Raw genomic sequence first — 121,896 nt, forward strand, 5'->3', positions numbered from 1 at the left:
TTTTGTTTGGTATATATTTGAAAGTGAAAAGTCTCAACATAATTCCGTTACCATGGAATTGCCCTATACTAAAACCCATTCACAATCCTCAATCCTCACAGATGTGGAGGACATACTGTATAGTCCACTTCCTCGCCTTCAATCAAACCAACTGCTCCTCATAAAGCCTTTAACCTCTTAAGGATTGGACCCTTTTTTTCAATTTTCGCCTAAAATGACATACCCAAATCTAACTGCCTGTAGCTCAGGACCTGAAGCAAGGATATGCATATTCTTGATACCATTTGAAAGGAAACACTTTGAAGTTTGTGGAAATGTGAAATTAATGTAGGAGAATATAACACATTAGATCTGGTAAAAAAGTATTTGATCCCCTGCTGATTTTGTACGTTTGCCCACTGACAAAGACATTATCAGTCTATAATTTTAATGGTAGGTTTATTTGAACAGTGAGAGACAGAATAACAACAAAACAATCCAGAAAAACGCATGTCAAAAATGTTTTAAATTGATTTGCATTTTAATGAGGGAAATAAGTATTTGACCCCTCTGCAAAACATGACTTAGTACTTGGTGGCAAAACCCTTGTTGGCAATCACAGAGGTCAGACGTTTCTTGTAGTTGGCCACCAGGTTTGCACACATCTCAGGAGGGATTTTGTTCCACTCCTCTTTGCAGATCTTCTCCAAGTCATTAAGGTTTCGAGGCTGACGTTTGGCAACTCAAACCTTCAGCTCCCTCCACATATTTTCTATGGCTAGGCCACTCCAGGACCTTAATGTGCTTCTTCTTGAGCCACTCCTTTGTTGCCTTGGCCGTTTGGGTCATTGTCATGCTGGAATACCCATCCACGACCCATTTTCAATGCCCTGGCTGAGGGAAGGAGGTTCTCACCCAAGATTTGACGGTACATGGCCCCGTCCATCGTCCCTTTGATGCGGTGAAGTTGTCCTGTCCCCTTAGCAGAAAAACACCCCCAAAGCATAATGTTTCCACCTCCATGTTTGACGGTGGGGATGGTGATCTTGGGTCATAGGCAGCATTCCTCCTCCTCCAAACACGGCGAGTTGAGTTGATGCCAAAGAGCTCAATTTTGGTCTCATCTGACCACAACACTTTCACCCAGTTCTCCTCTGAATCATTCAGATGTTCATTGGCAAACTTCAGACGGCCCTATATATGTGCTTTCTTGAGCAGGGGGACCTTGCGGGCGCTGCAGGATTTCAGTCCTTCACGGCGTAGTGTGTTACCAATTGTTTTCTTGGTGACTATGGTCCCAGCTGCCTTGAGATCATTGACAAGATCCTCCCGTGTAGTTATGGGCTGATTCCTCACTGTTCTCATGATCATTGCAACTCCACGAGGTGAGATCTTGCATGGAGCCCCAGACCGAGGGAGATTGACAGTCTTTTGTGTTTCTTCCATTTGCAAATAATCGCACCAACTGTTGTCACCTTCTCACCAAGCTGCTTGGCGATGGTCTTGTAGCCCATTCCAGCCTTGTGTAGGTCTACAATCTTGTCCCTGACATCCTTGGAGAGCTCTTTGGTCTTGGCCATGGTGGAGAGTTTGGAATCTGATTGATTGATTGCTTCTGTGGACAGGTGTCTTTTATACAAGTAACAAGCTGAGATTAGGAGCACTCCCTTTAAGCTCGTTACCTGTATAAAAGACACCTGGGAACCAGAAATCTTTCTGATTGAGAGGGGGTCAAATACTTATTTCCCTCATTAAAATGCAAATGAATTTATAAGAATTTTGACATCCATTTTTCTGGATTTTTTTGTTGTTATTCTGTCTCTCACTGTTCAAATAAACCTACCATTAAAATTATAGACTGGCAATTTCTTTGTCAGTGGGCAAACGTACAAAATCAGCAGGGGATCAAAAATACTTTTTTCCCTCACTGTAATATAAACAAAAAAACATGTGTTTCCTAATTATTTTTTGTTCCATCATCTTTGAAATGCAAGAGAAAGGCCACAATATAATAATGGAGTTTAGGCGCAATTTAGCAGTGTGTGTGCAAAGTTTCAGATTGATCCTTTGAAACATTGCAATCCTGGACTATTTTGTATCAAGTCTGCCCAAATGTGCATAATTGGTCAATTGATACATTTTCAAGTACATAACTATTGAGAACATACAAAAATGATATGCTAAGCTCATCACTAAGCTAAGGACCCTGGGACTAAACACCTCCCTCTGCAACTGGATCCTGGACTTCCTGACGGGCCGCCCCCAGGTGGTAAGGGTAGGTAACAACACATCTGCCACTCAGATCCTCAACACGGGGGCCTCTCAGGGAGGCGCGCTCAGTCCCCTCCTGTACTCCATGTTCACCCATGACTGCATGACCAGGCACGACTCCAACACCATCATTAAGTTTGCCGACGACACAACAGTGTTAGGCCTGATCACCGACAACGATGAGACAGCCTATAGGGAGGAGGTCAGAGACCTGGCCGTGTGGTGCCAGGATAACAACCTCTCCCTCAACGTGATCAAGACAAAGGAGATGATTGTGGACTACAGGAAAAAAAAGAGGACTGAACACGCCCCCATTCTCATCGACGGGGCTGTAGTGGAACAGGTTGAGAGCTTCAAGTTCCTTGGTGTCCACATCACCAACAAACTATCATAGTCCAAAAACACACCAAGACAGTTGTGAAGAGGTCACGACAAAGTCTATTCCCCCTCAGGAGACTGAAAAGATTTGGCATGGGTCCTCAGATCCTCAAAAAGTTCTACAGCTGCACCATCGAGAGCATCCTGACTGGTTGCATCACCGCCTGGTATGACAACTGCTCGGCCTCCGACCGCAAGGCACTACAGAGGGTAGTGCGTACGGCCCAGTACATCACTGGGGCCAAGCTTTCTGCCATCCAGGACCTCTATACCAGGCAGTGTCAGAGGAAGGCCATGTCTAGGTCCAAAAGGCTTCTTAACAGCTTCTACCCCAAGCCATAAGACTCCTGAACAGCTAATCATGGCTACCCGGATTATTTGCATTGCCCCCCCCCACCACCCCACCCCCTCTTTTACGCTGCAGCTACTCTGATTATTATCTTTGCATAGTCACTTTAACTCTACCCACATGTACATATTACCTCAATTACCTTGACTAACCTGTGCCCCTGCACATTGACTCTGTACCGGTACCCCCTGTATATAGCCTCCCTCTGTGATTTTATTTTACTGCTGCTCTTTAATTATTTGCAAGTATTTTGTTTTTACTTAACAGTTTTTTAATTTTTTCATCACAAACTGCATTGTTGGTTAAGGGCTTGTAAGTAAGAATTTCACTGTAAGGTTTACACCTGTTCTATTCGGTGCATGTGGCAAATACAATTTGATTTGATTTAATACAAAATGTAAGTTTACACACTCCCAGGAATGTCATACATGATGGATCATTAGCTCATACACTAACTTTCACACATCTAGATCGCCGGGCGGGGTGGGTGTGGAGCCAGAGACAGCAAGGGTTCAAACTGTAGAACCCAGTTCTTACATTTGAATATAAAAATGGATTTTATCAAACAAAACTATGCTACATTTTATCTCTGGGACCCTCAGGATGACAAATCAGAGCAAGATTACTGAATGTAAGTACGTTATTTACCTTCAGAGGTGAATGTATCAAACCAGTTGCCGTGATAAGTGTTTTGTTGTTGTGCACTATCCTCAAACAATAGCATGGTGTTTTTTCACTGTAATAGCTACTGTAAATTGGACAGTGCAGTTAGATTAACAAGAAGTTAAGCTTTCTGCCCATATAAGACATGTCTATGTCCTGGAAAGTTTGCTGTTACTTACAACCAGGGACGGCTTGTTCAATAGGGCGATATGGGCGACGCACTGCCAAACGGGAAAAGGAAGGGATTTTTTTCTAATCAATTATAAAAAATTATATATTTTTTTATAAATTTATAAAAAATTATATCACGGCAACAGCAGTTATCAGTGTTCACGTCTGATCTGCCAGCCACTAAATGTCAAATCAGGCTAAAGTCGTGCTTAAAATGGCCCCGCCCGTTTTTGGGCGATTTCAGTCAGGTTGAAAATCGCCCAGAAGTCTCTCATAGCCTGTCATGTAAAATCTATTTTTTTCACATTTCAAAGCTTTCAATACATTCTCTATGGGTGTCTGTGTGCATGCACTTACGCGCTTTCGTCATACGTGACGTAACGTTGAACGTAACTAAGACAATGGCGTGCTATCAGCGTCTATGTTGCGACCTGCAGTGTGGCGTTATTTTATGTTTTTAATTTGTAGACTTAGTTTACAAACATTCTGCAAACATTCTGCTTTGGACTGATCTTCGGTTTTGGACTGATCTTGTTGATCGTGTACATACCCGCTACGAACGGACTAAATAATGAAAACGCTGCTGGCAGAGAGGTGGAGCCGGCCACCTTCACCCTGGTCAGAGCGGACCGCGATCCTGGTAAGAGAGCGACTGTACCCCGACATTGAACTGCTTTCTGTGTCATTGAACCTTACTATTGTTGATAAAACAAGTTTACTGGAGAACGGAGAAAAAGTAGAGACTTTTGGACAAGGTGGATAATTGTATAATATAAGGCAGTTTATTCAGAGGTAAAGATATCTGCAATCGCGTTCACGGACCCGTTCGTCAAACTCTTAGGGAGCTATAAATCAAGCCCCATTACTTACCATATCAGATAAGAGAAATTGCTGCAGCTACATATATTTTACATCCTGGCCCTACATAGTTCACTATTTGCATCACTTACCAAAATATTACATGTGGTCATATATGCTTGGAAAGTGGAGATGCCATAGAACGTCAAAAAAGTAAACATTGCTGGAGACACATTGCGTTTGCTAGCGAAGAGATTTGTTGTGGCAAATGAACTTGGGCTGGGAATTGCCAGGAACCTCACGATAAGATATATGCATCAGCATTGCGAGTCTCATGATTCTATACGTATTGCGATTCGATACTGTGATTTTATTGCGCACCATATGTCTGTTGCAGAGGGATCAGAAAGCCATGAGAACGAGTTTTGATCAGTCATGGAAATAAAAGTGCTGAAAACAAATTGGCTCCCAATGTGAAAAGATTGAGAACAAGCTATGAAGGAACAATAATGGTGTTTTGGTGCAGGTACAGCCAACTAGCGCTAAAATATTGCGATATTGTCAATACAGTATATCGTAAGTATCACTATGTAACTCGATTTCTTTCACCCCAATCCCTCAAATTAACGGTAAATAACTGAATTGTTTGCCCCACATTTAGCTAAGATGATTTGCTAGCCAGCTAAAATGTTTTATTTAGTTAGCAGTCGCATCTACAATAGTTTACTGTCAATAACATGTCTCCAAAAATGACGTGGTGTCTCCAATTGTGTTGACATTTTACAATTGCAATGCGCATCCATGAGTATCCACTTTCTGTAGCTCAGCTGGTAGAGCATGGTGCTTGTAACGCCAAGGTAGTGGGTTCGATCCCCGGGACCACCCATACACAAAAATGTATGCACGCATGACTGTAAGTCGCTTTGGATAAAAGCGTCTGCTAAATGGCATATTATTATTATTATTATTATTATTATCTGAAGAGAGCCCCGAAACATTGTGTGCAGACATTTTATGCAATAAATGAAGTAGGTTCAATCTAGTAGTTCTGATCTTCTGATTGGTCCTGATGAGTTGGGCGAGGTCCCCTCCAGGCTACTGTCACTGTTGCATTGGCTCTGAGTCGGGTTCTCTGTCTTCAAATGTTCAGCCTAAGAGAGGGGATTTTTGTGTGTGTGTGTGTGTGTGTGTTTAACAGTGATGATGTGTGTGTGTGTGTGTGTTTAACAGTGATGATGTGTGTGTGTGTGTGTGTGTGTGTGTTTGTGTGTGTGTGTGTCCTCAGAGCAAGAACTCGTGAGTTGGAAGAACTGAGAGGCCTATGGCGTGGGTGTTGTCCTTGGCCACCTGCTGACAAGGCTGACAAGATAGGACCCTTTTGTCCATTGTTATTGGATAGGAACATAACTTATAACCAGCTCCTGACCTAAATAGATCTTAGCACAACATTTTACTCAACATATCATATTCCATATTCACTATAACAAATATATTTACTACGACATTAGCAAGAACCGCCACATCCTCAGCCGGCTAATCCAGTGTGTGAAGTTTTGCGGAGTGTTTGAGTTAGCTTTGCGAGGCAAAGATGAAACTGAGGGCTCCACCAACCCTGGTAAGCCAACACTTTTGAGATCAGTCAATAAATGCTTCTGGTATTGACTTATATGCTGCCCCTGTCTTCATGTTGTTGCTGGACATATCTTTTTTAAATGTGTGTAGGTCACCTAAATCATCAGAAAAATTGCCCCCCCTGAGAATTTTTTCAGGAGCCGCCACTGCTTACAACAGTCATGCTAATCAGGTTAGCGCACATTAGCTTAACCGTCCCGTATACGGGACACCGATCCCGTAGAGGTTAACTGAATTTTTCCTGCATTTTTAAGGCAATAAAGAAAAAGGAAATGTTTACTTGTATATAATTACTTTACCTAGTTTTTGTTTCATTTCCCCCCTCTTTCAAACTATTATGTCAAAATCTGTCTTGTTTTAAAATGTTTTCTTTCTGTTTTATGATTGCCTTCTGCGAAACAACTCCCTCATTCTGTACTTTTGAGGGGAGATGAAAAATAAAAATGAATTAGTAAGAAGTGGCAGCCAGGACTGTTGTGTTTAAATAACAAAGAGGATCAGAGCAGTGCTCTGTGCTCTCAGAAGCTTCCAGAACCACCTCGGGCCAGCAGACTGTTGATAATGAATCTTGCTGAATGCAGACTAGACCCGAGGTCAGACACAGGCCCAGAATACTGAGGAAACAGATACTGAAGGAGGAGAATTATACTATAAACTGCCCGTTTTCCAGAAAGCTATAGGCCAGCCATTATTCCCAATACCATAACAGTATTGCAATGAAGGAGGATGTCATTATTTCGTCGTCCAGTGTAAAACAAATCTCAGTCTATGGATAGTACACCAAAACCAGGTCAGATACATTGTACAGCCACAGGAGAGCGAGCACAGTGGTCTGTAGGAGACAGGAATAGACCCATGAGGTCCCCAAGGGTGTTACTATGGCTGCTGGGTAATATTTATGGCAGAGGGCTACTTTATGTAAGCTGTTGAGCATAATTAGGAAAATTACTGAGCAGAAATTAGGTCAAGGATGAATCTCCTCTCAGAGCCGCTCCACATGCCAGGTAGGAGGAACCACCGGACAGCACAGGGATTGTGGCGCAGGCCTGAGGGGAACCACATACACAGGCACACACACTGATACACACATACATTGGTTATTGGTCTGTTTTTATTAAAGACCCAATGCAATGCTGTCACTGTAAAGTATAGAGTTCACCACTCTTTTCTCTTTCTCATCTCTCCACTTCAGTGTGGTTCGATTTAAAGCTGTTGGACACTCACTCTCTGAGGCTTTGCGAAGCAAGCAGATGCATGTCTCAATAAATTGATTTTCCCATGCCATCAAGTAACAGTTCATTTCTATTCCAGCTACAATAAACTTGCTTTTAGTTATGAATTATGACAAACACTGAATCGAGCTGACGCTAATGTCATGTGGAGTTTAAGGAAAGACTGTAGCTTTGGCTACACCATGATCTATCCCTATGCAACTGGAGGTTTGCCTGCTTATGTTCTCTCAGAACTGAATCTCTTATCTTGCAGCTGGATGCTTATTGCTGACTATTTGATTTCTCTTTCTGTAAGCACTTAGTGTACATCTTCCATGTCCTTAGCTGTCTCATATAATTCATCCAGCCCACAAAATACTTCCATGATTTAAACAGATCCCTTTTGCAGCTAGGTCTAGTATGATACCTTCATCTCTGGTCCCCACGCACTGATCCACACAGCAAATAAATCCCTCAGCCATTTGCTTCATGCATTGCTCAGTGGGATACTGGGGCCTCATAAGTATCATGTGAAAAGTTCTCCCTCTGTCCAAAGGTACATCTTGTGAGATGTCAGGGTGAAGCCAATCAAATAAAGAGAACTGTTAAACTCATCCAAAATAGTACTATTCCTCCATGTCTCATAGACTGGTGAACAATGAACAGTGATAGCTTCTGAAAGAAACAACAAATAAAATCAAATGTATTTATAAAGCCCTTTTTACATGAGCAGACATCACAAAGTGCTATACATAAACCCAGCCTAAAACCCCAAACAGCAAGCAATGCAGATGTAGAATCATTAATTTGGGTTCGGTCCATACTAAGGGTAGGTTAGGAAACTATAGAAAGTGCTTCCTATATCCAATCCTTGTGACTTTCCATTTGGTGGTGTCATATGGTTCAAGGCAAAGCAGGAATTTGAAAGAGCATTCTAATAAGCATTTATTACAATCGTTTTACATAGCAATAACAGTGTAAAGATAAATACAATGCCATTATCCAAAAACGAATAAAAACCGCACACTAGAAACGTCAGGCGGCCGACTATCGACCGATTGTCATTGCAATGTCTTATGTATAAATCACACTTCTGCAAAGGACAAGCATGTGTATTTTAGATTTTTGTGGCAGGAAACATAAATGTGTCTTTTGCAACCATAGAGTAGACACACATTTAGAAACTGGCACTGTAGGTGGCAGGACGTAGCAAGCCAAAAAGTTGTGAAATATGGGTTTCCTCTGCATTCAGCAAAGAAACATAATTGAGTGTGTGTGAGTGAGTGAGTGAGTGAGAATGTGTGTGTGAGTTTATGGTATTCATAAAGATGGACTGAGCTACTGCTGTTTTGATAAATGAAATTCCCTATTGCTGAAGCACTGTGGGGCCAAGGGCAGCCTCACATTTCCCCATCATGTGGCAGTATGTGTTCTCTTCTTACTGCTGTCTGTGGGGAAGTACTCTTCAGACAGTAAATCATATATATTCACTCATCACTGCTTCTCAGTGGTGAGAAGGTGAAGGAGAGACCCTAGTCAAAGCAGTAAACTGCTTCCTATGGCTGGGTAGGCTGCTCTAAGGATGAGCCCTGCTGTCCCTCCAGGTCACAGTAAAGGTGACCCAGGGCTCTAATAATGCACAGCAGAAGAGCTAGATCAGGAAGTCCCTCAGAGAACCACAGGATGTTCAGAGGGCCCCAGGAACACATTCTAAGAGAGTGTTTTTTTTGGCAGGATGAGTCTTTCATTTGTTTTTGGACTACAACAGCGACAGCCCAACAGGTTTCCTGTTTTCCTTCGCGAATCAAGTCTCCTCTGCTCTTCAGGGGGCGATAAAAAGACGAAAAATAAACTTTCTGGGAAACCACCTTTCCTTATTAACACTATTACTAATTTGAAACTTTCACAGAAACATGTATCATCTTGAATGTTCTTTCATTGCAAACTCATTCATTCTATTATTCTATTCTATACATTTCTGAATAGTTGTGTGTACATTGCTGCGTGATTAAATCAACTCTACCACTTGCGCAGATGAGTGGGTAAGAATAAGCTTACTGGTGGCATTGGTCTACAAAGCCAGCAGGTGGCAATCTTCTCACCAAACCTCCCACCTGTGTCAATGGGAATGAGTAGCCTGTAGTTATCAGCTTGGGTTAGGGTTAGTATGCACTGTGTAATACAGTGTAGAAAACATTATTTGATAAAGACATCAATTAAGTTTGAGGCAGTCATATTATTTAACAGCACGGTTATAATTTGTCAGTGATATATCATACGTGACACATGCTGTTAAAATTGAGTTCCAAGAAATGTATAAAATCGCAAAACAACATGTCACATCTTTCTAATTTGTTTTTCACAATAACAACAGCCAAAACCACATTTAAATCTGGTTCACACCCTTTAATCTCTTCCCATCAGAGCAATATCAAGCTGTGACCACACAATAAATTACCAGCCCTACTGAGCATGACATGCAAAGCCAAACCGATTGTCTGTCAAGTCCTCTTTGACATCAAAAGGACATTACATTCATATTGCATATTTTATCAATCCATTGTTGTTTGGCAATAGGTTGTCTTTCATTTCCCCCACAGCCTTACAAGACTAATCCAAATGAGATTTTGCTGCTCTGAAAGAAAAAATAATAAATCTCAGAAAAGGAAATTAGAGTTCTAGACAGTAAAAATGTGGTTGAGTACTGCATGCAGACAAAATCACAGTGTAGGCTGTGTAGTAACATGTTGATTAGGATTGTATAGTAGCACGTTGATGTATAAAAACTAAAAAGACAATATAATAGACTAATATTTAGGACCTGTAAATACTGTCATCATTCATCAATACAGTGAGGATACTGAAAGGAGCTAAATATATCTTTGGAGTAGGCTATAGATAAAGGTAATGAGTTTGACTATGGAAAGGTGAAAGTTCATGTTTCCCAATATCACAAAGCAAAAAAATCAGGAGACACATCAGAAAAACAAAAGAACTCGGTCAACCGCTTAGAAATTTGACAGACAAGGTTTTTATTTTAGTTATGCGAGCCAACTTACTTGTTGCCTAAAGAAGCTCTTCATATATGAAACCTCTAAGATTGCTACACATCCATGTTTTGGCTGAAACCACAGTGGACATAATGTACCGTTTCAAAGCCACATAACGAACTGAGAAAAAACATGAACATGCCATTCTGATTGCAAGATGACCAGAGTTCACTTCCCTGATAACATCTCCATGAAATGTAAACAAACCTATATCTTTAAATAAATAGTGCTGCTACATTTATGATTGCCCCTGATTTAATAGGTCTAACAAAAAGCCTTAAATATGACATCAGATATGCTTTTAATATAAAGCATGTTCACATTCAATCCAGTTTGTCATGTAAAATAGGTTTCATTGCGTGTCTAAATGAATAGCTTTAACACTTTATTTCGCTTCAATTTTGGACAAGCGCGCACACTGTGCATACACCAGCTTTGTTGACAGCTGCTGCGAGTGAGAGCTGTGATTGGTCCGTTGCGATGGGGGTTTCCGCATTCGCTGTCAGTGCGAGCGCAACTTGGAAAGGGGACTGTCGCGTCTCTGAAGTAACCGTCTAATCATCCATTCCCGGGTGACTACCCGTTAAACGGTTGAGGTCCACGATGCCCTATGTGCTCGTTAGTACTCAGATCCGGCTGGTTAGTATTCCTCTCCTCGTCATGTCATACAGTATGCATGCTTGTAGTTGACGCACGCAATGTTAGACTCGAAATGTTTTGTAATGGCAGGCTATGGCTCTGCAACAATGTAGCCGATTTGGACATTTGTCGCTTATCACATGTCAACCTATGTCCTGTTATGCAACATTGTAACATTTACAAACGTGGAAGCAAAACAAATAGCCTACAAACTACAGGGCATAGCAGGTCGCTTCTGGTTTATGGTGTTTTTTTAAAATACTGTGCCCCAAATGAAAAACACATGTTCACTGTTCAGTCAGATATATAGGCCTATTTATGTGCATATTGGGTCCATTGTTTTTGAGATTGTGGATGGCCTGCCATGCATTTGGGCCCTATAAAATCTGCGATGCGGAGAATCCAGACATTAAAACTGTATTCAACAATATTCAAACATGTATTGAAATGTAATTAATTTGCACAAGTTTATTATAAGAAAGACATGGACAGAATGCATCAGTGTTTTGTATTTCTTGCAAGTTTTTAAAGAGGCAACGGCATGAGAATGCCCTGTGTCTGTGGGCCCTTTCGAGTGGATCACTCGTCAAGTAGTTGGAGTGGATCACTCTTGTTAAGTCACGCCTTTCAAAGTGTATTGCAGGTTTTCAAAATTGTCCTACTAGCGACTACACGTCGTCGACAGCATGAACTTTATAAAAATAATTTGATCAAAGGTCATTTCGTTTTTGATAAAGTCGCTGCACTTGCTTTACATTTGAAATGTTACGTAATTTAGCAGACGCTCTTATCCAGAGCGACTTACAGTAGTGAGTGCATACATTTTCATTTTTTTTCTTTCATTCTGGTCCCCCTTGGGAGCCAGACGTGTATAGCGGGAACAGAAATGTTGGTGACCCACAACCCTGGCGTTGCAAGCGCCATGCTCTACCAACTGAGCTACACGGGACTGCTTCTCACCAACTGCACCTTGCAGCCATCACCTGCATTGTGGGAGGCACTATTTGTCAACACTCTTTGCACAATTCTAAAGCTACAGGGGGATACAAAGGAAAGTGATATTTAAGACCTCTCTATAACCAATTCATTGTTTTCAGTTTGTGAGTGTGTGGTATGGGGGTATAGAAAAGTTTATTTCTACATTTATGATGAAAAACTTGTATAAACAATAGCAGCTATGTTGACACTGCCAAGTTGATATGAACCTTGCTGTTAGAAAACCACTATAGTGTCAGACTTTCGGCTGTCGCAGACAGGGCCTTAACAGGGTTTGAGTTGGAAAAAAAACTGTTAAAAATGCTATTTGGAGAACAGCAAAAGCAAGCAAAAATTACCCCAGCCATTATCACCTTGGCTGCCTTAAGTTAATTCACCTCAATCGATTTTAGCTATACAATTATAATGTTATACCTCTGAAAGGGGGGAAATATGATACATTATTCACACCAAAAACGTATGACATTTTTAGAATTGTATTGTTTGCATTTTGATTGCATTTTAATGTAGGCCTATAGGGAAGATAGGCCATGGAGATGTTCAAACATATTTTTTTTTACAGATTTTCTCAGGGGGCCCCACATGGGGAGCCACATACTAACATCTCTCTCTGTCTCCTCTGCCTTCTCCTGCATGCATTGCAGCCTGCCTCAGCCTCACCACTGAGCGCCACATCACTGTAATAATATAATAGCATAATATATGCCATTTAGCAGACGTTTATCCAAAGCGACTTACAGTCTCCATAGCCTACTCTCTGTAAAGCAAAGTTATTATGAGAACATAGTAGCGTATTTTTTGCTCCTGCTGAGGTAGACTCCGTTTAACGTTAGCTTCTTACTTCATCCTTCTAGCTGGCCGGAGTCTTTCAACGTTACGGCAACAGAAGTCTCTGCCGGCAGATAGCCACCTGACTGACAGTTGTGGACTCATTCTCCGAGAGTCGTTTTTTGTTTTGTTTGCTGGATGTCTGTAGGCACCGCAGTCGGCAGGACGGTTTTAAAATGGCCTTTTGTCCAGCATCTCGCAAACACACTGTCAGCATCGTCTCTAGTTGCCTACTTGAGCCGCCTCAGAGCTGGGGTAGTTTGTGCCGCGAGAGGGCGGAGTTAACCGTTTGAGAGTGGTGAATGTGCTCCCAAAAAGGCAAATCCAGAAGGCAAATCCGGAAGACGCAGGCGAACATAACGAACTACCCACTGTTCATGATTCCACTCGTTCGCAGAGGCTGGCGCGATTAGAACTTAGTCAGATAATGAATATAAGCATTCTGCGCTTTTATTAACATTGGGAGCAATATTTAATTGTTGACCCGTAATTTATTTTCTTTGTTTACAAAATATTTTTGTATTCTTATTTTTTTGGGAAAAAAATTAGAGGTCTGGACCTCGGTGTCCTCATATGTAGTTACGGCCATGATCACAAATATCTAATTAATGAACGAAATATCATGAAAATGTATTGAGGCTGATGCAGGTGAGCTAGGATAGAAAGTGATCCTCAGGCCAACAAGGACATCTCTCTTTAGTATGTCTGCTACACTGAATGCTGTAAAAAAGAGACATAGTGGCAATAATGTAGTGTTCTTTTTCAGGAGACTGGGCCAACCATGGTAGGAGATGAATACTCTGACCCAGCCATAATGAACTACCTGGGCGCCAGGAAAACCACCATGCTGGGGAACAATTTGTGAGTGTTCAGTATGTCACTGGTGACTCCATCCTTACTGTCAGGAAATGGCTCTTACTTTCATAGCCCAAGATCATGACAAACCTTTGAGTCAATCACAGAGCCATGGAACAATGGTGTGAAAGTAAAATTGTACCAGAGCAGAAGGGAGACTGCTGTTCTGTGGTTTGAGAAGAGACCAGCAGAGCTGATGGAACACAGAACAGGGAAGTGTTGTCGTTGCAGATCTGCCACAAGTGCTTTTGGGAAATGAACCAAGGTGTTGAGGGAATAATCACAAAAACACAATCCTGGCTCATTGAGCTGAGTCCTCCTGCGTGTTAGCACTCCAGACAGAGTTAACAATGAGTTTTACATTTGTGAAAAACAAAGCTTTGTGCCTCTTGCAGCTCGGAGTACCATGTGGACGACTCTCCGCGGTTGGTGTTGGACAAGCTGGAGAAGATTGGCTTCCGTGTGGTGACGATGACGGGCGTGGGACAGACGCTGGTGTGGTGCATGCACAAGGAGACAGACTGAGTTACCTGACTGGGGTTCAACACACTAAGAGTGTGTCCTCCTGGGCCACGGGCACAAGGTAGTGATGGTAGTGTCCTCCGTCCAATGAGGGGCCACAGGGACAAAACCTATACTATACATATTACATTACAAATCAAGGCGGAGGATTCTATACATTAATTCTGCTACTGTTCTCTCAGTAATGTAATGGTCCTTTCTACCTTCTAGGGGAGCAAAGTACAGAATTTTAGATAAGGAGCTATTCTCAAGACCTTAAATTAGTGCATTTGTATAATGGCGCTACTTGTCAAAAATCATTTGTACTCCCGTTCAAACTCTCTCCAATGTTTTGGAGCAGATACCAAATAGATATGTGAGTAGTGGCTTGTTCATAATCTATCATACCAATGGGTTTACAGACTTCTGAGAAATAGAGGACAATCTCAAGAAAAGTACATTCCAGAAAGAATTTCAGCTCAAATGTCCAAGATTAATTTTCCCTGAGTGTAGAGTATAGTTCATGTCATTGCAACTTGTAACTATCTGTAACTGAATCTGAATGTCAAGTGTGAGATGAATCAGTTTCAAAGTTTATTTTACTTTGCCTTTAGGCCAAGCAAATATTTACCTTTTACTTTTACCAGCATACAAACATTCATTTATCCTGACTCCAACAGGGCACACAATCTATTCCATTAGATTAGAGCTATTGATGTAGTTTTCTTGTCATTGGTGATATAAATTAATGAGATGCATGTGAGGAAATTATAATAAAGGTGACTATTATTTGATGTCATTTGTATCTGATTTGTTCCGAGGTACGTCTCAACTCTCGAGGAGGTACAGTATACTAAAAGGACAGGTTTGAAGTCTGATCTCCCTGTCTGCCATCTGTCAGTATACTATGGTTAGCATTACATTTGTTGGATAAATGAGATACTCTTTCCTAAGAAAAGAAAGCTCTGTAAATGAGCCATCAGAAAAGTGCCTTCTTGCCTCAGGCCCAGGAGAAATATGGCGTGTCTGCAGCGTTTAGGTGGTTTCTGAGACTCAAAGTGGGCCAGTCAAAGCTCAGTACACAAGGCGAGGTTAGAGTCAGGTTGGGTCCTGTGAGTGTGACGAGCGCTGCAGGAGGCCTGTCCGAGGCTTGGTGGAGACAGTGTGAGCCAACCCTTCTGCTGCTGCTGGGTGGTTTCATTAGAGGCTCATTTGCAGCTCCTGGGCTGCCAGCACATGTCTGAGGCTAACCCCAGACCACTGAGCCTTCACCAGACCTGCTGCCTCTGCCGTGATTTGGCCACCATTTACACCCAAATATCAAAAGGGTGCCTAATTTTTCCATGCGGGCCCGACTGTGGCTGTTCCAGGTTCCACTGGCGTCTGAGGAGCTGCCAGCTTCCACACAGACAGAGAATCTGAGGAAGAGGAGGAGGAGAGGATGCTGTGAAGATGCCGCCGGGGGCTTCTCCTGTTGATTGGATGGACTTTGTTGGGACGCCATGTCTTCCCATTTAATTTGCACGCAGCACAATCTACTGGCACAGGGCACGGTCAGGATGTGTTTCTGGAAGGGGAACTGTAATTGTATTTCCTCTGTTGTAATTTGGACTCTGGACTCTGAATGTTTTGTCTTTTTTTCTCTCCGGGATATGAAAGGCGGGATATGAAAGGCAGACCGTCAAATGCATAAACAGAACCATCTGATGAGTGTATATTGCAGTAGTAGAGGAGGGGGAACAGAGCAGCGTAGGGACCAGATGGCTCACACCACACCGTGCCACACCACAGCTGGTTGTTATGTAAGAGAGCTGCGGCAGGCCGGGAGTGCCGGGAAGATGGATCACTGGGATGGACCGACCGCCCGGCTCCTAAATAACACGATGACAGGAGGAAACGCCACAGCCCCACAAATTGAGACACCATTACACCATAGTCCCCCGAAGGACAATAAAATACATCTATTTTGCTTTTGGATGTTCGACAGAGAGAGGAGACTGTTACAAAACCCTGTTTCCCCATCAGAGTGACTACAGTCTGGCTCAGTGTGACATGTCCTGACCAGAGCTCCCAGCAGTAGCCTGTCACATCAAGAGACCTCTTCCTCCATTTAACAGCCTCTATTGGGAAACTCATCTGAAATTGGAACTGCAACAATCAGGGAAGAGAGCAACTCAGTGCAATGGTCATGATACTGTATGAGCATATCGTTCATGAATGCCAATGATGTACAGAAATGACACGTTATTGATTTTAGGGACTGAAGTTGGTTTCACTGCCTTAGGTTGGCCAACCAGTCATTCAATGACCTCTTCAGTGTTCAGGTACTTTCGAGGCACTTAATAGTATTTACTATAGCACAACCCCTAAACATGATGTGACAAAGGAAACATAAGGGTGAATACTAAATACAACAGTACAGTTTACAGCCTTGAAGTTGAACAGTACTGTACATGGGGCCTCTGTAAATTGGTGCAAAGCCTTAGATATAGAAAATCCAAGGAACAAACATCATAACCACCGCTACTATAAAGGGCCTCTAGAGTATATTCCCTTTTCATCACGTGAGCCCACAAGAATTCCCATAAAACCTGCCTACAGTCCTACCACTCCAATCCCAGGATAATTGCCGGTTAAACACGGAACAGCCATGACTTTCCCATGTTCTGATCACATTGTCGTGGTTTGGACTGTTGGAAGACTCAACTAATTTCACAGACACAACAAAAATGAACGACTTCAAATTGCATTCAAGGGAAATGACTCAATCTCTTGGCTGCAAAGATATGGTAATGAAAAAACTTTTCACAGTTAAAAAGAGAGTGATACTGACAGATGAAAATTACATGATTGCAGCATTTAGATCTGGTCTAGTAGTGTTGGATGGCCCATCTCTTTGGGTTCTTTTGCAATACATTACGATAACATCCCTTCATAGTATAAACTTCTCTTGTTCCCCTGTTCGTCTTAGAAGTGGTTTGGATGAAAAAGTACACTGGTTGAGATTACATTACAGTAGTAGCTGGCAACATATAATATAATATATGCCATTTAGCAGACGCTTTTATCCAAAGCGACTTACAGTCATGCGTGCATACATTTTACATATGGGTGGCCCTGCGAATCGAACCCACAATCCTGGCAGTGCAAGCACCATGCTCTACCAACGGAGCCATACTGGTAATAATTCAGTGAATGACACAACGAGAAAAAACAAATTCTGTAAATGAGATGTTTATTCAACAGATAATTTATAAAAAACTATGAGATGTGCTTTATGAAACTAAAACATCAGGTGTGTAGTAGAGTTGGGTTGTGGCTGGGCAGAGCTGGACTGGGGCCAGGATTCATTCAAAGGCTTGTTAAAGCGCTGTGCACTGCACTACCGACAAGGCGCCTTTTAAAGGCAATTTCCCAGACGTTCGCAATGCTGTCGACTCAAATGGAAATGACCTTTAAATGTCAAGCACTGTGCGCTTATAGACAACACACCTTGGATTGAATCCCGGCCTGGGCCTGGTACTAGGCTGCATCCTCTTCATCCTCTCTCTGCATCTCCTCTATAAGCCTCTGTCTCTCTGCTGCCTGTCTCATCTTCATCAGCACCACGCTCTCGTAGTCACGCTCGCTGCTCAGGGCGCCCTGCAGGGTGAGACACACACAGACACAGTCAGATCAACACAGGGACAGGCAGGTAGACGAAGGACAGGTACAAAGCATTTTTCAACCTGTGATCCTTGTTTTTGTTTAGATTTATTATTATTATTATTATTATTATTATTATTATTATTATTTCTTAAATATATATTTCCCTTTATTACTTTCCAACCCCACCACCCCTTCCCTAATTTGAGTAAACTAGTGAACAACAACGCTTAGGCCTCTACTTCCAGCATATACATACTATACTTATACATACTATATACACCTTATGGACATTTACAATAATTCTACCTTGCTTGTTTTTACTCCTGAACTTCCTCTACCCTCAACCTCTCCGATCATTTTCATGATGCCCATCCGGTTTGCTTCTATATGCCATATATTTCTAACTGTGCTCTTTCACAAAAGCTCTCAACCTATAACCTATATACTTATTATGGACACAGTATGCTTTACATTAGTTATCTTGTTGTTGTTAGTTGTTATTAGTCCCTTCCTTTAGCTCCATTCAACACCTCCCATCTATCTCTTAACACCATCCATATTGGATTTCTATTTGCCATATATTTTTCAACTGTACTGTGATGTTTCACAAAAGTTCTGAACCCTTCTATTCTCATTGTTTCTACAGATTGTACATTGAAAATAAACATTTTTGCTAAAAGTATTATTATATTATTGATCGATTGACTATGACTTTTCAGATCACCCAGTAGTGCTATCTGCAGGGTTAGCTCCAGGTAAATATTGCAATCCTTCAGCCATTCCTGGACCTGTGTCCAAAAACAAGCTACAAATGGACAGTACCAAAACAAATGATCTAATGATTCTGTCTCCTTGCAGCAAAATCTGCAGAGCTGGGAAGATTGTATCCCCCATATAAGTAACATTCTATTGGTAGCAAGAATGTTGTATAATAATTTAAATGGAAAAATTATAAGTTTTGAATCCGGCGTCGTTTTGCGTGTCAGTTCATAAACACTATGCCATGGAATCGGTACGTAAAAAATCTCTTCCCAACTATTTTGCAATCAATATGGGACGGCTGTCAATCCTTTGGTCCTTAAATGAAACTGGTATACTTTTTTATTTATCACAATTTTCTTTAACCAATTATGTTCTTTAATACAGGGCCGACAGACAAGTTCCTTACTTTTTCCCCCTTCCACTTTCCTCTTCCATTTTTGCAGTAATGATGCAATTATTTGGTTGTAATTTTGGGTAGAGCAGACATTTCCATATGTTTTTGTTAGCTGCATGTGTGACATAACTCCACCAGTCCTACCGATGATATCATTTACGAAGATTATACCTTTTAAAAACATTTTTTCAAAGAATTATTGTTTTTTATCAATTAGTATATTTGAGTTTAACCACAATATTTGTTGCATTATTTGTTCTGTCGTTTCTGGAGGATTAAATTGAAATTGCAACCAACTTTCTATGGCTTGTTTTATAAATAGTGATATGTGGGAGATGATTTCCTTTTCAAATAACTGAAAGTGAGAGGTTGTAATCTGAATAAAGGGAAATAGGCCATTCTTGAACATGGGGTAAGACAATCTTACTAATTTGATAGAGAACCAGTTCCGATTTAAGTATAACTTTTGTATGACTGAAGCTTTTAGTGATAGGTCTAATGCTTTAATATTTAATCATTTCTGTCCTCCGAATTCATAGTCACAATATAAATAGGCCCGTTTAATTTTGTCTGGCTTGCCGTTCCAAATAAAATGGAATATTTGTTTCTCATATAATTTAAAAACTGTTCGCTAGGCAAGACCATTAGAAAATAGGTAAACTGGGATAATACTAAAGAGTTAATCAGGGTGATTTTTCCACAAATAGACAGGTATTTACCTTTCCATGGTAGCAATATCTTATCTATTTTTGCTAACTTTCTATAAAAATGTATTGGAGTGAGATCATTTATTTCATTTGGGATATGTATTCCGAGTATATCCACATCACCATCAGACCCATTGTATTGGTAAACTACATGGTAATGTAACATTTTAATTTTTTTGTGATCCAATACGTAATAGTACATTTATCATAATTAGATTGTAATCCAGAAACCTGTGATCCTTACCATGGTCATTTAAAAGGCTTTACTTTAGTTACCAGTGTAAAACGTTCAAAATGAAGAAGCAAACCATCTGCTAAGCCATTGCATTAATAATGGGAAAACACAGGTAAGACCACAAATGCAAAACCACAAGCTCTACATGTTACATAAGTGTAGAAAATGATAACACTGTCACTGCTGCTGTCTGTGTATCTGTTTGTTGTCACACAGGACCAGAGACGAGAGAACTGCTTCAGACATACACGGAGTGTACAAAACATTAAGAACACCTTCCTAATATTAATATTAACATCCCCCCTTTTTGCCCTCAGAACAGCCTTAATTTGTCAGGGCATGGACTCTACAAGGTGTCGAAAGCGTTCCACAGGGATGCTGGCCCATGTTGACTCCAATGCTTACCACAGTTGTGTCAAGTTGGCTGGATGTCCTTTGGGTGCTGGACTATTCTTGATACACATGGGATACTGTAGGGCGTGAAAAACCCAGCAGCGTTGCAGTTCTTGACACAAACCGGTGCGCCTGGCACCTATTACCATACCCCGTTCAAAGGCACTTAAATATTTTGTCTTGCCCATTCACCCTCTGAATGGCACATATACACAATACATGTCTCAATTGTCTCAAGGCTTAAAAATCCTTCTTTAACCTGTCTCCTCCCCTTCATCTACACTGATTGAAGTGGATTTAACAAGTGACATCAATAAGGGATCATAGCTTACACCTGGTCAGTCAATGTCATGGAAAGAGCAGGTGTTCGTAATGTTTTGTACACTCAGTGTACGTCCGAGTCTCAGTTACAAATAGGATGACAGCGGGTTAGAAAGCATGAGACGGCCCGGAGGAAGTTTGACAAAATAATTCCGCTGCCTGAGGTCAGTAAGCCCAAAATGAGGGCTGGGATGGTGCCTGCCTGTGTGGTCGTGGTTTTCCCCCCGTGTGATTGCTTTGAAGGGCTGGGGTGGGAGAGCTGCACAGGGATTCCCTTACTGAGGGGAATTAGAGAGGCCAGAGTGAGCCAGCCACCGGCTAATGGCTAATCAGCCGGGCTGGAAAAGACGCCTGCTAGCCTCAGCTCAGCCTGCACACCAGCCCTGTGCGGTCACACACACAGAGAGAGAAAGAGAGACACACACACATACACACACACACTCTGTACCGGTACTCCTTGTATATAGTCTCGTTGTTGTTTTATTGTGTTACTATTAACTTTTCTTTGTTGCTAGTTTTCCTTACTTTTTAACTCTGCATTGTTGGGAAAGGGCTCATAAGTAAGCATTTCACGGTCAAGTCTACACCTGTTGTATTTGATTTGATTTTGGGATTTGACACAGAGACACGCACTGGGACACACACACACACACACACACACACACACACACACACACACACACACACTGTCACAGGGATGCCTAGGCTGCACAGTTAGCACTAGGTGAAGACACACTTTAAAACACACAAACACGCAAGTATGCAAAGACACACACTTATGCATGTACAGTTGAAGTCGGAAGTTTACATACACCTTAGCCGAATACATTTAAACTCAGTTTTTCAAAATTCCTGACATTTAATCCTAGTAAAAATTCCCTGGTTTAGGTCAGTTAGGATCACCACTTTATTTTAAGAATGTGAAATGTCAGAATAATAGTAGAGAGAATGATTTATTTCAGCTTTTACTTCTTTCATCACATTCCCAGTGGGTCAGAAGTTTACATACACTCAATTAGTATTTGGTAGCATTGCCTTTAAATTGTTTAACTTGGTTCAAACGTTTTGGGTAGCCTTCCACAAGCTTCCCACAATAAGTTGGGTGAAATTTGGCCCATTCCTCCTGACAGAGCTGGTGTAACTGAGTCAGGTTTGTAGGCCTCCTTGCTCGCACACGCTTTTTCAGTTCTGCCCACAAATCTTCTATAGGATTGAGGTCAGGGCTTTGTGATGGCCACTCCAATACCTTGACTTTGTTGTCCTAAAGCCATTTTGCCACAACTTTTGAAGTATGCTTGGGGTCATTGTCCATTTCTCCTCCAAACATAACGATGGTCATTATGGCCAAACTGTTCTATTTTTGTTTCATCAGACCAGAGGACATTTCTCCAAAAAGTACGATCTTTGTCCCCATGTGCAGTTGCAAACCGTAGTCTGGCTTTTTTATGGCCGTTTTGGAGCAATGGCTTCTTCCTTGCTGAGCGGCCTTTCAGGTTATGTCGATATAGGATTCGTTTTACTGTGGATATAGATACTTTTGTACCTGTTTCCTCCAGCATCTTCACAAGGTCCTTTGCTGTTGTTCTGGGATTGATTTGCACTTTTCGCACCAAAGTACGTTCATCTCTAGGAGACAGAACGCGTCTCCTTCCTGAGCGGTATGACAGCTGCGTGGTCCCATGGTGTTTATACTTGCGTACTATTGTTTGTACAGATTAACGTGGTACCTTCAGGCGTTTGGAAATTGCTCCCAAGGATGAACCAGACTTGTGGAGGTCTACAATTCTTTTTCTGAGGTCTTGGCTGATTTCTTTTGATTTTTCCATGATGTCAAGCAAAGAGGCACTGAGTTTGAAGGTAGGCCTTGAAATACATCCCCAGGTACACCTCCAATTGACTCAAATAATGTCAATTAGCCTATCAGAAGCTTCTAAGACCATGACATCATTTTCTGGAATTTTCCAAGCTGTTTAAAGACACTGTCAACTTAGTGTATGTAAACTTCTGACCCACTGGAATTGTGATACAGTGAATTATAAGTGAAATAATCTGTCTGCAAACAATTGTTGGAAAAATTACTTGTGTCATGCACAAAGTAGATGTCCTAACCGACTTGCCAAATCTATAGTTTCTTAACAAGACATTTGTGGAGTGGTGAAAAACAAGTTTTAATTACTCCAACCTAAGTGTATGTAAACTTCCGACTTCAACTGTATAAACACACACACAGTCAGTCAGTCACACACACTGCCTCTAATCCTGACATGGAGGGGGAAGGAGGCTCAGTGTCCACAGAATAAACCTTTGTTTTAAAGGATTAGATCGAGGAAGTCTGCTGTGCCAAGGAAGTATCTCCTTAAGACAGTGAGGGGAGAGAAGAGAGGGAGTGTGTGTGGATGAGTGAGAGTGGGAGACCGAAGAGAAAGGGGGAGAGAGACAGAAAGTGAAATGAGAGGAAGAGAATGAGGGAGGGTCAGAGTGGCTCAGTGAGGTAAACCATCTGGAAGAGATCACTGGGACTCCAGCATCCACCCGTGTGTGGGAGAGAAAGAGGGGAAGGAAGATCGAAGGAGAGAAAGAGGGATGGTGTGGGGAGGCAGGCTCCCTCTCCCTGCTGTTGGATAGAGTGCTGTGATTATCATTCCAGTAATGTGAGATCAAGTCCTTGTCTATGATGTAACTATGAAATATCACGCAAGCTCAATTAACTGTTGCATCTTCAATTAAACAAAACAAAGGGTGTAACTGTGGGCCAGAGGAAATGCAGTTCCCCCTCTTCCATCCATCATACATCCATACACCTCTACTCCACACTGACCTCTACTGGCCACTCTCTGAAACACTCATATGAAAAACTAGGCCTATATGACAGAGTGATATGGTCTCCATTGATTTCCCATGTATGGTCAATAGAGATTGTAGTGGTTCCCTTCCCATGTAGAGGTGAGCTCGGAACACAAACAGGTGCCTATGAGTGGTATGGTGCCATTCTCTAGCTGAGAGCTGTTTCCTTGCCTGGGGGCTTACACTCAACGTACATGTTTAGCCTGTGCATCACACTGTAACCAAACACTTGGGGAGATGCGTTTGTGTGTACAAGTGTGTGTGTACGAGTGTGTGTGTGTGTGTGGGCCGGAGGGAGTCTAGGGAAACCTCAGAAGCCAAACAATGGGGCCCACAACAAAGCCAGGAGAAGAGGACATGGCCAGCACAGAGACAGGATGGGAAATACACACACACTGCTCCGCTCCTCGCTCACTTGCTTGCTTAGGCCGGACTTACAGCGCTGATGTCATTCACGGTCCGGGCCTCCCAACAGCACCACACAACCTGACCCCAGGCCAGCTGTGACATCATCACCATACGCCAGGCAGGGCGGTGAGTTAGTGTGCGCCACTGGAGGCGGCAGGCCATGCTGCAGGTGGCCAGGCAGTGTGTTCCCCCCACAGACCACAGGATCTGCTCTACATTAGACCCACCTGTCTCTCTCCATGTGTGTGTGTGTGTGTGTGTGTGTGTGTGTGTGTGTGTGTGTGTGTGTGTGTGTGTGTGTGTGTGTGTGTCTATGTGCGTCTTGAGTTACACAGTTCTCTCACTTTTGTTGATAAGAAAGGAGAAGGAAAAGTGGTATCTGATCTGGCAGATGATCACAGAAGGACTGATATGAAAACATAGCAGTATCATCTAAGGGTATTCATTCCTTTAACCTACTGTGGGGTAGAAATTAGGGTTCTCAAGAGAAAGAGACTTCACACTCATTTTCTCCTCCTCCTAAATCTCTCTCTCTCTCCAGCTCATGACAGATGTGTACCTCCCGGGGCTGTGAGGACCTGATGATGTCATTAAAGGCCCAACGCAGCCGTTTCTATATCAATATCAATACTTATGGGTTACAATTAAGTACCGTACTGTAATAGATTTCCATTAAAACGGGCAAAAATTGCTTTTTAGCAAAAAAACGTTCTCAAGCAAGAATTTTGCTAAGACTGTCTGGGAGTAGTGTGAGTGGGGAGGGGAAAACTGAAAACATTTACATTTTAGTCATTTAGCAGACGCTCTTATCCAGAGCGACTTACAGTTAGTGAGTGCATACATTTTCATACTGGCCCCCCGTTGGAAACAAACCCACAACCCTGGCGTTGCAAGCGCCATGCTCTACCAACTGAGCTACAGGGGACTATGTAGCTGGGGCCATACTTGTGAACACAAGCAAGCATTTAAAGTTAAATGGGTTCTCACACACAAAATGCATATCAGTTGTGGCATGTGACATAACGCTAAATTGTAGCTGGTCCCATCAGATAACATGGCACACGTTAGCCTTATGCTAACCTCATCAGATGGTACTGATTATATCCTTGCACAACTTCATCAGCCTGATAAATACCTTAGACTTTCTAGCCACCAACCAATGTAATTTCTTAAAATAGGTAAACCCTGGACACTAGACAGATATTTTAAACCTACAAATTCAAGGTTTACTTGTTCCGTTGGTCTGAAATAAAATGTTTTGTGCCGATATTGCACTGATGCATCTGACTACTAGGCTACTACTACGTTAGACATTTTCTCATTTGACAAAATCACATGTTTTTGTTTATTAGTTTCACACACATCCATGTGCTTTTATTGTAAAAATATAAATGAGGTCCTTACAACATGCAAGTTTATCATACTTAAAAAAATAAAATAAAGAATAGCCTTATGGATTTGTCAAATAGCAGTCATGTAGGCGATCATTGTCATCACTTCTTGGTGGCACCACTGCTAAAGCGGTTGACTCACAATTGATAGTGCACTTTAACCCCTCGTAGCAAGCTTCTTTGTAGAGGAAAAAAAACTGTTCACTGCCGTTCCTTGATGCTCGATTCAAAACGCGTGTGATGAAGTGGATGATTATAATAATGCATAGCCTATAATCTGTTGTAGCCCTACATTTAGGTGTACACGTCCATGTAATATAGCCTATGCGTTATGATTATTAGGCAATAACTAATGTGAGATTCAAACCCTTGCCACATTTGCGGCAATTACGTCGACTAGGCACTTTACACAGAGAGCAATTTGACCAGTCAGTCAAATACACTTTGATGATAGTTGCTTTGATAATCAGAACATGGTGTTGGACATCCATGAAAAAGTGCTGGAACACATCCAACTAATTCAATGATTTGAATTGGCTGATGCACTTGTGCCAGGATATAATCCGTGCAACCTGTTGAAGTTAGCATAGGACTAACTTGTACCATGTTATCTGATGGGAACAGCTACAATTTAGCGTTCGGTCACATGCAAGTAAATCAACGCTTTTCATTGGATGATACGCATTTTGTGCGTGAGAACCCAATTAACTTTAAATGCTTGCTTATGTCAACAAGTATGGCCACGCTGTTATTGGCAGAGAGGTTTGGAACTCTTTGTTATTGGTCTATTCATCAATTTACCACATGGTGATGTCACCATGGAAAGCTGAAACTCCCGGCCATGCAAATCTTCTTATTTGAAAGTAATTTGTATTTTGTATTTTCAACCAGCAACTATCAGGAAATAACACGGATTCTTAAAAAAGCACACTTTTACAGTGTTAGTTTCATCAGCTGTTGTACAATATTATTTAAAACACAGGAAAAATTAAAAGTTGTCAGCACTGGACCTTTAAGGCCTATTATGTGTCATGGACCTGAGATAGAGCCAACTGCCTGTCCAGAAACAGACTGGAAGCCATCAGCCCTCACTAGCCTAAAGAGAGAGATCATAAGGAGAGATGTGCGTTTGTGTACAGCGTTGATAAACATAGAAGTCTTTGAATGGTTTGGACAAGACTGAAACGACTTGAAGCCATCACCTCCTTTCAGAACATACTGATCCACATCGCCTCCCTTCTGTTTGCTTTTATTTCCCTCTCTCCAAGATCCACTGTAAGCAATGAGACACACATCCTGCTCCAAGGTGTCTAAGACAAATAGGTCAAATGCTACGCGTGAACAAACAACTCTTCTTTCCAACAGCTCCCCCTATAGACTACGGTACTTCTACCACAGAACTACCACACCATAGTGGTTGTACAGGTAAATTACTGCTAGGTCTAGATGTGGAGTTCATCCTTAAACCATTAAAAAAAATACTTTACAGTACAGTACAGTACATACATATGGTATTTCAAAAATGTCATTAAAATTAGCACAAAGGGCTAAGATTTGTTTAATTTCTGCCAAGTTTGTCTCCTTCTGGCCATGCTGTGGTCCAGGATAAAACTGTCTGCCCTCCAGGACATCTACAGCACCCGGTGTCACAGGAAGGCCAAAAAGATCATCAAGGACCTCAGCCACAGCCTGTTCACCCAGTTACCATCCAGTAGGTGAGGTCAGTACAGGTGCATCAAAGCTGGGACCGAGAGACTGAAAAAGAGCTATCTCAACGCCATCGCACTGTTAAATAGTCAACACTAGCCAGCCTCCGCCCTGAAAATTAGTCACTGCCACTGGCCGACTACCACCCGGTTACTCAACCCTGCACCTTAGGGGCTGCTGCCTATGTACATAGACATGGAACACTGGTCACTTTAATAAGGTTTACATACTGTTTTACCCTTTTCATATGTATATACTGTATTCTAGTCAAGGACTATCCTATTTAACTATTGCTGTACATATACTATTCTATCCGACGTATTCTTCAGATATACTACATCTTCTATCCATATACTGTCAGTGTCAATAATGTCTATACATCCCATCATATACTGTGTGTGTGTGTGTGTGTGTGTGTGTGTGTGTGTGTGTGTGTGTGTATATATATATATATATATATATATATATATACATACATACACAGTTGAAGTCGGAAGTTTACATACACAAACTATGGTTTGGGAAGTCGGTTAGGACATCTACTTTGTGCATGACAAGTTTTTTTCCAACAATTGTTTACAGACAGATTATTTCACTTATAATTCACTGTATCACAATTCCAGTGGGTCAGTGCCTCTCAGGAAGGAGACGCGTTCTGTCTCCTAGAGATGAACGTACTTTGGTGCGAAAAGTGCAAATCAATCCCAGAACAACAGCAAAGGACCTTGTGAAGATGCTGGAGGAAACAGGTACAAAAGTATCTATATCCAAAGTAAAACGAGTCCTATATGACATAACATGAAAGGTAGCTCAGCAAGGAAGAAGCCAATGCTCCAAAACCACCATTAAAAAGCCAGACTACGGTTTGAAACTGCACATGTGGACAAAGATCGTACTTTTTGGAGAAATGTCCTCTGGTCTGCTGAAACAAAAACAGAACTGTTTGGCCATAATGACCATCGTTACGTTTGGAGGAAAAGGGGGGTTACTTGCAAGCCGAAGAACACCATCCCAACCGTGAAGCATGGGGGTGGCAGTATCATGCTGTGGGGGTGCTTTGCTGCAGGAGGGACTGGTACACTTCACAAAATTGATGGCATCATGAGGAAGGACAATTATGTGGATATATTGAAGCAACATCTCAAGACATCAGTCAGGAAGTTAAAGCTTGGTCACAAATGGGTCTTCCAAATGGACAATGACCCCAAGCATACTTCCAAAGTTGTGGCAAAATGGCTTAAGGACAACAAAGTCAAGGTATTGGAGTGGCCATCACAAAGCCCTGACCTCAATCCTATAGAAAATGTGTGGGCAGAACTGAAAAAGCGTGTGCGAGCAAGGAGGCCTACAAACCTGACTCAGTTACACCAGCTCTGTCAGGAGGAATGGGCCAAATTTCACCCAACTTATTGTGGGAAGCTTGTGGAAGGCTACCCAAAACGTTTGAACCAAGTTAAACAATTTAAAGGCAATGCTACCAAATACTAATTGAGTGTATGTAAACTTCTGACCCACTGGGAATGTGATGAAATAAATAAAAGCTGAAATAAATCTCTCTACTATTATTCTGACATTTCACATTCTTAAAATAAAGTGGTGATCCTAGGCCCTTGGTGAAGTTCTGACCTTACAGTGGGGAAAAAAAGTATTTAGTCAGCCACCAATTGTGCAAGTTCTCCCACTTAAAAAGATGAGAGAGGCCTGTCATTTTCATCATAGGTACACATCAGGAACTAGGAGGTACCGTGCCAACCAGAAGGGCATCAACAACTTCCGTCTCGCTTCCGCATTGTCTCCGTGCTGCTCTGCTGTTTGTTGCTACTTGGCTACCTAACAAACTATTCACGTTTTACTTTTAATAAACGTTTAATCAATCTCTGTGTTCAACAAATTTACCAACTTTTTAGTTTTGTCCTCACTCATCTTTTTCGTTAAACTTTTTCACCCCGGACGTTTATCCCGAGACAGAAGAAGTCATTTTCCTGTGCTTTTAGCTGCCAACTTTCGTTATTTTTCCTTTTTCCATCGCAACTTTTTTCCCTTATTCAACTTTTTCACTCCGACGACTTTATCTGGACATGGTTCATCAACATCTTCAACAGCCGAAGCTAAGTATTAACATTAACATGATGTCTTCTAATTGCAGTCGCTGTACTCATAATATACAGGAGAATTCTCGCCTTACGGCGAGAATAGCTGTGCTACAAGCCCAGCTTCAGAGCCGAATCAGTGTAAGCAAGGGTAATATCAGTGTAGGAAAGGAAGAAACAGCGTCTGTGCCACCAGTAAGGTACAGACAGTAATGTTAGTATAAATCCCCCGCACAGTCCCCGCGCGGACAACTTTCTCATGGCTTCTGGAGGAAATACTGTTGGAATGCTCAACCGGTGTCGCTCATTCAGCCGACAGAAACCTTCAACCGGTTTTTCCCATTATGTAGCGAGTCGAGTCTGAGTCTGAGTCTTCTCTAGTCTCTACTCCTCCCGTTACGGGGTCTGAGACTCAAGGCTCCCACCATTAGCTCTGACAAATTGAAAACCCTAGTCATTGGCGACTCCATTACCCGCAGTATTAGACTTAAAACGAATCACCCAGCGATCATACACTGTTTACCAGGGGCAGGGCTACCGACGTTAAGGCTAATCTAAAGATGGTGCTGGCTAAAGCTAAAACTGGCGAGTGTAGAGAGTATAGAGATATTGTTATCGACGTCGGCACCTACGATGTTAGGATGAAACAGTCAGAGGTCACCAAGTGCAACATAGCTTCAGCGTGTAAATCAGCTAGAAAGATTGTCGGCATCGAGTAATTGTCTCTGGCCCCCTCCCAGTTAGGGGAAGTGACGGGCTCAACAGCAGAGTCTCAGCACTCAATCGCTGGTTGAAAACTGTTTTCTGCCCCTCCCAAAAGATAACATTTGTGGATAATTGGCCCTCTTTCTGGGACTCACCCACAAACAGGATCAAGCCTGACCTGCTGAGGAGTGACGGACTCCATCCTAACTGGAGGGGTGCTCTCCTCTTATCTACCAACATAGATAGGGCTCTAACTCCTCTAGCCCCACAGTGAAATAGGGTGCAGGCCAGGCAGCAGGCTGTTAGCCAACCTGCCAGCTTAGTGGAGTCTGCCAATAGCATAGTCAGTGTAGTCAGCTCAGCCATACCCATTGAGACTGTGTCTGTGTCCTCGACCTAGGTTGGGCAAAACTAAACATGGTGGTGTTCACCCTAGCAATCTTATTAGGATAAAGACCTCCTCCATTCCTGCCATTATTGAAAGAGATCGTGATACCTCACATCTCAAAATAGGGTTACTTAATGTTAGATCCCTCACTTCAAAGGCAGTCATAGTCAATGAACTAATCACTGATCATAATCTTGATGTGATTGGCCTGACTGGAAAACATAGCTTCAGCCTGATGAATTTGCTGTGTTAAATGAGGCCTCACCTCCTGGTTACACTAGTGACCATATTCCCCGTGCATCCCGCAAAGGCGGAGGTGTTGCTAACATTTACGATAGCAAATTTCAATTTACAAAAAAAAATGACGTTTTCATCTTTCGAGCTTCTAGTCATGAAATCTATGCAGCCTACTCAATCACTTTTTATAGCTACTGTTTACAGGCCTCCTGGGCCATATACAGCGTTCCTCTCTGAGTTTCCTGAATTCCTATCAGACCTTGTAGTCATAGCAGATCATATTCTAATTTTTGGTGATTTTAATATTCACATGGAGAAGTCCACAGACCCACTCCAAAAGTCTTTCGGCCAGAGCCATTCGACTCAGTGGGTTTTGTCCAACATGTCTCTGGACCTACTCACTGCCACAGTCATACTCTGGACCTAGTTTTGTCCCATGGAATGAATGTTGTAGATCTTAATGTTTTTCCACAAAATCCTGGACTATCGGACCACCATTTTATTACGTTTGCAATCGCAACAAATAATCTGCTCAGACCCCAACCAAGGAGCATCAAAAGTCGTGCTATAAATTCTCAGACAACACAAAAAATTCATTGATGGCCTTCCAGACTCCCTTCTGCCTACCCAAGGACGTCAGAGGACAAAAATCAGTTAACCACTTAACTGAGGAACTCAATTTAACCTTGCGCAAAACACTAGATGCAGTTGCACCCCTAAAAACGAAAAACATTTGTCATAAGAAACTAGCTCCCTGGTATACAGAAAATACCCGAGCTTTGAAGCAAGCTTCAGGAAATTGGAACGGAAATGGCCCCACACCAAACTGGAAGTCTTCCGACTAGCTTGGAAAGACAGTACCGTGCAGTACCGAAGAGCCCTCACTGCTGCTCGATCATCCTACTTTTCCAAATTAATCGAGGAAAAAAGAACAATCCAAAATTTCTTTTGATACTGTTGCAAAGCTAACTAAAAAGCAGCATTCCCCAAGAGAGGATGGTTTTCACTTCAGCAGTGATAAATTCATGAACTTCTTTGAGGAAAAGATCATGACCATTAGAAAGCAAATTACGGACTCCTCTTTGAATCTGCGTATTCCTCCAGGGCTTAGCTGTCCTGGATCTGCACCGCTCTGCGAGGGCCTGGGATCGGGAGAGACACTTAAGTGTTTTAGTACTATATCTCTTGACACAATGATGAAAATAATCATGGCCTCTAAACCTTCAAGCTGCATACTGGATCCTATTCCTACTAAACTGCTGAAGGAGCTGCTTCCTGTGCTTGGCCCTCCTATGTTGAACATAATAAACAGCTCTCTATCCACCGGATGTGTACCAAACTCACTAAAAGTGGCAGTGATAAAGCCTCTCTTGAAAAAGCCAAACCTTGACCCGGAAAAATATAAAAACTATCGGCCTATATCGAATCTTCCATTCCTCTCAAAAATTTTAGAAAAAGCTGTTGCGCGCAGCAACCCTGCCTTTCTGAAGACAAACAATGTATACGAAATGCTTCAGTCTGGTTTTAGACCCCATCATAGCACTGAGACTGCACTTGTGAAGGTGGTAAATGACCTTTTAATGGCGTCAGACCGAGGCTCTGCATCTGTCCTCGTGCTACTAGACCTTAGTGCTGCCTTTGACACCATCGATCACCACATTCTTTTGGAGAGACTGGAAACCCAAATTGGTCTACACGGACAAGTTCTGGCCTGGTTTTAGATCCTACCTGTCGGAAAGATATCAGTTTGTCTCTGTGAATGGTCTGTCCTCCGACAAATCAACTGTACATTTCGGTGTTCCTCAAGGTTCCGTTTTAGGACCACTATTGTTTTCACTATATATTTTACCTCTTGGGGATGTTATTCGAAAACATAATGTTAACTTTCACTGCTATGCGGATGACACACAGCTGTACATTTCAATGAAGCATGGTGAAGCCCCAAAATTGCCCTCGCTAAGAGCCTGTGTTTCAGACATAAGGAAGTGGATGGCTGAAAACTTTTTACTTTTAAACTCGGACAAAACAGAGATGCTTGTTCTAGGTCCCAAGAAACAAAGAGATCTTCTGTTAAATCTGACAATTCATCTTGATGGTTGTAAAGTCGTCTCAAATAAAACTGTGAAGGACCTAGGCGTTACTCTTGACCCTGATCTCTCTTTTGTACGAACATATCAAGACTGTTTCAAGGACAGCTTTTTTCCATCTACGTAACATTGCAAAAATCAGAAATTTTCTGTCCAAAAATGATGCAGAAAAATTAATCCATGCATTTGTTACTTCTAGATTAGACTACTGCAATGCTCTATTTTCCGGCTACCCGGATAAAGCACTAAATAAACTTCAGTTAGTGCTAAATACGGCTGCTAGAATCCTGACAGAACCAAGAAATTTGATCATATTACTCCAGTGCTAGCTTCCCTACACTGGCTTCCTGTTAAGGCAAGGGCTGATTTCAAGGTTTTACTGTTAACCTATAAAGCGTTACATGGGCTTGCTCCTACCTATCTTTCCGAGTTGGTCCTGCCGTACATACCAATACGTACGCTACGGTCACAAGACGCAGGCCTCCTAATTGTCCCTAGAATTTCTAAGCAAACAGCGGGAGGCAGGGCTTTCTCCTATAGATCTCCATTTTTATGGAACAGTCTGCCTACCCATGTGAGAGACGCAGACTCGGTCTCAACCTTTAAGTCTTTACTGAAGACTTATCTCTTCAGTAGGTCATATGATTGAGTGTAGTCTGGCCCAGGAGTGTGAAGGTGAACGGAAAGGCTGGAGCAACAAGCAGCCCTTGCTGTCTCTGCCGGGCCGGTTCCCTCTCCACTGGGGTTCTCTGCCTCTAACCCTGTTGCAGGGGCTGAGTCACTGGCTTGCTGGTGCTCTTTCATGCCGTCCCTGGGAGGGGTGCGTCACTTGAGTGGGTTGAGTTACTGACGTGATCTTCCTGTCTGGGTTGGCGCCCCCCTTGGTTTGTGCTGTGGTGGAGACCTCTGTGGGCTATACTCGGCCTTGTCTCAGGATTGTAAGTTGGTGGTTGGGGATATCCCTCTAGTGGTGCGGGGCTGTGCTTTGGCGGAGTGGGTGGGGTTATATCCTTCCTGTTTGGCCCTGTCCGGGGTTTCTTCGGATGGGGCCACAGTGTCTCCGGACCGCTCCTGTCTCAGCCTCCAGTATTTATGCTGCAGTAGTTTATGTGTCGGGGGGCTGGGGTTAGTTAGTTATACCTGGAGTACTTCTTCCTGTCTTATCCAGTGTCCTGTGTGAATTTAAGTATGCTCTCTCTAATTCTCTCGTTCTCTCTTTCTCTCTGAGAACCTGAGCCCCTAGGACCATACGTCAGGACTACCGGGCATGATGACACCTTGCTGTCCCCAGTCCGCCTGGCCTTGCTGCTATTCCAGTTTCAACTGTTCTGCCTGCGGCTACGAAACCCCTACCTGTCCCAGACCTGCTGTTTTCAACTCTAAATGATCGGCTGTGAAAAGCCAACTGAGAGACCTGAGCCCTAGGACCATCGTCGGGACTACCGGCCGTGGTGACTCCTTGCTGTCCCCAGTCCGCCTGGCCTTGCTGCTATTCCAGTTTAAACTGTTCTGCCTGCGGTTATGGAACCCCTACCCTGTCCCAGACCTGCTGTTTTAAACTCTAATGATCGGCTATGAAAAGCTAACTGAGATTTATTCCTGATTATTATTTGACCATGCTTGTCACTTATGAACATTTTTGAACATCTTGGCATGGTTCTGTTATAATCTCCACCCGGCACAGCCAGAAGAGGACTGGCCACCCCTCATAGCCTGGTTCCTCTCTAGGTTTCTTCCTAGGTTTTGCCTTTCTAGGGAGTTTTTCCTAGCCACCGTGCTTCTACACCTGCATTACTAGCTGTTTGGGGTTTTAGGCTGGGTTTCTGTACAGCACTTCGAGATATTAGCTGATGTAAGAAGGGCTATATAAAATAAAATTGATTGATTGATTGATCAACTATGACAGACAAATTGAGAAGAAAAAATCCAGAAAATCACATTGTAGGATTTTTAATGAATTTATTTGCAAATTATGGTGGAAAATAAGTATTTGGTCACCTACAAACAAGCAAGATTTCTGGCTCTCACAGACCTGTAACTTCTTATTTAAGAGGCTCCTCTGTCCTCCACTCGTTACCTGTATTAATGGCACCTGTTTGAACTTGTTATCAGTATAAAAGACACCTGTCCACAACCTCAAACAGTCACACTCCAAACTCCACTATGGCCAAGACCAAAGAGCTGTCAAAGGACACCAGAAACAAAATTGTAAACCTGCACCAGGCTGGGAAGACTGAATCTGCAATAGGTAAGCAGCTTGGTTAGAAGAAATCAACTGTGAGAGCAATTATTAGGAAATGGAAGACAAACAAGACCACTGATAATCTCCCTCGATCTGGGGCTCCACGCAAGATCTCACCCCGTGGGGTCAAAATGATCACAAGAACGGTGAGCAAAAATCACAGAACCACACAGGGGGACCTAGTGAATGACCTGCAGAGAGCTGGGACCAAAGTAACAAAGCCTACCATCAGTAACACACTACGCCGCCAGGGACTCAAATCCTGCAGTGCCAGACGTGTCCCCCTGCTAAAGCCAGTACATGTCCAGGCCCGTCTGAAGTTTGCTAGAGTGCATTTGGATGATCCAGAAGAGGATTGGGATAATGTAATATGGTCAGATGAAACCAAAATATAACTTTGGTAAAAACTCAACTCGTCCTGTTTGGAGGACAAAGAATGCTGAGTTGCATCCAAAGAACACCATACCTACTGTGAAGCATGGGGGTGGAAACATCATGCTTTGGGGCTTTTTTTCTGCAAAGGGACCAGGACGACTGATCCGTGTTAAGGAAAGAATGAATGGGGCCATGTATCGTGAGATTTTGAGTGAAAACCTCCTTCCATCAGCAAGGGCATTGAAGATGAAACGTGGCTGGGTCTTTCAGCATGACAATGATCCCAAACACACCGCTCGGGCAACGAAGGAGTGGCTTCGTAAGAAGCATTTCAAGGTCCTGGAGTGGCCTAGCCAGTCTCCAGATCTCAACCCCATAGAACATCTTTGGAGGGAGTTGAAAGTCCGTGTTGCCCAGCGACATCCCCAAAACATCACTGCTCTAGAGGAGATCTGCATGGAGGAATGGGCCAAAATACCAGCAACAGTGTGTGAAAACCTTGTGAAGACTTACAGAAATCGTTTGACCTGTGTCATTGCCAACATAATTTGCAAATAAATTCATTAAAAATCCTACAATGTGATTTTCTTGATTTTTTTTCTTCTCATTTTGTCGGTCATAGTTGACGTGTACCTATGATGAAGATTACAGGCCTCTCTCATCTTTTTAAGTGGGAGAACTTGCACAATTGGTGACTGACTAAATATTTTTTTTCCCCACTGTATATACACACACAGTGGGGAGAACAAGTATTTGATACACTGCCGATTTTGCAGGTTTTCCTACTTACAAAGCATGTAGAAGTCTGTAATTTTTATCATAGGTACACTTCAACTGTGAGAGACGGAATCTTAAACAAAAATCCAGAAAATCACATTATATGATTTTTAAGTAATTAATTTGCATTTTATTGCATGACATAAGTATTTGATACATCAGAAAAGCAGAACTTAATATTTGGTACAGAAACCTTTATTTGCAATTACAGAGATCATACGTTTCCTGTAGGTCTTGACCATGTTTGCACACACTGCAGCAGGGATTTTGGCCCACTCCTCCATACAGACCTTCTCCAGATCCTTCAGGTTTCGGGGCTGTTGCTGGGCAATACGGACTTTCAGCTCCCTCCAAAGATTCTCTATTGGGTTCAGGTCTGGAGACTGGCAAGGCCACTCCAGGACCTTGAGATGCTTCTTACGGAGCCACTCCTTAGTTGCCCTGGCTGTGTGTTTCGGGTCGTTGTCATGCTGGAAGACCCAGCCACGACCCATCTTCAATGCTCTTACTGAGGGAAGGTTGTTGTTGGCCAAGATCTCGCGATACATGGCCCCATCCATCCTCCCCTCAATACGGTGCAGTCGTCCTGTCCCCTTTGCAGAAAAGCATCCCCAAAGAATGATGTTTCCACCTCCATGCTTCACGGTTGGGATGGTGTTCTTGGGGTTGTACTCATCCTTCTTCTTCCTCCAAACACGGCGAGTGGAGTTTAGACCAAAAAGCTCTATTTTTGTCTCATCAGACCACATGACCTTCTCCCATTCCTCCTCTGGATCATCCAGATGGTCTTTGGCAAACTTCAGACGGGCCTGGACATGCACTGGCTTGAGCAGGGGGACCTTGCGCGCGCTGCAGGATTTTAATCCATGACGGCGTAGTGTGTTACTAATGGTTTTCTTTGAAACTGTAGTCCCAGCTCTCTTCAGGTCATTGACCAGGTCCTGCCGTGTAGTTCTGGGCTGATCCCTCACCTTTCTCATGATAATTGATGCCCCACGAGGTGAGATCTTGCATGGAGCCCCCCCAGACCGAGGGTGATTGACCGTCATCTTGAACTTCTTCCATTTTCTAATAATTGCGCCAACAGTTGTTGCCTTCTCACCAAGCTGCTTGCCTATTGTCCTGTAGCCCATCCCAGCCTTGTGCAGGTCTACAATTTTATCCCTGATGTCCTTACACAGCTCTCTGGTCTTGGCCATTGTGGAGAGGTTGAAGTCTGTTTGATTGAGTGTGTGGACAGGTGTCTTTTATACAGGTAACGAGTTCAAACAGGTGCAGTTAATACAGGTAATGAGTGGAGAACAGGAGGGCTTCTTAAAGAAAAACTAACAGGTCTGTGAGAGCCGGAATTCTTACTGGTTGGTAGGTGATCAAATACTTATGTCATGAAATAAAATGCAAATTAATTACTTAAAAATCATACAATGTGATTTTCTAGATTTTTTGTTTTAGATTCCGTCTCTCACAGTTGAAGTGTACCTATGATAAAAATTACAGACCTCTACATGCTTTGTAAGTAGGAAAACCTGCAAATTCGGCAGTGTATCAAATACTCACACACACACACACACACACACACACACACAACACACAACACACAACACACACATACAGTACCAGTCAAAAGTATGGACACACCTACTCATTCCAGGGTTTTTCTTTATTTTTGCTATTTTCTCCATTGTAGAATAATAGTGAAGACATCAAAACTATGAAAAAAGTGTTAAACAAATCAAAATATATTTTCTAGTTGAGAATCTTCAAATAGCCACCCTTTGCCTTGATGACAGCTTTGCACACTCTTGGCATTCTCTCAACAGGCTTCACCTGGAATGCTTTTCCAACAGTCTTGAAGGAGTTCCCACATATGCTGAGCACTTTGTTGGCTGCTTTTCCTACACTCTGCCGTCCGACTCATCCCAAACCATCTCAATTGGGTTGGCCGGTGTATTCCGTCATTGTAAATAAGAATTTGTTCTTAACTGACTTGCCTAGTTAAATAAAGGTAAAATTTAAATTTAAATAAAATAAAAGGTTGGGTGATTGTGGAGGCCAGGTCATCTGATGCAGCACTCCATCACTCTCCTTCTTGGTAAAATAGCCCTTACACAGCCTGGAGGTGTGTCGGATCATTGTCCTGTTGAAAAACAAATGATAGTCCCTTTAAGCCCTAACCAAATGGGATGGCTCATCGCTGCAGAATGCTGTGGTAGCCATGCTGGTTAAGTGTGTCTTAAATCCTAAATAAATCACAGACAGTGTCACCAGCAAAGCACCCCCACACCATAACACCTCCTCTTCCATGCTTTACGGTGGGAAATACACACGCGGAGTTCATCCGTTCACCCACACCACATCTCACAAAGCCATGGCGGTTGGAACCAAAAATCTCCAATTTGGACTACAGACCAAAGGACACATTTCCACCGGTCTAATGTCCATTGCTTGTGTTTCTTGGCCCAAGCAAGTCTCTTCTTATTATTGGTGTCCTTAAGTAGTGGTTTCTTTGCAGCAATTCAACCATGAAGGCCTGATTCACACAATCTCCTCTGAACAGTTGATGTTGAGATGTGTCTGTTACTTGAACTCTGTGAAGCATTTATTTAGCCTGCAATTTCTGAGGCTGGTAACTGTAATGAATTTATCCACTGCAGCAGAGGTAACTCCGGGTCTTCCATTCCTGTGGCGGTCCTCATGAGAGCCAGTTTCATCATAGCGCTTGATGGTTTTTGCGACTGCACTTGAAGAAACTTTCAGTTCTTAAAATGTTCAGTATTGACTGACCTTCATATGTCTTAAAGTAATGATGGACTGTCGTTTCTCTTTGCTTATTTGTGCTGTTCTTGCCATAATATGGACTGTTGGAAAAGCATTCCTAATGAAGCTGGTTGAGAGAATGCCAAGAGTGTGCAAAGCTGTCATCAAGGCAAAGGGTGGCTACTTTGAAGAATCTCAAATATAAAATATATTTTGATTTGTTTAACACTTTTTTTGGTTACTACATGATTCCATATGTGTTATTTCATAGTTTTGATGTCTTCATTATTATTCTACATTGTAGAAAATAGTAAAAATAAAGAAAAACCCTTGAATGAGTAGGTGTGTCCAAACTTTTGATTGGTACTGTAGGTATTCCTCTTGTCCAGATGGCGATTGCATCGTCTGTGGATCTATTGGGGCGGTAAGCAAATTGAAGTGGGTCTAGGGTGTCAGGTAAGGTAAGGTAGAAGTGATATGATCCTTAACTAGCCTCTCAAAGCACTTCATGATGACAGAAGTGAGTGCTACGCGATGATAGTAATTTAGTTCAGTTACCTTTGCTTTCTTGGGTACAGGAACAATGGTGGACATCTTGAAGCAAGTAGGGACAGCAGACAGGGATATGCTCTGCGCATGTCTGCGCATGCTCTGAGGACGTGGCTAGGGATGCCGTCTGGGCCGGCAGCCTTGCGAGGGTTAACACGCTTAAATGTCTTACTAATGTCGGCCACGGAGAACAAGAACCCACTGTCCTTGGGACCGGGCGTTATCCTCAAAGCGGGCGAAGAAGGTGTTTAGCTTGTCCGGGAGCAAGACGTGGACGTCGGCGTCCACGATGTGGTTGGTTTTCACTTTGTAATTTGTGATTGTTTATAGACCCTGCCACATACGTCTCGTGTCTGAGCCGTTGAATTGCGACTCTACTTTGTCTCTGTACTGACGTTTTGCCTGTTTGATTGCCTTACGGAGGGAATAACTACACTGTTTTGTACTCTACCATATTCCCAGTCACCTTGCCATGCTTAAATACAGTGGGTCGCGCTTTCGTGGATACACATGGTCTGCGGTTGTGAGGCCGGTTGGACATACCATTAAATTCTCTAAAACAACGTAGGAGGCGGCTTATAGTAGAGAAATTAACATTCAACTCTCTGGCAACAGCTCTGGTGGCCATTCCTGCAGTTAGCATGCCAATTGTACACTCTCTCAAAGCTTGAGACATCTGCACATTTTAGAGTGGCCTTTTATTGTCCCCAGCACAAGGTGCACCTGTGTAATGATCATGCTGTTTAATCAGCTTCTTGATATGCCACACCTGTCAGGTGGATGGATTATTTTGGCAAAGGAAAAATGCTCACTAACAGGGATGTAAACAAATTTGTGCACAACATTTGAGAGAAATAAGCTTTTTGTGCGGATGGAACATTTCTGGGATATTTTATTTCAGCTCATGAAACATTGGACCAACACTTTACATGTTGCGTTAATATTTTTGTTCAGTGTAATAACGGCTGGAATGTTGCGAGCAGACAAGAATGGACTTCTCTGAATGAGGTTTTACAGCTTTGACAGGGCCAAACCACACAATGTAAAAAATTGCTACTAAAACCTACAGGAGCAGCAGGTGACAACTGACTGAGTAAGCTGTGTGCAGGTGTTTGTAGGCTACATGAAGAGGTCTTAGTGTCTGGGTGAAAGCTCTGGTCAGTGGTCAGTGAGGTAGTGATTAGTGTAAAGTTTGAAGGAAGAGCCAGTCAGCACTGGGTTCAGGGGGCAGGGCAGGGGAGGGGGTGTATAAGGCTGGATTTGAGCCTGCTGGATCGAGAGAGTGCCTTTGGAAACCCTTAAAGGAAAGGAAATAAACAAAATGAAAGAGAAATGGAAGTTGAGACGTGAACTCCCTGTGCTCTGGCATTTCTCTGTATGATGGATGTGTTGGGGGTTCCTATAATAGATAGATGGGGGAGAGGGCTGTTCAGCTATATAATATTCAAAAATACATCTTTGTAATACCAGAACTTTGTATTTCACATCAGGGCCTTCTGGGAAAAGCCCTCTGATTGCAACAGATGTTCTATTAAAACACTGGGGCCACAGAACCAGCAACAATGTAGTTTAAACCTTCAATATTCCCAAAAAATAAAATGAACCGAAGGTTAAAGTACAAATACACAAATTAAACAATGTGCTAATTTCTATTGTGCGTGCATGCGTCTGAACATGCTGGTGTTTTGTGTGTGTGTCTGGTGTGGGGCCTAAGGAGAGATCTGTATTGCTGCTTCTAGCATGTGTAATGGTTCTTTATCTGCCTAATGTGCTGCACAAACAGCAACTGGAATGCAGCCCTCCACACACTGTTTATTTCAGAGCCCAGATGTTAAAAGAAACCCATATATCAAACACTTAATTTAATAATTACAAATAATTCAGTGCCAGGAGACACAAGGAGGTAAACATTCTCAGACTTCCATGACCTCCCACGTCCAGAGAGAACAGCACACACACAAATACACACACCTCTGGTCTGCTAGTCCGCAAACACAGCAATTAAACATTACTTCTACAAATCACACAGTGGGGGAGAAGTCAGTGTGTTCCTTCCAATCAAAACAATATACAAGGACTTGAAATTAAACAAACTGCCTGTTTCATCAGTCACCTCTCTTATATGCTAAGATCCCCCAGGCAAAAGGTCTGGGGGGGGGGGGTAGAAGACCACACCTGGACTTTAGTCCACAACTATAACATCAAGACAACAAGAGCACTTTGTCATGTTACGCAATTAAACGTCTCCAGATACTTTCCTGAGAGACAGAGGTATATCGATTCAGACAGGTGAGTTTCAGTTAGCGCTCTGTCACAAGGCTCATCACTGTCTGTCTGACTGACTCATCATTGTAGAGAGACAGTGACGACACAGGCTCTCTCACTGTCTAATGACGGATTTCACTTGTTGATGGATATCCACAACATTGGTTTGTGTCTAATGTTTCAGTCCTGTACAGATCTTCGTCATACACTATCAGGGTCACAACCGAACCGCTGTGTATTCCATGTGAGTGGAAACATCTTACAACAGCGAAAAACTGCTCTGTCTGTTGTCCACGAGACAAGAACACACAACAAAGGGCCAAATGAATATTCCACAAAAGCCTCAATTTGGGTTTCTAGAGCCAGTCAAAGAAAGCAGTATCTGGAAGCACTTTTTTGTACAACAACAAAAACAAGCAGCATCCTAGGTTTGAGGGAGAACATAGTCGGCCCAGACAGACCACAGTACCAGCACTGCCCTGAGAGGGGAGAGAGGAGGGCAATCAGACACCTACTCTGCTCCTACAGTCAGGGTCCAGGGCCAACGTAATCCTCCCAGATTCTGGACAACACAAACATGGGGTAAGCCCACCTCGAACCCCTGGTCAAATGGGCCCTGTGTGACCACATCACCATAGATAACACACGTTATCCCCTCCCGTGACTGTCTGCTAGCATGAACAGATGGCTTCCCAACAACAACAAAAAATAGTATGGATGGGGTGAGGCGGATAGTCTGGCTGACACCAGCTCTCGAAAGCGTTTCCTCGCTGTGTAGTCACGTGGGTCGAGGTGGAGGCTATGAGGTGGAGTGGTGGGGGGGGAAACAATTATTGAATTGGAGTTGTTCAAAAGCTCAGTTCCAGTCTTTGATAAATGTTATGATAAGGCAATTATTACATTGGTAATTGCATCTGTTAAAGCAGATAGGTCTGTTCTGGTGTTGGGGAGTGAATGAGGAATGAATGACGGCAGGCCTTTGTTTTTTCGAGCCATTTGAAAGGATCTGATCAGTAATCAGAGACTGAATCCAGCCAATCCCCTGTACCGCGGATGTTTCACCTCATAGACCCTGGAGCAGAGTGCTCCGTTGTCTGGAGTCAGACAGATAACCACTAACGTTCTCTCAAGGTTGAAGGCGTTGCTAGGAGGCACCAAAATGTTTCGGAGGATGCTGGTGTGGAAAGCGGACTGTGACTCTGCTGCTGAGACCAGATGTAGACCATCCCAGAGACATAACAATGTTAGGTGATGTGTACGCTAGGCGTTGAGCAGTGGGGTGAAGGCCTCTGGCCACTGCTAAAGCTTTAGCTCTCAAGGGAAAAGTAGGTCTGTGGGCATCAACACACAGCATACAAACACTGATTACCGATAAGCCTAATGGTTTCTACAGTAGGCCAATAACCGGCATCCTAAATTCCATGACCGTCACAGCCCTAATGCTGAAGGCGTGAGAATTGGAACTGAAACAGGTTATCTATCTAGAGCAACTTAGCCTACCTGCACATACATGTCTGTGTGTGAGTCAGTGGCTTTATCTGATACCACAGTCTATTGGCCTCTACTCAGCCTGTGTGTGTGAGGAATACGCTGTGCTCTTTCCCTAGCTCAGTTCCATCTTGTTCCGTGCTATAAGCAGTAAATCAGTGGGGACTACAACAGCTCCTGCTCTGCCCTGTCACTCAGGTATTGGGTGCAGCCAGCAGGATTCACGCCCATGATTCAGACTCCCACGGCAGGGAGAGTGACATCATCCGAGGGCAGGTGAGGTGAAAAAAAAGAGAAGAAAACAAAACTCCACCTGGTCGTGTCTATAGACTGACCTCACCTGGGTTACTTAGTCAGAGGAGACATTCTCAAACAACACACCTGACGGGGACTCTAACACTGCTGGGTCCTAGAAGGAATATACTTGTACTATTGAACTGAACCTTGAGAAGATAGAGGGAAGCACAGGATCAAATTGGCAAGGTCTACAGGACGTGATAGGTACCCTCTACTGAGAAGGATTCTAAGACTCGGGTAAGGGACAGTTATTTTTAGTGTTACATTGATATTACTGCATTGTTGGGTTTGGAGCTTGCAAGAAAGGCATTTCACTGTACTTGTGCACGTGACATTAAAACTTGAAACTGAGTGGCTGGGCTGTTAAATCTGGGATTTAGAGAATTTGAAGGGGTGGGGGGGGTGGGGGGGGGGCTCCAGTTCTCTCTCAGGGATGTTCACTGTGCTTCTCCCTCTGCAGTTGAATAAGCCCAATCATGTCAGGAGAAACAGTGTCAGAGTCTCCAGGTACCAGCCCTAGCCTGGCTTCCTGATAGAGATAGACGTGTGGGTGTGGGATACAGACACCCTGTGTACACAGCAGTACAGAAAAGAGCTAACAGATCTATCATACAGTTTGTAACAACAGAATGTAGTATCTATCAACTTGTCAAAAATATTGGTTATAAGACACTCATATGCCAACTCATAAATCATAACCAACACCTGCTCTTGAGAATATACTTTAGGCATTTCCATTTGGACATGTAGCCAACTCATTTGAAAGTCTCCCTCAAAAGGTGCTCAGCTACAAGCAGTTTGAGGAGGAAGATTATTTAGTAACTGTAAATTGTCTTGGCAAAGCAGTTTTCACTAGGCTTATTTAATTTGGACTTGGAAGAGAAGTGTTTCCTTAACATGATCCTCACTGCTGCAATTCTAACACTCCTCCTTCGTCCAACTGCCATGTTTGGAAAGGAATGCTGTTGTGTCCACACTCTCCCAATCTCCCGCTGCTACTAAAGTACTGATAAAACCTTTACAGGCCAACAAAACCTGTTTGCCGTAGTGCCTTACAAATTTACAAAGTGAGTGTTTCAAGTCACGAACACAAATCTAATATGGGCAAAGCTGTTAGGAGCCTGTAAAATCACAGAGCACTGAGATTGTCCAGTTGACCTGCCAGAGATGATGAACTACATTGTGTTACTCAATAAAATGATTACAACTCACGAAACACTAAATTACTAGAACCATACTCAACTAGATTAGAATAAGGTGTATTTTATTTTGCGTTTTGGTCCTAGCGCTTAAACAAACTATAATGGATTTAAACAATATTTTCAGAGCCACACTTTCCTCAGTTTGTACAGTTGTTTTATGTAATATATTTTATGCCCTTGCTTTTTAAATGGTGGTAGCTGTTCAAGGCCCATTGTTTACAGATAACTGAGCTTGATACTGTACAGATTAACTTCTAAATTATCATTGTACAAAGTGCGCTATTTGAGAAAAAAAGACAACAGTTTGACACCATTTATAGCATGTGAAAGTCATATTCCAGTTAAATTCTACATATATCACAATCATAACAAAATGCTGTCAGGTATTGCCACACAACTCTCTAATCAAGAGTTGTAGAATCTGATCTTATCTGGATCCAGCATAACAGGAAAGGCTGACTACCTGTGACCACTAAACCAGATCAACAGATCTAAAGATGAGGATAAATAAATAAAGATGAATACACATACTGTGTCTCTGAGCTTTGTCTCTCAACACGTACCAAATTCCACCCCATTCATAAAATAACTACTGTTTAAGAAGTGAGAGCAAAGCCTGGAGTTGCCTGACAAATTGACAGGAAAGGGGGCCAGAGGGTATGGTGACATGTCTCATATAGATATAGAGGATGTTGTGTCTGCTCTGGAATGTGCATATTTGGTGCATGGTTACTGGAAGTCAGAATCAGGCTTAGCCATTCCTTTGGTGCATTCAGCAGACCACACCTGCATTTATGGGAATAAACTGGATTTGAAAAGTAAACATTTAAAATCAAAACACTTCTATGTACGTATTGGACCATCTCCCAGGAGACAAATGATAGTGAATCGTATTAACACAAAACCAAGCAGAGCAGGTGCATTCTCTAAAGCTGCTGCCTTGTCACATTAAACTTGACATAATCCAAGGGTTACATCTGGTGTTGGACAGCAGAGGGAAACAAATATTGCACATCCCGTAGGCTGCAGCATGATGAAAGTAAACCTGGATAATCAGATCAGAGATGTATGATGTGTTGTTGATGGGAAACCACTTGATCTGACATGAACCTAACCTCAAAGTGAAACAATTTTAATATTTCTTCTTCTTTTTTTATTTTTCTTTATGGTAAACTGCCTTTAAGCTTCGTCTCAGTTCATCTCAGAAGTGAACCAAAGGACATCTCAACAGGACCTGGTAAGATGCCACTGACGACGTCTCTGTACCGTAAGCCAGCCTCGGCCCGCTGGTCCAGGAGGACCCAGAAGCGCAGGGAGGTGCTCTCTGTCAACATGATCAGCCTCCCATTGGCCGACTTCCGCCATGTTTCCCACATCGGGAACAACGACCACAGCGACAGCTTCGGGGATCTGTCCTTTCTGAAGGGGGGCAACAGCCTGGTGCTGCAGAGCTCTCAGAGTGAGCAGAACCTCTTGCTGGCCTGCTACCCTCCACCCAAACCCTCACGCCTTAACCTGGACGAGGCAGAGGCCACGGAGAGCCCCGAGTGGACCAGGGCTCACATGAGCTACAGTGCCTCAGAGAGGAGGAAGAAGTGCAGCTCCTTGCCCCTGCTGGACAGTGAGGAGGGTGAGGGGAATCAGGAGATGGAGGCCAGTGTTAGCCCCAGCCACAGGTTCATGGTCAGTAGCCCCAGTCCTGGCCAGGGCAGCCTGAGTTCTGGCAGGGATGGAGACTCCACTCAGACCTACCCTGAGGACATGCAGCAGCTGGATGAGGTGGACAACAGCTTCTCCTTCAGCCTGGACCTGGGCCCCTCCATCCTGGATGATGTGCTGCAGGTCATGGACAGGCTCCACTATTAGTGGAACTGCCAGACAAACATGGGGTCCTCAGCAAGAGACTTCACTAACGTCATCATTGTGACTGGCATTAGAACACTCCAAACTATCATAAGAAGATGAACGGCTGACAAAGAACTCCTGACTAAAAGAGACACGCAGAGAGTACGGTTACATGCACACAATAATATGATTATTGTGAATAGTCAGATTAATATAATAGTTTGAATAAACGTTTACATGCTTTGCAAGAAGAACAATTTCCCTAATAATCCTGTTTACATGGACACATCTGCAATCAGGCTACTTGATGATAAATGCAGAAAATCCCCAATCAAAATAAACGTTCTACCACAGCGACCATGTTATTTTTGTGAAGCATATTTGATTCTGAGTTTATACATGAAAACTATTTCTAATATGAATACTTTCAGTTTTTCCAAACTCACTTCACTCGCGCAAAATAAGGAAGCTTGCGCTGCTCGTGCTAGCACATGCGCAGATCAAATACACTGCTATAACTCTGATTAAGGCATTACATGCCCTAATAATTTGAAAGATAGCTCAGAAAACCAGGTGGTTTAATTGTTGTACGTTTACTTCGATTATGACCTCACACCGATTAAGATAAGCAGAGTAAGGTTTTTCTATGACTAATGCATAATCTGCCTACTGCCAATCAGTTTAATATCGAATTATTAGTGCATGTAAACATACACCGTGTCAGAACATTTAAAAGACCATGGGGATATAATCTCATTATTTTGGATTAGCTGACTGTGGCTAAAACAGATGCTATGGATTTAAGAAGAGTAATGGATGATTTGTGGACAGAACTGTAACTACAAAGGGATCTCTTCCATTTCATGTGAGATCATCGACTTTAACTTATCCCTTCTCTCATTTTGTTTTGAAAAATGTTTGTTATCTACAGTAGATTATTATTACATTTACATTTTAGTCATTTAGCAGACGCTCTTATCCAGAGCGACTTACAGTTAGTGAGTGCATACATTATAATTTTTTCATGCTGGCCCCCCGTGGGAATCGAACCCACAACCCTGGCGTTGCAAACGCCATGCTCTACCAATTGAGCTACATCCCTGCCGGCCATTCCCTCCCCTACCCTGGACGACGCTGGGCCAATTGTGCGCCGCCCCATGAGTCTCCCGTTCGCGGCCGGCTACGACAGAGCCTGGATTCGAACCAGGATCTCTAGTGGCACAGCTAGCACTGCGATGCAGTGCCTTAGACCACTGCGCCACTCGGGAGACAGTTAGTGAGTGCATACATTTTTCATACTGACAGAACGCTTCTCATGATTGAGTTGTACGCTAATTTGTTGAACATTTCTTGACTTTCCATCTGTTGTTTCTATGATACAGTAATATAATCAGAATGAGTGTTTAAGGGTTAACGTTGGAATTCTTCCTTCAGGGGTTCAACCACATACAGTCTAATGGACAAAGTTAATGTTCTTCTAGCATTACTTATTGCAGCATTAGATAAAATCTTACATAGTCTAGTTAATCATTTAGCACCTTATTTACCTTAAAGGCCCAGTGTAGTCAAAAACCAGATGTTCCTGTGTTTTATATATATTTCAACACTATGAGGTTGTAATTATACTGTGAAATTGTGAAAATTATGATAATGCCCTTTTGGTGTAAGAGCTGTTTAAAAAGACAGCCTGAAATTTCAGCCTGTTTTGGTTGGATGGAGTTTTGGCCTGCCTGGTGATGTCACCAGGTGGTAAATTAATTACGACCAATAAGAAAGAGTTCCAAACCTCTCTGCAAATAACAGCTAGTTTTCAGTTTTCCCCTTCCCACTCAGACCACTCCCAGACAGCCATAGCTAAATTCTTGCTTGAGAAATTGCTCTTTGCTAAGAAGCTATTTTTGTTTCTTTTTGACCATTTTAAAACATATCACAGTAAGATATTTAATTGTTACAAATAAATTATTTGATATTGAGATAAAAATGGCTGCATTGGACCTTTAAGGTGTTCAAAAAGTAAAGTAGGCATTTTCAGATGGCTGCTTTTTGTCCTTTCTATGGATCTCTTTATGTGATTAATGTTGGAATTAAGAGTGTAATATTAAAGAAATAAAAAATAACATTGTATAATGATTAGAAGACAGGCGCAGGAATACGTATTAGGGGTTTTATTTACTCCACCCAACACAAGGTACGTCATGGAAAACGACGGGGACGAAGCCCAAAACAAACACGTATATATATAACAGAGGGCTGTAACCCAAACAAAAGAGCGAGGTGTAACCTCTACACAATACACGGGACGAGACTCGTAAACAACAAGAGCACAATACACGGTACTCACGAGACCAACGGACATGGGACAATAATAGACAAGGACAATGGGGAACAGAGGGCACATATATACACATACTAATACATTTTAGTCATTTAGCAGACACTCTTATCCAGAGCGACTTACAGGAGCAATTAGGGTTAAGTGCCTTGCTCAAGGGCACGTCGACAGATTTTTTACCTAGTCGGCTCGGGGATTAGAACCAGCGACCTTTCGGTTACTGGCCCAATGCTCTTAACCACTAAGCTACCTGCCGCCCTATCTAATCAGAGGGAATGGGAACCAGGTGTGCGTAATGAGACAAGACAGTCCGGGGTTGGTGGTAATGATCCATGTCAGTGACGCCTACCGGTGACGTAGACCTCCGGAACTGGTGAATGGAATGAGCCGTAACATATAAAGGGGGTACCGGTACCGTAACATGTACATATTACCCCAATTACCTCGACTAACTGGTGCCCCCACACATTGACTCGATACCGGTACACACTGTATATAGCCTCGCTATTGTTATTTTTACTGCTGCGCTTTAATTTGTTACTTTTATTTCATATTATTTTATATTGTATATTTCTGTGATTTTTTTGGGGTATTCTTTCTTAAAACTGCATTGTTGGTTAAGGGCTTGTAAGTAAGCATTTCACTGTACGGTCTACACCTGTTGTATTCGGCGCATGTGACAAATACAATTTGATTTGACACTTAGTTTTCAAGGTCCTGAAGCTGTGACGTATTGGCATCCTTGCCATTCCGTTGTGTGGGGAGGGTAATATCTTCTCTGCACGCATCTTAGAGGCCCCACTCGAAGGTGCACGAAGGACCCCCATTCTCTCTTTGCCAACAACACAGTGAAAACAAACACTTAGCTCTGCTTCCAATAAAGCCGGTGGTTGGCGGGCTGCAACCTCAGCCAGGCCGCAGGTTCGAGCCCCAAAACCCCGGCACTGTTTTCTTAGCTGTAAATCGGAGTCCTTCGCTCTGATGAGTGGCACGAGAGGGGAAAGTGGCGAGGGGTAATGTGATACTTCCACATGTGCTGCTAGGGCCGAGGAGGCTGGGCACCAGAGCCATCCATTACCAGCAAGGCTCCTGATGAGAGTTTAAACAATACCTGCTGAATAAACAGGGCTTGACGCGCCCCCCATCACCCCCAGTCCTGGGCCCACTCACCCACCTGCCAGGGGAGCTGGGAGAGAGCCACAGCCAGCACCACAGCGGGGGGCTGTCAGGAAAGGAAATTAGTGGGGCAAAGCCAAAAGCAGTCACATTCCAGGGGTCCCTCAGGCGCTACAGAGAACTTCACTAGCCATGAGTGTCCTGCTGCTGGCAGACAGTTAAACAGCGTTTGCACGTCAACAATCCAATGGAGGCACTGAAGTTTGTGGGTACATCTGTACTTTATATCCGTTTCATGCATCTTTCAGGAAAACCAATTGTTATGTCTTTCAGTGTATTGTATGTTTTATGAGAATAATAACACATTGTGAAACACTGTTAGACCAGTGTGTTCTGTAACCCTTTTAACTGTGTGGAAGATCAGTGGTTTGGGGAAAGAATTACTCGCATCAACATTTTAGATGGCTTGTATAATACTGTTTACACACTTTGATGGACTGACAGAGATGTTTGGTTTTCTAACAGTGATGAGCCGCCATAGAGGCCATATTAAAGCCCTGTCTGAGGAATTACACCTTACATTACATGAGACAACTAGAAGTAGCTAGTTCATGTCAGAGACCGACATGTGGGCACAAATTAGACAGACATTCCAAGCCAACTGAACCATCCATTAATTCAGACAGGTTTACTTTGAAAGTTACTGCTATTATATAAAACTGGAACTTGAGGGAAGCACTGAATTGCTATGATGAACAGCGTGGAGCACACCTGCATCACAGAGAGGTTACTGAATAGCTTAAGGTGTGGCTTGACGAAGTCAACCTTTATTCTCCACTTAACTTGGATCAACAGAACAAGCAATCCATTCATAATGAACGTTAACTGGGACAGTTTACCTGGCCCTTATTAGGCTAGATGTGATGTCTTGGCTTTCTGGTTAAGGACTTTGATATAATTTGCTCTGGTGCCCAGATCTACATGGCCTCTTACCCAGATTCTCCACAATGGCATAACACGCCTCTGGGACAGTGGGCCTACTGTCTCCTTCCTCCATCATACCATAGTAATCAGACACAAACAGAACTCACACACACTGTCCAAAGACCAAGAGGGGTCACGTAAAGTTATTCTCAACAAATGCCCAAACTCACACTGATGTGAGAAGAAATGTAATTGGATGACAAATTATGTTGCCGCTGTGCAAAAATGACCAAACATTTTAAACTGTGAGGTACCCCATCCCATCTGGTACCACTTTTCCCCAAAATTCCAAACTTGCTATCATACAGAATACCACAAAAGCCTGCCATCTTACAAAAGATGGTGGATTTTTTTTTTTTTAAATTTTTTTGGGGGGAATATTGTTTTGACAACTGATACATTCCTACTCCTACTGTAATTGCATCTGGCAGTGCAACCTAATGCTACTGAAAATATGCAACACGCTTCACTGGGGTTTGCAGCGTGAGGGGCGGTTCTGAAACTGATATTGTTTATGGAACTCTGCATAGTGTCAGGACACACTAGAGAGCTACAGATTCACACATTTCTCTCCCATTTAAAGACGAATTAGGGCCAAGGCAGCACAATAGCACTGCTTCGCATGATATCCATGATACACTTGGGCATCGTAAGACCTTGGGAAGAAGACAAAACCATCAAAGATCTCAAAAGTTCAACATCCAGTGATTAAAACAAGCAAGAGAGTTGATCAAGTTCACATGCAATGTGCAACTTTAGTCCACAGAGGAAAAACACTGAGTTAGCAATGTAGAAACAGCGTCCCATGCCCCTTTGCTCCTTTTAACTGTTCCATGAAGAAGAATGCAGGGGTTTCCAGTGCTCCCAGATCTCATTGAGATAGTCCAGTTATCTCGCCACCTCCTTCTCTATTCCCTGTCCAAGCTAAAGCAGTTAAATGAATTCATGCTGATAACAGCTGGCAACAGATGTAAATTAACCAATCTGCTATATTAGTCCTTTTGATCTCTAAACGGCCTCTTCCAGGAAGTCAGAACACTAGAAGTTGTTATCTCCGTCCGGAAAGAGCCAGCGCTACAGCCAGCTGCAGCAAGACTACACTCAGCATACCAGGGCCCAGACAGACTTAGGGCTATTTTAGGTGAGCTTGCACTTTATTCAGCAAAAGGAAGCTAGCAGTTCCGATATGATGGAAAAACCATCCAAGAATAGATGAAACGCTAGATCTGGTTCATGTCGTGACAGGCTCGAAGTCGAAGATTCCTCGAAGATTAAATAAACAGAGCTGTATCAAGCACTGAGATAAGTCTTTATCAGAATAAATACTCTAAAAATAAAATATGCTAAACTATTGTTCTAAATTGGGGACACAATGATGTATGACTTCCAAAGACATGATTATGCTACAAGTTCTTCTGATAGGGAATAGGATACAGATGGTTGAATGTGGACATCAAACTCCAGAGATTCTGGGAGGTAAAGGCTGAACTATGAGTAATATTGACACTGTGTGAATCCCTGTAGTTTGACAGCAAATGTGAGGAGTTCTGGGGGACAGCTCTAACACTTCATTCACCATAATTAAACTCTGTACTTTCCATTGTCATGCTAACCACCATTAACACACATCACACAGTTGTCCCTACCATTACATCTATGTAGCTACAGTATAGTTTATTCTTTCTTTCTTTCTTTCTATCTACAATTTACGTAATCCACTCAGAAGTTCTGGAGCAGACACGTAGCTAACTGTGTACATTACACTGCCATTCAATAAAACTTTTCATCAAACGTCAGAGACTGAGAAAAGAACGCTGACTGTTAGAAAACAGCACTATACCACAGAATTATTTACCATACATATATTTCATAAACCTACTCATTTCACAACCTCTCATTATGGGAATGTATTATTGCATGGGGCAGTGATACAAAACATAGCACACTCAGGAGGTGAAACTAAATCCTATCCAAATACAAGGGATTTGAATCAGTCTGGAGCAAGGGGAGCAATTCTCTGCACCATGACCTGGCCGGGACAGGGCCTCTGTTCCTTACCCTGCTTGATCATTAATGTTAAGAAGAACGTAGTGTATTGTCTCTACATGGTGTCCCCTCCTGGTGAAACGCCTGACCCAACACACCCATGTCTTACAGAGAGCCTGTATCATTCACAGGCTTAGAGAATCACTCAGCACAGCAGTACAACATTGCTCATACATGTCACTTCAGGCTCTATCTGTCAAACTTTGCTACAGTCCAGTGTGTGATAGTAGGGGCCCCCAGGGGCCTCTTGGGACTTGTGGGCCCAGGTGCAGCAGCAGCAGGTCCCAGACCAGTGTAAGCAGATTCTCTTATTAAACAGAGTGGAGCAGAGTGTGAAATAATGTGTGTGCGTCCCTGGGCTCCCTGCTGTGCTGGGGCTGGATTGATGAGGTTAAAAAGCAGGTATCAGCACCGCTGCTCCTCTGTGATCGCAACTGGTGACAGTGACGGAGAGAGAGCGAGAAAGGGAGCGAGAGAAAGAAAGGGAGAAAGAAGGAAAAGGAAAGGGGGAGAGATTGGAAGAGAGAGAAAGGGAGATGAAGAAAGAGAGGGAGAGGGAGCGGAGGCAAAGGGAAAGAGAGAGAGAAGCAGTGTTCTGGAACCCAGACAGACTCCTCAGGACCTCCATGGTTCTCCCCAGTCTCCAGTGACCCGGGCCAGTATTACTCATATTCACTGGATCCCCATTATGTCATGTAGGCCTCTTTAGTGAGAAGCGTTCTCACTGAGGGCTAATGTGAAAATTACACTACCATAATCATGTTTTCGTTCTCTGCCTTGAAAAGCTCTGCGAGAGATGAAGCAATCTGCATTGGATATGTGTAAGGCAAAACCGGTTACCATAATAACATGAAAACATATTACTCTGACAAGTCTGAGTGAGTAGGCAGGGCTGTGAACCCTGCGTGGAGTGCTAACCCTGACGAGGGGCCTGAGTCACTGTGCTGTGGTGGGTTGAGAGGTGACACAGTTTATCAGCAGCTCTGGGGAGGGAGAGTCTACTGGTCCAAAACCATGCAGACCCAAACCCAAATACAGCACAGCTTAAAGGAAATGTATGGAAAATCTCTTTATAAAACAAAGTCAATTTTAATATCATTAGTCCTAAATGACCACAGCACTGAAACTAAGTAATGGTGATTATGGACATTGAGACAGACTGAGTCATGTCTAGCTCATGACAAGAGAGGAGCTGAAATGTCCTGTAATCCTCAAACTGACTCAGATCACCTTCATCCTCCACCTACATTTTCCAACTGTGCTGCAACATTTCTCTGACTGGAAAAGGCCTCCAAAGTGCCAGTACGTGATGAAAGCCGACCAGGAGGTTAGCAAAAAGGTGGGCAGACGGACTGCTGGGCTGGGCACCACTCTGGATAGAGAGAGAAAGGGGTAGTCACCCTCTTGTGCCAGCCTGCTATTACGGCACGCTGGTCAGGTCGGGTCACTGTGTGGTTCTGATGGAGCGAGGCATTCCATGGGTCTCCCTGGTGGGTCAGCCCTTAATGAGAGGCGGGCCATGGGCTGGGGAACGGGCCAGCGCCGGGCCAACACACTGCTTCTCCAAGCCAAACAAACCTAAGCCCATTTAACCAAACACATTGCCCTGAGCCATAGTGCAAGTGCCGGGGCAATATTTGCTCACTGATACGAAAATAAAACTGCAGACGTTTACATACTTCTCTTTACGGGATCGTTTTAAGAAATGTTATTTTGATTGAACGCCAAGTACATGGGGATATTTGGTAACATAGGGCTTACATTATCGTTGATGGGAGAGGAGGAGAATTAGGTCTAAGCACATTCAGGTTGGGGAGAGGTTGCCCTGCTCGTGGTGAAGGTTGCCCCTGGTTACATACCTGTATAGGCGGGAAGTACTGTCCAGTTGTTTGCTGAACCTGCGACACAACTGGGGTGATGACTTCAGGCTGTCCCTCAAGCCACGAGATCTTCAGTGGGTTTGCTGTAACGCCACTCTCGTTCTTATATGCCAGTTCCTGGAGAAAACAAAGGAGTAGAGTTAGACCCAGTGTGACATGACCTGCTGACAAGCCATTCTTTCCCCCATCAACCTCTCTACTCCTTTCAGTTCCATGGAGTTTGTGTGGGGTTTTGTATTGTGTATTTGAAACACACGTGGGGTGAACTTTAGATACCCCCAACCCCCCTAGCAGCGCAAGGACCCTGAGATCTCCAGACAGAGAGACTGAAACCACAGGCCCCGAGTCTGGCTCCCCAGGGGACAGCAGATATGTTCTCTTGAGGGGAACCACACGGCACACCAGAGCCCACAACAAAACAGCACACGACAACAAAGGGGCAGAGGACTCAGACAGTCTGAACAATGAGGTGGCTCAGCCCTTCTGTTCTCCTGGTTCCCATCAGAACACTCCTCTGTTCTGTCAACTCCCCTGTTCTGTCAACGCACAGAGACTCATCAAAATGTCATCATGGGGGGCCTTGGGCTGGGAAGTTGGTGAGACGCATAGTGCTCAGTGCAAACCAAATAGTAATAAAGCCCAATAAGTAAAAGCTGGTGGGTATTGATTGATTTCAGTGACTTTTCAATACGAATTGAGATGAAATGAGTGTGTATCAATTCTGAAACAAACAGAATACTTACAGCTGCTTTGACGGTTTCAAATTCTACCACAGCACTTCCTCTCTTCTTACTTGATATGAGAACATTTAAAACGTTGCCATACTGAAAGAGACACAGAAACAGAGAGAGTTAGTACTCAATGTTTCCTGAAAGTATATCACATAGCCAGAAATTTGAATAATTTTTAATCAGTAGTAAAAACACAATAGATGACTGGACAGGACTGTAAAACCTTACATTATACAGTGTAGCTCAGTTGGTAGAGCATGGCGCTTGCAATGCCAGGGTTGTGGGTTCGATTCCCACGGGGGGCCAGTATGAAAATGTATGCACTCACTAACTGTAAGTTGCTCTGGATAAGAGCGTCTGCTAAATGACTAAAATGTAAATATCACATCAGAACACCACCTCCAATGGCAATATTAGATTATGCATTTTGAATTGCTGAGTTTTCAAGTTACACAATAACAACTATGCGTAGGACATACTGTGATTTGGCCCACAAGAGATAGTGGGAGGGACCCATTTTGTTCCAGAGAATGAGAAACATTACATTATCCCTAAATGTGGCTCTAAAATTACATGAACCCTACCCTAATGTATTTCTTTATTATTCATTCGCAGAAAAACGTTAACCTCAGTAACATTTGGAAGAGAATCAACTGGGACACTTCGTCATAAACTACTACTTTTATTTATTCAGTTAGCCTGCTCTATATGTGGTGAGAAAACTCAATAAAACATCATGTTCTGGTATGAGCTGAAATTAGCTGTGGCCCTTGTCCAGCTGCCTGCCAGTACAAGTCAGAGACAGGGGAGTACAGGGTAGGAGCAGTCCAGCCTGGGTCAACCACTGACTTCTAACACACACACACACACACACACACAGAGAGGAGCTGGAGAGTGGAGACAGGACTTGGACTGAGTCTCTGACTGCAGTAAAAGCTGATCCGTCTCAGCTGCACTGATAATTACAGAGAGGCTCTTGGCTGATGGAGGCTGGGCTCCTCTGGGTAAAGGCCTGCAGCAGAGAGAAGGCTGCTGGCTGATACAGTATGTCACCTGAAATAGAGGGCTTCTCTCATTAAGCCCACTCCTAAAGAGCCCCAGCAAGGAGGCCTCTAAGAATCCCATTCCGAGGAATCTGCATCTCTGGGAAAAGGACAGGCCTGGAATGCTAATGGACACTGAAAACACTCCACATCATGCCAACAGTGACAAACAGGAGTCTCTGTAGACCCCTATATTATAAATCCAAATTTGTTTCCCTCCAGAGCAGACGTAAGGTTGTGTGAGTCCAAAACACACACACAGTCCCCATTCCCACAAATGGGCGGCTCCTCCTACTCAAGCATTACCTGCCACTCATAAGTAAAAACAACATTTGTTTTCCCACAATCCTTTGACCCAGCCTCCCACGCCTGACTGATTGATTGAGTGCGTGCGGAGGAGAAATTGAAAGTTCAACCTTTTTTCGAGCTTTTGACGTCAGTGACACATGGACTTGCCCTATCCTCATTCCTGCCCAACCTAAGCCCCACCAAAACACCCTTAGCTGGTTGCAGTTCGAGGTGGTACACGGTTGCATGAGAAGAGCACATTTCCTAGCAACTCCCCTGGCACTGCTAAACCTGCCCGGTAACGGGGCACTAACAATGGCGTGCACCACTTTAAGAGGGCACTGCATTGCCCCCAGCGCTTTCACTGCTACTAAACTTAATGGGGCTTGTATAAAGTGGAAAATAAAACCATCTATAACACTGATGTCATGCAGAGCTCAAACGTGAGCTGGACACCAGGCAGGTCTCATTACAGGAGAGTTGGGGTGAGATACAGGTCCGTGATGCAGCAGGGGACAAGCCCTCAGAGATATATTCTACAAGTATGATTATATAACCAGTGTCTCTACTGCTACATTACACATTCAAATAGGACATTTAATATGAGACATACGGTATGAGTCATAGCTCCTTCCAAAAGATGCAGGTGGGAGAAACTGTTGCTCTTAGTAAAAACTGTGTGCCAACTTAAAGTTGGTGGCCTTTTGAATCTCAGCCATGCAGTGATATCTGGTGATTCACGTTCAGGGCACCCACCTTTGATAGAAGGCTCAAAATGAAGTCTTGAGAGTAGCCCCCGTTGGTGTCATCCTCCTTTTTACACTTCCACTTCAACTGAAAGAGAAAAATACATAGAGTTACGAGAGAAAAACCGAGAGCCAAATAACCCATCTTTGGTTATGGAACTTACACTTACTTAATCCTCTTGGTTACTGCTAGCCACAACGCAACACACATCACTAGGCCTTTTAATGAGCACCTAACGCAAAACAGATCGATCCAGAGACGTATATGTGTGGCATGTAGCTAACGTGAGGGTCACTCATTCACAGAGAAATATGTGAGAGTTATTCTGAGAAAACCCCTTGTTAGCTCTGGTCATTATTAGCAAATACCATGTAATAAAGCAATGATCTCTGTAATGTTGGCTGACAGCTGAAAGTTTACTCAATTTACTGTACAGCATTTCAATTGCAAATGTTTCATTTTCCCAGTGCTTAGCTATCTGAGTAAGATGTTATGTAACAGGCTAATTCCATTCATAACCCTGCAGGTTCAAGACTTTATCTCGCTAACTATCTGGAGCAGAATTATCAAAGGCAAGCAGCCAGACTAAAGGTCCAGACCAACACTCTGTTCACTGTCAGAGGGAGCCTTTCTGGGAATTGCCCAGTCTACACACATTTATTTTTCAAACAATTATATTGAAAATGTGCTTTCTCCTCTACCCAACGATAACCTTGTATTCCATTAATCTTCTAACAAGGCGGAACAGATCTTGGGTGATACCCAAATGTCAGGCTGCTCCAGCACGTTGCTGCGGTGTATGTTACTGACAGTCTAAACAACTCTAAAGAGATTGGAGTTCCCTGGCAGTCCCCAACTGCTCTGGTACATTTGATACGCACGCTTGAAAGCCACAAATAACGAAAGATTTTAGAACAAAAACCCTCACAGGAAAAATAACATTAAGTGCATAATCAGAGGTCATATTTCACTCTCTTGTCAAAGAATCTGCCACACTGGGGAGGACAACAATGGTTTATGATCAACTTCCAAATAGCACTGTTGAAATCGATGAGGACTATTAGAAACGTAAGGGTCAATGTCCCCCAGTAGTTTTGAAATTTATTCTACACCAAAATAACATCCGAAAATATTTGTCAAAATTATTCAAAATACTGAAGGAAAGAACAACGCTCTAGGGCCAGAAACAATATGGCTTGAATGTTGTACTATAAAAAAGATACAGATGTAATTAATTTACATCTATCAATATTGCTCCATAACAAAATCTGACTAAATGACGTCTGACTTTGATATTGACTTCTTGCGTGTTCCCAACTATCAGATACAACTGCCCCTTAGAGCAATGTATGGAATAATATTCACATGTACAGTACGTGAATATGATATGTTTAATACCGTAGCAAGACTCAACCCTGACGTTTGTTTTCCTGACACAAACTGATTATTTGGGGGATACACCGTTCTTCATGGGTATCAGATGTTTTAACAATATTAAATACTTAAAGACATTAGCTAACATCCCCTGTGTCCTTTAATAGATGTGGATTGAGTGGTTTCCAAAGGAAATATAATAACCCTCTATTTACGTGGTTACAGCTCTCCTGACGATGGCCTACAGTACACTGGAGAGGAACAGACAGAGGAACAGGACACATACGTACTTGGGGAGGAGTGTATGTGCTCTCCATTATTTCACAAATGTCTTGGTTTCCATCCTAAACCCCTTACTAATGAAATACCTTGGAGGTTCTGGCCATGGTTTAACTCACTTCAGAGATTCCTCAGGAGGACACCAGTATGGAGACTCTCCTCCACCATTCCTTCTCCAAGAATCTCAACCCTACAAGCTGACCCCTCTTCCAATCCCCTGACTAAAAGCAATATTATAACTTACTTTTAATTTGGGGGTCACATTGCTCTTGGAATGCCTTCCAACAGCTGAGTCTGCGAGAGAGCGAGGGAAAGGGAGAGACACAGAGAAAGAGAAAGACAAAGAAACTATTATTTATTCAGGCAGACAAAACATTTCAAAAAGACAAATGAGACGTGCGGTTGGTCGGGGAGGGCTCCGTCACAGTGGTCAAGACATTGTTGTCCCATCATTGGGAGACGGACAGGACCGCTTGTCTCGCATCACCGCAGGTCATACATGATCAGCCTTTGGTTGTTCATCCCCCAACCGTACTGGTCCCAAGCCTGCTGACCCGCCGGGCGCCTCCGGAGTCGTAACAGGGCGTTGTTCCAGGAAGTCCTTACCGCAGAGGCCCGGTGAGGCCCAATCGCGTGCGAGCAGAGATACAGATGGTCTCAGTGAAGACGTGCTGACCTTGCATGACTTAGTGTGTAGCCACAATGGGGGGCCAGGCCAAGACCTCATCATCTCCCACAACCTTGACTCCCATCACATCCCTTTATTAGACATTTAGACAACGGTTTATGATGGCTCCAGCCCAGAACCAGCATATTTCCCCCCCAAACGCAAATGTGATATTAAGAGGTAGAATGCTAGTCAACCAGATGATGAAGCTGTATATGTTCTGTTAGGTCTGTATTATGTAGCTAGGTTATTTCTCTGCCAAAGGACAAAAATAGGCCTTTCATACTAATATTACAAACAGTTTTGTGTTCCTAAGCAACATAACATATTCTAAGTCAAAGAACATTCCATTGTTGTTCAGTCCAGACGGGCTGGGTACTGTATAATATATGTCCGACTGGCCGCTCACTGCCCTGTTGACTGGCCTGGTTCAGTAGACAGGCTTGGCAGTGCGTCTCATAGACAGCACCATGGGCAAAAAAATACATTAGAGGGTAACAAGGCAGTCAGTGCAGTGTTGAGTGACTGGTGTGGTTCAGAGCCATACAGAGAGAGAGTTAGGCCAATGCGGTTGAACGTTCCAAGAGCGGCACTTTCTTCTCCATAGCTGTTGCTAAGTGATATTTAACGCTTCCTATGAAGATGTCCAGTGAAAGCAGATATGCAGTTTGTTGACACAACAACACAGTAAAGACTTGGATACACATTATCCAGAATGCTAATCAATAAAAATGTCTATTAAATGTGTTACTCTGTTTTGCTTGTTTACAGCGGGTCATTTCATAGGGAACTGTCAGAGGCATTCTCGTACTGTTATTTATTTTATTTTTACCTTTATTTAACTAGGCAAGTCAGTTAAGAACAAATTCTTATTTACAATGACGGCCTACACCGGCCAAACCCGGATGACGCTGGGCCAATTGTGCGCCGCCCTATGGGACTCCCAATCACGTCCGGTTGTGATACAGCCTGGAATCAAACCAGGGGGTCTGTAGTGACGCCTCAAGCACTGAGATGCAGTGCCTTAGACCGCTGCGCCACTCGGGAGCCCGAGTTACATCACCAACATTTCAAGAATAAAGTTCTATATGGGCGCTGGAGCACCACATTGGCCTGAGCAGCTCAGACTGTGACAGCACAGGGAGTGCATATCAAATCAAAAGAAATTGTATGTCACATGCGCCGAATACAACAGGTGTAGACCTTACCGTGAAATGCTTACTTACAAGCCCTTAACCAACAATGCAGTTCAAGAAATAGAGTTAAGAAAATATTTACTAAATAAATGAACGTAACATTTTTTTATTAAATTAAAAGTAACAATAACGAGGCTATATACTGGGGGTACGGTACCGAGTAAATGTGCGGGGGTACAGGTTAGTCGAGGTAATTTGTACATGTAGGTGGGGGTAAAGTGACTATGCATAGATAATAAACAGCGAGTAGCAGCAGTGTAAAAACAAAGGGAGGGGGGAGGTATATACAGTGGGGTAAAAAAGTATTTAGTCAGCCACCAATTGTGCAAGTTCTCCCACTTAAAAAGATGAGAGAGGCCTGTAATGTTCATCATAGGTACATGACAACTATGACAGACAAATTGAGAAATTTTTTTCCAGAAAATCACATTGTTAGATTTTTAATTAATTTATTTGCAAATTATGGTGGAAAAAAAGTATTTGGTCACCTACAAACAAGCAAGATTTCTGGCTCTCACAGACCTGTAACTTCTTATTTAAGAGGCTCCTCTGTCCTCCACTCGTTACCTGAATTAATGGCACCTGTTTGAACTTGTTATCAGTATAAAAGACACCTGTCCACAACCTCAAACAGTCACACTACAAACTCCACTATGGCCAAGACCAAAGAGCTGTCAAAGGACACCAGAAACAAAATTGTAGACCTGCACCAGGCTGGGAAGACTGAATCTGCAATAAGTAAGCAGCTTGGTTTGAAGAAATCAACTGTGGGAGCAATTATTAGGAAATGGAAGACATACAAGACCACTGATAATCTCCCTCGATCTGGGGCTCCACGCAAGATCTCACCCCGTGGGGTCAAAATGATCACAAGAACGGTGAGCAAAAATCCCAGAACCACACAGGGGGACCTAGTGAGTGACCTGCAGAGAGCTGGGACCAAAGTAACAAAGCCTACCATCAGTAACACACTACGCCGCCAGGGACTCAAATCCTGCAGTGCCAGGCGTGTCCCCCTGCTTAAGCCAGTACATGTCCAGGCCCGTCTGAAGTTTGCTAGAGTGCATTTGGATGATCCAGAAGAGGATTGGGAGAATGTCATATGGTCAGATGAAACCAAAATGTAACTTTTTGGTAAAAACTCAACTCGTCGTGTTTGGAGGACAAAGAATGCTGAGTTGCATCCAAAGAACACCATACCTACTGTGAAGCATGGGGGTGGAAACATCATGCTTTGGGGCTGTTTTTATGCAAAGGGACCAGGACGACTGATCCGTGTAAAGGAAAGAATGAATGGGGCCATGTATCGTGAGATTTTGAGTGAAAACCTCCTTCCATCAACAAGGGCATTGAAGATGAAATGTGGCTGGGTCTTTCAGCATGACAATGATTCCAAACACACCGCCCGGGCCACGAAGGAGTGGCTTCGTAAGAAGCATTTCAAGGTCCTGGAGTGGCATAGCCAGTCTCCAGATCTCAACCCCATAGAACATCTTTGGAGGGAGTTGAAAGTCTGTGTTGCCCAGCGACAGCCCCAAAACATAACTGCTCTAGAGGAGATCTGCATGGAGGAATGGGCCAAAATACCAGCAACAGTGTGTGAAAACCTTGTGAAGACTTACAGAAAACGTTTGACCTGTGTCATTACCAACAAAGGGTATATAACAAAGTATTGAGAAACTTTTGTTATTGACCAAATACTTATTTTCCACCATAATTTGCAAATAAATTCATTAAAAATCCTACAATGTGATTTTCTGGATTCTTTTTTTTCTCATTTTGTCTGTCATAGTTGACGTGTACCTATGATGAAATTTACAGGCCTCTCTCATCTTTTTAAGTGGGAGAACTTGCACAATTGGTGGCTGACTAAATACTTTTTTTCCCCACTGTAGCTCTAGGTGCTGTACCTGTAGATGTGTAGTCTGATGTGCCTGTGTGGTGGAGCTGTGTCTCCCTCTCCCTCTGGATCTGTTCCTTGATCAGCCTCTGTTCTTCCTGCAGCTGCCTGGAGCCCTCCTCTCTCAGACGGGCAATCTGACAGGACAACAACCCCAGGGTTAACAATGAACGGTGTTTCCTCTGACACATTGGTGTGGCTGGCTTCTTCTGGGTTAAGCAGGCGGGTGTTAAGAAGCGCTGTTTGGCAGGTCATGTTTCGGAGGATGCATGACTCAACCTTCGCCTCCCGAGCCCATTGGGGAGTTGCAGCGATGAGACAAGATCAAAATTGGGGAGAAAAATAAGTACAAAATAAAACACTTCTGCGAGATATCGCTGCGGCTTCGTTGTTTGCCCACGTCTTTAGTGAATTTCAAGGTCAATCAAGGGAAACATGTGAAAGTGTGCGTTATAACAGCGATAGGCTCAGCTGTTTGAGAGGGTGTGAGGGCCGAGGAGAGTGGAGGTGGCTGTTTGTGTTACCTTCACTAAGCCAGTGATTCAAACAGCTGTACTCTGGGGCTGACTGTGTGTGGTGCAGTGTTCAGGAGGTTGAGCAGTTGAGCTGAGCATGTATTGTATATTCTGCTTCATCCATCCTCCAGGATGCCTATTGTTTTTGCCACCTCACTTCTCTAGGCTTGACTGTGTGTGGGTGAGGGATTGGCATTCAAGTGAAACAGTCCTGTATAATCTGTTCTTCTAGGGTCAGAGTAGGAAACTAGGATCTTTCTTACCTCCTCCTCTAGAGTTCTGGTGTTTTGGAACTGCTCTGCACTATGGGCCTCAGCCTGGCGTTCTCTGGCCTCCAAGTCTGTGAAAATCACACACACACACACACACACACAGTTAGCATCATCCTAAATCGCCAGTTTTGTGTTACTGAGGGAAGTGCTTGTTGAGTTGGCACAGGTCTGAGGGCTCACCTAGCTTGATCTTCCTCCTCTTAGCATCTAGCTTGTTGTTTCTCTCCTCTGCTTGTTTCTTGGCAGCGCATATCTTATCGTAAGCAGCCTGAAACAGAGGAGAGGAGGACAGTTTGATGTGATGAACAGTTGGAGAGAAGAGGGAAAGAGGGCCTGGTGGGGGGTATGGATGATGGGTGTGTATCAGACAGACAGAGAGGACAGAAGTCTTACCCTGGCAGCAGCATCAGTCAGCACCTCTAGGGCCTGGGACAGCTGGTGGAAGAGATCAGCTGCGGAGGAAACACCAAGGACACTGTCATATTTTAGAGATAATAAATACTGTACAATACATAGAAACATACACAATCTCATATTCCTGCTCAGTGAGGACTTAAGATGTGGTTAAGGGGGCCATAGTGTATGTGTAGAATGTTAGTTTTAAAAACAGCAACCAAATGGAACAAAGGTTAACAACGCAAGGTAATGATACTTTAGTGAGCTGCTAACACGCGAGGGGAGAGAGAGGGAGAGACCGGGGGGGCTGTGCGTTGCATGTAGAGGACCGAAATGAGGCAGGGTTTAAAAAACGAGCAGGCGTGTGCTCTCTGTGATGTCTCCTTGCCAACGCAGGACCCAGGGCTGACATAAACGGAGACATTTCCTGCGTTAAAATGTGCCTGGAGTCTCACGAAACCTGGTTCCCCAATGATCCACTCACACTTTTCCCACATAAATCCACCCAGGCCTCTCAATCCATCTCCCATTAGGGAGCCCTAAGGGGCCACAGGGGCAATCACAAGTACCACGCAAATCCCCGGCGCTCGCCTCTATCCACCCCCCCCAGCACCGCAAACCCCCAGCTCATAACAGCCCCACTACTGCACGCTTAATCACTCACTTATGGGAGTTTTTTTCCCCTATCTAACGGGCCTCTACTGTTACTCCCTGTGATAAAAGCAGCACACAAACAGCAGGCTCTAGAGACTTTGCTGCAAGTGGACGGGTAAAGTTACCTACGCACATGGAGCAGAGCTGGCTGAATGAAAGCCTGCTGGAGTGCCACATTGTCTGGAGCAGCTCAGACTGTTACAGCACAGGGGGTGTATATGGGGGGGGTGGAACGTCACCCCCACCTCAACACCCCCCCATCGCTTCGGGCTACAGTCTCAGGGCTCTTAACCTCTCGTGTGAGTGGGTAAATCAGTGCATGTGATGTGAAAGAGCATAATCTTCAACATCTCCTTTTAATTTCTGGGAAATCGAGCAGTTTTATTCCACTCAGCCCCCCATTACCCCCTTCTTTCCCATTTTTGACTTAATCAGGAATAGTAAGAGGCATCCAGCAACCGCACAAACCTCACTTGAAAACATGCCTTACGACATGCCTTCGCCACGGTGCCTTTTTTCCCCTGACAGAGAATTATATTGAAACTTCCAAAACTGATTGTTGACGTTTGTTGGCGACAGGCCGCGGAGTGCCAAAGGGGCTGACTGGGTAAACGCTAGTCATGCTGTCTGGCTGGGGCTGGCCCGCATGGCTGGAGGGCTTGTGGGAAGGCTCTGCTCTGGTTAGTCGTGGAGGTCCATCTGGCAGCAAGGTCAGACTCTAGAGGGTTTAGTGGAGGAGATGTCAGCATGTAATGTTGTGGGTTAGGAGAGTAGATGTCACCATGGTGCCTGTTGACAGGGCCACACTGCACATGAATACCCATGTTAACCTCCCAGTCATACAAGACACTGAACACACACACACACTATATTCTCACAGCGTGTGTCAGGTCACAATCATGGACGTAGCTGGTGGTGATGGAGTTCAGGTTTTACAATCTGCTACAGAGGCAGAAGGCCGATACACAAGGTGTCATTTCACTCACCTGCTTTTGGGTTGTCTGGGTTCTTATCTGGATGGCATGTCAAGGCTTTCTGTCGGTAGGCTTTCTTGATCTACAGAAGAAAAGGGGAGAATGAAATCAGTCAGAGTGTTTACTCTTTTAGTAATAATAATAATAATAATATGCCATTTAGCAGACGCTTTTATCCAAAGCGACTTACAGTCATGCGTGCATACATTTTTTTTTTTGTGTATGGGTGGTCCCGGGGATCGAACCCACTACCTTGGCGTTACAAGCGCCGTGCTCTACCAGCTGAGCTACAGAGGACCACATGGATGCATGGACTTAGGTCCGCACATTATTATTCACATTGTTATGTCCCAGTCCACTATGTTCAGTATCAAATGTTGTGGTTTTAACTCTCCAGACAGAAAAACAGGTCTCCCTCGTCCAATAACCTGGAATGGCCAGATCCTCTATCACTGTGTTGTGTTGTTGTTTTTAACTGCCCCCAGAGTGGATTCATATTTTTGTAGATGCATGCAGTTAGTTCTTCATTTTGTGCACCTTGGTTGGACTTTGTGGTAGAGACTGTACTTTGTTGTTGTTTTTGAAAGAATGCCTTCAGGGTTGTTTTTCCTGAATATTCCAAACCGCTGTATGCATCTTGGCAATCTAGAATCTCTGAAATATATTTCCAACACGATTATTCTTTTTCATGCCATCACTGGCCCGAAAAGTGAAATGTGTATAAAAATGAAGGTCTCCTGGAAACATAATAAAAAGATGAGTAACATTTTGATATGACGGTACAGGGGGTGGAAACGTGTTCAGTGGTTGATAGGGAGTTTAGGCTCTGTTTCAAATGGGGCCACATCAATATCTGCACCCATCCTTTGCTGTGCTTGTGATAATGCACGCTACATAAAGATTGACTTGACTGCTGTCACCTTTATGCTGACAAAGCTTTTTCAAGAAGGATAAATATGGACTGGATTGGCAGCAGAGGAATAAATTACAATAACACGCAAACAGTGCGCCATTGTCCATTACTAAATTGGGATGGCAGCCATTAATATCTTGGGTCTCAAGCCAAAACATTTGAAAATATGAGCAACCAACTTAGGGGGAAAAAAATACTTTTGAGCATTGTAATCTTAAGTGAGGTTTTAGTCCGTTTAAAAAAAAAAACGAAGTTCTCTGGAATGTTAACCGCATTTCTTGGGTTCTTCTGAGCGAGTTAATGACAACATGTTTTTCATTAGGCGATGTCTACTCCTCCAGAGAGGAAGCAGGGCCCATTGAGAGACAAAGCAGCTCTCTGAAGAGACAGAGCGCCAGCTTTTCAAACCACTCCTCTATACCCAGTGAAGACCTCCCGTCCTAATCAGCCCTGCCAGCATTCTTTCACCTCCCCCCTTTCTAGTGATGGAGGGAAAAATCTATAGTTACATATCGCGAAATTATATCGATACTTTGAATCCAAATATTTGTTCATTGCTAGGTAGCATTATCTAGCGCTAGTCCGCTGTACCAGCGCCAAAACGCTGGTATTTTTCATCTTACAGCTTGTTCTCCTTCTTCACGTGAGCCAACATGTTTTCAGCACTTTTATTTCCCTGACTGATCAAAACTCATTTTCTCATGGCTCTCTCGCCTCTCTGCAGCAGACATATAGTGAGCAATATGTTTGGAACATCAAATCGCAATACATCGTGAGAATCCCAATACATATTGGGCGGCAGGTAGCTTAGTGGGTAAGAGCGTTGTGCCAGTAACCGAAAGGTCGCTGGTTCTAATCCCCGAGCCGACTAGGTGAAAAATCTGTCGATGTGCCCTTAAGCAAGGCACTTAACCCTAATTGCTCCTGTAAGTCGCTCTGGATAAGAGCGTCTGCTAAATTACGTAAATATCGTATCAGCAGCTAAGTATCGTGATAATATCGTATCGTGAGGTCTCTGGCAATTCCTAGCCCTACCCCTTTCACCTCCACCTCATCTCTCCCGTGCTGCCAATCAATCAGAACCCAGTTCAGTGAAATCACTCTGTGAGGCTACACATTATTACAGCCCTTCACTCAGAGAGCTTCCTACATACAGTAACATTCAGGTCTGTGGAACTATTTCAAGCAGCAACGCTTCCCCCTCAGCCTCCTACCACCTCTAGTATCTTTTCACTTTCTGCTCTGCTGCATTTCTTGTCTCTTTTCCTCTCCTGGACCACCCCATCATCCTCCTTCTCTTCTCATTGTCTTTTCTCCCCAGACTTCAGCTCATGGCCAGCAGATTACCTCAACCAAAGAGTGAGTCAGCGTCAGATGTCCTGTTTGGCAGCGAGCAGAGCGTAATGAGAAGCTCCTGAGTTACGCAGCACTGCCACTGCCCAAGAGAAACACATCAGCCAGTTGAGAGGTCAGGCCGTGTCCTCAATTCACATAGCGGATTTGGCCATCACCGTACCAATCTGATAAGTTTACGTGTCGCTGTCATTTTGTTCGGTCAAAGTAGGTTTCTCCAGCTGCCTGGACATCTACAGAGCTCTTGAACAAGAGCAACCTGTCATCAAGCCCGCTGTGCTGAAAAGCCTCCACGCTAGTAATTGTAACACCATCAGTAATCCCTCAGAGTGGTTACCTCACCTCCTTTTAACAAGCTCTACAGAGACCCTTATTCTCATCGCCTTGAGAGGAACTGGGCTCAGGGGCTGGAGGATGGGGTGGGGGAGAAGGATAGGAAGAGGGAGAGATCCCCTCTGTGTTAATAACAGCCTATTTGGTAGATGTGTGCAAGCACTCCAACAGCAGAGGGACACCCCCTTGGGGATTACTGACTGGGTTTCATAGTGCTGTGCTCGGCACTGGGGCTCCATAAGACCCGTCAGGCCAGTCTAATGCCAGGTACCTCTCCCCCTGCACCATCTCCCTCTCATCTACTGCTGGCAAGTGAATACTGCTCCCTCAGCCCTGAATTTAGTTAAATACATGGTTAGTCCCATCACTGATGTAACACGCAAGCCCTAATTGAGGTAGACCCAGTGTCCTCTGTACATGCCAATGTGGGACAACTTTAGAGTGAGCTAATTCAGTGATAAGGAAAAGTAGAAATCGCAGGTCGAGTGACAGGTCCTCTTGAGTGAGGAGGATCAATAACAGTGGCAACTACAGGTCTACTGCTCATTACTGTTTTTCCAGTGCTGGATATCTTAAATCAATTATGAGAGTGAGACTTCTTAAAGGAGCCAATGAACCATAAGACTACCGTGGCGCGGTGCGGACAGCTCCCTGCCATCCAGGACCTCTATATCAGGTGGTATCAGAGCAAGGCCCGAAAAATTGCCAAAGACTCCAACCACCCAAGCCATAGACTGTTCACTCTGCTACCGTCCGGCTCCGAGACAGCTTCTATCCCCAAGCCATAAGACTGCTAAATAGCCATAAGACTGCTAAATAGCCATAAGACTGCTAAATTGTTATGGGCAATTCCACAGTAACAGATTTTTCACTTAAAATTTAAGCTAAACCAAAAACATTGATTTCAAAGTTTAACAAACCATACAACTCTATGCACAAGTAGTAGATTTAACAATTTACTCTGAACATTTTACAAAAACACATTTACTGGAAGAACTGTGCAGATACAACGTTTGGTAACATAATTTCGGTAAAATCTCGCTCTGTTATTTGTGTTCACGTTTTCCAAAAACAATGTTAATATCTGCTCCAAATTAAGATTGAACAATGTCTACAGGAATAATGGGGTGTCAGCTATGACATGACACACTGACATTGAACTACAGTAAGTAGAGTGGATTTAAACCCGGTTATTATGGATATGAATGCCATTCTCTTCATGGTGATGTATCCTAAATAGGTACACAGGTAGAAATATGTAATATCCTCCTTTGCATGTCTGGGTATTATTCTACACACTGGCTATTATTTTAATGAGCTCTGCCCCCAAACAAAACCACATTTGTTTGGTCCAGACCGGACCAAATCTGAACCAATCATCCAAAGTCTATGTTTCACAAGTTTGGAAATCAAAGTACAGCACAGTAGAGCTCAGTATAGTAGAGTACAGTACAGTAAAGTAGAGTATAGTTCAGTACATTACAATACAATAGTGTGCTCTACTGTGTACTGTACTGAACTATACTGTACAGTACTGAACTATACTATACTTCTCTTTACTGTGTCTCACGTCGTTTAGTGATATAGAGAGGATCAAGTCTGTCTATCAGCACAGCCGATGTCCCCTTATAGCGTGAGCGCACTGTGCCTGCTCCACGTTGCTAGCTCTAGCCCAGGGATAGGCAACTTTGATGGGGGGCTACAAAAAATCTGAACTCACCATGAGGGGTCGCAGTTTCTCACAGGTCTGCATACCCACATCCTGCGTACTCACATCATTTCTTGCAATTCTACACATTTAACCCCCCCCCCCATAAAAAAAATCTGAGTGCCTTCAAAACGGGCTGCCTAGTTGCCCATCCATGGTCTAGCTTGTCCTGTGGAACCACTGCATTCACTGGGAGTCTGGGCTGCATTACCACTTATGCTGCACAGAAGTTAAAGATGCACTATGCAGAAATTGCTCTGCCATTTTCTGGTTGCTAAAATTCTAATAGTTCGCCTAATTTCCGTTTTTGTGACAAAACAAGCAAGTTTAGTGTAGAAAATCATTGTACCATCTAAACCGCATACCCCAAAATATTGTATTTTCAGCTGTTTGAAGCTTATGTACAAAACCGAAAGTAAAAGACGCAAAAACTAAACTTTAAAACGGGAAGCATAGAAATAGTGCACATAGAACAGATGTACCGCTTCTTAGACTTGCTTTCAATAACTCACATTTCTATGTGAATTTGGTCAGGTCGCCCAAAAAAACTTACATATTGCAGCTTTAAGACACTTGAATAATGCAACACGGCATGTAGAAATGTTGAAACTTAATTACTGTTCGCCAAAATGTCCATTACAGGCTAGAACACTTTACAATGCAAGAGGATACAGGTAGCTTCCAGCTTTGTACGCTAACTTTCCTTGCTAGCTTACAGCTGAAGCTAAGATCAATTTCCTACCCTAGTACCTTGTGATAATATGCTAACCATAATGTACAATTTTGCTGATTTCAAAGGTGATTGTGACCAAAAACGTTCTTCATTAACTTTGTCTCCCCCGCCTCACGTCTCTCCCAGTCAAGATCATCTTTGCTCGAGCTCGAACATGAGTGAGTGAGACAGCGCGCACTTTTATAAAATAAGAGATTGCTTCTTCTATGCAAATGTTGCTGATCAGTACAATAAAATAAGTCCCAAATGATGGGGAAACAGATTGTTTTTCATCTGTAGACCCATGAAATCAGCTCAATAACTCAATGCACGCACACACTCCTATTGAATATGAATTCACCTGTATTGTGAATAGGCCTTGGCTACATCTTGATTTACCCAGTTTATCAAGAGACTTACCATTTAAACAAATTATTACCATTATGTTATGTAGTTAGATTGGTTAAAAAAAAGATTTTAAAAAGTCAAATTGACTGCATGATTGTATAATTGATACATTCAAACATTGAACATTTAAAATGTAATGATATGGAACTCAAAAGATCTGTCTGGATAAAGTGCCATTCTGTGAGTTAGGCTAATAGGCCTTCTTTTTCTGCTGTGGTATCATGATGGTATCGAGTATCGTGATATTATACCTACTGTAGTATAGGTATCGATGTCATAATTCTGGTATTGTGACAACACTATACTCTACTGTGCTGCGCTGTCTAAACTTGTGAACCAAACTGTGGTTTGTGACTACCATGATTTCCCATTGTAGCAAATTCAATTGCAGAAATTACATTACTGATTTAGAAACAGAATTTTGAGTTTTAATCACTTAATAATTCATAAACCAAATTGATATTAGTAAAAACACTAACTAATTGATAGGTCTACCTTTACTTGTTACTTCTGTGAATTTTCATTAACCTCCCTTCTCATGAGGGAAAGAAATTAGAAAATAGCTTTAAAATATATGGGGTTTTGGTAACTGAATTTAAGACTTTTTCCAGGTAGATGTTTTCTAAGACCCCTTTTCCATCTGTTTGACCAGAAATCAAAGCCTTTGCTTATTCCTAATTTTTAGGATGGAAAATGGTTGAAAATTTTATATATGCCTTAATTTCTCAAAAATATAGACTCTTAGCTTTCATTTGACACCCAATTTCATATGCTCCTATGAACTTCACATTGGTGCTCATGGGTACTTTTCATGGAAATTACCTTAATTAAAATGGTTACCAGGACTATCTGCACTGACTCTATGCACACTCACAAGACTATACATGTCTATATACTCACTCACACACACACACACACTACACTGACACTCTCACACAAAACCCACACACATTCACAAACACTGCATACGCACACACACATAACACACATGCATTCCGACACAACACATACACACACACACTTTTACACTCATTATATGCTGCTGCTACTCTGTTCTTTATTTTACTTGTATTATTATCTATCCTGATGCCTAGTCCCTTTACCCTGCCTTCATGCACATATCTACCTCAAATACCTCGTACCTCTGCACATTGAACTGGTACTGGTATTCTCTGTATAGAGCTCCATTCTTGTGTATTTAATTATTTCTGTGTGACTATTTTTCAACTCTGCATCGTTGGGAAGGGCTCGTAAGCAAGCATTTCACGGTAACATCTACACCTGTTGTATTCGGGCATGTGACAAATAACATTCGATTTGATTTGATAATCAAGCCCATCCCTCACTCCTTAGCAGTGGGCTACTTACTTACAGTACCAGCAGGCACACAGTAGCCTAATAGTTAGTGCCTGGTGAAATCAGGCTCTCCCTGCCACCCGCTGCATGCCACAGTCTTTACCGCATGCCCACATCTTGTACTCATTACCCGTCTGTGGTGCCTCTTACAGCTGACAACTGGCCCCAACACAGCCACAGCAGGACCCACATGGGTGGCTGATTAGCTACCTGCTCTGCAATTGGGCCATCCTCCTAAATTACACTGATCTGGCATTATTAGGAAATTATCTGCTGGAGAAAACGCATGCAAGGAAGAAAGAGAGAGAAAAAGAGAGAGGGAGTGAAAGAAGGAGAAGGGAGTGGTGCGGGGGAAGAAAGAAAAGGAAACTATAAAATATCTACAGAGGTTGGGGGTATAAAGTGAATGTGTGTGTGTGTGTCTACTAAGACATAATGCGCCCTGAGCCGATCATAACTCGCCTGATAGGAACATTTGTTTGGGACAGTGATACAATTAGCATGAGTGGGGCCTGCCAAGGGCCAGCGGAATTACTCACCCACCCGAGGAAAGTGTCTTCTGCATGGATGCAGGCAGCAGAGCGCAAAGGTAGGATGCACAGTGAAACGCAGCCAGCCTGGCAGGGGGTCACTCTATTCCCCTCCACTCCCACAGCTAGCTAAGCTACAGTACCATGAGCTGTTTTAGCCGCTGAGGCCTAACGTTACTGCAGTCAGGGAGCCAGACACGAAGAGCAATGAGAAGGAGAGGAAGGAGCTCCACAAGTAAACGCTGTGCTGTCATGATAACGTCCACAAAGACATCTGCTGGTGAATAATGTCTGCATATAACTCAGACAGACGGCTAGATTGTGTCTACATATAAAACAGTCACGCTATAGGTAGGCTATATTGTGCTTTATTTGCCAACAGAAATAGCACCAGGCAGCCACATAGCTGAATCTTATTGAATATGTTGGTGACTAAACTGTGTCCAGTCTTTTCCCTTCCTCTGTTCTCTTAGTAGGTAAAACAGCCACTTCTTATCCCTGCTGATATGCAGGAGCATGTGGCTGAAAAGTGATAGCTGGCCTGTTTAACTGTGTCAGCTACAGGAGAAATCTATGTAAAAAAGAACTCCAGATAATGATTCACTCAGTGATGTGCATAAACCACAGGTTCCAAGCCACCAGCTCCAGCACCCTAGCTATAATATCTGCAATCCAAAATGAGAGGAATTTCAAAACCAGAGATAACGACAGAGATAATTCAAATCAGGAGGAGTAACAGGAAGCCGAGATTCATCAGGGAATGGTTTAAAAGCTGTTGCTAAGCCCACATTAACATGATATTGGAGTACTTCCTCTCTCAATGATAAACAGCAGTCCTCCTGGTGTAGCAGTGGGAGAAAACAACTGTGACATATGACATCGGTCTTCATAGATTGCACCACTTTGTTTCAAGGCCTACCAGTCCCCACACACGCACTGGTGTACGCACTACGGCTCACCATCTTTCCTGACCATCAGCAGACCTCACAAAACTTGGCTCCCCATTTCAGTGACTCTTTCTGTCCAAGCCACAACCACTAATTTCCCTAAAATACTCCTCTGGGGTGGATGAGACTTTGAAATCCAATTAAGAAATTAAGTTATTCCCACAATTTGGCAGCAATGTTAATTTCATTCTGGCCTGCGGATTTTAGGAGCTTGAAACTTAGCAAGGAGGTGGTCGTGAAAATTACTGGATTGGGGGACACACGTAGGCCTATCACCCATGGAGCATGGGCAGAGAAAATGGAGGACAAGGAAAGGGGAATCTTCCCGGAGCAAACCAAATACCCATGTCTGCACATAATGTCATTCAGACTAACCCGCTACATTCTGTTTCAATTAAGTAGAGCAGCCTTTTGTTTGAGCAAGCAATCAAACATGATACTTGTTTAACATGCAGACTGCAGTACAATTTATGATTTGCAAACAATAAGAGATATTGAGGAAGACAATTTGTTTATTGAACTTATCCAAATGCTGGCTCAACCGGTACTTGTTGGTATCCCTTGGGAGAATCAAACAGGAGCTTCGTATAGTGCTAGAAGAGGAAGCCGCAGTCTAATTTTGGCAACATGATGCATTGGCTTATGAGCATGATTTATCATTTCAGAAGACATGTGCTCCAGGAGGTGTTGCGCTGCATCTGCATGCTCCTTCAGATACTACCTACGTCTGCAGAAATCCTAAATGGCTGGCTCTATAGGTACATTGCATTTTGAACGGTACTATGCCGCCACTTAGTGGCCATTTGAAGATACTTTACTTAGAACACACAGGACCTACAGGCTTGGTAGAAATATTGCAAATGACATTATCCATATGTACAAATTCTGACCTAATACAATTATTAGGTAATTAACGTTCATAACCAACCTAGCTAGTTAAGTTAGCTAGCTAGTAGCTCTGGTCCAGGGCTAAGTGCGCGTTCCTCTACTAACACAGCAGAGGCAACTCGTTGTTGTCGTCGCGTGACGGGATCAGAGCTAGCTGGTTTAACATATCCACTAGCACCAAATATTTATAACTAACCCCTGCCGTCTGTGCTAGCACCTTTTGGAAGAGCAGAGATAGGAGGCCATTAGCTATGTTATTAAGTACCAACTTCAAAGCAACTAACGTTAGCTAACTAACTAACCTACTACTAAGTTACACAAGGCGTCAAAGTTTGCAAGCTAGCTAGTTAACGTTAGTTAGTTAGTTATCTACAGTAGCTAGCTAGTTAGCAAGCTAGCTATCACTCACCTCTTTCGCTGTCGCTGTGCCTTTAATACCCAGTAGACCATACAGGTCAATCTGCAAAAGGTCTTTCGCTGTCATGTTATCTTTCTTTCTTACACTATAATAGCTACCAAAACAAACGTTAAATCAACGTCCTAAAGATGTTTGTTGTTGTAGCATGTATGGGTTGGACGCACAGTGGTTGACCGTTTCGAACTTTCAACTCGGACTCATTCACTTCCTGAAAACAAACCATTATGGGAGGTGTAGTTTAAGTGCACTACACATCATTTATTATGGAACTTGCATGATATTGTGGATTTTAAAATGATACGTATTGCATTACAGTGATATTTGTAAGCATGTTGATCTATTTGTTCTATTGTGGCATATTCAAATACTTTTTGCTGACTTTAAAGTGATCCATTTTTATCATTGCAATATGAAAATGTTGTAAATAATGAAAGAATATTAACTTTTTGGTGTCAAAGTGTAATATTTATTTAACTATGCAAACTGTACCAGACTGGCCATTATAATATGATAACATTAGAACATCATTTTTGAATGAAAAAATTTAACAATGTTTGAGACAAGGGTAAGATAGGGTACATTCATGAACATTTCTCTTCTCAGAAAGTTCTAAATCAATCACACACACACACACACACACAGAGCGACAGGGGCAGACTGGCCATCTAACATTTCGGGCAAATGCCAGATGGGCCGGCCTATTTTTAGCATATTGGGCCTGTCTAACTTTATTTGTATATGTTTTATTTTTTGATTATCATTATCTGGCTATAAATGGGGGCCTCAAGGAATAAAATGGGCCTGTGTGGGGGCCTCGAGGGGAAAAAATGGGCCGGTGTGTTAGAAATGCCAGAGCCGATTTCTGGTCCCAGTCCGCAAAGCATACAAATGTATGTGTAATTAACTCTATGATTTAGGATTTACCAGTTCTAAATTATGAAGTAGTCAATCAAATAGTTACTCTATAAACGAGGAATGCATTTACTCAAACCAACTAATAGATGTATTAGTTATGAATGAATTAACACTCAAAACAATAAAAGCGTACATGGAAGACATGATACGTAATAAAACAGAGTAAATGACTGAACTAATAAGACGTAACATGGTTACACGTGTCATCAGAATAACCTCTAATAGAGAAAATCTATGTGTGTCTGTACACACAAGAGGCTTGCAAACAAGGTCTCAATTTGAACCATCAGGAACAGGACTCAAGACCCCAGACCTAAATTAGCATTACTTTGAACTTTGAATGTCAGGAGGCAAATGGAAGTTGCCGACGCAGTCTTCATCACAGAGTCCAAGATGTTCATCTTCTCTACCCTACAGTCTGAGCTTGACTGGAAACACCCACCAGCTAAAGGATGCAATAGAAAAGAATACATGTTTTTTCCCCCACAAAGTGCAGATATTTTGCATTACTTTTTGGTTTCATGTACAGATTATGGGCTTTTCTGCATTGGTGATTTACATAAAATGAGACCAAAGATTTAATGCACCATCTCATGTCATTCACTGTAACATGATTTGCATCATTCTCTTTAAGCTCTGGGAGTCCCAAGTTTGCAACTTGATTTAGGAAAATACAGTACATAGACATCATATGTAATATCAAGACTCCAAGCATACTGTATTGTCCAAACTCTAACTCGTCAGGACTCTTGAAGGTGAGAGGTCAGAGGGGAACAGAGGAGATTATCCTTGTGTTTTGGAGCCATTATGGATAGACTAATTAAGCCTGGTTTGGCCCTTGGTTGAAGATAATTATTACCTTTAATCTTCAAACTAGGTTAGGCCTGGCCTCTTGGGTTTACCACGTGGTCAGGGTAATCAGGCTAAAATACTGTAATCCTGAGCCAGATAAGGTAAGTGGCATTCCAATAAGAAACTGTAGGCCTACCTGGTATCACCTTTTCCCAGGGACACTTTTGAAAGGCAAGATTCCTATGCAAATATAATACAACAGAATAGAATACAAACAGAATAGTAGGCTGCAAAATAGAATATGATAGATTGGCTACGTTATTGCAACCTGTTGGGACGTTTGTATTCTACCTATCTCAACCCCATGCCACAATAAAGCATGCTGTCCAGCTGGGCCAGCTGAGTTCAGGGCGTGGGAGGGGCCATCCAGTTGTGCCTGCAGCATCGTCACACACATGTGTAAACGGTGAGGAGGTCCGGGACCAAACGGAAATCCCCCTAACCATCCTCATCCATTCTCCACTACATACATTGTAGAGAGGTAGCCTGGTAAAGTACGAAAGAAGAAGGCGCTTGGAAGCTGGAAAGGCACGTTATCTGGCCACAATCGGAGGACGCGATTCTTCAAGTGGTTATTTATGGCATAAGCTCAGGTAAGGCAGCGCAGCTTGAAACGCACGGTTTAAATTGATTTGTTTTTATCGCATCCGTAGGCTATTTATGAGAACTTTAGACAACGACCTGTTTAGATGTCTAAAAAGTGAAATAGGCGTTTTGAAGGTAATCATTCCAGTAGGCAATCTAAATGACTTATCGGAATTCGCCATTATAAGGCGGTGACAGGTTTTCCCGTTATGTTCACACCATGAAAATGGGAGCCGACAAGAGCGCAAAAATAAAGACGCTCCTAAAACATTGGAATCCTCCGGACTAGGGTAGGCTACTTCACATGATTATCAACCAGAAACATATTTTCACATCTGTTCCAAAGAATAATGTGAGGCTACTGACAAAACATTAACAGACTACCTGTAGGCCTATTGAACATTTATCCAACAGATGGCAATTCATCCTTATTGGCGTCACATCCCATATTATCTCCTATGTATCATAACATATTATTACAACAGGAGTGAATATCCTGACATAATGCATGTTAACCCTTTTGGAAATTGGCAAACATTCCCTTAGTGTTTCCCATAGAAAGGAGGACTGCTTGTGGGTGATGCAGGACAGGTTACATCAGTGGAGTCAGCTGGTCCCTTTTGACAGAAACACAGACAGATGTTGTCTAATAGAATATAAATTAAAGTTATTACAAATATAATGCATTTGTTACAAACTCACATCCAGATAATAACATCATGCTTGTTGCATTGAACTGTTTAACAGTAACAAGGTTGGGATACACTGCCAAAATTCCATTAGAGACATTTTAGTCATTTAGCAGACGCTCTTATCCAGAGCGACTTACAGTTAGTGAGTGCATACATTTTTCATACTGGCCCCCCGTGGGAATTGAACCCACAACCCTGGCGTTGCAAGCGCCATGCTCTACCAACTGAGCTACAGGAGACCTCAGCCCTGCTTATTTACATTTTTACATTTTAGTCATTTAGCAAACACTCTTATACAGAGCGACTTACAGTAGTGAGGGCATACATTTACATACTTTACATCAGTCTCTGGGGGCCCTTTCATCCAAGCAGTAGCTCAGGAGAGTTGCATGGCACCTCTATGAATTTATTGTTCAAGGCAAGGCACGCTCAAAGTCATCATTAGAACCAGGATCAGAGGGCTCTGAAATATCACTCTGTATAATTGCCACTAAGCAAAAGCAGCCCACTCAGGGCTTTGTGACTCACAGCATATCCTCATAGCTGTGGATTGCAACAGTATTCACTAGGCTATACTGCAGCCCTCAAATGCATTGCCATAACAACATGGTCATAATGTCTCAAAGTCCATGGCCAAATATCTGAGATGATAAAAACCAGAATCAAGACCATGAGAAATTATTCCAAATAGTTCCATCAGACATCTGCGCTGGTGAACTCACAGGTTTGAACTTCTAGGTCTTAAAACATTGTCAGTCAATAACATCAACAGGATTTAAATTCAACCTCTTCAGAGGAGAAACATCAATGAAGATAGTAAGTGAAGTGAGGAATTCATTACAGGCTACTAGTTCTAGAAAATGAATACCAGATGTGAAGCGAGGGAGATGTGAACAACACATTGGTTGTTTTTGGCAAATAAGTCACAGTTACAATTATGTTAAATTTAATGTTTTGATATGAAAGTGAGATGTTATCAATGGCAATTCAAGATTTGTACAAGAGCTCCAGGGAGCTCTATTTTTAAATAAGCTTTTCTTATGGCTTAAGTCTGCATTATTGAAACACAACAGTCAGCTAAACAGAAGGCAACAATGTTTGTTCAGAGACAGTTCTGAGGGATCATAGGTCTCTCTCTCATGACCAAGTCTGGCATTCCAGTGAAAGGACAACACATAAGATAGATTCTATAAATACTGGGCTTCATGTGGCTCAATTCTTACCCCAGCCCATGTTGCAGTTTATTTACTCTCTTCTGTTTGGCTTACACAAAATCCCCCTGCCCCCAAGGTGGGAAGAATAAACTAATAGATTGTTAGAATCTTTCCATGGCAAATGCATGCATATCTACTCTGTATATGTTGGCTGAGTTCTTATAAGGAAATAAATAAGGATAATCTTTCTTATATAATAGCACTCTATTTTTACAGTAGAACAGTGGGTTGGTGGGTTGGGTTGTTTGAATGTAGGCTGCTTCCCTTGAGTACAGGAGGAGTGTATTCCTGACCTGCAGTAAGTAGGCCAATGTGAGTTTTGGTATGTGGGAGCTGTCACTGAGCTCATGTTAATCTTGGTTAAAGTGGAAAAATGTGCAGAAGCAACAAGCTAATGAATGTCCTTTTCATCCTTTTGATCCAGATGATCCATTGTTGGTCCTGCAGTGAGAGCCAGCTGTTTGTTTATAAACAGAATCTCTCTCTATATAACTGAGGTCAGGTCAGAATTGTGTAAGAATTGTTGTTGTGGCAGCATGTTTGTCTTGTGTTTCCTGTCTCAGGAAAGTCCTTCCCTTCTTAGTTCCTATTGAAAAGCGCCTGACCCATGTTGGAAAGTCCTGCTGACTTGCCTAGGAAACCCTACCTAATGTTAATGTCAATGCATTTCTAATGTACTTCCCCCTGTGTCCATGACTGTGTCCATGACTGATGTGGTGGAATTCACCTGGACTAAAAGGTTCTATTCACCAGTGACCCTACAGTACATCACTCTGTGCAGATGAATAGATTGTAAATCCTTCTAAGAACGTGTTCAGATGCTTGTTGAGTATAAAACCCATTAGATGTCAGAAAGCAGCCAGTGAAGCAGAATACATTCCTCCCATTCTGTAGCTAATGAACAGAGCTCTTTGATGGGGGATGAGAAAGCCTATTGTGAAAGGGAATTGTCTTCCTGGCTGCCATGGTAACACTGTCACACTGGCAGTCCAAGTCAGAGAGAATCAGCCCCGCCACAGTTGAAGCTGACAGATGATTTGCCAAATGTGTCTGGAACAGAACAGCTCCTTTTTTGTCCTGTTGAATTATAGGTAACGAGAACTGAATAGAAATCCAATTTGTAGGAGTTTACAGTTTGTTACATTTTAGAGTTGACTTAGGTTCCATGTAAATTCCCACTGTGGTGGACTCTTGTCGTCAGTACCCAGTTTTTACTCTCTTGGTATTCTGCTCATTGTGTTTCATGAGAGCCTTTTACATAAAACACCACACAGAAACATAATTGAAATTCCTGAGCTAAGCCATGTGTTTTGTAGATATATAGAGAGGCAGTACCATGACTGCCTCGCCTGGTTCACCAACTACTTCTCAGATAGAGTTCAGTGTGTCAAATCGGAGGGCCTGTTGTCTGGACCTATGGCAGTCTCTATGGGGGTGCCACAGGGTTCAATTCTTGGGCCGACACTTTTCTCCGTGTATATCAATGATGTCGCTCTTGCTGCTGGTGACTCTCAGATCCACCTCTACGCAGACGACACCATTTTGTATACATCTGGCCCTTCATTGGACACTGTGTTAACAAACCTCCAAACGAGCTTCAATGCCATACAACACTCCTTCAGTAGCCTCCAACTGCTCTTAAACACTAGTAAAACTAAATGCATGCTTTTCAATCGAACGCTGCTGGCACCCGCCCACCCAACTAGAATCACCACTCTCGACGGGTCTGACCTAGAGTATGTGGACAACTACAAATACCTAGGTGTCTGGTTAGACTGTAAACTCTCCTTCCAGACTCACATAAAGAATCTCCAATCCAAAGTTAAATCTAGAATCGGCTTCCTATTTCGCAACAAAGCCTCCTTCACTCATGCTGCCAAACATGCCCTCGTAAAACTGACTATCCTACCGATCCTTGACTTCGGCGATGTCATTTACAAAATAGCCTCCAACACTCTACTCAGCAAATTGGATGTAGTCTATCACAGTGCCATCCGTTTTGTCTCCAAAGCCCCATACACTACCCACCACTGTGACCTGTACGCTGTTGTTGGCTGGTCCTCACTACATGTTCGTCGTCAAACCCACTGGCTCCAGGCCATCTATAAATCACTGCTAGGCAAATCCCGCCTTATCTTAGCTCATTGGTCACCATAGCAGTACCCACCCGTAGTCTGCGCTCCAGCAGGTATATCTCACTGGTCATTCCCAAAGCCAACACCTCCTTTGGCCGCCATTCCTTCCAGTTCTCTGCTGCCAATGACTGGAACGCAATTGCAAAAATCTCTGAAGCTGGAGACTCTTATCTCCCTCACTAACTTTAAGCATCAGTTGTCAGAGCACCTTACCGATCACTGCACCTGTACACAGCCCATCTGAAATTAGCCCACCCAACTACCTCATCCCTATATTGTTATTTATTTTGCTCTTTTGCACCCCAGTATCTCTATTTGCACATAATCTCTTGCACATCTAGCATTCCAGTATTAATACTATTGTAATTATTTTGCACTATAGCCTATTTATTGCCTTACCTCCATAACTTGCTACATTTGCACACACTGTATATATATTTTCTGTTGTATTTCTGACTTTATGTTGTTTTACCCCATATGTAACTCTGTGTTATTATTGCACTGCTTTGCTTTATCTTGGCCAGGTCGCAGTTGTAAATGAGAACCTGTTCTCAACTGGCTTACCTGGTTAAATAAAGGTGAAAAAATAAAAATAAAAAATAAAAATAAATACCACACTGCATGCAGAGCTGCAGTTTAGCTGTTTATATTTATTTTCCTTTCCAATGCCATCTGTATAGGTTAGACTTGACAAGTGTGAAACAACTCATGTTATTGAAATAACTAACGCGTTTTGGGAGGAGAATTATTAAACCCCTACAGTTGTTCACTAGATCAGACGTCTGCGATTACAGATTAAATATTTATTGATTTCTCCCCCTTTGTTAGGCTCAATCCCTACCCTGTTGTTTCTGAGTGAGTGTGGGAGCTTGCAAGGGATGTTGTGCGTAGGTGAGGGTGGGACACGTTGCCGTGATAGATAGAGGGAGCAGTGTTCTGAGCTAAGGCTATACCAGATAAGGTCACTTGTGTGACCAATGTGTGCATTTGTGCCAATGCTGGCAGTTATGTTCAAAGACCAGATGAGCTTAGTGATATCCTGGGTGATATTTTTCACTTCACAATGATACTTTTGTTTTGCAGCATATTACTCAAAACTAGGGTTGCAAAGCTACCGGTAATTTGCTAAAGTTAAATCTATCATATAACTTTGGTAATTTATACTTGAATCACTTTTAAAAAATGTATTAATATATAGTATTCATTTTTATATCTGTGTCCATATTGTCCATGAGTTTCTAGTAGGTAGTAGGTTCAAGAGAAAATAGCCTAATTAATGGAAAAAAGCATCTAATCAACAATGGCATAATTTTCAATGAACTCTGCAACTCTTCCAACTATTGACTTTTTTCTCAACTCCCACCAGCTTGACGCCAAAACATTTACAACAAATACATATTGACATAGTAAAATGCTGAAACCTTCATATTAAACACCAATGGTATTCACTAAATTGATGGTTTATATGTGGGATAATGTTTTACAGCTTTGTCATTCAATTCTTTATTTTAAAATCATCTTATTTAATTATTTCATATATTTTACAACATAAGGCCACACAAAGGGCCACGATAATTACAGACACCTGTAATAATCCCAATAGGGCATTAAATGTCTTGTGATAGATTACATAAAATCCTTGAAAGATACCAACAATTCTGGTAGTTTACTGGTAAACTTCTCAAGTCTCCAGTAATATACCCTCCCTTTGCAACCCTACTCAAAACCTTGTTTACAGTTGGATGTAATTGAAAATAAAGTATATACACAGAATATAATATATCTCCCATAAAGATACACTGAGTGTCATGTGCCTGTCTTTGTGTTTGCTGTTGATTAGCTGACAGCGAGTCCCGTCCCTTTCACTGCAGGATTAAGTTTGGATGTTTAGCAGGATTAGTGATGACAGGACTGCTGACATACCTTTCACTTGTCCCCCAATGTGCAGAGCTGTCATTTCCTATGAATGTGCTATGTTGTGATAAAGGCATGGATCCTTTAGCCAGGATAGCTCTGATACAATTCTAATGGGGACTGATCATCCTGCATAATATTTATGCAAAGGCCCATTTGCAGGTCAAATAGTTAATGGCTTGTTTGCACAAAACCATGGCACTAACATTTTGACCATGAATGGCAAAATAGAATGAACTCTCCACCCCTTTCAGCACTTTATAGAAAACAGATGTATGTTTACATTAGACTCTATGAAACAAAACTGCAGTCCAGCAAGCCAAAAGTCTCACCATGCCACTTAACTGAACCTCTTGCCTTAAATTCCCTCCACAGACCCTATCCATCACCATGTCAGTGAAGTCGGATGGGAAGAGGAAGTGGGCGGCAGTGAGGGGCCATCTGGGCTCCTCCCAGGACTCAGACACCCAGCTGGAGGCCAACCTGGAGAGTGCCGACCCAGAGCTGTGCATCCACATGCTACAGGTGCCCAGCGTGGTCAACTACTCTGGGCTGAAGCGTCGTCTGGAGGGCAGTGAGGAGTCCTGGATGGTCCAGTTCCTGGAGCTGAGTGGCCTAGACCTGCTGCTGGAGGCCCTGGACAGGCTGTCTGGGAGGGGCTGCTCCCGCATCACAGATGCCCTGCTGCAGCTCACCTGTGTCAGCTGTGTCCGGGCCATCATGAACTCCTCGTCTGGGATAAACTTTATCGTGGAGAATGAGGGCTACATCCGCAAACTCTCCCAAGGTTTGACAGCACCTAGGACTGAGGAGATATATAGTGTTTCATACTTAATAAAGCTATGGCATCACACACACACACTTTCCATGAAAGGTTCCATGAATGAGCCTTATATATACAGTATATATACAGTTTATTAGGTACACCCATCTAATACCGGGTCGGCTCCCACTTTTATCGCCAGAACAGCCTGAATTCTTTGGGGCATGGAAACGTTGCTCAATTGGTATCAAGGGACCTAACGTGTGCCAGGAAAACAATCCCCAAACCATTACACCACCACCAGCCTATACCGTTGACACCAGGCAGGATGGGGCCATGGACTCATGCTGCTTACGCCAAATTCTGACTCTGCCATGAGCATGACGCAACAGGAACCGGGATTCGTCGGACCAGGCGATGCTTTTCCACTCCTCAATTGTCCAGTGTTGGTGATCGCGTGCCCACTGGAGCCGCTTCTTCTTGTTTTTAGCTGATAGGAGTGGAACCTGGTGTGGTCATCTGCTGCAATAGCCCATCCGTAACAAGGACAAAATAATAGTGCGTTTCGAGATGCCGTTCTGTTGTACTGCGCCGTTATTTGCCTGTTTGTGGCCCACCTGTTAGCTTGCCAAATTCTTGCCATTCTCCTTTGACCTATCATCAACAAGTTGTTTTTGCCCACAGAACTGATGCTGACTGGCAGTTTTTTGTTTGTTGCACCATTCTCAGTAATCCCTAGACACTGTCGTGCGTGAAAAGCCCAGGAGCCGGCCGTTTCTGAGATACTGGAACCAGCGCGCCTGGAACCGACGAACATACCACGCTCAAAGTTGCTTAGGTCACTTGTTTTTCCCATTCTAACGTTCAATCAGTAACTGAATGTCTCGATGCCTGTCTGCCTGCTTTATATAGCAAGCCAAGGCCACGTAACTCACTGTCTGTAGGAGCGAAACGTTTTCGTGAACAGGTGGTGTACCTAATAAACTGCCCACTGAGTGTGTGTGTATATAAATACAGTACCAGTCAAAAGTTTGGACACACCTACTCATTCTAGGGTTTTTCTTTATTTTTACTATTTTCTACATTGTAGAATAATAGTGAAGACATAAAAACTATGAAATAACACATATGGAATCATGTAGTAACCAAAAAAGTCTTAAACAAATAAAAATGTATTTTATATTTGAGATTCTTCAAAAAGCCACCCTTTGCCTTGATGACATTCTCTCAACCAGCTTCATGAGGTAGTCACCTGGAATGTATTTCAATTAACAGGTGTGTCTTCTTAAAAGTTAATTTGCGGAATGTCTTGCCTCCTTAATGCGTTTGAACCAATCAGTTGTGTTGTGACAAGGTAGGGGGGTATACAGAAGATAGCCCTATTTGGTAAAATACCAAGTCCATATTATGGCAAGAACAGCTCAAATAAGCAAAGCGAAACGACAGTCCATCATTACTTTAAGACATGAAGGTCAGTCAATACGGAACATTTCAAGAACTTTGAACGTTTCTTCAAGTGCAGTCGCAAAAACCATCAAGCGCTATGATGAAACAAGCTCTCATGAGGACCACCACAGGAATGGAAGACCCAGAGTTAACTGTGCTGCAGAGGATAAGTTCATTAGAGTTACCAGCCTCAGAAATTGAAGCCCAAAAAAATGCTTCACAGATTTCAAGTAACAGACACATCTCAACATCAACTGTTCAGAGGGGACTGTTTGAATCAGGCCTTCGTGGTCGAAATGCTGCAAAGAAACCACTACAAAAGGACACCAATAAGAAGAAGAGACCTGCTTGGGCCAAGAAACACTAGCAATGGATATTAGACCAGTGGAAATGTGTCCTTTGGTCTGGAGTCCAAATTGGAGATTTTGGGTTCCAACCACCATGTCTTTGTGAGACGCGGTGTGGGTGAACGGAGGATCTCAGAATGTGTATTTAACACCGTAAAGCATGGAGGAGGACGTGTTATGGTGTGGGATTGCTTTGCTGGTGACACTGGTCTGTGATTTATTTAGAATTTAACCAGCATGGCTACCAACCAATTGAGATGGTTTGGGATGAGTCCCAAATGTAAATGTAATGAGTCGACAGCAGAGTGAAGGAAAAGCAGCCAACAAGTGCTCAGCATATGTGGGAACTCCTTCAAGACTGTTGGAAAAGCATTCCAGGTGAAGCTGGTTGAGAGAATGCCAAGATTGTGCAAAGCTGTCATCAAAGCAATGGGTGGCTATTTTAAGAATCTCAAAAATAAAATATATAGTGATTTGTTTAACACTTTTTTGGTTACTACATGATTCCATATGTGTTATTTTAAAGTTTTGATGTCTTCACTATTATTCTACAATCTAAAAAATAGTACAAATAATGAAAAACCCTTGAATGAGTAGGTGTGTCCAAACTTTTGACTGGTACTGTATATATATATATATATATATATATATATATGTATATATATATATATATATATATACAGTATAATACTTAATAATTTTTATTCAGTTGTGCATAATTGTAATCAAATATAAAATCAACCCCATAAAATACCTAAGTAGATTTAGGAATTTCAAAGAAGTACCATGGCAACATGGAACAATTCAGGTCAGATATAGGCCATTGTGTCAGACAAAGTGTATGGAGGGGGACACTGTGTGGAGGGACAGTACATTGCAACATCTTCACACACACTAACAAACTTATCACAAACAAAACACTTTTTCGTAAAGGTAAGTTCACGTTACGTTGCCTTTAGATGAGCCATAACATCCTAGAGGACACCAGACAAGGGAGAAGGAGAAAGGTAGGCTGGAATATGAGGACAATGACCATGTGTACACTGACTGATGTCTCTGACTATGTCTTACCACAGCCTTGGACACGTCCAATACCATGGTGAAGAAGCAGGTGTTTGAGCTGCTTGCTGCCCTGAGCATGTTCTCCTCTAATGGGTATCGTCTGGCCCTGGATGCCCTGGACCACTACAAGGCAAGTGTCATACAGCTAGACAAGCTGTCACTAGTGGACAGAGGCTATATACCATACACCTACAGGATAAGTGGCCTAATTCAGATTTAGGAAGGATAATGAGAGAAAATGAACAATGTTGGGGGAAACAATGTGTGTGGTTTTGATGAAAATGTACTGAAATCAGATATGACACGTTTTTTGTAACATGTTATTTCAGCTCAAAGGAATCTCATTAAATAGGCTAATTAAAGTCATTTTTTATCATCCCAGACATTACTGAACAACCATACACTGTATGCACCTAGTATTGCCCTCTAGTGTACATATGTTGAACTGCTTAAGTGACTTCATTGGGTTATCTAGTAATGTCCACAGTTGTCAATACATTGATTAATGTTACTCACTGATCAACATTAGAGCATTATGGGGATAGGAGCTGTCCTCACACAGCAGGAGTGAATGACATACAGAATGACTAATGTGTTACTTTGGCTCCCAGGGTGTGAAGACCCAGCAGTATCGCTTCAGTGTGATCATGAACGAGCTGCAGGCCACAGACAACGTGCCCTACATGGTCACCCTCCTCAGTGTCATCAACGCCATCATCTTTGGGACAGATGACCTGCGACAGAGAGATAAGATGCGCAAGGAGTTTATCGGTACAGCGCATTGTTTATCTTCACTACTCAGCCACTCAGTTCATCTGGTCACACGTTGAAACACCAGGGGGATGAGAATGCAGAGTAAATAGGCCATTTGGCAACAGTTCCATTGCTAATCTATGTCACTGGGTACTTTTAGCTATATGCCTGCCAGCAATCTGTCTCCTCCCAGTGAGAAAAATGACGGTGAAAATAAGTTAAATTTTCGGTTCTGAATGAAAGTTGAAAATATGTATTTTCCTGATGTTGAAAATACATATTTTACAGACTTTGAAAATACGTTATTAACATATGTAAAAAATACTTATTTTACGGACGTTTAAAATACATATTTTTTCGGTCATTGTTTCTATGGCCAAATTTCAACCATACATAAGTTCACATACTGTATATCTACATGTCAATAAAGAAAGCATTTGATCACATTCAACATTTTGAACTCCAATTAAAATAGGAAACTGGAGCAAACCGAAGATTGCAGAATGGAATATTTATTATTCCTCCCATTTATCACCTTAGCTTTTTCTATTTTAGCTTTTTCAAAAGCTTTAGAATTGGCAGTGAAAATGTTCAGAGTTTTCAGACTTACACAATAAAAAACTATAGAACACTTCAACTACAAAACATTTCTCATTAACGGTTACAGAAACTTTTTTCTTGCTATGACTGTGATATGTGGTTGTTTATTTACCTTAGTTGAATGCACTGACTGTTAGTTTCTCTGGATAAGAGTGTCTGCTAAAGGCCCAAAATGTAAATGTAAAAAGGAACACTTTCAAACCATGCTGGGTATTATTCTAATTTGGTTGGTCTGGACCGGACGTCTATGTCTTATAAGTTTGGACAGCACAGTACAGTGCAGCACAGTACAGTAGAGCACAGTAGAGTTTAGTTCAGTACAGTAGAGTACATTACAGTACAGTAGAGTTCAGTTCAGTAAAGTACAGTACAGTAGAACACAGTAAAGTACAGTAAACTACAGTAGGATATAGTACAGTACAATATAGTACATTATACTGTACTTTACTCTAATGTGCTCTAGTGTACTGTACTCTACTGTATTGTACTGGATCATACTCTACTTTACTGTACTGTACTGTACTGTACTGTACTCTGATGTGCTCTATTGTACTGTACTTGTGAAACATAGACATCTATGATTGGTTCAGATTTGGTCTATTGACGTCTATGTCCGTCCGCGCCCTGGCCTTGATTTTTTAACGTCCACAGACCAAAAAACGACGTCTATGGACGCTGAAATCAAGGCCAGGGCTAACCAAATTTCAAGCATAGACTTCGGTGTCAGAACGGTGCTCGTCCCTAAACACTTGAATCTTGGTCAACCATCACATATTCTGGTTTGAAAGTAGGCCTATTCATTTGTATTTTACATAGATGGTGGTACCTGAATCGTTTTTGGTTTTTGAAAAATCTGTGTTTTATCTGGGAAATCAAGATTAGGCCTATAGATTTGTGTGCTGAATATGTTGAAGAAATATGGGCATAGTAGTCCTATCAACATTGTATGTACAATATTATGGTTCTTGACAGGTTACAGTATTGTCCAGGAACTGGCTTCGATTTAGGCCTACCTGTTTATGATCAGAAGCCAATAACAGAAGATCGTCTGAAGTCTGTCAAGTCACCGTTCTCATCCTTTTGTGAAATTGCCATTCACGGAAAATGTGTAATGCATTTTTTTATTCTTCAAAAATCCTGTAAATGTGTTCGAAGTCGTTCCACATCCCCGTTCCACTGCGGATTGATTAATTATATCCCAACTCGCTCACCTGCGATCAAAATCACACGCTGATTCCCATCACGCAAATTCTAGTTCACATTCTGCGGTGTTCCAACTTTGTAATACTACAAAGTAGGAAACTGATCAATTGGGAGGTGGATCATTGTTTTTGTCACTGTCTTATAAAGTTTATTTTTTCCAGGATTACAGTTACTTGATATACTGCCCAAATTGAGGTGAGTGCCTTGACTGACTTTCTCGTTTCATTGTGATTTATTTGTCGTGTGCAGATAAATGAAATGCCCATGCATTGGTCAAGCGCAATAACATTTGAGTGAAATGTAAAACAAAACTTTTATTTACCTTAACATTTGTTAATTTACTTGTTGATTTGATGGTCAAGTGGGAAGTACATGTAAACATAGGCTATTTGCTCAATAGACCCTTTTGAATAAATTACTTGGTGTGTGTGTGACCTCCAGAGATGAGGAGGATGAGGACTTGATCATTCAGTGTGAAGCGTTTGAAGAGGCTATGGTTGAGGATGAGGAGGAGCTGCTGAGGGTCTATGGAGGCATCGACATGAGCAGTCATCAGGAGGTGTTCACCACCCTCTTCAACAAAGTGAGCACAGCTGTCAGCTGCGCTACCATAACACCGCATGCCACCTTCTCTTAGCATCATGGCAAGTACTGTAAACAATTGAATTACAAATGCACTTTAAATAAGGTTTGGTTGTGTGTTGGTCCACCTCCAGGTGAGCAGCTCTCCGTCATCTCTCCAGCTGCTGTCCATCCTACAGGCCCTGCTGCTGCTGGGGCCCGACAGGGCTGGCATCTGGCAGACCCTGGAGGCCCTCACTAACAGGGCCATACTGCTGGATCAGGACTGTGAGTCCTCTGAGGCAATAAGTTGTCCCCTAAGAGAGTTATGGGTAAAGGACTGGAGTCTGGGTGAATGTCGACTAAGATCAAAAGTGCATAGATTGTATTTATTTTTGGTAGAATTCTGTAGATTTCAGTGTTTGTGTATGATTCTGTGCTCCAGCGCCAATGGACTCCTGTGAGACGATTATGCAACGCCTGGTGTTCGCCAAGCGCAGGAACGCTGGTGTCCATGCTGTGGATGGTCTGCCACCCAAGAAGATTGATAAGGCTGTTCAGACTGATATGGTGGACGATGACCAAGAGAGACTGACCAAATGCCCCACAACCTCCCAAGTGTCTTCTCCTCCCCCACCCCCACCCCTTCCACCTTCCCTACCTCCCAATATGATGGGACCAGGGCCCCTTCAGTGCACACCTCCCCCTCCTCCACCCGCCTCTCTGACACTACCACACACAGGAGATGGAGTACCCCCACCACCTCCACCTCTTCCAGCAATGGGGGTGCCCCCAGGGTGCACACCCCCACCCTTGCCCGCCATGCCTCCACCACCACCACCTCCTCCTCCTGTCATGGGTGGCATGGTGGTGGCCCAAAGTAGCCAATCCCTGGGGTGTGCCTGTGCTGCCTCCTCCAAGGCAGGCCGCTGCCCCACCCTGAGGATGAAGAAGCTCAACTGGCAGAAGCTCAGAGCTGTCACTGGTGAGTGAAAAACCTTGACATCTCTTTAATGAACCTCCCCTGTGTTTACAGAGGCAGTCTGCTCTATTTCAGAGGGGAAAAGATTGTCTGATAGTACAGCATAGAGAATAATTGTATTAGGTCATTCCAGATGTGTTGTGGTTATTCTCTTGCTCCTTTCACAAAACACACAGATGGTCATTCCATGTGGACCTCTGCCCAGAAAGACGCTCCTCGGGAGCCCAACTACTCCAGCATTGAGCAGCTGTTCTGTCTCCCGGTGACCGAACACAAAGACAAGGGGGCAGCTGCTCATGTCAAGAAGGAGCCTAAAGAGGTGCAGTGGTCAACACTCACTACAGCGCTCATATCTGGAGCACACCAAAAACATGGCTCATTATGAATCCTAAAACAACAACCTCCCTAACAAAATATTTGTTCCCCTCTTCTCTTTACAGATCTCCTTTATTGACGCAAAGAAGAATTTGAATTTGAACATATTTCTCAAGCAATTCAAATGGTAATGTAATTTATCATCAAGTTGATATTGATTTCAATGTTGTTTTTACCCCATTGAGCTGACTTTTTTTTCTCCATGCTCCTCTATCTAGCTCACATGATGAGTTTGTGTCCTTGATTCAGAATGGGGATCGGACTAAGTTTGATGTGGAGGTGTTGAAGCAACTTATTAAACTCTTACCTGAGAAACATGAGGTTGGTATAAGGTGTACTTTCCTAATTTCTCTTCATATATAAAACAGGGTAATGTTTACTTTTTTGTATTAGTTATATTCTTTTGATATTGAATATTGCACTGTTGGGTAGGGCTTGCAAAGTTAAGCATTGAACAATTTGAGGGTAATGACTGATCTGAAGCGCTCTCTTTTCTTTCTCTATCTAGATAGAAAACCTGAAATCCTTCCAGGGAGAAAAAGACAAGTTGGCCAATGTTGACCGATTCTACATCTCTATCCTGGCTGTACCATGGTAACTGCTATTCCTCTCCTCGCTTTCAACATTTCTGGCACCTCACAGGATACTTTATGTGGAGATTCATCTTTGGCTGTGATCATTAACAGAATCTGGTTTCTGTGTTTTTGTTTGGCACTTCCTTGAATTGTCTTGCTTAATTCCCTATGGCATCTCTCTTCCCTCCCTATACCATCCCTACTTCGTATCCCCTCTCCCGCTCTTTCTCTTGTGCCTCCCCACAGTTACCAGCTGAGGATAGACTGCATGCTGCTGTGTGAGGAGACAGCCTCCATACTGGACATGCTCAAGCCCAAAGCAGAGGTGGTTGAAGCAGCATGCCAGTGTAAGTCAACACCAACTTCCCTGTATAAACACTCATTTTACATTGACTGCTCTATTCATCAATTACATATTTGTGAAAGCTATCAGAGGACACTGTAAGGTTAATTATGAACTATTTTGTTTGTTGGAAATATCAACAGAGCGAGACTAACCACTGTTTTATGTAGAACAAATTGTTGCTTGTGCTGGAAAGGTTTTATCTATTCAAGTTGGAGATGCAGGTCTATCGAATCATAGTTTTTGTGTTGGTTTTTCAAACATTTTGCATAGAATGTTTCAACATTTAAAAAAATTCCCCCTCAGGTCTCAGAGTGAGCACTCTCATGCCCAGTTTCTGCAGGCTCATCCTTGATGTGGGAAACTTCCTCAACTATGTAAGTAAGGACTCTCCAAAGGATGGCATTCTACTCATCCAAAAACAGCACTTATGCAGTCTGAAAAAAACTCCTGACTCTGTTTGTTCACAGGGATGTCACACAGGGAACGCTGAGGGCTTTAAAATCAGCTCCCTGCTGAAGCTGACTGAGACTAAGGCCAACAAGAGCCGCATTACCCTGCTCCATCACATTCTAGAGGTAACACTATCATAAATAAGGATGTGCTTTTCTGAGAATAAAAACTACTGTGTGGTCAGTGCTAAACTCCTGACTGAGCATTTTGTTTACAGGAAGCAGAGCTGAACCACCCAGAGCTATTGGACCTCCCTGACGACATTGAGATTTGTGAAAAAGCAGCTGGGTATGACATCCTTTTATTAAAAAATAAATAAAAATGTTTTATTATGAGCTCTGCAATTGATACATAAATGATTTAAATTACATCAAAAATTGTAAATATACATTTTTATCCTTCAGAATCAACCTGGACTCCATTCAGGCAGAAGCCAGTGCCTTACTCCATCGACTAAAAGAAGCATCAAAGAAAGTCTCTATCTCTGTGGATGATGTAAAGCAGCAGTTCACAAAGGTATTTGAGGTATGGAACCAGTGAATTAGATTATATTGTGGTTCAATGCATCACAATATTGACAAGACTTAGTGTTTTTTTTTTATTCTTTGGAGGAGGTCAACCAACTATACAAAGTTGTTCTTTAAGGCAATGGTTCAACTGCTTGTTTCCCTCCCCAAGAAAAACCTGGAGGCCTGCCGGGATTTTGAGGACAGTTTTTTGGAGATTGTGAGGAAGAAGGGTGACCTGGCCCTCTACCTGTGTGAGGATGTCAACCAGCTCTCCCTGGAGGAGCTCTTCGGCACCATCAAGACCTTTCGGGGACTTTTCATCAAAGCCTTAAAAGTCAGAGGAGCACATCACAAATAGACGGAATTCCACAAGTTTAGATAGCTGCTAATAATGCATACTGATTTCCATCACTAGTACACTGAAGATAAAGGTTTTCTATGGAGTAGCCTGGTGTAATCTCTTTCTCAATGTTCTATTTACACCCACAGGAAAACAAAACCAGAAAAGAACAGGCTGTGAAGGCGGAGAAAAGGAAGAAGCAGCTTGACGAGGAGGAATCCAAAAGACAGAAGGGGGAGAACGGAAAAATAAGTGAGTTCTACTGATATCTCCTCTGTCAAATGAGTCCAACTATGTTTTGTATTCACACTAAGATGATAAAGCGTAGCCAGCCATGTGGTGTCTTAATGTCTCTCTTTCTCTATCCTCTGTCACCAGTCCGGAAAGGACCCCCGCCACAGGACGATGGCTGTATTATCGACCACCTTCTTGCTGATATCCGGAAAGGCTTCCATCTCAGGAAGACGCGGCCCAGGTGCGAAACGGAAAGCCCCCCCTCTAGTGAAATGAATAGGAAAACGGGCCAGCCCGGTAAGGACAAGACGACTCTGACTCTGTCCTGCCTCCAGCTCCGCTCCTACTCTCCTGCATTGAACCATAACCAGGCTTCCATTTGTGCTTTTGTGCAGCCACTACTACTACCACCAATTACACTTGCTTAATTTAATCAAGAATGTGTGCTTGGTCATGCTTCTTTGTGTATTTTCTTAAGAAACACCACTTGCTAGATTCAAACATTGCCTGCATTAAGAATGATGACATGTTTGGAATGTCTGGTACAGTAGACATTCCTGCTCTTCCTATCTATCTTCATACATTAACAGAACCTCCTTCTCCTCTGCAGGATCAAGTGTCAAGCCTGTAATAGAAGAAGCCAAAGCCTCGGTCTCAGAAGCCTCCAGCACTCCTAGTCCCACTCAACCCCAGGCAGAGGAGAGGGCCCCAAGAGAAGGAATGAATGGTCCCAGCAAACCCCAAGAAAAAACAGCTTTTTCAAGCCTTCCCACAGACAATTTACCAACACAGGAGATACCGGGAATGGGTGTCCTACATAACACCCCAAGCCTCTCTACCTTCACAGATGCAGACCTGCCTGAAATCAACCAGATGGTAATGGAGGACTTGATGCCTGAATGTCCACAGAGCAATGGAGAGAGTCACCTTAATGGAGCCTGCACACTTCCTGTCACTGATATGGACATGGTGATAGAGAGTAATGGTGAAAGCAACCTGATAGGAAAAAAAACCATTGGCCAAGATGAAGTTGGAGGTAAGAGCAGCAGCATGATGGTAAAGACTTTTGGACAAGATGAGGCTGGGGATGACATGATGGTGAAGATGGTGGCACAGGATGAGGGTGTAACTAATGGACACCCAGACACCAATGGCAGCACAGACACCAATGGCAACACAGACACCAATGGCAACACAAACACCAATGGCAACGTACCTTTAGTCAGTGCGGCGGAAAGCGGACCGGCGTGCGATGTGCCCGATGGAGTGGACTCTGAAGATCTGCTCTCATCAGTATCCGAAGCTCTGCCTGCATCTGGAACCCTAAAACCAGAGGATAAGAAACAGCAGAAGCTCTTTGGAAGTAACAAAAAGAAGAGTAATGAAGGTAATGTATTCATTCATTCTAATAAAGATCATGTTTGGAACTGTGGTCTCCTGAAGTGTCTGAGAGGGAGATTTCTCCCTTTATGGTATATGGTTTTATTGCATTTTACATAATACGTTTTTATATAGTGTCTGATCATTTGGTGCTGTTGTTTTAGCTGTGAACTTTGACGTTTTAGCATGAATGTACTATTTTTTTAGAAGTAGATATTAAAAGCCTCCCATTTACAACACCTTGAGTCCTTTCATGATCATCAAGTAGTTTGTTTTTCGTGTTGTCTTTTTTCTTTGACTCTCTAAAACACAAGGTAACACTGGAAAAGGACACCCTAAATGTAAAAAGGGGTGTGTGATGCAGTGAGGTAGGTCAAACAACTGGATGGAATACTAACTGGTGCAAGCAGGAACATTTTAATCAATCCATCAGCACCAAGCCATGAATTCAATTTACAGACGTGTGTTGGCCTAACCATGGTCTGGTTTAACCTGATTATGTCTTGTCCTACTTTTAACACTCTCTGTCCTCTTCAGTAAAAATCTATCAAATCCCTGGTAATCAAATTTTAATCCTGTCATCATAACTCAAGATAAACCACTTTGTGTGAGACCTCTCTTGGCTGCTACTTTATGCACTCTTTATCAGCCTGAATCATAGGAGTTTGAACTTGTAAAGACGTATAGTAATTAAACTCAAACTGACACCTCATAAGGGCCACAGTTGAAAAATCATTATTATCATCATATCCAAGTTAACTTCAATGTCATACTGAGCATTTTAACTTGTGAAGGCCTCACCGGGAAGACCTGGTGGAGTTTTGCTGTCATGTTTTCTGTGCCTCCATACCCTTATGTTACTAAACTGGCCAACCTCACAACAACCTAAACAGTAAACTTGATGAGTTAAACTACTAACGCAATGACCTTTTTGTGCTTCCTGTAAACTGTGTCCTTTGGAAGTCTGACTTTGCTGAAATATGTTTGATTTAAATGAATTCAGAGTGCTTTAATGATCTAGAAATTGATGGAACCAACAGCACTGAATGCCATTTAATTTCCAAAATAATAGTATTCATCAGAAACATTACAAAACTGTCCATTCTCTCCAATTCCTAGATCCACCAAATGCAATTTTTGGGCTCCCACTTTGTTTGATATTGTTGGCATACTATTTTAGAAGTCATTGGTATGTCATTTGATTTATTCAATCTATTAATTGTACTCTTTACTCTCCTAGGCAATTCCCGGAAAAGGAAGTCAAGAGGGAAAAGAAAATGTTGAGTTGATTCTTCCATGCATGGTTTCTGCACATTGTAATGGATTACATCAGGAGTAGGCAACCCTGTTCCTGGAGTGCTGCAGGTACTGCAGGATTTTGTTCCAAATAGGCACCACACCAGGGGTGCGTTCAGTTCGCTTAAACGTTTGCTACGTTGCAGAACGGTTTGTACTGAACGACACGTTTTCCCAAAATGTTCTTGTACGTTCTTGAACAGACTTTGAGATACGTTTGCTCCGTTCAGTGGGTGTGCTGGGGTGTGGCTTGAAGCAATGAGTGATGTATTTAAAGGGCAGCTGTGCATTTGAACCCATAGCCCAACCCCTCCCCGTTTTTTAACTGGTTGTTCAGTACAGCACCGTTTCCGTTCAATTTAATGTTCTGTTACGTTTTTATGTACTGAACACGGCCTTGACCAACTGAGCTAATTGATCAGTTCAGTGATTGCCCCCAATTCAACACACCTGGTCTTCCAGGTTGGTTAAATTTGTGGCACTCCAGGACCTGGATTTCCTACCCCTGGACTACATTATATTGAACTAAATGTATTCCTCCAAGAAGATATCAGCATGGTCTTCCTTCCCTTGGAGAATTTTGAGTTCTTTAAAAAATTGTGAAATAAACTCAAAAGCTGCCATGGTTCCCTGGCCAGGTTGATTTGTATTCTACCAAGAGGCTGGGTCATGGACACATTCTCATGCAGCTGTTGTGTTCCACAAGGCTACTGTTTGTGGTCTCTGCCAGCCTCAATCCCACCAAATGTACTCTTCGCTACAACCTGGTATCAGAGCATTTCGTATTATTCTGTATGCAAATCCAAAACGCTCCATTTAGTATGGTATGTTAGGTTTCGTATGGTATGTATTAATTTGTGGATGTCCATTACCCATTTCGTATGATGTTTTACAAATTACCATTCATATTAAATGTTACAAATTTGCAAAATATGTTACGAATCTGCAAAATGTATGATGTTACAAATTCTGGCTAGGTGGCTAACGTTAGCTGGCTTACATTAGCAAGGGTAGGGGTTAAGGTTAGGGTAAAGTTAAAGTTTAGGAGTTAGGTTAAAGGGTTAAGGTTAGCTGAACGGGTTAGGGTTAGCGAACTTGCAAAGTAGCAAGTAGCTGAAAGGTTGCTAATTAGCTAAAATGCTAAAGTTGTCCGTGATGGGATTCAAACTCACAACCTTTGGGTTGCTAGACGTTCGTGTTATACCACCCTACTTTTGTTTTTGCCTTAAGTAACCATCTGTCTTATGTCACCATACCAAACATAACATACTAACTTGACTGTCCCGGAATTACATTTACTATGTTACATCTAGTCTATGAGATCAGGCTGTGTCACTACTCTGTCACTTTAGGTGTTCTATATTGAAGAGAAAGAAAATTGCCTTATTTTTACAAATTTGATTATTTGAAGTATATGTACTTTTTATGTTATTGTTTTGTGTTTGAATATAAAAAGACAGGCTTAATTTCCAAAGCTATAAATGACATCCAGCACAGTTGGAACCAAATTCGTGTCTATTTCACAATAAACTTTGATAGTGTGTTGGTTGGAACAGTTGTGCTGAAAATAGTATTCCAGTCTTTTGTGAATGTCATGTGAATTTTTTTTTTAACGTTTTGATTCCACACTTGGCATATAGGAAAGAAATATCAGCTTCTTCCTACTGTTATCAATAACATAACTTATTTCTACAATTATCAGAGCATAATTTATTGCAGCATGCATTTACAATACAATACAACTTTATTAATCCCCCGAGGGGCAATTCGTTCATGGCTGACAGGGTGCTTCAATAGGACAAACACACAGACAGTTTAAAACATAAAATATGAACACTTAAGGCATGAATTAAAAGTGCATGGTGCAATTTTAAGAAAGTTTAGCCCTGAAAGTTTACTATCTCTATACATTTGATAGCCTAGAGGGTGCCATGGTTGCAAATAGATTGTAACAACAGTATCGAATGTTGAGTCTGGACTATAATAAAAATAAAAATAAATGAATTCACAGTATGAGATTGCCGTTCTCTTTATTGACATCAAACAAGTCTTTATGGAAACGTGGAGTTGGGCGACAGTGCTCCCAGGCGCGGTTCGAGATCTGCCTACTGCGTCTGTGCGTCCTGCTCTGACATCATGGAGACACTGATATGGCAATGCTACTCTTGGAAACGTTCTAGTCTGTTTCAGACGGACAGCCTAAGTAACATCATGTCGTTGAGCTGGTCAGCAAAAGACCACAAGAGTTATACAAATCCACCCTCCAACCCAACCCAAGGGCTGAAGCGGCCACGGAATGACACAGGGAACAAAGTGACAGTGGTGCTCGGTGCGCAATGGGGAGATGAAGGCAAAGGAAAAGTCGTCGATTTACTGGCGACTGAGTCTGACCTTGTTTGCAGATGTCAGGTAATATCGTGTGTATATAATACGATATTAATGTAACCTTGACATGCTTGAACTGACAAAAGTTATGTCATTGAATTATAACGCATGGTTGGTTGCTGTGAAATTCATGATGCGTCTTTAGAAAAGTAATGTTCCAACATATCGGAATCGGTGACTGTCACTGTACTGCACTACAGTGTGACAGGTGTGGGGCAGGCATTGGAAAAAGCTTGAAATAGCTTACTGTAAAAAATAAAAAAAATCAGTCAAGAGTAATGCACATTTTTTGGCACCTAAATGTTTCATGTGATGTCCTCAGTAGGCTATAAGGGAATTTTGGATAAATCTTGTTTTCTATTTTATCAATGCAGGAAATTAGTTTAAATATTATTTTAAAGAATTAAAACATTTATTTAGAAAACTGGGTGCTATTACCAGTTCTTCAACTTCAACACATTTTGAATGATTGACTGGACTAGAGTTTAAATGAAACTTTAAAACTTGGAATACTATTAACTGGATATTTGTCCTTCTTTAGACTTACATGATCATTAAGAACTTGAAAGCATATTCTCTCAATGGGGGATCCATACCTCACATCACCTAACTGTACATTTTCTCTATCTGACCTATAGTGAACTGCTATAATAGACCATAGTACCAACAATAGGGCAAAACGCTAACTATTTCTTACAAATTAAAGTCTAAAATCACACAGTACTGACAGGGAAAGGTAGCATATATTGATCACACTTGGATCAATACTCTTGGAACCCTTTTTGGTTCCAGGTAGAACTCTTTTGGGTTCCATGTAGAACCCTCTGTGGAAAGGGTTCTAAATGGAACCCAAAAGGGTTCTACCTGGAACCAAAAGGGGTTCTTCAAAGGGTTCTCCTATGGGGACAGCCGAATAACCCTTTTTGGTTCTATATAGCACCTTTTCTCCTACGAGACTAACCTGAATGAAAATGATGTCAATAATCAAGCAAATGTATTTTATAAAGCATTTTTTACACCAGCAGTTGTCACAAAGTGCTTATACATATACCCAGCCTAAAAACCCAAATAGTAAGCGATGCATATGTAGAAGCACAGTGGCTAGGAAAAACTCCCTAGAAAGGCAGGAACCTAAGAAGAAACCTAGAGAGGATCCAGGTTTTGAGGGGTGGCGAGAGAGACACTCATAGACAAAGTTTATCTTTGGCCAGCAAGGAAAAACAAAACTTGCTCAGAAGTCATATCTTGGGACACTCACATTGTAAAGGCCATTACACAGTTGTGTTGTACTCTCCATTGACAGCAAGTCACATCACTGAGCACTCTATGTACTCCTTCAGCCAGCCCCACCCACTGCTGGTGCAGGGTCACAGTCCCAGGGTGACTTGACATGTGAGAAGGTCTTAGCCAGGGGGCAAGGAGTGGAGGGTCTGGCAGCCAAATCTGTTTAAATAGTTGGAAGGGGGGTAGCTTGGTGACAGGGGAGGGGGCTTAGACTCTATTATCCACTGATTAAAATAAGATTATGCATTTGCTCTGGATGTATGGCCAGTGGGTGTCCTGACTGTTTTATGTCCACATTTTGCTATCCCTTTACAAGTAACAGCCATTAATCAAATCAATAACTGTCCTTTGGTGATTTCATGCCACTAGACTTTATGGCTGGATTGCCAAACAGTCTTGTTTTGATCTTCCAGGGCGGTAACAATGCAGGCCACACAGTGGTAGTGGAAGGTACAGAGTATGACTTCCACCTTCTCCCCAGTGGCATTATCAACCCCAAAAGCATATGTGTCATTGGTGAGTATTTCTCTCTTTATCACCATTTCCACTGACCCCAATGGGTAACTGTCTATATGTGCTCATTTATCCAGCATATGGTCCAATGTAGGTAATGGCGTAGTCATACACCTACCAGGCTTGTTTGAGGAGGCAGAGAAGAATGAGAAGAAAGGTAAATCAAGTATTTTTAGAATAACAGTCAATACTGTAGTTGTCAAGTTTGAGGAAACCATTACAGTATTGTTTTTTTCTCCATTCTCTGACCAGGTCTCAAAGGCTGGGAGAAGAGACTAATTGTCTCTGACAGAGCTCACCTTGGTATGTTTGCATTTTTCTGGTTTCACAAATTAAGCGAAGATATATACATGATGTGCTATTTTAGTAGTGTGTGTTTGTTTATCTGCATAATGTACAGTGGGGAAAAAAAGTATTTAGTCAGCCACCAATTGTGCAAGTTCTCCCATTTATTAGGAAATCTTACATTTCCTAATAATTGCTCCCACAGTTGATTTCTTCAAACCAAGCTGCTTACCTATTGCAGATTCAGTCTTCCCAGCCTGGTGCAGGTCTACAATCTTGTTTCTGGTGTCCTTTGACAGCTATTTGGTCTTGGCCATAGTGGAGTTTGGAGTGTGACTGTTTGAGGTTGTGGACATGTATATTTTATACTGATAACAAGTTCAAACAGGTGCCATTAATACAGGTAACGAGTGGAGGACAGAGGAGCCTCTTAAAGAAGAAGTTACAGGTCTGTGAGAGCCAGAAATCTTGCTTGTTTGTAGGTGACCAAATACTTATTTTCCACCATAATTTGCAAATAAATTCATAAAAAATTCCTACAATGTGATTTTCTGGATTTTTTTCCCTCCATTTGTCTGTCATAGTTGACGTGTACCTATGATGAAAATTACAGGCCTCTCTCATCTTTTTAAGTGGGAGAACATGCACAATTGGTGGCTGACTAAATACTTTTTTTTCCCACTGCATATCTTTGTATTGTGCTTAGAGAAAGGTTGACATTTATTTTGCTTTGATCTTTCGACAGTGTTTGATTTCCACCAGGTTGTGGATGGAATTCAGGAGACCCAGCGACAAGCAACAGAGGGAAAGATGTAAGGGTAGGGAAGGCAATGGTTGCTTACATAGGGTAAGGGAATACAATGGGTCACTGTCAATAGAGACTTCAGTCAAGCAGAAGGTAGCCTAGCGGCTAGAGCGTTGGGCCAGTAACCGAAAGGTCGCTAGTTGAATCCCGAGCCGTCAAGGTGAAAAATCTGCCGATGTGCCCTTGAGCAAGGCATTTAACCCTGATTTCTCCAGGGTTGCCATTGATAATGGCTGACTCTGGCCGTGACCCCAATCTCAGGGGGAGTTGGGATATGCAAAAAACACATTTCCAATTCACACATGCATATTAATAGTAGGACAAATATAAGCACCCACTAAAAAAATCACTTCCACATCTGATGAAAAATTGCAGATTCTACTTTGTAATCCCCTCAGCTAAAACAGGTGTTTTTCCTCATGACAGTATTGGAACGACCAAGAAAGGCATTGGACCCACCTATACCAGCAAAGCATCTCGCATTGGACTGCGTGTCTGTGACCTGCTGGGAGACTTCAAAGAGTTCTCTACCAAGTATGCTTACTGACAGACAGGACACAATATACATTTTAGTCATTTAGCAGACGGTCTTATCCAGAGCGACTTACAGTTAGTGAGTGCATACATTTTCATACTTTTTCATACTGGTCCCCTGTGGGAATCGAACCCACAACCCTGGCGTTGCAAGCACCATGCTCTACCAACTGAGCTACACGGGACCATATACACATTTAAACCTCACATACAACAAACATTTTTAGAGTCCAACAGTACATGATTGTGGCTCTTTTGAGACTTTGCTCTTGAACTAAATTGACCCACTAAAGTGAACAGTAATAGAGATTGAGATGATTTGGGGGTTTCTTTCAGATTCAAGAACCTTGTCGCGCAGTACCAGTCCATGTACTCATCCTTGACAGTTGATACTGAAACTCAGCTGAAAAAATTGAAGGTATTTGGTAAATCTCCTCTGAATGAATAGTCATGGGCTATGGATATATTAGACCTATGCAACTTTTTTTGTCTTGTATTGTGCAGGAGTATGGAGAGAGGTTGCGGCCGATGGTGCGAGATGGAGTCTATTACATGTATGAGGCTCTTCATGGACCCCCAAAGAAAATTCTGGTGGAAGGGGCCAATGCTGCCCTCCTCGACATTGACTTTGGTAAGAAATGTCATAGTCCCATTGAGGATTGTGCCAATGATGAGATAGACAGGAAAGTTTGATGGTTAAATGGACAACTCATCTGTATGTAAGTTTAATTCCCACTTTCTCTCTTCCCTTTAGGCACATATCCTTTTGTGACCTCATCAAACTGCACCGTTGGTGGGGCATGCACTGGTCTTGGCATCCCTCCCCTGAATATTGGTGAAGTGTATGGTGTATCAAAGGCCTACACCACCAGGGTAGGCATTGGCGCCTTCCCCACAGAACAGCTCAATGTAAGATCTCTTTCATCTATCTGGACATTTCTGACTCTTGCCTTACTCTCAATAAGGAGATGCTACTGTAACGATTAAAGGGGAACAGCCAGAGCAAGACTTGAACCAGTGACCTTGAGTGAGAGTGTGCACTATCACCTGTGCCATAAAGGTGAAGGCCTCTTAGCAGAGGTTATACTGCATTTTGTAGTTTGATATTTACAGTGCCTAAGTCACTCTCTTGCAGTTTGTTTAGACATGTTGTTTTCTTTTGAGGTACAAGTAGAGTTGGATATGTATAGTAAGCCTAGTGTTTAAGATCACATGACCCTCACACATGTAGGAAGCCTGTTCTCAAAATGCACTGCCTGTGTGGCCAGCTGTCAGATTGTGTGAGAGGCCTGTTAAAACACACTTTAGCTCTCCTGCTGATCACATGTTCAGGGCCTAAATTTAGGGTAGAGAGTCAGGGTTCAATATAGATTTACTGTCTGGTCTGGGGTTATGTTACCTAACATGAGAACTGTCCATGGGGCTGCTGTTCAACATGTTTTAGCTTGATCCCTCACTCCAACTGTAAATCTATTGGTTTACTAAGCATTTTATAACATTTTATTAATAAAAAACATTAAGCTTAGTACCCAACATTGAATATTGATTAATCAAGTGATCTATTCTAGATAACTGAGTGTGTTTTGTGCAGGCGACAGGTGAGCTGCTGCAGACGAGAGGTCATGAGGTGGGCGTGACCACAGGCAGGAAGCGTCGTTGTGGCTGGCTGGACCTGGTCATCCTGAGATACGCCCACATGATCAATGGCTTCACTGCGTGAGTGGATAGGACTGAAAGGCAGGCGGCCAAACCTTACTCTTTTTGAATATCTGCCCATATTTAAATTTTTATCTGACAGGTTCAATGTACTGTCTCTGCCTGTGACTGCTAGTCTGAATGTAATTAATGTAGTAGTTTTCCTCTCTTTTCTCAAATGTGTTAAACAAATAACATTGTTTCCTAACAGCATTGCTTTGACAAAACTTGACATCCTTGATGTGCTGGATGAGATCAAAGTAGGAGTGTCCTACAAAATCAATGGCAAAATAATTCCCCATTTCCCAGGTATGCTCTCTAAATTCAACTTTATTGATTGATTAAAAAGTAGGCCTACTTGTACCACACTAGGCCTACACTGTAAAAGAGACATTAGTATTATCTCTACAAACATTTGATTTCTCCTCTGATTAATAATTATCTTCAACCTTCATTCACATAGCTAACATGGAGCTGTTGCACAAAGTGGAGGTAGAATATGAGACCTTCCCAGGCTGGAAGAGTGATACGTCTGCAGCCAGGAAGTGGAATGATCTCCCCCAGAAGGCTCAGAACTACATCCGCTTTGTTGAGAACCACATTGGAGTACCCAGTAAGTTACATATAGGATACAGGTAGTTCCTGTATCCTGACAGCAGGCTCATCTTCAGTAGGGCACAAACTGAAAAGAAAAATAAGCCTTCTTATTGAACAAGTAGGCATATAGGTCATAGTAATATCTTCTCCATTTCACCACATTTCAAAATATTTTCTTCAGTGGAATGCCTACTTAACGTGACCCAGTTTTACCAGCTACAACCATACCATAGTCCAGCATACTGACCCCTAAATGGGAAACTGAAGAGCCAACTTTGGTCCAGGGACATGGCTTCAATGTGCCAGTAGGGGGCACTATTGGCTATTTTATAACTAGTACCCAATTCTGCAAGTCTAGTGCAAACGTTTTTGGGGGATTTGTGAGTGTTTTTTGACATGTCCTTTGTCATTTCTCTCTACAGTTAAGTGGGTCGGCGTCGGAAAGTCCAGAGAGTGCATGATCCAGATGTTCTAGAGACTTTATCTCTTCTCTCCCTAAGATGGATACATATGGATGGACGAGATGTGGCTTGATGTGACATATTTTTGCAAACCTCAAACGATCTAATATTCTGTAAAACCTGTTGCCAACAGATATGTGTAGCCTTGAAACAATGTTGACTGGAAATGTTGGTAACTTTACATCTATCTATGCAGTGCTTGTCATCAGTAAATTGCCTTGTAATGATGTCTGCCAGAAAGTCCTATGACTGACCCAGCTGTAAATATTACCTTGTGCCACACAACAACCCTGAAAGAAAAAAACATATCCAATAACTTTTCCTCATGAGTAATGTTACCTGCCTTATGTTTTCGGTCTTCTTTAGGGATGGATAGAAATGTACATAATGGGTACCTAGAGGAAAATGGGGGAGGGTCATGCTTTTTCAATTTCAGTCAAGGGGAGGGCTTAGTATGTTTAAAATCTAGTCTAGGGAAGGGTCATGTAATTTGTAATTGATGAAATTTCAATATTTCTCAGTGTTTTAGAATGAGTTGCTTGTTAGGCTGTACATCGATGTGTGCCCGATGCCACACCTCAACCTTGATTCTCCGCTGGGCGCGCAATATCAAGTGCGTCTATAGGCTATTTAGTGTGGTCTCAATCAAAGGATCCATAGCTTATAAGCTATAGGCTACGAATTGCATGCTCGGAGAAGCACATAGCAAAGTTATATTTCTAAGATAGCTGCTGGGATGATGTAAATAAAAATAGGCAGCATTACACACTGCAATGGATATTCCAACCCAGAGCCCCGGCCTGCTCTGCTCTTGCTGATCAAAAACGTTTTTGTGTGCTGCCTAACCAATGGCTGTCCTGTGTAGGCCTATGGTGGCAGTTCAGGAGGAGAGTCAAAGGCCTCTTCCAAAAATAAATTTAGATTAGGCCTAGTCCAAAAAATGCACTATCTTGCGCGCAGACTAGCCTATAGCCTATGTTCTGTTTTGTTTGAGGAGGAGAGCGTGAAGATGATGAGGACCGGAGGTCAACTTTGTTACCTTGCTACTACTATAACTGATTTTAATAAAAACAATATGTTTTTTGTCCATGATGTATTTATCAGAGTTATTGACCTCACAATAAGCTAGATTCGAGTAACTTACATTGTGGGGATGAAATTTGAAGCAGCAGTCGTGGCACAATCAGTCGGAAGTGGACAGTTCATGGTGCTGAAAGTAGGTCAATTCGAGTAGGCATAATTCATTTCAACCATCTTCATTTTAATTAGACTAACAACAAGAGGGCTTTGTGTTAGAGCCTATTTCTTCCTATTTGAGAAATAAGACGTATGCCTACCTGTTTGGCCTACCTCGATGTGTCGGTCAATTCCTCCACCCACCATGCACTCTTTAAATAGCCTATGCCATTGTCAGTGAAGGGCTGTTAAATTAAAATCAAGACTCGAATTGAGAGAGTATGAGAGGGTATGCCATAGGCGTGCGTCTGCCTACCTTTTATTAAAAAGGACAGGCCTACCCCTTGTTAGCTTAAGATTTTGAAGAAAATAAAACGGATCCAATTATATGAAGTGATCTATAACAGTGTTTTGGTCCGCGATGCTTTATGCTAGAAACAAGCTGTAACATACCCGGGAAAGACATAACCTCGATGCATATGGGGATATCATTGTTTAGTTTCTTTGACATTCAGACCGTGAGCTAAAACCTTCTATAGCCAAGGAGTCCAAAAATTGACTTTGCTGGGAAGTAATCTAATTCTGTCACTATCAATTAAGCTATTCACTTTCTGTACAATGGAAGATATTTAATCCCAGACATCTTTTAGGGAAACAATGTGGCCTTCTCTCATTGGGTTAAGCCACGGAATAAGAGTAGCCAGCAGTTAAAGATTAAATTTTTCTGTGTCTGTAGGCTTACTCTGTCTGGGGTGGAAAGGTAGGCCTAACTTTTGAATGTACCATCCTCAGATTGCTGCTGACCTGGTCTCAGAGCATTTCGTATTATTCTGTATGTAAATCCGAGACACTCCATTTAGTATGATATGTTACGTTTCGTATGGTATGTATTCATTTGTGTATGTCCATCACTCATTACGTATGATTTGTTCTGAATTACAATTCGTATTACATGTTACGAATTTGAAAAACATACAATATGTTACGAATTTGCAAAACATATGATATGTTACAAATTCTAGCTAGGTGGCTAACGTTAGCTAGGCTAGGGGTTAGGGGTAAGGGTTAAGGTTAGGGTTAAGTTTAAGTTTAGGAGTTAGGTTAAATGGTTACATTAGGGTTAGGGGAAAGGTTAGCTAAAAGGGTTAAGGGACAGGTTAGCTAACATGCTAAGTAGTTGCAAAGTTGTTAATTAGGTAAAATTGTCTGTGATGAAATTCAAACTCACAACCTTTGGATTGCTAGATGTTCGCATTATACGCCTACCCATCCACCCCAACAAACCACCCTACTTTCATTTTTGCCTTAACTAACCATCTGTCTTATGTAACCATAACGAACATAACACATCATACTAATTTGTGCATCCCGGGTTTACGTTTACTATGTTACGTCTAGTCTACAAGACCAGGCTGCAACTTGATGTCTTATTTGCAAATAGGGACAGTTTTGTTGGAAACAGGACACACTGATTTGGCATTGGAGAAATATTATAAAATTATCACATAGGCTTAGCTCTCTGTCCATTCTTAGCCTGTAATTTTGGTAATGTGTGTGGTATTAAAATATATTTTGCTAATATGTTTCATGACATAGAATTGCATTAAATGTTTATAAAAGGCTATTTTTTCTCGGACCTGCAAATATGATGATAGATTCATGATAGATTCATCCAATGATTTTACTATAAAGGGGATATTTCCACCACTTCTCTTGTCCATCGGTGGTCTGCGAACCCACAACCTTCCGGCCCGCAGCTCTGTGCGCTATCAAATTTCCTGCGTTGCCACGTAAGGTATACAGGGGGAAGAACATTTTGTAATACTGCATATCTAAGACTCTGGTCTATCCAAAAGTGAAGGTAAACGGTGGACAGTTCCCCCTGAGAACTGCCCCCCAATCATCCAAGACCCCCAAAAACCTCCCCGTCAATTCCCCATCCCCAAACCAACTTTATATGTCCGAACACAGAATCAAAAAGGTTTCGCAAAAATAACATGGTCACTGTGGTAGAACGTTTATTTTGTTTGGCGATTTTCTGCATTTATCAAAAGTCCCATCAGTAGCCTGATTTCAGATGTGTCCATGTAAACAGGATTATTAGAGCAAACGAACTATTATATGAATCTGACTATCTACAATAATCGTGCTTATTGTAACACACTGCAACATAAATATTCAAAAGCTTGCACATGTGGTTTGAGTAAAAAATAAAAGTCACGTGATAAGAGGTCAACGATCGGATTGGTTAGTTCGCGCGCTAGTGATTATTTTCCCCGCGTTGCTTTGCAAGCAATTTTTCTTGGACGCACGTTCTTCGCCAAAATGACTAAAAGATCTTATCCTTTCGCAGAATCTTTCTCATCGCAGTATAAAATTCACATTGGACAAAAGGAGTTGAATAATCACGGCGTATTTGGGAACAAGTACAGACAAGAAATGTACGGTAAGGTTTGCTGTCTGAAATAACTGTCTGGCTAACCAATTCTTCAGGTCATTCGCTAACGTTAGCTAGCTGGCCCTACTCCGTTTGCTGTTGTTTAGCTAGCTGTACAAACTAACTAGCTAATGTTAGCTAGCTAGGTTACAACAACTAACTAGCTACACAATGTTAATGTCCTTTTATTACTTGATAATTTAGCTAGCTGGCTATATCCACCCACGACCGGCAGCTTGTTTTTGCCTTTGACTATTTCCAGGTAGCCACTAATGTTACTGTACTGAACAAAAATAAACTAAACATGCAACAATTTCAAAAAATAATTCTGAGTTACAGTTCATATAAGGAAATCAGTCAATTGAAATGAATTAGTTTGGCCCTAATCTATGGATTTCACATAACTGGGCAGGGGTGCAGCCATGGGTGGTGCTGGGAGGGCATAGGCCCATTCACTTGGGAGCGAAGCCGACCCACTGGGGCACCAGGCACAACCAATCAGTCTGTGGTTGTAAGGCCAGTTGGACATACTGCCAAATTCTCTAAAACGAAGTTGGAGGCAGCTTATGGTAGAGAAATGAACATTAAATTATCTGGCAACAGCTCTGGTGGACATCCCTGTGGCATTGTGTTGTGACAAAACTGCACATTTTAGTGGCCTTCTATTGGCCCCAGAGCTGGTGCACCTGTATAATGATCACGCTGTTTAATCAGCTTCTTGATATGCCACACCTGTCAGGTGGATGGATTATCTTGACAAAGGATAACATGCTCACTAACAGGGATGTAAACACATTTGTGCACAACATGAGAGAAATAAGCTTTTTGTGTGTATGGAAAATGTCTGGGATCTTTTATTTCAGCTCATGAAACATGGGACCAGTACTTTACATGTTGCGTTTATATTTTTGTTCAGTGTAGATGTCTAGCTAGCTAAAAGTCTAACTTTATTAACAGACAAATAACAGGTATGGATCATTACTCTAGCTAAGTGAATCAAATCAAATCAAATGTTATTTGCCACATGCGCCGAATACAACAGGTGTAGACATTACAGTGAAATGCTTACTTACAGCCCTTAACCAACAATGCATTTATTTCTGAATAAAAAAGTAAAATAAAACAACAACAAAAAAGTGTTGAAAAAAAGAGCAGAAGTAAAATAACAGTAGGGAGGCTATATACAGTGGGGTACCGGTGCAGATTACAAGATCATGAACAAAAAGCATGGTTACTATTTACCAGTTGTGTTGTATTCAGTAGCCCAACTGATTAGGACTAGAGTGCCAAATAATACACCCAATCCTGTGCCTATGCCACCTGCATACACTCACACGATACCAACACAATCACAGCCTAACAGATGCACCCCCACCAGCACGCCACACACACAGCACGCCACCAGCACGCCACACACACACTCACACAGCACCAGCACGCCTCACACAGCACCCCCACCAGCACGCCACACTCAAACAGCACCCCCACCAGCACGCCTCACACACAGCACCCCAACACACAGCCTAACACAGACTCGCACTTCTCACCAAGTCTGTACTGTAACACAGAAGGATACACTAGTCGAATAACATAGCTTACTTCTAAGTTAGGTCTACACCCGAGTTGGGTTACATTGTAATGTTATTTCTGGTGTTACTCATATGATGGGAGGATAAACTGCACTTTTCCCAGCACCTTCCGGAGACACTTGAAACCCCACCTGTTTAAGGAATACCTGGGATAGGATAAAGTAATCCTTCTACCCCTTACCCCACCCCCCCAAAAAATAAAAATAATTATTGTAAAGTGGTTATCCCACTGGCTATAAGGTGAATGCACCAATTTGTAAGTCGCTCTGGATAAGAGCGTCTGCTAAATGACGTAAATGTAAATAATTCGCCTAGTCTCCGGAGCAGGTGAGCTGCCTGATAGCCAGCTGCACGGCAAGATAGATGGGACACATTTTCAGTTCACTGGTATTTATCTATGCTTTTTTAGTTTGTAGCGCTGTAGCCACTGAATTCTGGTACTTTTCACTTGATATAATAAAACCATCAATCACACAATTCGCCGCTGGCACAATAAAGCCAATGCAGCGCAGCGCTGCCTATTGCCACAGTTTCCCACACAGCTAGCAAGCTAGCACTCGTCATGGAAATGGGGATGTCGGAACGTGAATTTGGACCAATCCCTGACAACCCAAAATATAGCTACGAAACTCTACTTTGTAACCTGATGTTTTTTTCGTGTCTAATAGAATTCTCGCATAGCGTCCATTGTTTGTCTCATCACCTAACACCATAATTATGGTGTTTAACTGTCACCTAGTCAAAGACCGTAATGTCAAGCTTCTGGGAATATTAAGATGTCAGCATGCTTCAGTTCAGCTGGCGCAGAGCTCGGCTAGGCGAACCGAACGAGTGTGCTCGCATACTCCCTTAAAAGACGTCACTTGAAAAATGAGAAAGCGGCAATAGTACTGTATGTCCATTTTGAGACGCCGTAGGCAAAATAGTCAGAATTAATATAAAATAAATCAAGAAATCTGTCAATTTTGACATTTTTGCCGAGAATATCTTAGTCGCGCAATTTTGCATCTGACTAGGTTGTTTGGTGCAGTATTTCTCAAGTGAAAAAATGTGCATGAGGACGAGTCGTCTCTCGTTGAATGACAACGGGCACTTTTTGAAGAATCCCTACTGTTGACCAATCGCCGACTATGGGGGGCGTAAACTTCGCCTACCGACTTCGGTTTGCCTAGATTAAAACGTGTGCCCGACCACCCGAAAAAAAACATCGCTGAAGTCCAACATGTCGTCATAATATATGCTCAAACTGTTCCAAACTGTTTCAGCTGGGAAACATGGGGACGCCTTTACTGTCTTCAATCTGCTATGTGCTTATCTCTGCCTCTCTCTTCCAGAAAAGACAAAGAACCTGCTCTTCAATAGTACCAAAGCTGTCATGGGGAAAATCTGGAATGTAGATACAGAGGAGAAGTGCTCAACGATACAGCCTTCGGGGCCAGGTGTGACACCTAATGTGAGCCAGACACTGATTGGACAGGATGGCAGACTTACACCTGTCCAAGGTAATAAGCTTCTCAGGTGAATTGCAACCTTTACCCACATCTGAGAATGAACTGAAGGGAAACCATTCCTGTCAGAATTGGAATCACCATTCCAACTTCAAAAATAAAATGATTAGACTCTTTAGTACAGGGGTGTCAAACTCATTTAATGGAGCGCAGAGTGTCTGCTGGTTTCAGTGGCGGCCCGCCCATTTGTGCGTTAGGGGCGGTGCCTCACTTGTGATTGGTTTTTAAAAAATGGGAGCATGGGCCCAGATAAACTGGACAACTACGTCCAACAAGAGTTGAAGGACAGAGGGATACACTTGCTAGAACCACCTCATCTCGGTTCTGGTAGGACAAAATGCATGGCCAATTTTGTTTCCCCCATGTTGTTCATCAGGTTCTACTGTTGGTGACAGGGTGACATGTTGTGTGGACTAAAACAGCATAAAACCGGGTGTATCACAAAGCATTAACAAATGAATTAGCCAGCTACAGTAATTTTGAGAAACAGTTTGGTAGACGTATTTTATTTTGGTCAAATTAGCCAGTTATCGACCTTTTGATAAGCTGGAAGCTTGCTAGCTAGTTAGCTCCCATGCCAATTCAAGTCTTTGTAAACTAATATCTAACTCGGAAATATGAAGTTATTTCAGAATCAAAGTTAACTGGCTAGCAGCGCATCATGCTTTGTGACATTGTTAGCTAGCTATCCCCAGTTAGATGTTTTCACTTATTGCATCTGCATGCTTGTTGAGTTCTCCCTGGTGTGTTCGTGACGTGAGCTGGCTGCTCGTTCTAAATGGTATAATCTACTCTGTTCAAAACAGGGGCAGCAGTGGGCATTCGGTTTTTGACATGAAACAGTGAAATGAATGGGTGTATTTATGCTGTTCAAATGCACAGATCGCTTTATACATCTTCTCAAAGAAACTACCAGTAGTTCGAAAACTTGTCATCATATTTATTTCATGCTGCTTTGTTGACAACTCCAACCACCTCGCGCCCCGAGTATTCAGCCAATCAGCGGCCGCCACTGGCTAGTTTTTATTTCCTTTCAATTCGTGTCCAATTGAGCTAAACAACCAGTTGAGGGGAGTTTCTAACTAGTCATTGACCTTAATTGATCAATCAAGTACAAGGGAGGAGTGTGAACCCCGCAGACACCTGGCCCTCTGTGTAATGAGTTTGACACCTTTTGCTTTATGCCACGTTCAAGACAACTGGGAACCTGGAAATCTCTGACATCTGACTTTGTGTGGGTGTCTCAGGTGCTGCGTTGGTTCCAAAGGGGTGCTGTGTGTGTCAGAAGGCCCAGGGGACCAGGAGGCAGTGCTCCCAGTGTGACCGCCCAGCCTGCCCCTCCTGCACCCAGCAGTGCTCCAACTGCTCCAGCCCCTGTTGCTCTGTCTGCACCGTCATGGAGTAAGTGACACTCCTCACCCTTCTCCTTTCATCCAATTTTACTCTAGTCAGAGGGAGCATCTCTTCTGTGTTGGGTAAAATCAGCAAGCACAGCATCTACTGCTATTCCACTATCATAGTGTAATGACCTCAGGAAGTCGTACATTAAATAATGTCCAGAATAGAAGATTGAGTTCTCGATTGAAATAAAACAGTTTATTCTCAACACTCTCACAGGCTACTGTATGGCTGTAGCCTACGCCAAATAAATCTGTAATAAAATCAACAGGTAGCTCACTTTGTCAGGACATACAAAAGAGGCAGAACAATGGACAGCATGGTCAAATAACAGAACTTGCAGTGCCCAACCCTCTGTGGCTCAACCAACCACAAGGACTCCTGGCACAAACATTCCAGGCATTCCTGTGGTTGGCAGACAGCAGGTTGACTGCGAAACCCTGTGTAACTGGGTAAATGAGCACCGACAACAATACAACAAAATATAACACAGGCATATAACTGTCCATGAGGGTCGCTACAATAGTATGCAACATTTTTGATTAAGCAAGCAGTGCAGAGCACGTACATTGAAATGTAGCCTGCTTTTGGATTATATTGCACTTTATTTAGCTTGTTACTCATTGTTTTCTCTATATCCTCTTCTCCTCAGTTACAGTGGCCAGTATGAGCAAGTACTGTGCTGCGGCTGCTCATCGTAATCAACAACTGGACATGGAGAAATTCAGGCATTATGCTTGAATACATTTTAGTTGTCATTTTACATGAAATATTCTTGAAACTGTTTATGCTTTTTTTTTTTACCTTAACTATGGTCCAACTGTGTATTTTTGTATATATGTATTTTGCTATGTTTGTGGAATAAATACTTGAAAGCTTTACTTTCCTTGTTCGCTACTTTGCTTGTCATGCAGTTTACATGCAGCTCATATGTGTTTAATTTAAATCATGAATGACTAATGCTGCCCATAAGGGAAGTGTAGGTAGTGCAAAGTATAGTGTAGTAGGCTACATCATTTAATGGATGAAACAAGGTGGTTCTACTTAGTAGCAGTAGTAGTAATCTATCAAAGCAGCAGGTGGCAGCATAGATCAAGGTCTGTTTCAGACATGAGCTGGTAAAATATTCCTGTGACATGGCTAAATACACTGCTGTTGTAGTCATCACTTTTTCTTGACTCTCATCACTGACTGATTTCAGGGTCATGTATTATGCTCTGTGGGTAATTGTTCTCGGTTGTGGACGTACCCGGAAGTGCAGATTACCAATCTAACAGGATTCAGTCATGTCACCCAGGCCCTGTCCAGAAACAACCCAGAGATGTGTCAAACTCATTCCATGGAGGGCCGAGTGTCTGCAGGTTTTCGCTCCTCCCTTGTACTTGATTGATGAATTAAGGTCACTAATTAGTAAGGAACTCCCTTCACCTGGTTGTCTAGGTCTTAATTGAAAGGGGAAAACCAGCAGATACTAGGCCCTCCATGGAATGAAACATTTACATTTTAGTCATTTAGCAGATGCTCTTATCCAGAGCAACTTACAGTTAAGTGAGTGCATACATTTTTCATACTGGCCCCCCGTGGGAATCGAACCCACAACCCTGGCATTGCAAGCGCCATGCTCTACCAACTGAGCTACACGGGGCCTAAACGTGTGTAAATATGAATTGCTTGGATAGGTAAGCAATATGGTGAAAATTCCATCTGTCCTATCAGAGGACACAGTGGTGCTACTTCTGTATGGATATTACCCATCTAATCCTTTAAATTCACCTCAAGTGCTTTGGGAGTAGGGGTTATAGCTGGACACTCATCGATTTCTGAATAGGTGAAAACTCTGGGTCTTAGCCTATGACTCATATCCCTATGTATTAGCTACAGTAAAAAAAATAAGTCAAGTAAAACAAAAAAACACAGAAATAGAAATAAGAAGAACACAAGAAAGTAAGCTAGCTATATGTAGGGTCAGTTCCAGGGTCAGTGCCAATACCATATTTACAATGTGCAGGGATACTGGGGTGGTAGGATAAGATATGTATAGCGGTAAGGTTACTAGGCATCAGGATATATAATAATAATAATAATAATATGCCATTTAGCAGACGCTTTTATCCAAAGCGACTTACAGTCATGTGTGGATAAATTTTTAGGTATGGGTGGTCCCGGGGATCGAACCCACTACCCTGGCGTTACAAGCGCCATGCTTTACCAATTCAGCTACAGAGGACCACTCATATATGATAAACAGAGTAGCAGCAGCGTATATGATGATTGTGTGTGTATAGAGTCAGTATGAATGTGTGTGAAGAGTGCAGTGGAGGAGGAAGGGGAGGACCATCCTCCTCAGTGAATTTCATAAAAAAAAAAATGCAAAAAATTAAAAAAGTTATCCTTTTTAGATAAAACTACAGTGGGGAAAAAAAGTATTTAGTCAGCCACCAATTGTGCAAGTTCTCCCACTTTAAAAGATGAGAGAGGCCTGTAATTTTCATCATAGGTACACGTCAACTATCACAGACAAATTGAGAAAAAAAATTCCAGAAAATCACATTGTAGGATTTTTAATGAATTTATTTGCAAATTATGGTGGAAAATAAGTATTTGGTCACCTACAAACGAGCAAGATTTCTGGCTCTCACAGACCTGTAACTTCTTCTTTAAGAGGCTCCTCTGTCCTCCACTCGTTACCTGTATTAATGGCACCTGTTTGAACTTGTTATCAGTATAAAAGACACATGTCCACAACCTCAAACAGTCACACTCCAAACTCCACTATGGCCAAGACCAAAGAGCTGTCAAAGGACACCAGAAACAAGATTGTAGACCTGCACCAGGCTGGGAAGACTGAATCTGCAATAGGTAAGCAGCTTGGTTTGAAGAAATCAACTGTGGGAGCAATTATTAGGAAATGGAAGACATACAAGACCACTGATAATCTCCCTCGATCAGGGGCTCCACGCAAGATCTCACCCCGTGGGGTCAAAATGATCACAAGAACGGTGAGCAAAAATCCCAGAACCACACGGGGGGACCTAGTGAATGACCTGCAGAGAGCTGGGACCAAAGTAACAAAGCCTACCATCAGTAACACACTACGCCGCCAGGGACTCAAATCCTGCAGTGCCAGACGTGTCCCCCTGCTTAAGCCAGTACATGTCCAGGCCCGTCTGAAATTTGCTAGAGTGCATTTGGATGATCCAGAAGAGGATTGGGAGAATGTCATATGGTCAGATGAAACCAAAATAGAACTTTTTGGTAAAAACTCAACTCGTCGTGTTTGGAGGACAAAGAATGCTGAGTTGCATCAAAAGAACACCATACCTACTGTGAAGCATGGGGGTGGAAACATCATGCTTTGGGGCTGTTTTTCTGCAAAGGGACCAGGACGACTGATCCGTGTAAAGGAAAGAATGAATGGGGCCATGTATCGTGAGATTTTGAGTGAAAACCTCCTTCCATCAGCAAGGGCATTGAAGATGAAACGTGGCTGGGTCTTTCAGCATGACAATGATCCCAAACACACCGCTCGGGCAACGAAGGAGTGGCTTCGTAAGAAGCATTTCAAGGTCCTGGAGTGGCCTAGCCAGTCTCCAGATCTCAACCCCATAGAAAATCTTTGGAGGGAGTTGAAAGTCCGTGTTGCCCAGCGACAGCCCCAAAACATCACTGCTCTAGAGGAGATCTGCATGGAGGAATGGGCCAAAATACCAGCAACAGTGTGTGAAAACCTTGTGAAGACTTACAGAAAACATTTGACCTGTGTCATTGCCAACAAAGGGTATATAACAAAGTATTGAGAAACTTTTGTTATTGACCAAATACTTATTTTCCACCATAATTTGCAAATAAATTCATTAAAAATCCTACAATGTGATTTTCTGGATTTTTTTTCTATTTTGTCTGTCATAGTTGACGTGTACCTATGATGAAAATTACAGGCCTCTCTCATCTTTTTAAGTGGGAGAACTTGCACAATTGGTGGCTGACTAAATACTTTTTTCCCCCACTGTATACTAAATATAATCATGTCACCAAATAATTGATTGAAACACTATTTTGCAAAGAAGGTATACAGTAGCGTCAACAGCACTCTGTAGGGTAGCGCCATGCTGTAGCCGGAGGACAGCTAGCTTCCGTCCTCCTCTGGGTACATTGACTTCAATACAAAACCTAGGAGGCTCATGGTTCTCACCCCCTTCCATAGACTTACACAGTAATTATGACTTCCGGAGGACGTCCTCCAAACTATCAGAGCTCTTGCAGCATGAACTGACATGTTGTCCACCTAATCAAAGGATCAGATAATCTAGTACTGAAAGCATAAACTACAGCTAGCTAGTACTGCAGTGCATAAAGTAGTGCGGTGAGTAGTTGACTCAAAGAGAGAGAACGACAGTAGTTGAACAGTTTTGAACAAATTCATTTCTTCCAAAATGAAAGAGAAGCAAGAGAGACAGAGATTTCCTCTTTTTTTTTCAGTTTCACTTAACGTTACTTAGCTAGCAAATGAAGCTAGCTAGTTTAGCCTACTGGAACACCCTGCTCAAACAGAGGGACGCTATGTTAGCTAGCTGTTTATAACTTTCCAACACAACACTGGAACTCTTCCAAGTCAAGGTAAGCTTTTGGTTATACTCATTTATTGCCACCGGGGCCCACCAGTGTAACGGCTTACTGACTATACTCTGTAACATTACTGTATGATTGTAGCGGGTTTACTAACGTGTTAGTTCTATTAGCTATGCTGACTATGACATTACTTTAGCAAATATGGTGACAACGATGTAGGCTTTGTGAAGCGGTTTTGGCTTGGAAAGGTTTTTTCACCTGGTGACATACAACTGATGTGTTGGGCATTGAAGTCCACAAGCGAAGGGAAGAGGTGAGAGGAGAGCGCATAGATGCGAGAATGAATACAACGTGGCAACTATGAAAGTGAGCTGTGTTTATGCGTGATCAGGGGTGTATTCATTCCGCTGATTCTGTTGAAAAACGTTTCTTAAACAGAACAAAACGGGGATAAACATACCTGAATTTGTCCAATAGAAACTTTTGTTTGCAACTGTTGGACGAATGATTACACCCTATATCAGCTAGATGCAGGCAAGAGTGTGCAAGGCTGTATTGAATGTCACTGTCTGTCCATGTCACTGTCTGTCACCTCAAATTTGTCTCTCGACCTGTGTGCACCTACGTTGTAAACTTTCATTCATAGGTTGTAGCAACCTCATGATGGGAATAGGGAAAATTTGAGTATAATGAAGTAGCATAAACCAATCGCTGTTTCATTGAACTGGGTGAATGGAATATGAATGACAGTCATTCAATATGCTGTAATAGAAATAAGGCCATGCTCATGAAAAAAGTCCTTCTTCATCATAAATGGCACTGACCGCCACTGGTAGAGTGTGCATATAGTGAGTGTGCATAGTAGAGTCGGTGCAACAAAAAACAAGGGTCGATGCAGATCGTCCGAGTAGCCATTTTGTTAGCTTTTTAGAAATCTAATGGCTTTTTATTTATTTATTTCACCTTTATTTAACCAGGTGAGCCAGTTGAGAACAAGTTCTCATTTACAACTGCGACCTGGCCAAGATAAAGCAAAGCAGTGCGATTAAAAACAACAACACAGAGTTACATATGGGGTAAACAAAACATAAAGTCAAAAATACAACAGAAAATATATATACAGTGTGTGCGAATGTAGTAAGTTATGGAGGTAAGGCAATAAATACGCCATAGTGCAAAATAGTTACAATTTCGTATTAACACTGGAATGATAGATGTGCAAAAGATGATGTGCAAATAGAGATACTGGGGTGCAAATTAGCAAAATAAATAACAATATGGTGATGAGGTAGTTTGGTGGGCTAATTTCAGAATGGCTGTGTACAGGTGCAGTGATCGGTAAGCTGCTCTGACAACTGACGCTTAAAGTTAGTGAGGGAGATAAGAGTCTCCAGCTTCAGAGATTTTTGCAGTTCGTCCAGTCATTGGCAGCAGAGAACTGGAAGGAATGGCGGCCAAAGGAGGTGTTGGCTTTGGGGATGACCAGTGAGATATAGCTGCTGGAGCGCAGACTACGGGTGGGTGTTGCTATGGTGACCAGTGAGCTAAAATAAGACGGGGATTTACCTAGCAGTGATTTATAGATGACCTGGAGCCAGTGGGTTTGGCGACGAATATGTAGTGAGGGCCAGCCAACAAGAGCGTACAGGTCACAATGGTGGGTAGTATATGGGGCTTTGGTGACAAAACGGATGGCACTGTGATAGACTACATCCAATTTGCTGAGTAGAGTGTTAGAGGCTATTTTGTAAATGACATCGCCGAAGTCAAGGATCGGTAGGATAGTCAGTTTTACGAGGGCATGTTTGGCAGCATGAGTGAAGGAGGCTTTGTTGCGAAATAAGAAGCCAATTCTAGATCTAACTTTGGATTGGAGATGCTTAATGTGAGTCTGGAAGGAGAGTTTACAGTCTAACCAGACACCTAGGTATTTGTAGTTGTCCACATACTCTAGGTCAGACCCGCCGAGAGTAGTGATTGTAGTCGGGTGGGCGGGTGCAAGAGGTGGATCCGAGCATCACCAGCAGCAAGAGCGACATCATTGATATACACAGAGAATAGAGTCGGCCCGAGAATTGAACCCTGTGGCACCCCCATAGAGACGGCCAGAGGTCCAGACAACAGGCCCTCCGATTTGACACATTGAACTCTATCTGAGAAGTAGTTGGTGAACCAGGCGAGGCAGTCATTAGAGAAACCAAGGCTATTTAGTCTGCCAATAACAATTCGGTGGTTGACAGAGTCGAAAGCCTTTGCCAGGTCGATGAAGACGGCTGCGCAGTACTGTCTTTTATCGATTGCGGTTATAATATCGTTTAGGACCTTGAGCGTGGCTGAGGTGCACCCATGACCAGCTCGGAAACCGGATTGCATAGCGGAGAAGGTACGGTGGGATTCGAAATGGTCGGTGATCTGTTTGTTAACTTGGCTTTCAAATACTTTCGAAAGGCAGGGTAGGATGGATATAGGTCTGTAACAGTTTGGATCTAGAGTGTCACCCCCTTTGAAGATGGGGATGACCGCGGCAGCTTTCCAATCTCTGGGGATCTCAGACGTTACAAAAGAGAGGTTGAATAGGCTAGTAATAGGGGTTGCGACAATTTCGGCGGCTAGTTTTAGAAAGAAAGGGTCCAGATTGTCTAGCCCAGCTGATTTGTAGGGGTCCAGATTTTTCAGCTCTTTCAGAACATCAGCTGTCTGAATTTGTGTGAAGGAGAAGCGGGGGTGGGGGCATGGGCAAGTTGCAGCGGAGGGTGCAGAGCTGGTGGCCGGGGTAGTGGTAGCCAGGTGGAAAGCATGGCCAGCCGTAGCAAAATGCTTGTTGAAATTCTCGATTATTGTAGATTTATCTGTGGTGACAGTATTTCCTAGCCTCAGTGCAGTTGGGAGGAGGTGCTGTTATATTCCATGGACTTTACAGTGTCCCAAAACTTTTTGGAGTTAGTGCTACAGGATGCACATTTCTGTTTGAAAAAGCTAGCCTTTGCTTTCCTAACTGATTGTGTATATTGGTTCCTGACTTCCCTAAAAAGTTGCATATCGCGGGGGCTGTTCGATGCTAATGCAGTACGCCACAGGATGTTTTTGTGCTGGTCAAGGGCAGTCAAGTCTGAGGAGAACCAGGGGCTATATCTGTTCTTAGTTCAGAATTTTTTGAATGGGGCATGCTTATTTAAGATTGAGAGGAAAGCACTTTTAAAGAACAACCAAGGCATCCTCTACTGACGGAATGAGGTCAATATCCATCCAGGATACCCGGGCCAGGTCAATTAGAAAGGCCTGCTCGCTAAAGTGTTTTTGGGAGCGTTTGACAGTGATGAGGGGTAGTCGTTTGACCGCGGACCCATTACGGACGCAGGCAATAAGGCGCTGAGATCCTGGTTGAAGACAGCGGAGGTGTATTTAGAGGGTACATTTGCCAGGATGATATCTATGAGGGTGCCCATGTTTACAGATTTAGGGTTGTACCTGGTAGGTTCGTTGATAATTTGTGTGAGATTTAGGGCATCTAGTTTAGATTGTAGGTTGGCCGGGGTGTTAAGCATATCCCAGTTTAGGTCACCAAGCAGTACGAACTCTGAAGATAGATGGGGGGCGATCAGTTCACATATGGTGTCCAGGGCACAGCTCGGGGCTGAGGGGGGTCTGTAGCAAGCGGCAACAGTGAGAGACTTATTTCTGGAAAGGTGGATTTTTAGAAGTAGAAGCTCAAACTGTTTGGGCACAGACCTGGATA

General features: G+C 42.6%; 6 protein-coding genes across 13 annotated transcripts; 5 read left to right on the forward strand and 1 right to left on the reverse strand.

Moving 5' to 3' along the window:
* Positions 1 to 10,984: 10,984 nt before the first annotated feature.
* On the forward strand, positions 10,985 to 15,115 carry LOC121544952 (GTP cyclohydrolase 1 feedback regulatory protein). Of its 2 annotated transcripts, XM_041855219.1 has the most exons (4): positions 10,985 to 11,141; positions 12,007 to 12,192; positions 13,732 to 13,826; positions 14,216 to 15,115. In XM_041855219.1, the coding sequence occupies exons 1-4, from the start codon at positions 11,106 to 11,108 to the stop codon at positions 14,343 to 14,345; spliced, it is 447 nt and encodes a 148-aa protein (XP_041711153.1). In that variant the 5' UTR covers positions 10,985 to 11,105; the 3' UTR covers positions 14,346 to 15,115. The 2 variants fall into 2 exon arrangements, with proteins under 2 accessions (XP_041711153.1, XP_041711155.1); XM_041855221.1 differs by lacking the exon at positions 12,007 to 12,192 and having other exon boundaries at positions 10,988 to 11,141.
* A 2,424-nt stretch (positions 15,116 to 17,539) lies between these two features.
* On the reverse strand, positions 17,540 to 75,590 carry LOC121544953 (dnaJ homolog subfamily C member 17). Its single transcript, XM_041855222.1, has 11 exons — positions 75,387 to 75,590; positions 65,842 to 65,911; positions 64,199 to 64,257; positions 63,986 to 64,073; positions 63,797 to 63,873; positions 63,029 to 63,155; positions 59,500 to 59,549; positions 57,612 to 57,689; positions 55,537 to 55,617; positions 54,773 to 54,910; positions 17,540 to 17,963 (listed from the first exon to the last, which is right to left on the reverse strand). Exons 1-11 carry the CDS (start codon positions 75,459 to 75,461, stop codon positions 17,844 to 17,846), a joined length of 963 nt encoding a protein of 320 aa, XP_041711156.1. The 5' UTR covers positions 75,462 to 75,590; the 3' UTR covers positions 17,540 to 17,843.
* LOC121544954 (cdc42 effector protein 3) lies at positions 43,450 to 46,788 on the forward strand. Its single transcript, XM_041855223.1, has 2 exons — positions 43,450 to 43,625; positions 45,775 to 46,788. The coding sequence occupies exon 2, from the start codon at positions 45,833 to 45,835 to the stop codon at positions 46,454 to 46,456; it is 624 nt and encodes a 207-aa protein (XP_041711157.1). The 5' UTR covers positions 43,450 to 43,625; positions 45,775 to 45,832; the 3' UTR covers positions 46,457 to 46,788.
* A 1,955-nt stretch (positions 75,591 to 77,545) lies between the features above and the next one.
* LOC121544955 (inverted formin-2-like) lies at positions 77,546 to 98,119 on the forward strand. Of its 7 annotated transcripts, none has more exons than XM_045209141.1 (23): positions 77,550 to 77,755; positions 84,078 to 84,489; positions 87,335 to 87,450; positions 87,932 to 88,091; positions 90,038 to 90,071; positions 90,318 to 90,459; positions 90,593 to 90,725; positions 90,883 to 91,422; positions 91,596 to 91,738; positions 91,860 to 91,921; positions 92,013 to 92,115; positions 92,303 to 92,388; positions 92,616 to 92,716; positions 93,019 to 93,089; positions 93,183 to 93,290; positions 93,383 to 93,453; positions 93,570 to 93,690; positions 93,844 to 94,008; positions 94,164 to 94,266; positions 94,393 to 94,545; positions 94,859 to 95,635; positions 95,943 to 95,996; positions 96,869 to 98,119. In XM_045209141.1, exons 2-22 carry the CDS (start codon positions 84,093 to 84,095, stop codon positions 95,993 to 95,995), a joined length of 3,639 nt encoding a protein of 1,212 aa, XP_045065076.1. In that variant the 5' UTR covers positions 77,550 to 77,755; positions 84,078 to 84,092; the 3' UTR covers position 95,996; positions 96,869 to 98,119. The 7 variants fall into 7 exon arrangements, with proteins under 7 accessions (XP_041711159.2, XP_041711160.1, XP_041711161.1 ...); XM_045209143.1 differs by having other exon boundaries at positions 93,570 to 93,681; XM_045209142.1 differs by lacking the exon at positions 95,943 to 95,996.
* Positions 98,120 to 99,041: 922 nt separating this feature from the next.
* Positions 99,042 to 106,570, forward strand: LOC121544957 (adenylosuccinate synthetase isozyme 1 C). Its single transcript, XM_041855228.1, has 13 exons — positions 99,042 to 99,333; positions 101,007 to 101,109; positions 101,201 to 101,263; positions 101,359 to 101,409; positions 102,137 to 102,203; positions 102,623 to 102,730; positions 103,067 to 103,148; positions 103,235 to 103,361; positions 103,485 to 103,639; positions 104,322 to 104,446; positions 104,637 to 104,734; positions 104,889 to 105,038; positions 105,445 to 106,570. Exons 1-13 carry the CDS (start codon positions 99,061 to 99,063, stop codon positions 105,495 to 105,497), a joined length of 1,455 nt encoding a protein of 484 aa, XP_041711162.1. The 5' UTR covers positions 99,042 to 99,060; the 3' UTR covers positions 105,498 to 106,570.
* A 2,335-nt stretch (positions 106,571 to 108,905) lies between these two features.
* On the forward strand, positions 108,906 to 114,472 carry LOC121544959 (apoptosis regulatory protein Siva). Its single transcript, XM_041855229.1, has 4 exons — positions 108,906 to 109,105; positions 112,020 to 112,187; positions 113,441 to 113,594; positions 114,244 to 114,472. Exons 1-4 carry the CDS (start codon positions 108,985 to 108,987, stop codon positions 114,290 to 114,292), a joined length of 492 nt encoding a protein of 163 aa, XP_041711163.1. The 5' UTR covers positions 108,906 to 108,984; the 3' UTR covers positions 114,293 to 114,472.
* The last annotated feature ends 7,424 nt before the right edge of the window (positions 114,473 to 121,896 follow it).

Source organism: Coregonus clupeaformis, chromosome 29 (genome assembly GCF_020615455.1).
Source record: "Coregonus clupeaformis isolate EN_2021a chromosome 29, ASM2061545v1, whole genome shotgun sequence".
Classification (NCBI taxonomy): domain Eukaryota; kingdom Metazoa; phylum Chordata; class Actinopteri; order Salmoniformes; family Salmonidae; genus Coregonus; species Coregonus clupeaformis.

Bases quoted from the DNA above. Each gene is read 5' to 3' on its own strand.
- LOC121544957 (XM_041855228.1), top strand. From the start codon at position 99,061: ATGGAGACACTGATATGGCAATGCTACTCTTGGAAACGTTCTAGTCTG. The intron at 102,204-102,622 runs GTAAGGGTAGGG...TCCTCATGACAG, and splicing joins CAAGCAACAGAGGGAAAGAT to TATTGGAACGACCAAGAAAG. The intron at 103,640-104,321 runs GTAAGATCTCTT...TGTTTTGTGCAG, and splicing joins TCCCCACAGAACAGCTCAAT to GCGACAGGTGAGCTGCTGCA.
- LOC121544952 (XM_041855219.1), top strand. From the start codon at position 11,106: ATGCCCTATGTGCTCGTTAGTACTCAGATCCGGCTG. The intron at 11,142-12,006 runs GTTAGTATTCCT...CTTGGGAGCCAG, and splicing joins TTAGTACTCAGATCCGGCTG to ACGTGTATAGCGGGAACAGA. The intron at 12,193-13,731 runs GAAAGTGATATT...GTTCTTTTTCAG, and splicing joins AGCTACAGGGGGATACAAAG to GAGACTGGGCCAACCATGGT.
- LOC121544954 (XM_041855223.1), top strand. From the start codon at position 45,833: ATGCCACTGACGACGTCTCTGTACCGTAAGCCAGCCTCGGCCCGCTGG.
- LOC121544959 (XM_041855229.1), top strand. From the start codon at position 108,985: ATGACTAAAAGATCTTATCCTTTCGCAGAATCTTTCTCATCGCAGTAT. The intron at 109,106-112,019 runs GTAAGGTTTGCT...TCTCTCTTCCAG, and splicing joins GTACAGACAAGAAATGTACG to AAAAGACAAAGAACCTGCTC. The intron at 113,595-114,243 runs GTAAGTGACACT...TCTTCTCCTCAG, and splicing joins TCTGTCTGCACCGTCATGGA to TTACAGTGGCCAGTATGAGC.
- LOC121544953 (XM_041855222.1), bottom strand. From the start codon at position 75,461: ATGACAGCGAAAGACCTTTTGCAGATTGACCTGTATGGTCTACTGGGT. The intron at 64,074-64,198 runs GTAAGACTTCTG...CCTCTGTTTCAG, and splicing joins TGACTGATGCTGCTGCCAGG to GCTGCTTACGATAAGATATG. The intron at 55,618-57,611 runs GTGGGTGCCCTG...TGTCTCTTTCAG, and splicing joins TTTTGAGCCTTCTATCAAAG to TATGGCAACGTTTTAAATGT.
- LOC121544955 (XM_045209141.1), top strand. From the start codon at position 84,093: ATGTCAGTGAAGTCGGATGGGAAGAGGAAGTGGGCGGCAGTGAGGGGC. The intron at 90,072-90,317 runs GTGAGTGCCTTG...TGTGACCTCCAG, and splicing joins GATATACTGCCCAAATTGAG to AGATGAGGAGGATGAGGACT. The intron at 93,454-93,569 runs GTATGACATCCT...TTTATCCTTCAG, and splicing joins ATTTGTGAAAAAGCAGCTGG to AATCAACCTGGACTCCATTC.